Below are 144,179 nucleotides of genomic sequence, written 5' to 3'. Positions count from 1 at the left end.
CAACCTTCGTCTCATGGGTTCAAGCATTCTCCTGCTTCAGCCTCCCAAGTAGCTGGGATTACAGGCGCCTGCCATACCAAGCCTGGCTAATTTTCGTATTTTTAGTAGAGACGGGGTTTCATTATGTTGGTCAGGCTGATCTTGAACTCCTGACCTCAGGTGATCCGCCCGCCTCAGTCTCCCAAAGTGCTGGGATTACAGGCGTGAGCCACCGCGCCCAGCTTTTTACTTTCTTGATTATTTGTAGCACAGAAGTTTTTAATTTTGAGGAAGCTCAGTTTATTTTTTATTTTGTTGTTTGTACTTTCGTTATTGTATCTAAGAAACCATTGCCAAATCCAAGGTAATGAAGACATACTCCTATATTTTCTTCTAAGAGTTTCCCAGTTTTAGCTCTTACATTCAGGTTATGATCCATTTGAGTTCATTTTTCTGTGTTGTGTGAGTTTAGGGTCCATCTTCATTCTTTTGCATTTGGACATCCAGTTGTCTCAGGACCATTTGTTGAAGAGACCATTCTTTCCCCATGGAATCGTCTTGGCAACCTTCTCAAAATCAATTGTCCACAAATGTAAGGGTTTATTTCTGAGCTCTTAATTCTGTTCCATTGATGTCTATGCCTATCCTTATGACAGTACTGCACCGTCTTGATTACTTTAAGTTTTGTAGTAAGTTTTAAATTGGGACATGTGAGTCATCCAACTTTGATCTTTTTCAATATTTTTGGCTATTCTGAGTCCCATGTGTTTTCATATGCATTTTATAATTAAATTATTTATTTCTGCAAAACAAAACAACCTGGGATTTTGATAAGGATTCCATTGAATCTGGAGGTGAATTGGGGGAGTATTATAATCTCAACGGTTTGTTTTCCAATCCGTGAACTATATATCTTTCCATTTTTTAGATCTACTTAAGTTTTTTCAAAAGTGTTTTATAGTTATCAGTGTACAAATCTTGTACTTTTTCTTAAATTTTTTCCTAGATATCTTATTGGTTTTGCTGCTAGTATAAATGGGATTGTTTTCTTGATTTTTGGATTCTTCAATGCTAGTGTATAGAAATTCAACTGACTTTTGCATGTTGATTTTGTATCCTGCCACTTTTCTGAACTTGTTCCTTAGTTCCGATTTTTTTTAGCAGATTTCTTAGGATTTTCTATATTTGAGACTGTGTCTTCTGCAAATAGAGATAGTTTTGCTTCTTTGCTCAATCTGAGAGGCTTTTTATTTCTTTTTCATGCCTGATTGCCCTGGCTAGAACCTCAAAATGTTGAAGAGAAGTGGGGAGAGCAAGTTCAGGCGCTGTGGTTCACGCCTGTAATTCCAGCACTTTGGGAAGCTGAGGCAGGTGGATCACCTGAAGTCAAGAATTCGAGAAGACACCACATACCAGAATCTCTGGGACACATTTAAAGCAGTCTCTAGAGGAAAATATATAGCAATAAGTGCCCACATGAGAAGAAAGGAGAGATCTAAAATTGACACCCTATCGTCAAAATTGAAAGAGCTAGAGGAACAAGATCAAAAAAACTCAAAACCTAGCAGAAGACAAGAAATAACTAAGATCAAAGCAGAATTGAAGGAGATAGAGACACGAAAAGCCCTACAAAAAATCAATAAATCCAGGAGCTGGTTTTTTGAAAAGATCAACAAAATAGACCGCTAGCCAGACTAATAAAAAAGGAAAGAGAGAATAACCAAATAGATGCAATAAAAAATGATAAAGGGGATATCACCACAGATGCCACAGAAATTCAAACCATCATCAGAGATTATTACAAACAACTCTATGCACATAAATTAGAAAACCTGTAAGAAATGGATAAATTCCTGGACAGTTGCCTCCTCCCAAGCCTAAACCAGGAAGAAGTCAAAACCCTGAATAGACCAATAACAAGGTCTGAAGTCGAGGCAGCAATTAAGAGCCCAGGTCCAGATGGGTTCACAGCCGAATTCTACCAGACATACAAAGAGGAACTGGTACCATTCCTACTGAAACTATTCCAAATAATCCAAAAAGAGGGAATCCTTCCCAAATCATTTTATGAGACCAACATCATCCTAATACCAAAACCCGGCAGAGATTCAACAAGAAAAGAAAACTACAGGCCAATATCCATGATGAACATAGATGCAAAAATCTTCAATAAAATACTGGCAAGCCGATTGCAACAGCACATCAAAAAGCTTCTCCACCATGATCAAGTAGGATTCATCCCAGGGATGCAAGGCTGGTTCAATATACGCAAGTCTATAAATGTAATTCACCACATAAACAGAACCAAAGACAAAAACCACATGATTATCTCAAGTGATGCAGAGAAGGCCTTCGACAAAATTCAACAGCCCTTTATGCTAAAAACTCTCAATAAACTAGGTATCGACGGAACGTATCTCAAAATAATAAAAGCTATTTACGACAAACCGACAGCCAATATCATACTGAATGGGCAAAAACTGGAAGCATTCCCTTTGAAATCGGGCACTAGACAAGGATGCCCTCTCTCACCACTCCTATTCAATATAGTACTGGAAGTTCTAGCCAGAGCAATCAGGCAAGAAAAAGAAATAAAGGGTATTCAATTAGGAAAGGAGGAAGTCAAATTGTCTCTATTTGCAGACGACATGATTGTATATCTACAAGACCCCATCATCTCAGCCCAAAATCTCCTGAAACTGATAAGCAACTTCAGCAAAGTCTCAGGAGACAAAATCAATGTGCAAAAATCACAAGCATTCCTATACACCAATAACAGACTTAAAGAGAGCCAAATCAAGAACGAACTGCCATTCACAATTGCTACAAAGAGAATAAAATACCTAGGAATACAACTAACAAGGAACGTAAAGGACCTCTTCAAGGAGAACTACAAACCACTGCTCAACGAAATAAGAGAGGACACAAACAGATGGAGAAACATTCCATGTTCATGGTTAGGAAGAATCAATATTGTGAAAATGGCCATACTGCCCAAAGTAATTTACAGATTCAACGCTATCCCCATCAAGCTACCAATGACCTTCTTCACAGAACTAGAAAAAACCACCTTAAACTTCATATGGAACCAAAAGAGAGCCCGCATAGCCAAGTCAATTCTAAGCAAAAAGAACAAAGCGGGAGGCATCACACTACCGGACATCAAACTCTACTACAAGGCTACAGTAATCAAAACAGCATGGTACTGGTATCAAAACAGAGCTATAGGCCAATGGAACAGAACAGAGGCGTCGGAGGCAACACAACATATCTACAACCATCTGATCTTTGACAAACCTGATAAAATCAAGCAATGGGGAAAGGATTCCCTGTTCAATAAGTGGTGTTGGGAAAACTGGCTAGCCATATGCAGAAAGCAGAAACTCGACCCCTTCCTGACACCTTACACTAAAATTGACTCCAGATGGATTAAAGACTTAAACGTAAGACCTAACACCATAAAAACCCTAGAAGAAAACCTAGGCAAAACCATTCAGGACATAGGCGTAGGCAAGGACTTCATGAACAAAACACCAAAAGCATTGGCAACAAAATCTAAAATAGACAAATGGGACCTAATCAAACTCCACAGCTTCTGCACGGTGAAAGAAACAGTCAATAGAGTGAATCGGCAACCAACAGAATGGGAAAAAAATTTTGCAATCTACCTGTCTGACAAAGGGCTAATATCCAGAATCTACAAAGAATTAAAACAGATTTACAAGAAATAAACAAACAAACCCCATTCCACAGTGGGCGAAGGATATGAACAGACACTTTTCAAAAGAAGACATACATGAGGCCAACAAACATATGAAAAAATGCTCATCATCACTGGTCATTAGAGAAATGCAAATCAAAACTACATTGAGATACCATCTCACGCCAGTTAGAATGGCGATCATTAAAATATCTGGAGACAACAGATGCTGGAGAGGATGTGGAGAAATAGGAACACTTTTACACTGTTGGTGGGAGTGTAAATTAGTTCAACCATTGTGGAAGACAGTGTGGCGATTCCTCAAGGACCTAGAAATAGAAATTCCATTTGACCCAGCAATCACATTACTGGGCATATATCCAAAGGATTATAAATCGTTCTACTATAAGGACACATGCACACGAATGTTCATTGCAGCACAGTTTACAATAGCAAAGACCTGGAACCAACCCAAATGCCCATCGATGATAGACTGGACAGGAAAAATGTGGCACATATACACCATGGAATATTATGCAGCCATCAAAAACGATGAGTTCGCGTCCTTTGTAGGGACATGGACGAACCTGGAAACCATCATTCTCAGCAAAAAAACACAAAATCAAACATCGCAAGTTCTCACTCATAGACGGGTGTTGAACAATGGGAACACATGGACACAGGGAGGGGAGCACTATACACTGGGGTCTGTTGGGGGGAGTGGGGGGACAGCAGGGGGGTGGGGAGTTGGGGAGAGATAGCATGGGGAGAAATGCCAGATATAGGTGAAGGGGAGGAAGGCAGCAAATCACACTGCCACGTATGCACCCATGCAACAACCTTGCATGTTTTTCACATGTACCCCAAAACCTAAAATGCAATAAAAAAAAAAAAAGAATTCGAGACCAACCTGGTCAACTTGGTGAGACCCCATCTGTACCAAAAATTAGCTGGGCGTGGTGGCTCATGCCTGTAATCCCAGGTACTTGGGAGGCTGAAGCACAAGAATCACTTGAACCCCGGGAGGTGGAGGCTGCAGTGTGCCGAGATCATGTCACTTCACTCCAGTCTGGGCAACAGAGTGAGACTTCATCTCAAAAAAATAGAAAAGAAAAAAGGCCATGCCCGGTGGCTCACACCTGTAGCTGGGACCACCAGCGTGTGCCACCATTCCTGGCTAATTTTTGTATTTTTTTTGTAGAGACAGGGTTTCACAATGTTGGCCAGGCAGGTCTCAAACTCCTGAGTTCAAGTGATCCTCCTGCCTTGGCCTCCCAAAGTGCTGGCATTATAGGCGTGAACCATGTGCTGAGCCTGTTTGCCCACTTTTAATGGACTATTGGGTTCAGGTGTTCTCAGTGTGATCCCTCTTATAAAATTCACCTTTCACCTCTCATCTAGAGGTTTTAACATCCATTGATAATTGAAACCTAAATTCATAACTTCATTAGGAGTGGCAAAATGTTGATTTTCTAATTTTCTCATTCTTTCTGTACGTTTTTGTCTGGAATTCTTCTATGGAGAAAAAGTATTCTCCATTAATTACTTGGTGACCTTGAGGTTCTGGCTGGGGACAGAAATGCCATAAGTGTTTGATTCTTTCCATTTATCAGTTTGCAGTTATGAGGTGGTGCTCTAGCATGGCGAGGGTTATTAAAATGATCTCTGCGGGCTCACGTATATTATATATTTTACATATTTCAATCAATTACATTCATTATTGTTTCTGATCCTCAAATTATCCCTTGTTTGGCCAGTGGTAGCCCCTTCAAGGTGAAGGTCTTTTGTGACTGACTTCTTTCATTTAGCATGTTTTCAAGGTCCATCCAAGCTGTAGCATCTATTAGTACTTCATTCCTTTTTATTGCTGGAATAATATTTCTTTGTATGGATATAACACATTTTGTTTATGCATTCATCCATTGGTGGACATTTGGATTTCCACCTTTTTTATTAATAATGCTGCTACAAACATTTTGTTTGTTTGTTTTTGTTTCAAAACTCTCGAAACGGAGTTTCTTTCTTGTTGCCCAGGCTGGAATGCAGTGGCACGATCACAGCTCACTGCAACCTCTGCTCCCGGGTTCAAGTGATTCTCCTGCTTCAGCCTCCCGGGTAGCTGCGATTACAGGCAACTGCCACCAAGCCCAGCTAATTTTTGTATTTTTAGTAGAGACGGTGTTTCACCAGGTTGGCCAGGCTGGTCTGGAACTCCTGACCTCAGGTGATCCGCCTGCCTCGGCCTCCCAAAGTGCTGGGATTACAAGCATGAGCTACCATGCCCCACCTGCTATAAACATTTTATATAAATTTTTGTGTAGACATATGTTTCCATTTCTCTTCAGTGCATACCTAGGAGTGTGATCACTGGGTCATATGGTAACTATTTGAGGAACTGCCAGATTATGTGCCACAGCAGCTGCACCATTTTCTATTCCTACCAGCAATGTACCAGGGATGTGATTTCTCCAGATTCTCACCAACACTTGTTACTATGACTTCTTTGGCTGTGTTCTTTTTATTTAACTCTTCAGCAGGTTTTCTTTTAACTGAAGTTTGTAGCTTGCATTAAGGTTCACTCTTTGCACTGTACGTTCTATGGGTTTGGACAAATGTATAATGACATGTGTCCACCATTACAATATCACACAGAATAGTTTTGATGTCCTAAAAATTCCCATGTTCCATCTACTGATCCCTCCTTCCTTCCCTCCCCTCCAACCCTTGGCAGCCATTATGTTTCCATAATGTTTGACTCCAACTATATGACATTCTGGAAAAGGCATAACTAAATCCCGAAGTGCTGGGATTACAGGGGTGAGCCACTGCGCCCAGCTGGTATTTTTTTTAGGTGTGATTAACATTTAGATCAGTAGACTTTGAGTAGATTATCCTCTATAATGTGAGTAAGCCTCATCCAATCAGTAGGAGGCTGTAAAAGTAAAGAGGAAGAAAGAATTCTGCCTCCAAGCTCAAGATAGCAGCATCAACTTTTCTCTGGGTCTCCACCTGCTGGCCTGCCTTACAGAACTTGGACTTGCCTCTCTCTCTCTCTCTGTCTCTCTCTGTCTGTCTGTCTCTCTCTCTATATATATATTGGACTTGACTCTCTCTCTCTCTCTCTCTCTCTCTCTCTCTCTCTCTCTCTCTCTATATATATATATATATATATATATATACTTACAGAACTTGGACTTGCCTATCTATCTATCTATCTATCTATCTATCTATCTATCTATCTATCTATCTATCTATCTATGTGTCCTATTGGTTCTGTTCCTCTGGAGAACCCTGGCTAATATACATGTGCTTCTGCTATTAAGCCCATGTAGTGAGCTTTTAATTTGGTATATTGTATTCTTATTATTTTTGGTGAATTGGTATTTTGTAAATACTTCTTATTTATTTATTTATTATTTTAGATGAAGTTTCACTCTTGTTGTCCAGGCTGGAGTGCAATGGCGCAATCTTGGCTCACTGCAATTTCTGCCTCCTGAGTTCAAGCAATTCTCCTGCCTCAGCCTCACGAGTAGCTGGGATTACAGGCATGCGCCACCACGCCCAGCTAATTTTGTATTTTTAGTTGAGATGGAGTTTCACCATGTTGGTCAGGCTGGTTTCGAATTCCTGACCTCAAGGGGTCTGCCTGCTTTGGCCTCCCAAAGTGCTGGGATTACAGGCATGAGCCACTGCCCCTGGCCAAGACTTCTTTTTTTAGAGTAGTTTTAGGTTCACAGCAAAAGTAAGAGGAAGAAGGTACAGAGATTTCTTTATATCCCCTGCCCCACACATGTATAGCCTCCCTTATGATCAACATCCCCCACTAGAGTGATTCTTTTGTTACAATTGATAAACCTACATCGACAACCATAATTACCCAAAGTCCATAGTTTACATTAGGATTCACTCTTGGAGTTCTTTATTCTATGGTTTTGGACAACTACATAATGACATGTATCCATCCTCATAGTATCATACAGAACATTTTTACTGCCCTAAAATGTATTGTATTTTTACTCTCTAATTTCCATTTGGTTATTTTGTATAGTTTCTTTCTACTCTGCTGAGTCCTATATTTTCATTTATTTGAAGAGTGTTCAAGTTGGCTGTGGTGGCTCATGCCTGTAATCCCAGCACTTTGGGAGGGGGAGGCGGAGGCGGGAGACCTGCTTGAGCCCACAGAGGGCGAGGCTGCAGGGAGCCGAGATCATACCACTGTACTCCAGTTTGTGTGACAGAGCAAGACCCTATCTAGAAAAAAAAAAAAGAGTGTTCACCTTTACTTTTACCTCACCTCAGAGAGCATAATTATAATAACTGCTTTAAAGTCTGTCTTTTAATTTCAATATCTGAGTCATCTTGGACTTTGTATCTGTTGAATATCTTTCTTCTTGAGAATTATAGTTTCTTGGTTCTTTGTATGCAAAGTAATTTTGGATTAGATCCTGGACGTTTTTGAATATTATATTGTAAGAATCTGGGTCCTGTTCAAGTCCTCTGGCAAATGTGATTTTTTTTTTTTTAAAAATCAGGCAATCAACCTGGTAAAGCTCTGACTACAAGTTCTCTCTTACCTTCTGTGTGCAGTTGGTTCAATGTCAGTTCATTTTTCAAAGGCTTTGCTACGCTATTTTGGGCTTATTTCACATATGGCCTCCTCGGGGGTTAGTCTGGTGTTTTAAATCTTAGTTCAGTTCTCAAAGTCTCCTGTTTCTTCGTGTCTGACCCATGCATGCTCAGCTCAGAGGTGAGTCTGGGATTGGTGCCATGTTCATACACAGACACAATTAAAGGATCCCCTCTCCAGTTCTCTCTCCTCTGTGATTCCCTCCACACTGTCTAGTTTTCAGGGGCCCATTTTCTCTGTCTTCTGGCCAGTAAAATGGGGTTCTTTGGAGTTTTCTTCCCTGCACTGACTATAGCAGCTTTGCTGGAGACTTCCTTGCTGATAAATGTTGGAAGAGAAGGTAGGGGAAAAATATAAGTGACTCATCCCTTTTTGAGCACTGTTTCAAGTTTTGACTTTTTTTTCCCAATTTACTTAGTTTTGCTTACTTTTCAGAGTTCTCATGCAGTTCCTGCTTTTTGTGTTTTCTACAGAAATTTTAGTTGTCATAAGTAGGAGACAGAGACTATAGTGGGCTTACTCCATCTTGGCTGGCAACAGAAATCAGCACATTCATAATATTTCTTTTTCTCTCCCTCCCTCCCTCCCTTCCTTCTCTCTCTCTCTTTCTTCTTTCTTTCTTTTTCTTCTTTATCTTCCTTTCTTTCTACTTTCTTTCTTTCTTTTTTTTTTTTCCTGAGACAAAGTCTTGCTCTGTCACCCAGGCTGGAGTGCAGTGGTACGATCTTGGCTGACTGCAACCTCTGCCTCCCAGGTTCAAACAATTCTCCTGCCTCAGCCTCCCGGGTAGCTGGGATTACAGGCGTGTGCCACCACACCCGGCTAATTTTTTCTTTTTGCATTTTTAGTAGAGACGGGGTTTCACCACGTTGGCCAGGCTGATCTTGAACTCCTGACCTCAAGTAATCCACCCGCCTCGGCCTCCCAAAGTTCTGGGATTACAGGTGTGAGCCACGGCACCTGGCCCATGATATTTCTTTTAGTGAGTTTGAGAGTAGTAAACCCTACTTTTTTATGTCTATAAATGTCTCTATTTTGCCTTTACTCTAGAAAGATCATTTATCTAGGTATAAAATCCTAAGTGGCTAATTGTTTCCTTTTTCACTTTGAAAATATCATTCTGCTGTCATCTGATATCAGTTGTTGGCAGATGCAAAGTCGGCCAATGATTTAATTTTCATTTCTTAGTGCTAATGCCTTTTGTTCCTCTTTCATTTTTTGGTTCAGACAGGTTTTTTGTTCACTCTGTCACACAGGCTGGAGTGCAGTGGTCTCACTGCAGCCTCCACCTCCTGGGCTCAAGCAATCCTCTTCCTTAGCCTTTTGAGTAGGTGGGACCACAGGCATGTGCCACCATGCCTGGCTAATTAAAAAAAAAAAATTTTTTTTGTGTTGTAGAGATAGGGGTCTCACCATATTGCTCCAGCTGGTTTTGAACTCCTGAGCTCAAGCTCTCCTCCTGCCTCAGACTCCAAAAATGCTAGGATTACAGGTGTGAGTCACAGCTGGCCTCTTTTGCAGTTTTTTTGTTTTTCTTTTTTTTTGAGACGGTCTTGGTCTGTTGCCCAGGCTGAAGTGCAGTGGCATGATTGTGGCTCACTGCAGCCTGGAACTCCTGGGCTCAAGCCATCCTTCCACCTCAGGCTCCTGAGTAGCTGAGACTACAGGCACACGTCACCATGCCCGGCTAATTTTTTTGTACTTTTTTTGTAGGGACAGGGTTTTGCCATGTTGCCTAGGCTGGTCTTGAACTCCTGGGCTCCACCCACCTTGGCCTCCCAAAGTGCTGGGATTACAGGGTAAGTCACCGTGTCTTCTTGCAGTTTGTAAGATTCTATTTATCATGGATATTTTGCAGTTTCACTTCAATGTGTCAAAAAAAAGTACCCACTAACTCTTTTTTTTTTTTTTTTAGATGGTGTTTTGCTGTTGTCCCCCAGGCTGGAGTACAATGTCACGATCTCGGCCCACTGCAACCTCTGCCTCCCAGACTCAAGGAATTCTTCTGCCTCAGCCTCCTTAGTAGCTGGGATTATAGGCGCCCCCCACCATGCCCAGCTAATTTTTGTATCTTTTTAGTAGAGATGGTTTCACTATATCAGCCAGGCTGGTCTCAAACTCCTGACCTCAGGTGATCCACCTGCTGTGGCCTCCCAAAGTGCTGCGATTACAGGTGTGAGCCACTGCGGCCAGCCAGGACCCACACACTCTTAAGATGCCTCCCGAACGGCAGTATTGTTTCTGTTGAGTCCATAGCACTTCAGGGACAATTAGTATTATTTTATTTTATTGTTTGTAGAGACAAGCTCTCCCTATGTTGCTCAGGCTGGTCTCAAACTCCTGGGCTCAAGCAATCCTCCTGCCTCAGTCTTCCAAAGTGCTGGAATTACAGTTGTAAACCACCTAGGCCAGCATACTCTCTCTTTTGACTGAGGTTGCTTTTTTGGCCAGAGACTGGCTGGGTTGTGAGAAGATGTGGGCTGTAGATCTCCAGTTTCTCATGATTTCAAAGGCTAGACTAATCCCCTTTTTATAGACAAAATGACTGGATTCCAACATTTTTAGATAGGGGTTGTTCCCACAGTCCACATTTCTGGGCTAGTTCGTGGAAATATGCAGCTTTCATGAAGATAACTTCCTTCACCAGCTAACTTCCTTCACTACTTCACTGCTTTGCATTTCTTTATTCCTTTTAAGATATTTAAATATATTTCTTTTTTCTTTTCTTTTCTTTTTTTTTTTTTTGAGACAGAGTCTGGCTCTGTCACCCAGGCTGCAGTGCAATGGCTCCATCTTGGCTCACTGCAACCTCTGCCTCCCAGGTTCAAGCGATTTTCCTGTCTCAGGCTCCTGAGTAGTTGAGATTACAGGCACCCACCACCACACCTGGCTAGTTTTTGTATTTTTAGTAGAGACAGGGTTTCACCATGTTGGTCAGGCTGCTGTCAAACTCCTGACCTCAGGTGATCCACCCACCTCGGCCTCCCAAAATGCTGGGATTACAGGTATAAGCCACCGCATCCGGCCTTAAATATATTTCAGAGTAACTTTAAAGCCACTTAGGGCCATCTTATGGATCTTTTTTGTACTTTTTCCTTTCCCTCCCTCCCTCCCTTCCTTCCTTCTTTCCTTTCTTCTTCCCTAGGTCTCTGCAATTATCCAGTCATTTACTTAACATTAATTGAATTAATATGCTAGGTTCTATACTAGGTCCAGGGATAGACAGAGAAATAAAACTCAGACCCTTTCCTCAGGATTCCTCAGCCTCTTCGATGCATTAATCCAGGCTGGGCTTGGTGGCTGACACCTGTAATCCCAGCACCTTGGGAGGCCATGGCAGGTGGATCTCTTGAGGTCAGGAGTTTAAGACCAGCCTGGCCCACATGGTGAAACCCAGTCTCGACTAAAAATACAAAAATTACCCAGGCATGGTGATGGGCATCTGTAATCCCAGCTACTCAGGAAGCTGAGGCAGGAGGATTGCTTGAACCTGGGAGGCGAAGGTTGCAGTGAGCCAAGATCGCACCAGTGTACTCCAGCCTGAGCCACAGAGCGAGACTGCATCTTAAAAAAATAAAAATTGAAAAAGTAATAAATAAATAATAAAGCAAGCATTATTAATCCAGAGAAAACAATTTCATGACATAGAACAGAATTGTAAAGAACTTGTGAAGTTGTGCTAGAAAAGTCTTTTAAGTTAATCTACTGGCCAGGCATGGTGGCTCATACATGTAATTCTAGCACTTTGGGAGGCCAAGGCAGGAGGATTGTTTGAGTCCAGGAGTTAGAAATAAGCCTGGACAACATGGTGAAACCCCGTCTCTACTAAAAATACAAAAATTAGCCGAGAGTGGAGTGGGCACTTAAAATTTCAAGTATTCAGGAGGCTGAGGCAGAAGAATCGCTTGAACCCAGGAGGTGGAAGTTGCAGTGAGCCCAGATTGTGCCATTACACTCCAGCCTGGGCAATGAAAGCAAAACTCCATCTCAAAAAAAAAAAATCAGTTGGGCAGGGTGGCACACATTTGTAGTCCCAGCTGCTCAGGAGGCTGAAGTGGGAGGATCACTTGAGCCCAGGAGGTCAAGGCTGTAGTGGGCCTGATCATGCCACTGCACTCCAGCCTGGATGACAGAGTGAGACCCTGTCTCAAAAAAGAAAAAAGTAATCTGACTTGTAGGTACGATATTTTTGTTTGGGAGAACTTCCCCCATTGTTCCTCAAGCATCTATAAAGCCAGCACAGCTACTTTCTTTAAAACACATTACAGTAATATTTACTGACTCTGTGCAGGGTGGTTGTAAGATATTTTACAATATTTACTGTCAAGCCTCATTGAATAGAGAAATTGTTACTGGAAATATTACTTTTAAGAAATGCTCCTTTGTCAACCAGAATTATTTGTTCTATAACATATTGTGCTAAATGATATACCTGAAAGTAATAGAAGAGTATTCAAAATGAATCTGACTAATTTTTCTTTTATCAGTATTAATAACATCATTACAAGTGGATATTTGAAAATCAGTTTTTGAGCAGAAATATTAAAAATATAAATTTACAGGTCGGGCACAGTGGCTCACGCCTATAATCCCAGCACTTTGGGAGGCCAAGGCGGGTGGATTACTTGAGGTCAGGAGTTCAAGTCCAGTCTGGCCAACACGGTGAAACCCCATCTCTACTAAACATACAAAAATTAGCCAGGTTTGGTGGTGCACATCTGTAATCCCAGCTACTTGGGTGGCTGAGGCAGGAGAATTGCTTGAACCAGGAGACCAAGATTGTGCCACTGCACTCCAGTCTCAAAAAAAGAAAAAAAAAAAGTATATATATATATAAATTTACTTGTCTGATTTCTAAAATCACTAACTATCTTAATAAAAAGAAGTGGTTGGTTAAGGCTAGGGACATCTTTGTTCATCATAAGTAATTGTCCAGCAATTGCACTTTGAAATTCTATTTCATATGCTTACTAAAAATAAGAAAAATCCAATTATGTATTTTACTGTTTTTTAAAAAACATTTCAAAAGCGTAAGTATGCCTTGTTTGGGGAAATAGGCAATGTTAGTGGAGAACAATTCATATGATAATTTTGCCTGAGTCAAATTTCTGTTAATTGGAAATAGCATATTGGAATGCTATTCTAAAACTTATTAGAGAAACTTATACATGAAAAAACTTTTTTTTTTTTTTTTTTTTTTTGAGACGGAGTTTTGCTCTTGTTACCCAGGCTGGAGTGCAATGGCGCGATCTCGGCTCACCGCAACCTCTGCCTCCTGGGTTCAGACAATTCTCCTGCCTCAGCCTCCTGAGTAGCTGGGATTACAGGCACGAGCCACCGTGCCCAGCTAATTTTTTTTGTATTTTTAGTAGAGACGGGGTTTCACCATGTTGACCAGGATGGTCTCGATCTCTTGACCTCATGATCCACCCGCCTCGGCCTCCCAAAGTGCTGGGATTACAGGCGTGTGCCACCGTGCCCGGCCAAAAAAACTATTTTTAAACCGAGTACTTCTATGAGAAGAAGTACTTCTATGAGTACTTCTATGTTAATAGAAGTACTCCATTAACGTAAATTATTACAATTTGAAATAATAATGTAAAGGAATCCTAGGGCTAAAATTATTATGAAGTGCTTTCATAGACATAGTTTACTTAAATGAACAAAGGCCTGTATGAGAATAAATATGAATGAATAAATATTCCCCTTCAAAGAGAGGGAAGAATAGAAAAATAAAAAAAAAAGAGGAGATCCCTCATTTTCAGCCTTTATAGTCACATTAGCGTGTGGTGTGCCAGGGGATAGGCCCAGTAGTTCCATTATTTGTAAAAATATTAGAATAAAATCTAAGAAACTAAAGAAAACACTGTAATATTAAAATTGAATTGAGAATATTCATGTAAACCCATGATTAAAAATTGCATTAAGGCCAGGCACTGTGGCTCACATCTGTAATCCCAGCACTTTGGGAGGCCAAGACAGGCGGATCATGAGGTCAAGAGATCAAGACCATCCTGGCCAACATGGTGAAACCTCATCTCTACTAAAAATACAAAAATTAGCTGGGCGTGGTGGTGCGAGCCTGTAGTTCCAGTTACTTGGGAGGCTGAGGAAGGAGAATCACTTGAACCTGGGAGTCAGAGGTTGCAGTGAGCCGAGATCTCTCCACTGCACTCCAGCCTGGCGACAGAGCAAGACTCTGTCTCAAAAAAAAAGAATCCCGTTAGTTATCTATTGCTACATAGCAATGTTACCACAAATTTAGAGGCTTAAAACAAAACACTTCTAGGCTGGGCATGGTGGCTCACATCTATAATTCAGCACTTTAGCAGGTGAGGTCAAAAGTTCGAGACCAGCCTGGGCAACATGGTGAAACTCCATCTCTACTAAAAATACAAAAATTAGCTGGGCATGGTGGCGGGTGCCTGTAATCGCTTGAACCTGGGAGGTGGAGGTTGCAGTGAGCCGAGATCGCACACTCCAGCCTGGGTGACAAAGCAAGACTCCTTCTCAAAAAAACAAAACAAAAACAAAAACAAAACCCCACAAGACACTTTTATTATCTCACACTGTCAGTGGGTCAGGAGACTGAGCATGATTTAGTTACATGCTCTGCTTCTGGCTCACAAAGCTTCAATCAACGTGTCAGAGGGACTGTGGTTTCATCTGCTTGCAAGCTCAGGTGGTTGTTGGCAACTTTTAGTTTCTAGCAGGCTGCTGCACTGACGTCCTCAGTTTCTCGCTGGCTGTTAGCCAGAGGCTGCCCTCTGCTCCTTGCCATATGGCCCCTCAATACACAGCTTGCTTCCTATATGCCAGCAAGGAGAGTGTCTTTGCAAGAGGGACATTACAATCATCATGTAATCATTATGAACATAATGTACTCATGTATATGTAATCATGTATAGCCGATCACCTTAGCCATATACTACTGATTAGAAGCAAGTCATGGTTCCTTCCACTTTCAAGAGGAGGGGATCACACAGGAGCATGAATAGCAGGAGTCGGGGATCATGTGTACCACTCTAGAGTCTCTGCGTCATAAATATGTATATTTTTTTCTAGCTCTGTCCACTGAAGTACTCTAAAAGCAACTTTACTTTGTAATAATGAACATCTCTAGTGCTCAGGTTGTGGTCCTTAAAAACCATTCCTCCCATTAAAGGGAAGCTGGGCTCTTTGAAGTAGTGTCTTATTTCAGGTCTAGGGCAGGGAAAGTACAAGGAAAGCCAAGGCTATTTGATTGTGCTAGAAATCAGTCAAGTTCTCAAACATCATTTGGGTCATATACCATTTGGTCACAGTTATGACATTTAGAGCATTATAAAGGCTAATGGTGGAAACAGATGGAATCTATGAAAATCCGCGATTTTAAAAATTTTGGGGACAAGGTCTTGCTCTGTTGCCAAAGCTGAAGTGCAGTGGTGTGATCACGGCTCACTGCAGTCATGACCTCCCGGGCTCAAGCAATCCTCCCACCTCAGCCTCCTGGATAGCTGGAACAATAGGTGCCTGTCACTACGCCTGGCTTATTTTTCTTTTTTGTAGAGACGAGGTCTCAGTACGTTGTCCAAGCTGGTTTCAAAATCCTGGCCTCAAGTGATCCTCTCACCTCGGCCTCCAAAAGCACTGGGGTTACAGGCATGAGCCACAGCACTGGGCCCAATTGCCTTTTATAAGGATCTTTGAGATTACACTGGCCTTGCTCGGATAATCTTGGATAATCTCCCCATTCCAAGATCCTTAATTTAGTGATATCTGCATAGTCCTTTTTGCCATGTAAAAGGTTCCAGGAACTAGATTATGAATATCTTTATGGGGTCATCATTCTGTCTACTACAGAATGTGGTTTTTAGTTTTTATTTTTGTGTGTGCATTTTCTAATTTTATGTAATATGCATGAATTACTTAAAGTGCATATGTTAAAAGTAGAACAATGTTATAGTTTATTTTTGAGTAACATGAAATGTGGTTATTTATCTTTTATTAACTCTCTATTAACTTTTATATGGCTCAATGGAAACTTGAGGGTTTTTTTTTTTTTTTTTTTTTTGAGACAGAGTCTTACTCTGTCACCAGGCTGGAGTGCAGCGGCGATCTCTGCTCACTGCAACCTCTGCCTCCCAGGTTCAAGCTATTCTCCTGCCTCAGCCTCCCAAGTAGCTGGGACTACAGGCACGCACCACCATGCCAGCTAATTTTTATATTTTTAGTAGAGATGGGGTTTCACCAAGTTGGCCAGCATGGTCTTGATCTTTTGACCCCATGATCTGCCTGCCTGGGCCTCCCAAAGTGCTGGGATTACAGGTGTGAGTCACTGCGCCTGGCCTGTTTTTTTTTTGTTGTTGTTGTTTTATTTTTTAAGACAGAGTCTCACTCTGTTGCCTGTGCTGGAGTGCAGTAGTGTGATCTCAGTTCACTGCAACTTCCACCTCTTGGGTTCAAGGGATCCTCTTGCCTCAGCCTCCAGAGTACCTGGGATTACAGGTGTGCACCACCACGCCTGGCTAATTTTTGTATTTTTAGTAGAGATGGGGTTTCACCATGCTGGCCATGCTGGTCTCAAACTGCTGACCTCAAGTGATCTGCCTGCCTCTGCCTCCCAAAGTGCTGGCATTACAGGCATGAGCCACCATGCTTGGCCTGAAGCTTCAGTTTCATATGTAGCCAATTATTACTTTTTTTCATGCTAAATCAGAAAATTCCAATTCATAATTTTACATTGTCAGAAATGGCAGCAAATGTTTGGTAGCTGGGTCAGAAACTTCTGTGTGTTGGATGGAATAGGGACCCACAAATTGAGAAGTCATTTCTTCCATTCAGTGTTACCCTGGACACTAAGTAGATGAAGTATTATACTCCAATTCTGCAAAGTTGAATGTTTCACCTTAGGAGGTGAGATCTCACTGGGGGCAGTACCACACAGGGGTGTGCTTTGAAAACAAGTGGTTCTATTTTGGTTGTTACAGTGATTGGTAGGAATCCCCTGGCAAGGATCTCCTGGCATTTAGTGGGCAGGAGCCAAGAATGTCATATGTCCTTCAATGCATGTGACATTCCTGCAAGGAAGAATTTTCCTATGTCTAACATAATTTTCAATGTCTCCCTAGACGTTCGCATATATGAAAACCTATTTGTGATTATCTGAGTCTAAACCTAACCTTGTTTTACATGTAAACTCAAAGTACTATTCTTTTCTTTTTATGAGGTTTTTTTTTTTTAATATGGAGTGCTTTCACAAATGTGCATGTCGTGTAGAGCGGCCATGCTTATCTTCTTTGTATCAATATAATTCCATTGTGAGTATATTGCTGCTGAAGCAAGCATAACTCAAAGGATTTTCTGCACAGTTTTAATATATGTGGAATTTTCCAGGAATGGAACTACTATGTAAATTGAAAGGAGTGTGTTATTTTGTTTGGAACTTTACCAAAAGAATGGCTTAATGTTTTAGAAAATCACACCAATGACATCAATGTCATTTATGAGCTGTGCTGGATATCTTCCATTTGCTTTTCCCGACTCACTCCACCCTTCTCTACCTGCTCTGTGCCTAGCAAAGGGGCTGTAGCAACAGGTTTCCTTGCCTTCCAGCTTTTGGGTGGGTTCATTCAGTGGAAAGCATTGGCAGAAGTGAGGTGTGCCATTTGAAATGACCATCAGGAGCTAGGTTGAATGTGCAAAGCCGTATTTCATTAGAAAATGAAAATGTAATATTTAAGTAATAACTGGCTTCCAAGTTGGTTGGAAGGCACAAGTAAACTGCATGAAGAGGTGGTTCAGGCTGGGCGTGGTGGGTCACATCTGTAATCTCAGCACTTCGGGAGGCTGAGGCAGGCAGATCACAAGATCACGAGTTTGAGACCAGCCTGGCCAACATGGTGAAACCCTGTCTCTACGGAAAATGTAAAAATTAGCCAGGCGGGGTGGCGGGCACCTGTAGTCCCAGCTACTTGGGAGGCTGGGGAAGGAGACTCACTTGAACCTGGGAAGTAGAGGTTGCAGTGAGCTGAGATCAAGCCACTCAACTCCAGACTGGGCAACAGAGTGAGACTCTGTCTCAAAAAAAAAAAAAAAAAAAAAAGAGGTGGTTCAGACTCACGATGCTTGCTGCTACTGGTTTACTTCTCCTTTAACCCAGATCTGTGACTTCCCGGAGAGTTCCCTATGACTGGATAACACAGAAAGAGCAAGGTTTATGATGCACAGTTTCCCAGCACCATCTAAAAGTGGGTGGTAGCTGCATTCTAGCCCCTGAAAGACAGTGGTGAAGGAAAATATTCCTAGAGGCAACACTTTGGGCAGTACATCTTGTTGTCCCCTTCATGTGGAAGGAGAGATGGCTTAGTTTCTCTATGAGCATGTTGTTAGGAGAGGCAATTCCCCATGGCCCAGAGAGTTCCTGCTCGTTCTTGTTGGGCACGCCAAGAATGCAAGGTCCTAACTGCTCTTTACCTGGGCCATTTCTTAGGGCTCTATTGCAAGGAGCTGCCTTGAGGGATGAGGTGATATCTCCTTCTGGGACAAAGAGCAGGCTTGCTTTCCCCAAGGCCGGTATTCCTTGACTGTGATGCAAACAGGCACTGTGTACACAGTGTATCCACCTGGGCCCCTTCCCAAGGTCCTGTGGGACTTGGAGACTTAGGGAACCAACACAAATATGCTGATGCTCATGCTGCTAGCTCATGCTACTGACATCCATGAAATGGATATGTGGATCCACAAAAGGCTAACGTGTAAATAGGGAGAAATCCCAGACCCTGGCAAATATTCATTATAAACATTGCAGTTGGTTTTACAAGCTTTTGGACATCATGTGACTTGTATGTGATTTCACATTGAAGGGTACAACTCCATTATTTATCTGTAGTTTTGGTCCCTAAGGGAAAAACTTTGCCACTTTTGTGTTAGAATGATTTTTGTTGTTGTAATTCAGGCAAAACTCCACTGGCAGAGGTATCATTGCACATCTGTTGGAAAAAACAGGTCACTTTTAATGACTTCATGAAAGTGTTTGACAAAGTTTCATAGCAAACAGTACTAAGGACTAAGGGTGACTGAATTGCTGATATAATAAACCAGAAATTCACATATTGTCATTTTTTAAAAATTCATCCTGTACATGGATAACATCACATGCCTCAAATTCCAATTGTTTATAATATTATTTTGCCCCTTTCCTTTCTATCGTAAGTCTTTTAGCTTCTCAGATCAGTCTTTACTTCTTTAAGTTCTAAATAATGGAATTCCAGCATTTCATCTGCAACACCACAGGCCCTCCTGAGTGCTGGTGTAAGAAATCCTAGCAACGGAATAATGAAAAAGTGATTTTTCTGATCTTTTAAAATATCTTTGAAAATGTTATTTCTAACAAAGGGCTCTTGTAGCCGGGCGCGGTGGCTCACACCTGTAATCCCAGCACTTTGGGAGGCTGAGGTGGGCGGATCACCTGAGGTCAGGAGTTTGAGACCAGCCTGACCAATATGGTGAAACCCTATCTTAAAAAAAAAAAACAACAAAGGGCTCTTGTAAGACATCTAGAACTCTGAGCTTTTGGCTTGATCTATGAGTGTAAACTTGGCCTTAAAAAGCTTGTAATTCTTGGCCAGGCACAGTGGCTCATGCCTGCAATCCCAGCACTTTGGGAGGCCGAGGTGGGTAGGTCACCTGAGGTTAGGAGTTTGAGACCAGTCTGACCAACATGGTGAAACCCCGTCTCTACTAATAATACAAAAATTAGCCAGGCGTGGTGGTCCGTGCCTGTAATCCCAGCTACTCCAGAGGCTGAGGCAGGAGAATTGCTTGAACCCAGGAGGTGGAGGTTGCAGTGAGCCGAGATCGAGCCACTGCACTCCAACCTGGGCGAGAGAGTGAGACTCCGTCTCCAAAAAGAATATAAGCCTGTAATTCTTTTGGTTTGTATCACTGAATAATCTGTTCCCCTAGTAATAATATTTAAATTGACGTTTCCATATCCTAAAAGCTGTGAATACCTGTACATTTTTTTTTTAGACTGCACTCAGGCTGGAGTGCAGTGGCGTGATCTTTGCTCACTGCAACCTCTGCCTCCCAGGTTCAAGCAATTCTCCTGCCTTAGCCTCCCGAGTAGCTGGGACTACAGGCGCGCGCCACCACATCTGGCTTATTTTTGTATTTTTAGTAGAGATGGGGTTTCACTATGTTAGCCAGGCTGGTCTTGAACTCTTGACCTCAGGTGATCCACCCACCTTGGCCTCCCAAAGTGCTGGAATTATAGGTGTGACCCACTGTGCCCGGCCTTGTAGAAGTTTTATTAATCAATAAAACTGGAAACAACCAAGATGTCCTTCAACGGGTGAATGGATAAGCAAACTGTGGTATATGTGTTCAGTGGAATACTCGTCAGTGATAAAAAGAAAAGACTGCCAGGTGTGGTGGCTTGTGCCTGTAATCCCAGCACTTTGGGAGGCCAAGATGGGTGGATCACGAGGTCAGGAGTTCGAGACCAGCCTGGCCAACATGATGAAATCCCATCTCTACTAAAAATACAAAAATTAGCCAGGCATGGTAGTGTGTGCTGTAATCCCAGATACTAGGAAGTCTGAGCCAGGAAAATTGCTTGAACCCAGGAGGCAGAGGTTGCAGTTAGCCAAGATCGTGCCACTGTACTCTAGCCTGAGTAACAGAGCAAGACTCTGTCTGAAAAAAAAATTCCCAGTCTCTGGTAAGTCTTTATCAGCAGTGTGAGAACAGACTTATACAAGGCTCTAGGGGGAAATTCATTTCCTTGCCTTTTCTAGCTTCCGGAGGCCATCTGCACACATTAGTTGATGACCCCTTCCTTACATCACTCCAACCTCTTGCTTCTATCCTCACCTCTCCTATGAACTTCTTTGACCTTCTTGCCACCCTCTTTTAAGGACCCTTGTTATTATGACTACATTTAGGGTCCACCTGGATAACCTAGGATAATCTCATCTCGAGATCCTTAATATAATTACATTTGCCAAGTCCCTTTGTCATATTAAGGTAACGTTCACAGGTTTTGGGGATTAGGACATGGATATCTTTTTGGGGTCATTATTCAGTCTAGAACAGGACTGAAAATAGATCAGTGGTTGCCAGGGGTAGAGGAGAGGGAAGAGTTGAGTATACATGAGGGTGGTGGAGGATATACGACTCCACAATTTTCAAAACCTATGGAATGGTACAGCGCCAAGAATGAACATTACTGTATGCAAATTGAAAAAAGAATCACCCTGGTTTTCAGTGATTCCAGGATGCAATGCAGAGGATGACAAAATAAATTAATTGTACCTAGAGGAAATTGTTAAGTGAAATAAACCAGGCACAGAAAGACAAATACTGCATGATCTCACTTATATATGGAATCTAAAAAAGCTGAAAAAATTGGCTGGGTGCGATGGCTCACACCTGTAATCCCAGCACTTTGGGAGTCCTAGGTGGGTGGATCACCTGAGGTCGGAAGTTTGAGAACAGCCTGACCAACTTGGAGAAACCCCATCTCTACTAAAAATACAAAATTAGCTGGGCATGGTGGCGCATGCCAGTAATCCCAGCTACTCTGGAGGCTAAGGGAGGAGAATCGCTTGAACCTGGGAGGCGGAGGTTGCGGTGAGCTGAGATCGTGCCATTGAACTCCAGCGTGGGCAACAAGAGCAAAACTCCGTTTAAAAAAAAAAAAAGTTGAAAAAATAAGAAATTAAGCAGCAGAGAGTAGAAAGGTAGTTACCAGGGACTGGGGAAGGGGAGAGGTGCTGGTGTTGGGGAGATATTGGTCAAAGGATACAAAATTTCAGTTAGACAGGAGAAAGAAGTTCAGGAGAGCTATTGTAAATCATGGTGAATGTAGTTAATAAAAATATATTGCACACTTAAAAATTGCTAAAAGCGTAGATTTTAAGTTCTCACTATGAAGCGTTAAGTATGCAAGGTAATGCATATGTGAATTAGCTTTCACACACACACACACACACAAATTAGCTTTCACACAATGTATACATATTTCGAAACAACGTGTTGTACAAGGGTTAACATCATTTTTGTCAATTAAAAATAATAAAAGAATTTATTTTATGAAAAATATATGAGATTACTGAAGACGGTGGGGAAGAAGTTGCTGATTCAGCAACATTTGCAAAAAAGTGTTTTGATTAGACAGTGTAAGGCTAAAAGACAAAAAGGCCGGGCAAGGTGGCTCACGCCTGTAATCCCAGCACTTTGGGAGGCTGAGGCAGGCAGATCATGTGAGGTCAGGAGTTCGAGACAAGCCTGGCCAACATGGTAAAACCTCATCTCTACTAAAAACACAAAAATTAGCCGGGTGAAAGAATAAAATAGAGCAAAAAAAAAAAAAAATTAGCCGGGTGTGGTGGCGGGCACCTACAGTCCTAGCTACTGGGGAGGGTGAGGCAGGAGAATCACTTGAACACAGGAGATGGAGGTTGCGGCGAGCTGAGACCACGCCACTGCACTCCAGCAGCCTGGGTGACAGAGTGAAACTGTCTTAAAAAAAAAAAAACAGAACTGTACGTAAACACTGAACTTTAGTTGGGAGCATCAAAGAACAAAATCACAACAATATAGTTTTAAGATCTTAGTTTGCTTTTTTTGTGTGTGATTCTAGAATTGGGCAACACTTTATTCTGTAAAGTAGAGTAAATGTTCCAATGGGCTGAGCAGAGGAGGTTGATTTTATAGACAGAAAGGGCTTAAGGAAGCAGAAACAAGGAACAAAAAGTGGACAGGTCATTTCAAAGTTACTTTCCTTGTAAAGTGGGAACAGGGAAACAGAACAATAGACAAATAATTGATAGGTTAACCAGAACTTACTTCAGATTACTTTTTGTTGTAAGGATCAAAGGCAAAGGGAACTTCATTATCATGCCAACGGAAACTGGCCTGCTTGGGAAATTGGGCTTTGTCTGCCTCCTGATTTTTCAGAAGGCCAGCTAACGACTCAGTTTTAGTCTGATGTGGTTTTGTTTTTGTTTTTGTTTTTTTTTAGACAGAGTCTCGCTCTGTCACCTGGGCTGGAGTACAATGGCACGATCTCGGCTCACTGCAACCTCTGCCTCCCGGATTCAAGCAATTCTCCTGCCTCAGCCTCCCTAGTAGGTGAGATTACAGGCACACACCACCACCACATCCAGCTAATTTTTGTATTTTTAGTATCAACAGGGTTTCACCATGTTGGCCAGGCTGGTCTTGAACTCCTGACATCAGGTGATCCACTCGCTTTGGCCTCTCAAAGTGCTGGAATTACTGGCATGAGCCACCACACCCAGCCATGATGTAGATCTTTAGTATGAATGAATCCATTCTCGTTTGTAGTCTGCTCTGTTGCAGCCTACTGTAGGCGCTTAGTCCAAAACAATGGCCTGATAAAATTTTTATGTAACAGGAGATAGATACAGAAATACAGATATATATGCTTGCATAGGTTAGTATACATAGATATATTTCCTAGCTCTGACTGTTGAGATGGGCTAGAAGCAGTGACATCCCAGCAGCAGTGAGCACACTTAGCACCCAGATCTTCGTTTCCAACTACCAGTCTCCAATAAAGGAAACCAGAGCTCCTTGAAGAAATGGCTGCCTCTAGAGCTAGGGCAGGAAAAATACAAGATGCGCATGGAACACGTGGTAGTACCAGAAAGAAAAGACAGGAAGAGCCTGCACCTGGCCTCTCCAGACCCCTTGCTGGGAGTCGTCTGCTGTGGTGTATAGCCTGACTTTCATGCTCTTGCTATAGTGGGTCCTTTTCCTGTAATAAAGTGTAGACTTGTAGGCTTTGTCATTTGGGGTCCTTTGAGTCTTCTTTAGCAACTGAACCCTATTTAAGTGCCACTGTTAGTGCAGCTATACTGCATATTCAGTTTTTTTAAACACTGCACAGGCACTAGGAAAAATAGGTATACTGTCTGCTATATGTGTTTCTTTCCAGGAAACTATTGAGACTTATTATTAAGTGATTCTCTATCCTTAACATAGTCACTTCATCCATTTCAATGCCATTTATTTAAAGTGTCAAATTCTATCAATGTAAGTATTTTCATCTTTGAATTTCCTAATCTGCATTTGTTTTATATATGTCCCCTTCTCTTATTTTAATCTTTTTGCTGGATTTTGTGCTTATTTTAAATAACATAAAATTGAAATCTTAATTCAATTTGGGAATCTTAATTTTTAATAGAGAAGTAGAAGTCCATTTATATTTATCGTCACTAATATATTTGTTTTATTATACACGTCATATTTTTCTTTTTTCTTTTTTTTAAGACAGGGTCTTGCTCCATAGCTGGAGTGTAGTGGGGTGATCTCACGTCACTGCAATTTCCATTTCCTGGACTCAAGCGATCCTCCCATCTCAGTCTCCTAAGCAGCTGGGACTACAGGCACACTTCACCACACCCAGCTAATTTTTTAAAATTTTTGTAAAGACAAAGTCTCACTATATTGCTCAGGCTTGTCTCGAATTCCTGGGCTCAAGCAATCCTCCTGCCTCAGCCTTTCAAAGTGCTGGGATTACAGATGTGAGTCACTGCACCTGCCATATTTTCCTATGTATTTTTATTTTCAATGCTTCCTTGTCATTTTTTCTTTTATGATTTTTCTTTTTTAAAAAAAGTTTTTATTGAGATGGAGTCTTGCTCTGTTGCCCAGGCTAGAGTGCAGTGGCGTTATCTCAGCTCACTGCCAACCTATGTTGCCTAGGTTCAAGCGATTCTTGTGCCTCAGCCTCCCGAGCTGGGATTACAGACATGCGCCACTATGCCTGGGTAATTTTTTTTTTGTATTTTTAGTAGCGATGGGGCCATATTGGTCAGGCTGGTCTCGAACTCCTGGTCTCAAGTGATATGCCCACCTCGGCCTCCCAAAGCGCTGGGATTACAGGCGTGAGCCACCACACTCGGCCTTAATGATTTTTCTATTTTTTTTTTTTACTTCCTTTTGAGTATTTGCTTTTATCTTCTTCAGTTCCTTGGAAGGTATATACACTCCTTTTGATACTGGTGAATGCAACCTTTCAGGTTTTCAAAAGCACTCTGTGGGTGTGGGGAAAGTAATGTATGAGGGTTTTTTTTTTTTTTTTTTGGACAGAGTTTCACTCTTGTCGCCCAGGCTGGAGTGCAATGGCGCAATCTCAGCTCACCACAGCCTCCTGGGTTCAAGTGATTCCTCTGCCTCAGCCTCCTGAGTAGCTGGAATTACAGGCACTCACCACCATGCCCAGCTAATTTTTGTATTTTTAGTAGAGACGAGGTTTCTCCATGTTGGTCAGGCTGGTCTTGAACTCCCCACCTCAGGTGATCCTCCCGCCTCGGCCTCCCAAAGTGCTGGGATTACAGGCGTGAGCCACTGCACCCAGCCTGTATAAGGTATTTTAACAGCAAGAAATTTATCCTCTGGAGGCCAAGACGGGCGGATCACCTGAGGTCGGGAGTTCAAGAACAGTCTGACTAACATGGTGAAACCCTGTCTTTTTAAAAAAAAAAAGAAAGAAAGAAATTTATCAACAATTACTAGATTCCTGTCAAAAGGACTAAGGAGCCAATTTAAAGAAGTTCCTGCTAGCCAAAATTAAAATAATTTGAACATCAGTAGAAATAACTGCAGTTGATTGAAACACATCAAGTAAGTTTGAACAAACTTATTTTTACCTTTATGAAAACCTGCTTGAGGTAGAGGACTTCCAAAATGATGGGATGAGGAGATCAGTAGATACATTCACAAAAGTAACAAATTTTAACTGGTGAAAATTATTGTTTTTTTTTCTTTTTGTCTTCATTTTTTTTGTGGCAAACAGGATCTCGCTCTGTTGGCCAGGCTGGAGTGCAGTGGCATGATCATGGTTCACTGCAGCCTCAACCTCCAAGGCTGGTCTTCAACTCCTCAAGTGGAGAAACTTATTCAAAAAAATCTACTACTAAACTTCGGGAAGAACAATGGGAGTCTGCAGCATTTGAACCACAAAATGCTTCCCATCCTCCTACCTCAAGCTCAGTGCGTTGGAAGCTCTACTCTGGGAAGACACAGCCAAGAAGATGGGGCACCCTTTCTTCCCAGATCCCAGAGTAGGGCTATGGTTTTACTCCAGGAAGGGCAGGCCATCAGCATCTTTCATCACCACCAGTTCTGTGTTACAGAAGTTGTATTCCGGGCAACTGCAGGGCAGAGTATTGGAGCTTCCTCCTCCTTCCAGCCTCTACCTTAGAGAAGTTCTACTACATGGAGGCAGGCTGCAGTACTGTGTCTTGACCAACTCCCACTCTAATTTACTCACAGGGTAGAGTTTCCACACCAGGAGGAGGGAGATGAGATGACCAGGGGCTACTATCTTTGCCCAGTGCCCATCTTGAAGAGCAAGTGTGTCACTCTGGGAAAAGCAGGCCACCATCTTCCTCCTCCTGTGCAGCTCAGGAGTAGTGGTACAGAGGTTCTGTCCAGCAGGAGAGGCAAACCAAAAGAACAGACTGCTGGCCAGGTGCAGTGGCTAATGCCTATAATTCCAGCACTCTGGGAGGCCTACATGGGTGGATCACTTGAGGTCAGGAGTTCGAGACCAGCCTGGCCAACATGGGGAAACTTGGTCTCTACTAAAAATACAAGAATTAGCCAAGCATGTTGGTGGGCGCCTGTAATCCCAGCTACTCAGGAAGCTGAGGCAGAATCACTTGAACCAGGGAGGTGGAGGGTGCAGTGAGCCAAGATTGTGCTACTGCACTCCAGCTTGGGTGGCAGAACGAGACTCTGTCTACAAAAAAACACACAAAAAAACAAACATAGAACAATCACCTAGAAATTAGGATAGGCTAACAAGTGGGTATGAAGTAGACCAGCCAAAAGCTTAACAAGTTCATTAAAGAAATAAAGAGCCTAGAGTCAGTCATCCCTGGTGGTTATGGAGACTGCGCCTGTGCCCAAAGGCTGTGGCCTCCACATTGCATGGGAACCCAGACTTCACAGAATTAGTCCAATCAAGTCACTAAACAAATAACAAGCAAATACAACAGGCCCTGGAGGTAGGTAGCGGAAAATCAATATCCAGAGTTGCTACCACAGTCTCTAAAATGCTGTTTTCAACAACCAAAAATTACAAGACATGCAAGAAAAAAGAAAGTGTGACCCATACATAAGGAAAAAGCAGGCAATAGAAATTGCTTTTGAGGGGTCAATGGGTTGGACTTAGCAAAACCTCAAAGCAGCTATTAAAAATATGCTCAAAAAACCAGGGGAAACCATGTTTAAAGGGTCAAAGGAGGCCAGGCGAAGTGGCTAACGCCTGTAATCTACAAAAAAAAAAAAAAAAGATACAGCAAATTAGCAGGGTGTGGTGGCATGTACCTGTAGTCACAGCTAATAAGGAAGCTGACGTGGGAGGATTGCTTGAGCCTAGGAGGTTGAGACTGCAGTGAGCTGTGACTGTGCCACTGCACTCCAGCCTGGGTGACAGAGTGAGACTCTGTCAAATAAATAAATAATAATAATAATAATGCACTAAAGAAAAAAGCTTCAGTCGGCTGCGGTGGCTCACGCCTATAATCCCAGCACTTTGGGAGGCCAAGGCAGGCAGATCACCTGAGGTCAGGAGTTCGAGACCAGCATGGCCAACATGGAGAGACCCCCGTCCCTACTGAAAATACAAAATTAGCTGGGCGTGGTGACACATGCCCATAATCCCAGCTACTGGGAAGGCTGAGGCAGGAGAATCAATCACTTGAACCTGGAAGGCAGAGGTTGCAGTGAGCCGAGATCGCACCACTGCATGCCAGCCCGGGTGACAGAGCGAGACTTGGTCTCAAAAAGAAAAAAAGAAAAAGAAAAAAGAAAAAAGCCTCAAAATTAATTGGTGTAACTCTCTGGCACAGCTGTCTCTTAAAAAAAATAATAAAAAAAGAGGCCGGGCGTGGTGGCTCACGCCTATAATCCAAGCACTTTGGAGGCCAAGGCGGGCAGATCACCTGAGGTCGGGAGTTCAAGACCAGCCTGACCAACATGATGAAACCCCTTCTTTATTAAAAAAAAAAAATTAATTTAAAAATAAATAAATAAATAAAAATAAAAAAGAATCAGTTGCACCTAAACCCAAAGAATCACTGTTTCTTGAAGTGGTGGTTTAAACAGGTGCAAACAGCAAGCGAATCTCATCACCTTTGGTGGCTGTGGCAGTGCCCCTCAAAGTGACCTTAGAAGCTCTATATCCCTGGTGGCCATTGCCTGCTGGGACCAGAGCCTGTGGCCATCTGGCCAAGTCAGCCCCAAGTCAGGGCCTCTAGGCAATGGCTGTGCCTGACAGGATGTACCAGGTTACTGGACAGGCACTCGATAGGAGGTCTGCCAAATGCCTAGAGCCCAGGAAATGCGGTCACCGTCTCCCCTCCCCCCTTTTTTGACCAAGACATGGGCACCCGGCACCACACCAGAGCCCACTAGAGGAGATTACAGCCAGCAAGTGCAGTTCCACAGCTCCAAGATCAAGTTCCCACTGCTTGACTGTGTCCTGCACCATCAGCACAAGCCATGCTTCACTACCAAGAGGCCCAACACCTTCTTCTAGTTGCAGGGCCCTCACCCCAGTGTGCCCCAGATAAACTCAGGTACACCAAGGAAGAAAAAAAGAAAGAAAGAAAGAAAGAAAGAAAGAGTAAATTTGAAGATCAATAGAGACTATACAATCTTAAGAACAGAGTGAAAAAAAGAATGAAGAAAAATTAACAGCTTCATAGAAATGTGGGACACCATTAACCACACCCCAATATACATGTAATGGGAATACTAGAAGAAAAGGAGAAAGGAGAAGAGAAAATATTTGAAGAAAGAATGATTGAAAACCACAAAACATTGCTGAAGTAAATTAAAGAAGGCTTAAATAAAAGGAGACATTCCATATTCTGAGATCAGAGAAGTTTACAGCATAAGCTCAGAAGATCAGACTGCCTAGGCTCAATCCTGACTCTTAGGTAAGTTACCTAACTTCTTTGGGTTTTGGTTTTCTCATTTGCAAAATGAGGATAAGAAGTCCTGTCTTACAAAGTTGTTCACAGAGTAAATGGCTCAACATACCTATAAAGCACTTAGAACAGTGCCTGTCACATGGTGTGTGTTTAATGCTTTTTAGCTATCCTGAAATTGTGAAAGACAATTTGGCAGAACATATGAATCTTCAGTTACAATGTTTTTCTCCAGACAGTCTAGCTGTTGCTCCATTTTCCTCTGAAAGTGAATGTTGCCGAGAATTCTAAAACCAAACAGGCTTTGTTTCCTTAGAGCAGGGTGGTTAAGAGCTCTGAGGCTGGACTGCCTTGGTTTGCCGGCGCTCCCGTTTACAATGTGTGACCTTGGACAAGTTACTTGACCTCTCCCGTAATGTTGGGGCAACTCATAGACCCTCCCTGTCGTGGACCCTTTGCATTTGTGGGCCAAACCATCCTTCCTCCCTTTTACTTGTTTGGGTTTTTTTCACTCCAACCTTTTGATTCAGGTGGGACTTCCAATCTTAGTAGCCTCATCCCCTGACCAGTAGCTCACTGCATTCTCTCTGCCACTGTGCTGGATTTAAGTGTTGAGTGCATAGCCTGAAGACAACAGGAGGCCTTCTCTGGGCAAACCGGGAGGGAGACTCTTTCTTCCTTCTGGGGTTCCCGAGCTAGGATTACGTGAACCTGGAGTTGCCGGGGCCACTTCTGGAAGCCTGTCTGCAGTAGGAGAGGCTCAGGCTACCACACAGAACCAGCTGGAGCCGAGCAGCTGGAGAGCAGAGGGACCCCGACGACATCGGTTGAGTTCCTGCGTCCAGCCAACTTCCAGGCCGGCACCGCCACTTTATTGGGATGCTGGGTGGGTTAAATGAGAGCATTTATGTAAAGCACCAAGTACGTGTTGGACACAAGTCCTCAAGAAAAGATGATCTGTTTCCTCCTGCCATAATGATCGCAGGAATTTTTTTCCTTGTAGTTAAAAATTGTTGGGCCTGGAGCAGTGGCTCACACCTATAATCCCAGCACTTTGGCAGACCAAGGTGGGAGGATCACTTCAGGCCAGGAGTACGAACCCAGTCTGGCCAACATGGCGAAGCCCCATCTCTTACTAAAACTACAAAAATTAGCTGGCCGTGGTGGCAAGCGCCTGTAGTCCCAGCTACTCAGGAGGCTGAGGCAGGAGAATCACTTGAATCCGGGACGCGGAGGTTGCAGGGAGCCGAGATGGTGCCAATGCACTCCAGCCTGGGCAACAAGAGTGAGACTCTGCTCAAAAATTAAAAAATGTTTAAAAAAATGTTTCCAAATGTGTGTACGTGTAGATAGCTGATTCTCCTGAAATGTGGTGAATTCCTCCAGTCTGCAGATACTGATCTTTCTTAAGCTTAGGACATTTTTTTCTAAAGCTCTTTCATGATTGCATCTCTTGGCCAGGAACGGTAACTATCTGTGTGTTGGTGCCGCATTCTCTGTTCTTCATATCTGTCATCTCTCTCATAATTTTCTCTCTCCTCCACCTCCAAATGTGGGAATTCCTCAGGGCTTGGACTTGGTGAAAGTATTAATTATAAGAGCAGTTGACTCCTGTTCCACCTTCCTGGGCCATCCAAGGGACAGGGGAGGAATCTGAAGCCACCACATGCAGTGAGCCTAGCCCCTTTCCACAGGCCACCCGGGGGAATGGGTTTCTGCCTCGTCCCGGTCCCCCATGGTCTTTCTAGCAGTGGTGCTGGCAGATGTGTGCGATGTAGGACTTGGTGACACAGACTTCCTGCAAAACCAGCAGGAAAAGCAACAGCTCTGCAGGATCCCAGAGACTCCTGCTGTGCAGCCCAGCAGCTCCAAAGGCAGCACCCGAGAGCCCTTTGGAAACCCAGACCCTCCGGCTCCCGCCTGGACCCCTGAACCAGAACAAGCATTTCCACAACATCCGTGGGTGATTTGTGTACACATCAAAGTTTGAGAAGCTCTGCTCCAGGGTGCAGGCTCAGTTTAACCCTTTTTCCATAATCTATTTTTTTGGTCTACCCACGAAGTCACTCTTTACAGTGAAACCCCCCAACTCCTCACCAGACCAGATCATGTAATACTAACTCTCTTTACTATTAATACCTACTTCATTTTCATATGCTATTTTCCCTCAATATAATGATTTTATTTTATTATTTTTAAATTTTTCAAACTCGGAAGTTCTTAAGAACAATAGGATGTTATTAGCATAAAGTGGGAGCTCTGTTGACGTTTTGTATGCACAATTCAGACTTCATTGAAACTTTAAATTTTACTGTATCCTTGGCTTGCGTTACCTTTTGAAGAATTACAAAACTTTCCACAGTTCTGCCAGCTGCTTCTTCCTGTTTTGTTCTCAATTTGGGATGTTTATTTCTTTTGCTTGATGTCTGTATGCTAAAAGAAATAAATAAGCAGAACACATTTGTGGTTCATTCAAGCACAGGGCACAATCCAAATTCATTCCACATGATAGTCTCTGACTAGGAATTCTTATGTCCTATAATTGGTGAGTATATTTTTGCATTAAGCTGTAATGTTGAATTATCACTTCTTTAGCATATTTATTTAAATGTATTTTGGGGGTGAAAAGTCATTATGTCATTAAAAAAAGGAGTCTTTGTTCAAAAGGTGATATAATTTCCAAGAGCTGCTTGGGCAAATGTTGTTAACTGAAGGGTCATTATGTAAGGTAGTTATGTATTATGTTATATGTTATGTATGTTATAGAAATCCGAGTGCCGTTACAAATATAGCTTGTAGAGTGGTGCCAGGCAGTGAACTCTTTGTTACCCATGAGATAAATACAGAAATTGAGTGTTTAGAACATTTGACCAAGTAATTTATATGTCTACTGCCTTTCACAGTAACAATTTAGCTTTGTATTTTATAAATAATTTTAAAATTTTATTTTTCTAGTGACTTATTTTTATTATATCTTATAGAAATATCAGTGCGCAATAGATTGGAAATTTTTTTTTTAAGTTGGTCTTTCACTGCAGATGGTTTGAACAGCACTGATATATAGCATATTATCTGGCCTCAAGAAACCAAATTTGATATAAATAATATAATGAAAGTATAACTTTCCTCTACCCCAGTAAGGACATTTAAAAACATTTCTAAATAATGACTGGGTTGGCCGGGTGCAGCTCATGCCTGTAATCCCAGCACTTTGGGAGGCTGACAAGGGCAGATCATGAGGTTAGGAGATCGAGACCATCCTGACTAACAGGGTGAAACACTGTCTCTACTAAAAATACAAAAAATTAGCCGGGTGTGGTGGCAGGCACCTATAGCCCCAGCTACTCGGGAGGCTGAGACAGGAAAATTGCTTGAACCCAGGAGGCAGAGGTTGCAGTGAGACGAGATCGTGCCATTGCACTCCAGCCTGGGTGACGGAGCAAGACTCCGTCTCAAAAAAAAAAAAAAAAAGACTGGGTTAAAAAAAGAAACTGAAAAGAAAATTACAAATTATTTAGAGCTGAACAGCAACAGAACAGAATCCATGAAAGGTGTGTGGGCTGGGTGTGGTAGCTCATGCCTGTAATCCCAGCAGTTTGGGAGGCCGAGGTGAGAGGATGACTTGAGCCAAGGAGGCTGAGACTGCAGTGAGCTATGACTGCGCCACTGCACTGCAGAGTGAGACCCTGTCTAAAAAAAAAAGAAGAAAAAAGCTTGTGTGATAAAAGGTGATATTTAGACAGAAAGTAAAGTTTTAAATGCATATATTAGACAAAAAAATTATACTTAATGATCAGACTGTTCAGAAAAGGTAGAGAATAGTTACGGTACAGGCTCAGTACTTTTTTTTTTTTTTTTTGAGACTGGGTCTTGCACTGTCGCCTAGGCTGGAGTACAGTGGCACAATCTCAGCTCACTGTAGCCTCTGCCTCCTGGGTTCAAGCAATTCTCCCACCTCAGTCTCCTGAGTAGCTGAAATTACAGGGGCGTGCCATCACTCCTGGCTAATTTTTGTATTTTTGGTAGAGACGGAATTTCACCATGTTGGCCAGGCTGGTCTCAAACTCCTCACCTCAGGTGATCCACCTGCCTCGGCCTCCCAAAGTGCTGGGATTACAGGCGTGAGCCACTGCACCCAGCCAGGTTTAGTACTTTTATCAATGAGTCCCCAAAATATAGAAACTTAAATAAGATAGAACACTATTTTATTCCCATAAAATAGTCTTGTGGTAGGTGGCAGGTCCAGGGTTGCCAGGCATTTACGTCAAACTCAACATATGCCTTTCATCTGCATGTCAAGAGTAGCACTATCTGGTTGTCATCACCTTTCAGTAATCAGACAGTGGAAAAGAGTTCAAGAGAGTGCACAATGTTTTCTAAATGCAAGACCTGGGCTGGGTAAGCTAGGTCCTGCCTGTAAACTCAGCACTTTGGGAGGCCAATGTGGAGTTCAAGAGGCCTAGGAGTTTAAGGGCAGCCTAGGCAACATAGTGAGACCCCACCTCTACAAAAAAAACACTAAAAATTAGCTGGGTATGGCAGCAAACACCTGTGGTTCCAGCTACTTGGGAGGCTGAGGTGGGAAGATCGCTTGAACCCAGGAGGTACAGGCTGCAGTGAGTCATGATTCATGGTGCCAATGCACTCCAGCCTGGATGACAGAGGGAGACACTGTCTCAAAAAAAAAAAAAAAAAAGCAAGACCCTGAAGGAGTCCTCCATTCCACTGGGCAGAGCTTGGTCATATGATGACAGGTAGAGGCAAAGGGGATTAAGAACTGTGGAGTTGGCTGGGCACGGTAGCTCACACCTGTAATCCTAGCACTTTGGGAGCCTGAGGCAGGCGGATCATGAGGTCAGGAGATCGAGACCATCCTGGCTAACATGGTGAAACCCCGTCTCTACTAAAAATACAAAAAATTAGCCTGGCGTGGTGGCGGGCACCTGTAGTCCCAGCTACTCAGAAGGTTGAGGCAGGAGAACCACTTGAACCCAGGAGGCAAAGGTTTCAGTGAGCCAAGATTGTGCCATTGCACTCCAGCCTGGGCAATACAGCAAGGCTCTGTCTCAAAAAAAAAAAACAAAAAAAAAAAACTGTGGAGTTTAGCTAAGAAGTCCTGAGTCCAGTTACAATTCCGTATCTCTGAAGGAAAGGGAAAAAGATATTGGGGGATGATTACCAAACTGCCATAAGCAACCATATTAGCAAAATCAAAGACAATTGAAGGAAGAAAACAGTAAGTATAAAAGCAGAATGTTATAAACAAGGAAAACAAAGAACAATAGGTAATCAACAAAACTCAAAGTCAATGAATTTAAGTGAATTAAAAATAGGGTCATCACTTGGAAGACTGAGAAAAATAAGAGGCATAATAGACAATGGTACGAAGGAAAAAGGGGACACCAGATAGACACAGTAAAGGCTCTAAAACTCATAGGAGATTATTATGATCTCCTTTATAGAAATGCATTAAAAAACTCACAGTGAAATAGACAATTTTCTAGACAAATAAAAATTTTCTCAATGAATTCAAGAGGTAGTAGAATTCAGACACAGACCATTAATGAACTGATACAACAGTGAAGATCCTTAATCACCTAAAACAGTCACACACATAAACACACAAAATACAACCAGGGCCACAGAGTTTTATAGGAGAGTGTTGCTCAAACCACAAGTAAACAGAAAACCCTTATCTTAATTATTTAAATAACAATAATAACAATAATAAAAGAATGTTACCCAACTCATTTAAGAGGCTACATTAACCTTAATATGAAAACTGGAAAAAGGCCAGGTGCAGAGACTCATGCCTCTAATTCCAACACTTTGGGGGGCTGAGGCAGGCAGACCATCTGAGCCCAGTGGTTCAAGACCAGCCTGGGCAACATGGAGAAAAACATCTCTACAAAAAATACAAAAATTTGCCAGGTGTGGTGGTACACTCCTGTAGTTCCAGCTACTCTGGAGGCTGAGGTGGGAGAATTGCTTGAGCCTGGGAATCTCAAGGCTACAGTGAGTGGAGATTGCGCCACAGCTTGGGCTACAGAGCAGGACACTGTCTCAAACAACAACAAAACACTTTGGCCTCCCAACGTACTGGGATTACAGGCATGAGCCACTGCACCTGGCCAAGATAGCTTTTTTTTTTTTTTTGGATAAACATAGAAATTGACCCTTCTGGTCTTAAAACTTGAAACTCACCGGATCCAGACAGTGAGATACTAGGCCTCTCAAAAGGTATCAAATAACTTAAACTCAGCAGATCATTGCATCCAGAGATTAAAACATCAGGTCCCTCATTTATCATGATTGCTTCCTCTGTTTTCCCGTACATAGTTAAATTTCTTCCCTACTATATAAACCCCTAGTTTTAATTGGTCAGGGAGATGGACTTGAGACTGATCTTCCATCTCCTTGGCTGCAGCACCTGATAAAAGCTTTCTTCCTTGGCAATCATTGTTGTCTCAGTGATTTGTCTTTCTGTCTTGCGAGCAGCAGAACCTAGATAGAACCCCTGGTGTTTTAGTCACAGATTTTGGTTCTCTGACCCGGTATATTTTGCTTGTGGCTTGGCTGCCATGGGCCACCAGGAGTCTCAGAAGCCCTCCTAAGTAACTGCCCACCCAATTTTGGCTGGAGGTGAGTTTCTCTCTCTCTCTGGCCTCTCTGCAGTGAGCCCCAACCAGGGTCCTGACTGTCTCAGAAGAACAGCCTTTGAAATTTGACAACTGCATCCAGGTAGGATGAGTGTACTTTGTGGGCCCAGACAGCAGGATCTGCTTCTGGACACGGTGGCTCACGCCTGTAATCCCAGCACTTTGGGAGGCGAGGTAGGCAGATCATTTAAGGTTAGGAGTTCGAGACCAGCCTGATCAACATGGTGAAACCCCGTTTCTACTAAAAATACAAAAATTAGCTGGGCGTGGTGTCGTATGCCTCTAGTCCTAGCTACTCAGGAGGGTGAGGCAGGAGAATCGCTTGAACCCAGGAGGTGGAGGGCAGTGAGCTGAGATCATGCCATTGCACTCCAGCCTGGGCAACCAGAGCAAAACTCCATTTCAAAGAAAAAAAAAATTGTGGAATTGTTCTCATCTGTAAAATGCTAACATCTGATAGGCAGCTCAGGATTTCTTGTTTCCTGGGTTTTCACTAAAATTTAAGGTTACTAAGGAAAAGAATTCTAGTTAAGATATAATTCTATATGTAATATGTGCCTAAGAAGATGTGTTTTTATTGAGAGAAAGAATAATTTTATCTAATTCAGAAGTTATCTGAAGATTAATTCAAATTACAGACTTCAAAATGTTATTTTGGAAACAAGGTAAAAAGGAACCAGAGAGTAGAGGAGAGATGTGAAGAAAGTTATGGATATAAAGATGTATTTTTGGTGAGTAAGATTATAAAGAAAAGAAAATTTAGGAGAAAACAGAAGTCCAAGCATGTACCAGCATTAAAGTACTTACTGCTCATGCGCCTACAGCGAATTTCTTAATTCCACAAAACATATAGTTGGTATTGGTGGGTTTAAAGACATTAATTTGGGGCCGGGCACAGTGGCTCATGCCTGTAATCCTAGCACTTTGAGAGGCTGAGGATCACCTGAGGTCAGGAGTTCAAGACCAGCCTGGCCAACATGGCAAAATCTGTCTTTACTTAAAATACAAAAATTAGCCAGGTATGGTGGTGCACACCTATGATCCCAGCCTCTCAGGAGGTTGAGGCATGAGAATTGCTTGAACTTGAACCTGGAGGGTGGAGGTTGCAGTGAGGTAAGATCCTGCTGATTCACTCCAGCCTAGGTGAAGGAGCAAAACTCCATCTCAAAACAAATTAAAAAAATAGATAAAAATGAAGACATTAATTTGGCTGGGTGTGGTAGCTCACCCCTGTAATCCCAGCACTTTGGGAGGCCAAGGTGGGTGGATCTCTTGAGGCTGGGAGTTTGAGACCAGCCTAGGCAACATAGTGAGACCCTGTCTCATTTTAAAAAAAAGTTCCCTAGGATTTTAATTGACTTCATGATGTGCAACTAGAAAAACTACCTTAGACAAAGAAAGTTAAAAGATAAGCAGCAAAGGAAATGATATTTGTAACATACATAATTAGCAAAGAATTATATTCAGAATATAGAAAGTATTCCTATAAATAAGAACATTAGAAAAACAGACAAAGGTTACTCCAAGGCAATTTTCAGATGAGGAAAACTATAGCTAATAAAGAGTCAAAGATATCTTGAACTTACTTGTTATCAAGGAAATGTCAATTAAAACAATTTTACCATTTCTCACTTATTAGATAGTCAAAACGTATGAGTACATCAAGGTTGATGAAGGAATGGGGAATTGGGAATTCTCATATTCTGCTGGAGGGAATGTATATTAGGATAGTCATTTTGGAGAGTTATTGAAAATGTGCCATATTCTGAATTTTTACTTATATATATTCTAAGAAAAACTCATACATGTGGGCAAAGAGGCATTTACAAGGATGTACTAATATTTCTTAAAGTGTCATTGGTATGTGGATGACTTGTCTGTTTATGACCAGGGCTCCTGGTTAAATTGGCCCTATCCCATACCTACTATATCAGTTAGGGTTCTCCAGAGAGAAACAGAGCCAATAGGATATATACATAGATATATAAGAGGAGATTTATTATGAGAATTGTCTTATGTGATTACGGAGGCTAAGCAGCCTCACGATCTGCCTTATGCAAGCTGGAGAACAAGGGAAGCTGGTAGTATAATTTGATCTGAGTCCAAAGGCCTGAAAACCTGGAGCTCCAATATCCCAGGGCAGCTCAGGAAGAGAATTCACCTTTCCTCTGAATTTTTGTTCTGTTTAGGCCCTCAACGGATTGGACGATGTTCACCCACGTTGGTAACGACAGATCTTCTCTTTTTTTTTTTTTGTTTTTTTAAGATGGAGTCTCACTCTGTCACCTAGGCTGGAGTACAGTGGCACAATCTCAGCTCACTGCAACCTCTGCCTCCTAGGCTCAAGTGACCCTCCTGCTTCAACCTCCCGAGTAACTGGGATTACAGGTACTCACTATCATGCCTGGCTAATTTTTTGTATTTTTAGTAGAGATGGGGGTTTCACCATGGTGGCCAGTGTGGTCTTGAACCTCTGGCCTCAAGTGATCTGCTCCCCTTGGCCTCCCAAAGTGCTGGGATTACAGGCTTGAGCCACTGCACCTGGCCTGATCTTCTTTACTTAGTCTACTGATTCAAATGCTAATCTCTTCTGGAAACACACTCACAAACACATTTAGAAATAATGTTTTACCAGCTACCTGGGCATCCTGTAGCCCATTCAAGTGGACACATTAAAATTAACCATCACATTGACTAGATCAGAATTTCCAGGAGTTGGGGCCTGGAAATCTGCATCTTTGCCAAGATGTTCCCTTGCAAATTTGAAAACTATTGCTGTTTTCTTAATCATAAGTGGTCTAGTTTTTATATATTTCATTACTTAATTCTGCTAATTGTTTTGCAAGTAAGTAGTGTTATATGGTCCACAGAAAAGTGTGAGAAAGGGGCCACTAATATCTGTAATGCTTGCCCTACTCCAAAGATTCTTTGAAATTTGAAGATAATTTTTTCTTTGTGTGTACACATTGTATATATTTTAAACTCCTCATTATGGAACATTTCAAATACATTACAAAGAGAATAATGCAACAAACCCCCACATGTCCATCATCCAACTTCAATCTTGTTTCCTTCACACACTTCACTTTGAACCCTGTTCCACCCTTACGATGCTCCCCCATGTTAGTCTGAATGCTGTTTCTGATATCATATCATTCTATCTGTAAATATTTTGGTTCATGTATCTCTGAGAGATAAGTCGTTTTTTGTTTTTTTTTTTGGAGATGGAGTCTTGCTCTGTCACCCAGGCTGGAGTGCAATGGTGCAATCTTGGCTCACTGCCTCCCGGGTTCAAGCAATTTTCCTGCCTTAGCCTCTCGAGTAGCTGGGATTACAGGTGCGTGCCACCACGCCTGGTTAAATTTTTTGTATTTTTAGTAGAGACAGGGTTTCACCACTTTGGCCAGGCTGGTTTCGAGCTCCTGACCTTGTGATCCACCCGCCTCGGTCTCCCAAAGTGCTGGGATTACAGGTGTGAGCCATGCTGCCCGGCCAATAAGGACTAGTTTTTAGACATAATCACAGCACCATCATATCTAAATGAATTAACAATACAATAATTTGTTTATATGAGCATATATCCAATCAGTATTGACAAAATCCAGTGTTCACATTTCTCCAATTGTCTCATATTTTTAGTTTTTTTGAGACAGGTTCTCATTCTGTCTCCCAGGCTGGAGTGCAGTGGCACGATCTCAGCTCACTGCAGCCTCAACCTCCCAGGCTCAAGCGATCCTCCCAACCTCTGCTTCTTGAGTAGCTGGGACTACAGAAACCCCACGTGCCTAGCTAATTTTTTTGTATTTGTAGATGTGGGGTTCCATCATGTTGTCCAGGTTGGTCTTGAACCCCTGAGCTCACCAGGCTCCCAAAGTGCTAGGATTACAGCATGTACTACCTCACCTGACCTACAGTTTGTTTGAATCAAAATTGAAATAAGCCAGGTGTCCTGGCTTGTGCCTGGAATCTCCTCACTTTGGGAGGCCGAGGCAGGTAGATCACTTGAGTCCAGGAGTTCAAGACCAGTCTAGGCAACATGGCAAAACCCTGTCCCTATGAAAAATACAAAAATTACCTGGGCGTGCTGGTGTGCACCTGTGGTCCCAGCTACTCAAGAGGCTGAGGTAGAAGGATCACTTGAGCCTGGGAGGTTGAGGCTGCAGTGAGCTGTGATTACGCTACTGCACTCCAGCATGGGCAACAGAGCGAGATCTTGCCACAAGAAAAAAAAAATGAAGTTCATACACTGCCATTGATTCACATGTCTTTTAAGTCTTTTCTAATCTATTGATTTCCCCTCCTATTTTTTTCTAATAATTTTTTGAAGAAAGAAATTTATTTGTTAAATGTTCAATTTTTCTTATAATTTGTTTTCTTATAATTTACTTGTTTATTCTTATCTTTCATTTGTCCTTTAGAGTTTCTCATCAGTGGGATTTTGTCAATCATATCCCTTTGGTTTCATTGATAAGTTTCTCTGTTTCCTGTATTTCCTATAACTGGTAGTTAGAGCCAGAGCGTTGATCAAACTCAGGTTTGATTTTCTTTTCTTTTTTGTCTAGTAGCATTTAGTCCTTCCATCTTGAGACATATTTCTGGTTTTCTCTCTGCTTAGCAGCCACTGATGATCATTGCCAAGGTCCATTATTTCATCAGGTGTTGCAAAATGGTGATATTCTAATTTTATCAGGACTTTTTCAAATATTAGTTGGAAAACTTCTATTAAAATAAAGGTCCTAGCTGGGCACAGTGGCTCATGTCTGTAATCCCAGCACTTTGGAAGGCTGAGGAGGGCGAATTACTTGAGGTCAGGAGTTCAAGACCAGCCTGGCCAATACGGCAAAACCCCGTCTCTACTAAAAATACAAAAATTAGCTTACAGGCTTCATCTTTTTTCCTTTACTAGTTTTGAAAATACTGAGTTAGTTCCCTAGCATTCCCCAAAAGTGATCATTTTTAAAAATTGAAATATGACTCTCATACTATATCCAATACACCCTTTTAAAGTGTACATATAATTCTCTACTTTCTAGTACATTTATAAAGTTGTGCAACCATTACCGCTGGTTGATCATTTTTAAAGTCTCATAAATTCACTAACATATCCGCTGTGTTTCAATTCATAGCAATTTTTTTTGACATTCAAATTTTCTTAACGTTAGACAACTGGAGCCTCCTTAAACTGGCTCCTGAAACCCTTTGACACACTCCTAGTAAGCTTGGACACTTTCTTCTTTTGTTTTCTGCTATAAGGAGATGTTCCTGGCTTATCTTATACTTTCCTGCTCCAGCCCTGGAATCAATCACTTCTCCCTTTCCTTTGGTGGAAAACTGTAGAGGCCCCAACTTGGACACCAGGGGTGCTCACTGGTACTGCTTATTGTTTCTAGGCCTCTATATTGATTTTTAAAATCTCTTTAGCAGAGCTGGTTTGTTTGCTGTGCCCTGTGATTTATAATCCATGAAGAATATGGCTATTGGTGATTTTCAGGAATTAAATAATGTCTTATTCAACTAATGACTCATGTAAAAAGCACTGCTTGAAAATCACCTATTTGCCAGTCATTGTTTATCTTAAAATTATTCTCCTTGGACAGAGTGTGTGGCTTAAGGGCTCAGATGAAAAATTCTTACTTGGCATTAATTATGGCCAACTGAATTCCAACAGAAGATGCAACTTGCTCACATTAAGTATAATCTAAGTATCAGGTATCAGATAAATGGTTAATTTTGATAGGGCATGCTTAGTTCAACAAAACTAGGGCCTTTCTAGGGGGAGATAAATATTTTTTAATGTTTGGGATACAAAAAAATGACTTACCACAACTTTATTCAAGAAGGTCTACGTTTTCTCATAAGCCAGTAATTTATTGCTTCTTATTTGAATTCCCATCAGTCTCTGATGTGGAGTAAAAATCAACAGTTTCTTTTCTGACTAATCTTTCTCTGGAAAAATGATTGAAAGGCCTTCTATCGTTTCTGGCTCAAGGACCTATAAACATGTCAGAGATTTTTAGTTAAGTTATTAAAACACTGTCAAAACCTTGAGTAAATGCTTTTAACTATCTGATGTACATTAACAGCTCTGAAGGAACAAATATATTTTAGCGCGTAATCAAAATTCCTTTTACTGCTTTGAAACCAGCTATTTTGTATTCATAGCATTCTCTTTTGAAATGTTCTGCTCTCAACCTCCCTGGATAAAATTTCCTTTTATTATGTTTACTTAAGTGAGAAAATGAAAGTACTTAGGAATGTTTTTATTTTGCCTTACACAGCCTCCTTATTCGAGTTCCCCAAGGGCAAGCACATCTTTGTTACTTCCTGTGCCCAGAATTCTAATACTAAAACAATTATCAAAATTGTCAAGGCAAGATACAGGTCCTTTAAGTGTAAGAAGTCTGGTGCTGGTCCCCCAGATAAAATAATGACAATAAAAAGCAACTTCAGAAAAAAATAAAATTAAATTAAAAAAAAAAGGAAAAAAAAAGATGTCTGGTACTTAATTACCAAATGCTTTCAAGGATCTTAGGTGTCCTCAAGGTCCTATTGTACCTTCATAAAATGCATTTTGCATTTTATCACAACATCAATTTCTGATCTCTGCTGTTTACACTTTATTTTCGCCTTCACTTTATCATGAGTATAATACTAAGTGTACTTCTAGTGAAATAATTTTTATCATTGTTCTTTTACCAGTTTAACAATATCCTTTACAGACTTTCATAAATGGGCTTAAAGTACAAATTACTTTACCTCCTTTTTTTAAACTCAAAAAAGTATAGTTGACCTTATCTGTATGGTCATCTATAAAATAATCTTTGCTGGACTTTAATAAAGGTTTATCTAATCTAATAGAACTAGGCCATCCTTTCCTTGTTTTCCACCAAAGTTAACAGTCTCTTCCTGTATGAAAAGTAATCACAAAGGGCTCTTTGAAAGCATCAATCCCTAAACTACTGGTGATTTTTTAAGTTGAGAATACATCTGTTTCATGTTCCTTGGACACTCTTATACTGGTGGACGTGTAAGTATTTGATGGTAATTATGAAAAAACTAACAAGAACGGTGACATTAGGTTTTTCTGTCTTGAAAATGTTGTACAGTTGCATGGATGATGAAGTGAGGCTCCATTCTTTTTATTTTTATAGAGATGAGGTCTCACCATGTTACCCAGGCTAGTTTTGAACTGCTGGACTCAAGTGATCCTCCCGCCTTGGCTTCCCAAAGTGCTGTCGTTACAGGGGTGAGTCAGGGCACCCGGCCTCCATTCTTGCCATACCGCAGCATCAAACTGAGGCTCTTGGAAAGTACTTAAATGTTGGTTATCGATTTTTTGAAATATTAATGTGGGCGGCTGGGCATGGTGGCTCACGCCTGTAATCTTAGCACTTTGGGAGGCTGAGGCGGGTGGATCACTTGAGGTCAGGAGTTCGAGACCAGACTGGCCAACATGGCGAAATCCTGTCTTTACTGAAAAAATACAAAAATTAACCAGGCATTGTGGTGCGCGCCTGTAATCCCAGCTACTCGGGAAACTGAGGCAGGAGAATCGCTTGAATCTGGAAGGCGGAGGTTGCTGTGGAACGAGATTGTGCCACCGCACTCTAGCCCGGGCTGGAGTTTTTTTTTTTTTTAACTCTGTCTCCAAAAAAAAGAAATATTAATGTGGGCACACAAGCTATTTTTTTTGTGTGCTTGAAACAGCATTGCTTAGTTTCATTTACCTTTCTGTGCACAGTATCACAGCCTGATGTAATTTTTATAAACAATGAAGACATGTTTTTACTATTTTTGAAAGGAAATTTAATCGCTTGAAAAAATTCAGACTAAAGCCGGAGAGGAAAATTACCATCCAGTGCATTCTCAGAGATTTCTTCTTACTCTACTTTTGTTTTTCCTTTTTGAAAGCATTTGTGATTGAGAGATGTCTGAGGGAAGGGACAAATTGCATTCTGGGAGTTTTAAAGAGTTATGTCAGGCAACTAAAATACGTGGCCTCTGTATTTCGAGATTTCACATCAGTATACTATTTGCTTTATAATTTTTGTTTCTTAATTGTTTAAAAAGGTCTTTAACATTTAGTGTTGTGTTGAAGGACAGCACGGCAGATTCCGGAATTAATGTAAAGACTCCACTATTTAACTTTTTCCTAGTACTTTAAAACAGAGTTTGGGTTCCAAGTTCAGCATGGGAAGATAGCATAAACATTTAAACTAAGTAAAGTTCAAAATATACATTTTTGAAGTTGATAAGTGCTGTTTAATCGTTTCCCCCTTCTTTCCCAAGTCTTTTGAAACTTCAAAAGGCTTGTTTAAGCAGTTTAAAAAAAAAAAAAAAAAAAAGGAAAATCCATACCCAACTGGGCTCCTATCAAGGAATGTGGAAAATTCATGATTTATGGAACGATGACACCAGACTTACATTTCACAGGCTCCCAAGCTTTGAAACACGGGTACATAGGAAATACACATAGAAAATTCCTGTTCTTTGCAACGTGTGAAACGTTTCAAAATGCAACTTTGCTCATCCTCCTCCTCCCTACAAACTAATAAAATCAGTTCGGCTCTCTGACGGCTTATTTTTAAAAAATTAGACGGCTTGGTAGGTGCTCCAGGGATAACCCTTCTCCCCCCACTCCACACCCCCCTTCCCGGTTAGACTGGCAAGCCCTTTTTCATTTTATTTAAAAGTTTTTTTTTTTTTTTTTTTTTTTTTTAAGCGAAGGCAGGGGACGGCGGGGGTTGCTAAATTTATCTTCCTCCCCAGCCACGGGGATGAAGAAAACACATTTACTGCGGGCGGGGGTCTGAGGGCCTGCAAACAACTCGAGCTGGAGCCTCGGCCAAGACCGGCGCGGAGAGGCGGTTGGTCTCCGGGGAGGCCCCCGGGACAAGGTGGGGGGCGCCGGGCAGCCTGCCTCTCCGCGGGGTCGGCCGACCGCGGCCCCACGCGGGCTTTACGGCCGAGGCGGCGGCAGCGGCGCGTGTGTGGCGGCGGCGGGCGGGAGCGCGGAGGAGGTGGAAAGAAGGGGGGCGCTGTCACGGAGACTCCGGCCGCCGGAGACCCCGCCGCAGCGAGGCCACTGGGCTCCCCGGTCGCGGGGCGGGAGCGGAGCCGACCCGGGGCGCCAGAAGGACCCACCGGGCGGAGGAGGGGGCCTGTCTACCCTTCCGCATTTTCCTGGGTCTCTCTCCCGGGCGGTGACGTGACGTGCTGACGGCGGGCCCGTGCCGGGGAGCTGGGCCGCTTTTTGTCAGCTCCGAGCTCGGCCCCTCCTCCCTCCCTCCGCCCGCCCCACCAGCCGGAGCCCGGCCCAGTGCTCCAGAGAAAGGCCGGCCTGCAGCACCCGCCACCGTCGCCGGCCGCCCGCACGCCTGTCCGGTGAGTCCCGGGTGCCGCCGCGGCCGCGGGGCCTAGTGCGCGCACAGCGGCCTGGTCTCGGCCTGGTCGGCGGCCCGCAAGGCGCCCTCGCGCGCTAGGCCAGGCGGCGTGGCGCGCGGCGCCGAGCAGGCCCCGAGGAGGCCGCAGTTAGGCCCGGGGAGGAGCCCGGCTGCCCCGAGCGGCGGCGGAGGCGCGCTCCGTAAGCGGGCGGGGGTTGGGGGAGGGTCGCCCGGTTGTCCCGGAGGCGACCGAGGGGCCCCGGGTCGGCGCCGCGGCCGACCTGGGGCACCGCGCCGGGGTGAGGCCTGGCAAGGAGGCGAAGGCTGCAGGCGTGAGGTGAAGGCCGCAGGCCGGCCGGGCCGATTTTCGCTATGTAAATATCGGCGAGGGGGGGAGGGACGGGGGGACAAGATGGCGGCGGCTCGGCGGCTGCTGCAGGGGACGATAGAGGGGGTTGCCGGGAGGGGGAGCCGCCATCTTGGAGGCGGTGTCTGGAGAGAAAATTCCGCTACAGCCCGTGAGGGGGGGTGGGAGAGCGGGCGGCGGCGGCGGCGGCGGCAGCGGCGCCGGTGACGGGCCCCGGAGGCTCGGCGCGGCGGCGTGTGCGCGTGGAGGGGCGTGCTCGCTCCCCGTGGCGGCCATTGCCCTTGCCGCCATGATGAACGCTCGGGCTTCAGGCGCTCGGCGGCAGCGCCACCTTCCTGCCTTGCCTCCCGCAGCCCCGTGACTGGCTGCAGTTTCCGCTGCGTTTCAGCTGAGCTGCAGCAGGCGGCCACCGCCGCCGCCCGGGCGCCGGGACCATTCCGCCCTCAGTGCCCCCGGCCCTGCGCCTTTCGCCCGCGCCTGTAGCCACCCGAGGGCACTCGGGGCAGGTGGCATTCCGGACACCTGGGCTCACCAGGGCCTATGGGACCCCAGGAAATGTTATTTTTGCTTAAGTCAAATCATAATGTGGCTGCTAAGGTGCCTTCGATGCGGTTGTTTTTCCAACAATCCTTGCCGCCCCGAGTATCTGAATAAAGAAAGAAAAATAAAGATGGGAAAGTTCTCGCCATCCTTTTGTCCTATAGGGAAAAAAATTGCCCAACACGAGCAGAGGAATAAAATTTTGAATCATTCGTATTCATTTATGTGGAAACAAATTTCTTGAAAAACGATTTAAGCGATTAGTGATTTGTTAGTGGTATTTACTTTTTTTAAAAATTGAGGAATAAGGGCAGACGTTTTTAATTTCTTATTGGAGGGCAGCTTAGTGTGGTGCATATTAATTGTGCATTTGCCTGTCATGGTATTTCAATTTTTCATTTGTGGAGTTTTAAGGCGGAGTTTCATCCCCTACCGTACTTTTTTGATTGCACACTGTACAACTTTCTTGATAAACTCGGAGCCCACTATTAGTGATGCACTATGCTAGGTGCTTAGAAACATTAAAAAGGTTCCTGTAATGCAGACGGTGGCTGCGAGAAGTCTCATGTTTAGAGGTAGGTGGGGCAAGGTGAAATGCAGTAAAGTGAGAGGTACAGCTAATTACTGACTGGGATTTCCGAGGGAAGCAAGGTTGCTATTGGAGGATCAGGGAGGGAAGGGTTCCTGAAGTATTAATAGGTGTCATTTGGAGAAGGTTGCAGAGGGATGGGGAGGACTTTGTTAGGTAGAGGTGGAGGTGGAAAAAGGACGTTTCAAGGGTGAAGCTTCTTCGGAAAACAGTAAGTATTTGCAGTTTGGCAAAAGTGCATGATAGGGGAGTGGTGGGAATTTAGGCTAGAAAAGTTAGATTGCAGAAGAGCTTGCTTGCCAGGGGCTTATACTCAATGGGGGAGGCAGCTGGGGTGCCCTCAACTAGAAGAGCGATGGCACACCTGAGCTGCGCCTTGTTATTTACTTATTTATTTTTTATTTTGAGACAGGTTCTTGCTATATTGGGCTCAAGCTGTTCTCCAGCCTCCCACTGCCGTCTGGCCCCTGAGCTGTGCTTTACGGTACTTAGTGGTTCCATTGTACTAGGAAAAGTTTCAAAGTTGAAAAATAATGAGAGTAGTAAATTGATCAGTGTTTTCATTATCGGAACGATTACAGGAATATTAAGAAGTTAAGCAAATTTTGCTAGTTTTGGAATGATGCGTCTCAATTAAGACAGCTGTTCGTTTTTTCTATCCTGATTTCTCATCCGAAATCTTTTGCTCAGAGTTTTTACAATTTCTATGGTACACAAATAGGGAGGGGTTTCTAACATTTCATTTACCTTGGTTGAAAAGTACAGGACTAGTGCTGTGGGTTATTTGATGAAAACGAGAAATGAGTATTCCCTTGGTAATTCTTTTTGTTTTTTTAATCGAAGTCTCGCTCTCTCGCCCAGGCTGGAGTGCAATGGCACGATCTTGGCTCACTGCAACCTTCTCCTCCCGGGTTCAAGCGATTCTCCTGCTTCAGTCTCCTGAGTAGCTGGGATTACAGGTGTGCACCACCACTCCCTGCTAAGTTTTGTATTTTTAGTAGAGATGGGGTTTCACCATTTAGGTCAGGCTGGTCTCGAACTCCTGACCTCGTGATCTTCCCACCTCAGCCTCCCAGAGTGTTGGGATTACACCTGTGAGCCACTGTGCCCGGCCTCCTGTGGTAACTTTTTAAGAAGTCAGTTTTGAAAAGTCTAGTTTAGAAGAGCCATTATTAAAAAGGCAGTACCTTCACATGGTCTTTTGCAATTTGTCCTTCCCCCTGGTGAAAGGAACCACCGTTTTGTTTGAGAGGGTAACTGAGACTGTTTGCTAAGCCAAACCTTCCTGCTCATGTTTTGATTAATATTTGACTAATCTAGATGCATATGTGGGAAATGTGTTTCCTAGAATTTTTATTTTTTTGAGATGGAGTCTCTGTTGTGGCGCGATCTCAGCTCACTGCAGCCTCCGCCTCCCAGGTTCAAGTGATTCTCCTGCCTCAGCCTCCCAAGTAGCTGGGACTATAGGACCCTGCCCCTGTGCCTGGCTAATTTTTGTATTTTTAGTAGAGAGGGGGTTTCATGTTGGCCAGGCTGGTCTTGCACTCCTGACCTCTCGTGATCTGCCTGCCTTGGCCTCCCAAAGTGCTGGGATTACAGGCATGATCCACCGCGCCCTGCCTGTTTCCTAGGATTGTATGATAGGAACCTTTAGGTGGCATGGATACCCATTTTCAGTTTTTCCATTTTTCTGGACTGTAACAGGTCATGAGCAGCAGTGCTCCATGAAAGGGCTGGAGGGAATGAGAGTCTCATGTTTATTATAAAGGGCTATGGTTTAGAAAAGTTTGAGAAACTGCGTTGCATGAGGCTGACTAGAAGCAAGTTGTGAAGGCGGGCTGTGGTTGTTGAGGTGTTAAGGGTAAACATAAACTTAGAAGAACCAGGTGCTTTTATATCTTGACAGCTGGGAAAGACATAGAAGAACTATTAAGAAGATAGAATTGTTTTGCTGCGCAGTACAGCAACAGTGGATGTTCAAGATTTAAGATTAGAGTCAAGTTGTGTGATTAAGACAGGTAAGTGTGTAGTTTAGTTTCCATGAGAAATGGTTAAATACAAAATTATTTTTGCCTGAAAGGGTAGACCTTGAAACTCTGGAAAACTGACTGGAGGAACACCTTCTAACCCAACCACCTTGGATAAATAAGGTGTTAGTTTTAAATTGCTGTGTATTTTTCAGATAGATGCAGATTTCTTTTTTTTTAAAAAAAAGCATGCTTACAAATGCGTTACAGAGTTTTTTTTTTTCCACATTGCTTTTTGTAAATGCTTACTCTCTAACCCCATTTAGACTGATACTGTCACTGATAATCTTATTTATAATATTTGTGCTTGTGTACACTGGCAATTCCAAACTTTTTTTTCACATTTAAACTACTCAAATGGTCCTTGGAATCCCTCACCCTCAGCAAAGATTACCCAATCTTTTACTTCGCTGAGAAGGGTAGATGGCCATCTGATAAACAGCCAAGTTTCCCTCCCTTCCGCTTCATACCTTTCTTCTGTCTTCCGCCTAGGCCTTTCTCCTTTTGCCGCAGGGGGCTATTGCAGGAGGGATTGTTCTCGCAAGCCCCACTGCTCTGCGCCTGCTCTTCACCCTGGCTGCCTCCTTAGGGATGGAGCTCTGTCTGTGATGCCGTCTCTTGCATCATTACCCTCTCTTTACAAATATTCCTAGGTTTGCTCATCTCACAAAAACCTCACCTGTCTTCTATTTTCACCCACTTATTCTTAAATCCAGTATTTTCCAGATTGGGAAACTTGTACAGCATGTTAACAGGTGTGTTATATAAAAGTGTTCTGTGTGCCTTATCTGTCTTCTATGGTGGGATTCCCCTTAATTTAGCATTTAACATATTACATTTTGTCTGTGTGTTTATATTTTTATCTTATCTGTCTTTTATGGTGGGAGTCCCTTAATTTAGCATTTAACATATTACATTTTGTCTGTGTGTTTGTATTTTTGTCTTCTAAACTGAATATAGAGATAAGTTCTCATTTATCTTTGTCTCCAAATAGTACCTGGCATATGGACCATTATCTCCAAAAACAATCATTTCCGTTATTGGGTGCAGATAATTTTATGTAATTGAATAGTTTTCAGCTGTTCAAAATCAGATATCCAGTCAGTGTGTTTTTTGACCAAGGGGTAGACATATTAAGGCATGCTTATCCTATCAGGGTACCAGGTCAAGGAATAACCCCCCTCCCGCCACCCCTTATCTGATTGGAATATGGCCAGCCTATTCTTATTCCTGCCAAATTGTTTTTCCAGACAACATTTTATAAAATCCAGGTATCTTATAATTGTATTTTACTCAAAGGAAATGTACTTTAAGGAAATTGTTGGCCTCAAAGTACACAGCCATTAGGCATTAAAAATACATATATTTAAAAAGTTTTATGGAGTATTTTAAAATTACTGAAAATCAGAATCACCCAGATTTGACAGTTCTTAATATGTTGCTATATACTTGATTCATGTCTTTTTGTTATTTAAAGAAATAAACTCTCACTGATTCAGTCAAAGGGTACCTCCCCATCCCATTCTGTCTTCTCTTCACCAAAAGTAACCACTGTCCCGATATGTATGTACCAAAACAATATCAGGTATTGCCTGTGTGTTTAATTTTACATAAACAGTATCATAACCATGCCTTATATTATTATTTTCACTTAACGGTGTGTTTTTGAGATTTATCCACGTAATGTGTTTATCCAGCTCAGCAATTTTCAAAGTGTGCTCCAGGGCTTCCTGGGGATCCCTAAGATTCTTTCAGGGGGTCCATGAGGTCAGACTGTTTTCATAATACTTTTCATTTGCCTTTTTCACCCACATTTTCCTGTACACTATAGGAATACTGTACAGAGGCTGCATGACATATGATGCCATAATAGATAAAATGCAGAAACACTTATGGGAATCCAACTGGCTTCTATTAAGCCAGACATGAAAGAGATTTGCAAAAATGTAAAACAGTGCCACTTGTTTTACTATTTTTTTTTTTGAAAAATAGTTATTTTAAAGTAAATATGCAGCCATACAGAAGAATGAGATCATGTCTTTTGTGGAAACATGGATGGAGCTGGAGGCTATTATCTTTAGCAAACTAATGCCCAGTAACAGAAAACCAAATACCGAATATTCTCACTTACAAGTGGGCGCTAACTGATGAGAGCTCAAGAACATAAAGAAGGAAACAACAGACACTGGGGGTCCACTTCAGGGTGGAGGGTGGGAGCAGGGAGAGGAACAGAAAAGGTAACTATTGGGTACTGGGCTTAAATACCTGGGTGATGAAATAATCTGTACAGCAAACCCTGAGTTTACCTATATAATGAAACTTCACAGTATTCCCATACCTAAATTAAAAGTTTTTAAAATATCTCAACAAAAGAGAAAAAAGGAACAAAGGAAAAAAAGTATATTTGCATACAGTGGGTTTATTATTATGCATTAATAAGTGCTTTTAAATGTCTCAGTTTTAATTTCTAGTATGATAAACATCTATAGCTATAACCCACATAACTCTTGGTGGTCCTTAATTTTTTTTTTTTTTAATTTTGGTCCTTAATTTTTAAGAATGCAAAGGAGTCCTGAGACCAAGAAGTTTGAAAACTGCTTATCTAGTTCATTCATTTTATTGGTATTTCAGTATATAAATAGACTGTGGTTTATCTATTCTTCTTGGAGGGACCGTGAGGCTGTTTGCAGTTTCTGAATTTCAAAAACTACTGCTGTGAACATCCTTATACATGATTTGTCTTTCTTGGGATTATATACAGATAATAGAAGTAGAATTGCTTCATTTAAGAAGTCTGCATTGTCAACTTTACCGAGAATTGCTGAAATGCCAAATCGTGTTCTCTTTGACACTCCCACCAGCTATGTTTGATCCCGTTTCTCCAAATCGCTGCCAAAGGATTGGATTTTGTAATTTTTTCCCAATCTGTTTGGTTTTATACTCCTTGCTATTTTCATTTTGCTTTTCTAAATGTAATATTACGTTACATTTCTAGTAATGAGGTTGACCTTTTTTCCCCATGTATTTATTGGCCATCTGAGTTGCCTATGAATTGCTTGTGCATACCTTTGGTCCATTTTTCTGTTGGATTGTTGCCTCTTCCTTATTGGTATATGGGTTTTATTTATTTTTTTGAGACGGAGTCTCGCTCTGTTGCCTAGGCTAGAGTGCAGTGGCACAGTCTTAGCTCACTGAAGCCTCTGCCTCCCAGGTTCAAGCAATTCTCCTGCCTCACCCTCTTGAGTAGCTGGGATAACAGACGCTTGCCACCATGCCTGGCTAATTTTTGTATTTTTAGTAGAGAGGGGGTTTCACCATGTTGGCCAGGCTGGTTTGGAACTCTTGACTTCAAGTGATTGGCCTGCCTTGGCCTCCCAAAGTGCCGGATTGCAAGTATGAGCCACTGTGCCCAGCTGGTTTATGGGTTTTATTTTCTGGATACTAATTTGTGATCATATACACTGAAAATATCTTTTCCTAGTCTGGCTTGGCTTTTAGTGCTGTTTATGGAAAGTTTTTTATGTAGGACTTCTTAATATGATGGTAGCCAGTTTTCTCTATTTTTTTTTTCATTTATGGCTTGTGTTTTCTTATATCTTCAGTAAATTCTTCCCTTACCCCGAGGTTTTAATGATACAGTGCTTTTTCATATTTAGGTCATTAATTCACCAGAGTTTTTTTATGTATTGTGTGATGTAGGGATCCAATATCTTTTTCATGTGGTTTTATCAAATAGTTCAGCTTTTCTCCCCACTAATTTATTATGCAACTCCTGAGGTATAGCATATTCCCACATATGTATCTGTTTTTTGTTTCTCTATTTTGGTTGAATTGGTCTGTTTGACTATATCTGTATCTATACTATCCTGATTTAATAATAATAGCTTTATAATTAAAACTTAATATATATTTTCCTTCAGGATTATTCTAGCTATTTTCCTCCCTTTGCTTATTTTAGGGAGGAAAATAGCTAGAATCATTTCTTCAATTTCTGTGAAAACTGTTGTTGGATTTTTATATTTGCCTCCAATTTATAGAATAAATACATTCATATAGATAAATGCTAAGTAGTAGAGCTGGGATTTAAATCTGGGTATGTGCTGCTACTTTTCATAAAGCTCTTGTACAACTTTTGTTAGATACTGTAATTTTTGTTGTCATCGTGAATAGGATTTTCTTTTAGTTATAATTTCTGTTTAGTTATTGCTCATGTATAGGGATCACTGTTGACTTACATGTACTGTTCATGCAACCTTGCTGAGCTCGTCATATTTCATAGATTCTGAGGTACACTTTTCCCCCCTATATCTTCACATACCTGAAATCAAAATAGATCTTTGATGGTGTCCTATAATCACTGTTGTCTAAGCAGCAGTCATGTTGTAGCTATCATTGCCTGCACATACACAAACTTGGTCAGGGCTCTTCATTTTGTCATCACTTTAAATGAGTATGTGCATTGTTGTATTATTATTTCATGCCAAACAATAAAACTGGAGGCCAAAGAAATTGTGAAGTGGGTGTCTGCCTTGAAAGAAAATCCCATAAATAATAATGGGTAATTTTAAGAAGTGCTGCATCACCAATACTCTTGTTGGCAGAGGACAATATTGTTAGCAACAGTTGAACAGTTTTGAGTAGAAAAGCAATCCATAGTAGGACCTTGAATGTGAAGTTGTAGGAATACCTTACCAATTTCTTTTTCTTCTGTATGCACAAAATCTGATAAAAGTCTAGTCTGAAAGAATTGTCTTGATAAATCTAGAATGAAAATCCTAGATAATAAGAAAATACTGTATCAGTTTAATTGGCAGTGTTTTTTTCTTAATAGTGTGGAAAATAAGGGTACAGATTATAATTGGTATCTTCAGAGTCAGTGAAATGTAGTAATAACAGTTCATCATTCTTTTGTGTTTTCTAAATAGTTTTCATGTCTGAATAATACAGTTTTACTTCTTTTCCATTCCTTCTTGCCTCTTATGTCTTGTTCTGGTTTTACTGCATTGACTAATTCCTGTACTGAAGTGTTCGGTAGATGTATTGATAATGGGCATCCTTCTCTAGGTACTTTAGTGGAGTGCTTCTAATGTTTTATCATTAAATATGGTATTGTAGTGGGCTTTTTTGGGAGGGGGTGCTGATGATTTTTTATTTTTATTTTTTGAGACGGAGTTTTGCTCTTGTTGCCCAGGCTGGAGTGCTGTGGCACGGTCTTGGCTCACTGCAACTTCCGCCTCCCTGGTTCAAGTGATTCTCCTGCCTCAGCCTCCTGAGTAGCTGAGATTATAGGTGCACACCACCACGCCTGGCTAATTTTTGTATTTGTAGAGATGGGGTTTCGTGATGTTGGTCAGGCTGCTCTTGAACTCCTGACCTCATATTCCGCCCGCCTCGGCCTCCCAAAGTGCTGGGATTATAGGTGTGAGCCACTGTGCCCCACTTTATTTTTTTTTTTCTTCAGATGGAGTCTTGCTCTGTTACCCAGGCTGGAATGCAATGATGCCATCTCAGCTCACTGCAACCTCTGCCTCCTGGGTTCAAGCCATTCTCCTGCCTCAGCCTCCCAGGTAGGACTACAGGCATGTGCCACCACGCCCAGCTATTTTATTTTATTTTATTTTTGTATTTTTAGTAGAGATGGGGTTTCACCATGCTGGCCAGCCTGGATATTTTTTAGTTTCAGTTCTCTTTTACTAATCATTTTAGTGTTTCAACCATGAGCAAGAGTTTAATTTTGCTAATGCTTTTGCTACATCTATTGGTGTGATGAAGCCCATTAATAGATTTTCTGTTTTTTTTTTTTTTTTTTTTTTTTTTTTTTTTTTAAGACAGGGTTTCACCATGTTGGCCAGGCTGGTCTTGAACTCCTGACCTCAGGTGATCCGCCCTCCTCGGCCTCCCAAAGTGCTGAGATTACAGATGTGAGCCACCACACCCGGCAGTTTTTTTTTTTTTTTTCATTTTGAGATGGAGTCTTGCTCTGTTGCTGAGGTGGGAGTGCACGGCTCACTGCAGTCTTGACCTTCTGGGCTGAAACCATCCTCCCACCTCAGCCTCCCAAGTAGCTGGGACCATAGGCATGTGCCACCATGCTGGGCTGAGTTTTAAATTTTTTTGTAGAGACAGGGTCTTGCCATGTTGCACGGGCTGGTCTTGAACTCCTGGTCTCAAGCAATTGCCCTGCCTGGGCCTCCAAAAGAACTGGTATTATAGGTGTGAGCTACAGCGTGAGTCCTAGATTTTCTATTTTAAACTATTTTTGGATTCCTGGATGTTTGCATCTCTTTGTTATTACCATGTACTTTTCCTTTTTTATGTAATCTTGTTTGGATAACAAGGTTAAGTCAACCTCATAAGATGAATTGGGGAGTATTTCTTTCTTTCTTCTTTTTAACAGTTGCTATTTAATAGAGACAATCTGTTTCTCTTTGGAGACAGAGTCTCTCTTGTCGCCCAGGCTGGAGTGCAGTGGCACAATCTCAGCTCACTGCAACCTCCGCCTCTCAGGTTCAAGTGATTCTCCTGCCTCAGACTCTTGAGTAGCTGGGATTACAGGTGTCTGCCACCATGCCTGGCTAATTTTTATATTTTTAATAGAGACGGGTTTCACCATGTTGGTCAGGCTGATCTCAAACTTCTGACTTCAGATGATCTGCCTGCCTTGGCCTCCCAAAGTGCTGGAATTACAGGCGTCAGCCACCTCGCCCTGCGACGATCTGTTTCTTAAAAGTGAGAATCCATCTGTGAAATTATTTATGCTTGGTGTCTTCTGTGTGTAAATTTGTGATTTCTGATTTGTTGATTGTTTCTTTTATGATGATAAGTCTTTTTTTAGCTGTTCTTGAGGTATTTTGGTCATTTAAACAAAATGAACAATTTTCCAGAAAAATATTAAATTTCAAATGCATCATTATAAAATACAGATTTCCCTGATGACTTTTAAAAATCTAATTTTGTTTGTTCCCTTTTTTCTGATCAATATTGCCAGTAACTCCCTTTATTATTAGACTTTTAACATAGTTACTTTTATTGATCCTTTCTATTTCTGCTCCTATTAATATTTTCCTTCTACTTTATTTGCATTTATTGTGACATTTAAAAATTTAAGTTAGCGACTTAGCTCATTCATATTTAATCTTTTTTTTATAATATATACAGTAAAAACCAAAACGTTTTCTCTAGGCTATAATTGGATGCTATTTAAAAAAATTGAAATGCAACTTTTTTTTTTTGAGAGGGGGTCTTGCTCAGTTGCCCAGGCTGGATTGCAGTGGTGTGATCTCGGCTCACTGCAACCTCTGCCTCCTGGGTTCAAGCAATTCTCTTGCCTCAGCCTCTTGAGTAGCTGGGATTACAGATGTGCACTAGCACACCTGGCTATTTTTTATATTTTTAGTAGAAACGGGGTTTCACTGTGTTAGCCAGGCTGGTCTCGAACTCCTGACCGCAGGTGATCTGCCCAGCTCGGCCTCCCAAAGTGCTGGGATTATAGGTATGAGCCACTGCGCCCAGCTGAAATGTAATTATACATATTTATGGGGTAGAGTGATTGTGATACATGTATACAATGTGTAATGGTCAAATCAGGGTAATTAGCATATCTGTCACCTCAGCATTTGTCATTTTTTTGTGTTGGGAACATTCAAAATCCTCTCTTCTAGATATTTGAAAATACGTAATAAATTATTTTTAACTATAATCACCCTACATTGCTATGGAACACTAGAACTTACTCCTGCTATTTGAGTGTAATTTTGTATCTGTTAACCAGCCTCTCTCTATCCCTGGATGCTATGATTTTTGACATGAATTGGTTTTTGTTATTATTTAGTTCTAAATATGTTGTGATTTCCATAGTTTTCCTGTTCCCCATTAAAATTATTTAGAAATTTGTATTTCTAGGATTTTTTTTTTTGTATTACCGTTACCTCTGTAACATTTATTTCTAATTTTATTATATTATAATTGGGGAACATTGAGATGCAAAAATCAACTCTTTCTCTATACCAGCAACAATTTGAAAATCAAATTTGAAAACTGATATAATTTATAATAAGGTCAAAGAACATCTGATACCTTGAAATAAATCCAACAAAGCATACCAAGACTTTCAGTAAAAACCTTCCTAAGAGAAATGAAAGAAGACCTAAATTAATGGAAAGAGATAACCATGTTCATTGGATTGGAAGTGTCAGTATTGTAAAGATGTCAGTTCTCCCTAAATTGATATATACAGAAATTCATTGCAGTCGCAATAAATATCTCAGTAGTGCTGTTGCTGCTGCTGCTGCTGCTTTTTTTTTCTTTTGGGTAGACTAGTTCTCAAATTTATAGGGAAAGGCACAGGGCCAAGAATGGCAAAGGCAATCTTGAGAAAAAGTTGGAAGACTTACGCTAACATATATCAACACGTAGTATAAAGCTACAGTGATTAAAATAGTGGGCGCAAAGCCAGGTTGACCAGTGGCACAGGATAGAGTCCAAAAGCTGACCTACACATACAAGACCAGCTGATTTAAAGAAAGGTGTATTGGGATTTTGATTGAATGTAGAGAGGTTAATTAAGGGAGAATTGATAGTACTAATCTAACATATTCTTTTTTTTATTATTATTTGAGACAGTCTTCCTCTGTCCCTCAGGCTGGAGTGCAGTGGCACAAACTTGGCTCACTGCAACCTCTGCCTTCTGGGTTCAAGTGATTCTTCTGCCTTAGCCTCCTGAGTAGCTGGGCTCATAGGTGTGTGCCACCATGCCCGGCTATTTTTGTATCTTTAGTAGAGACAGGGTTATACCACATTGGCCAGGCTGGTCTTAAACTCCTGACTTCAGGTGATCTGCCTGCCTCTGCCTTCCAAAGTGCTGGGATTATAGCCCTGAGCCACTGCACCCAGCCCTAATCTGACATATTCAAGAGCAAGATTGCTTTGTCTATTTGTCTTTAAAAAAAAATCCCACACAGTATAGTGGTTTTTTTTTTTTTTGAAACAGAGTCTCGGTCTGTCACCAGGCTGGAGTGCAGTGGCGCAATCTTGGCTCACTGCAATCTCTGCCTCCTGGGTTCAAATGATTCTCCTACCTCACCCTCCCAAGTAGCTAGCTGGGATTACAGGTGCCTGCCACCATGTCCGGCTAATTTTTTGTATTTTGATAAAGATGGGGTTTCACCATGTTGGCCAGATGGTCTCGATTTCCTGACCTCGTGATCTGCCCGCCTTGGCCTCACAAAGTACTGGGATTACAGGCATGAGCCACGGAGCCCGGCCCGCAGCAGAGTTTTTAATTATTCTTATCAGTGGGATTTTTCATTCTTAAGTGTTACATAAGAAAGCTTTTGTCTTCAAGTGTAATAATTTTGTACCAGCACACCTTATGAATTAATACTGATAATGGTTTTTCAGTTGATTCTTTTGGATTTCCTAGATATAGCATATACAAATAATTTAATTTCCCTTAAATAACAGTTGTATCTTGTATTTCATCATTTTACCTAATTGCACTGACTGGCAGTTGTCATACCATCCTATAATAATAGTATAAATGGGCATTCTTGTCTTAATTTTGACTTTAGAGGGAATACTTGGCTTCTAAAAATGTTTTACCTTAGGTTTAATAGATGTCTTTTTGTTACAGAGTGATAACTGACATCATTCTCATATCTCAAAACACATGTTCTGATATGAACTGGTTTAAGATTGCATATACTTGAGTATTTTTTAAACAGCTTTGTTGAGATAAAGCTGTTATCAAATCAACCCTTTAAAATGTACATTTCAGTGTTTTTTTTTTTTTTTAGTAGATTCGGAGTTCTGTGACTATCACCACTAACTAGAACATTTTCATCACCCCAAAAAGAAACCCTATACCTACTGGTAATCACTCTCCTCTCCCCGCTCCCTTCATTCCCTAGCAACCACTAATCTACCTTCTGTCTGTGTGGATTTGCTTGTTCTTGACATTTTATGTAAATGGAATCCTATAACGTGGTCTTTTGTGTCTGGCTTCTTTTACTTAACATATTGTTTTCAAGGTCATCCATGTTTTAGCATGTATCTGCCCTTCATTCCTATTGTTTCTTTCTTTTTTTTTGAGACGGAGTTTTGCTCTTGTTGCCCAGGCTGGAGTGCAGTGGGGTGATCTTGGCTCACTACAACCTCCACCTCCTGGGTTCAAGCGATTCTCCTGCCTCAACCTCCTGAGTAGTTGGGATTACAGGCATGTGCCACCATGCCCAGCTAATTTTTGTATTTTTAGTAGAGACGGGATTTCTCTGTGTTGGTCAGGGTGGTCTCAAACTTCTGACCTCACGTGATCTGCCTGCCTTGGCCTCCCAAAGTCCTGGGATTGTGGGTGTGAGCCACCGCGAACGGCCTTTATGGTATTTTTTAACTGTTAAAATATCTATCCCAATTTGACTCGAAAGTTTGCTTTAAATCAAAAGTAGATGTTAAGTTTCAACTTTTCAGCATTTGGTGAGAATATCAGGGGGTTTCTTTTTTGACCTATTATTTGGGCCATTATTTGACTCCATCCTTGAATTCTAGAGCACCCATACTGTTCCAAGGTATGTGTGTGTATATGTCTGTGCATACATGTGCGTGGATGTGTGCTGCCTTTTTTTTTTTTTTTTTTTTTTACCTCATGGATCACATTTGCAGATACTTGACTTGGGATTCATAATTAACCAAGTTTGTAGTTTGCTTGAATTATTTTGGTTAGATTTTGTTTTAAATGGTAAATTAGTGTTATAAAAGGAGTTGAGAAAGCTTTTTTCCTCAACTCAGATAGTTTTGGTGAAAGGCAGGGTATGGGGCTCATGCCTGTAATCCTAGCACTTCAGGAGGCTGAGGTGGGAGGATCACTTGAGCTCAGGAGTTCAAGACCAGCTGGGCAACATAGTGAGACTTGGTCTCTATTAAAAGATAGCTTTGGGGAAAGACTGGAGCCTTCTGAAAGGGGTAACATTAGACAACTTTTCTCTTTTTGTTTTTAAAAGACACAGGGTCTCACCCTGTTGCCCTGACTGGAGTGCAGTGGGACAATCATAGCTCACTCTAGCGTTGAACTCTTGGGCTTAAGTGATCCTCCCACTTCAGCGTTCCAAGTAGCTAGGACTATAGACATGCACCACCATGCCTAGCTAATTTTTTTTTTGAGACTGAGTCTCACTCTGTTGTCCAGGCTGGAGTGCAGTGGCTTGATTTCGGCTCACTGCAACCTCTGCCTTTTGGGTTCAAGTGATTCTCGTGCCTATGCCTCCTGAGTAGCTGAGACTACAGGTGTGAGCTACCACGCCTCACTAATTTTTTTTGTTTTTAGTAGAGGTGGGGTTTCACCATGTTGGCCAGGCTGGTCTCGAACTCCTGACCTCAGGTAATCCGCCCACCTTGTCCTCCCAAAGTGCTGGGATTACAGGCATGAGCCACTGTGCCCGGCCGCCTAGCTAATTTTTTAGTCAAGATGGAGTCTAGCTATTTTGCCCAGGGTGGTCTTGAACTCCTGGCCGTAATCGATCCCTGCCTTGGCCTCCCAAAACGCTGGGATTACAGGTGTGAACTACTGTGCTCAGGCACCCCCTTTAAAAAAAAAATTTATGATGATTGAGTTTTCTTTCTTTTATTGAGTTAATGCTGGTAATTTACATTTTCCCTCATTGTGCTGTTGTAGAAATCTAGGCCATTTTCTTACAAGTTGTTTTCCTTTTTCTATATCTGTGTTGTTGTTTTTTCTTATCTCAAATTATATATGTTTGTGCTTTCTCCCAGTTTCTTCCTCTCTTTTAGGTTATTATCTAGTATTTTAGTGTCTTCCCACCCCCCTGGAAAAACCTTGGTTTGGAGATTTTTTTGGGTAAAAATTAACTGACTCCCTAGCTTTGCTCCAGAGAATGGTCATGAAATTAATGCTTGCTGATACTCAATCTGGAGCATGCCCATTGTTGGTCTTTGAGAAGCAGGTGTATTGCAAACCGGCTGCTGCATTGTCCAGCTTGTTCTTTTCTTTTATTATTTTTTTTAATGATTAAAGGATTTATTAAATTCCATGTGCAAAACATGTTGCTAATGCATTAGCAAAAGATCAATGTAAAAATACCTCACAATTCTGGAACTGTCCATTTAAAGCATTTGTTTTAGTTGTTGAAAGGCCCAGTGTTATATCCTTGCCAGTGTTTAAGGTGTACAGAGAATATTGTTAGTGTTAACACTAAGTTTACAGAACTTCAGAGGCCCAAAGTAATATTTAGGAAAAGCAATAATAGTAAGTATGCATTCATGTAGGTGAGATAGAGTACAGTCAGTATTAGTCAAGGTTACAGTGATGGTTATTAGTGACAAGAGAGTTGTCAAGACAATTATGTTAAGAAAGTTCATAGTTTAAGAATATTTAGAACGTTTTAAAAACTGCAAGGTGTGATTTTTACAACTGGTTATCGCAAAATGAAGGACAGCACCTAATTAGCTTGAATAAAGTCACATGAAAGCGATAATGCACTAATTAAAAAAAAACCCTGAATCCTAATACGGTATCAGAAAGATTTTCTTTTCTTTTTTTTTTTTTTTTTGAGATGGAGTCTCACTCTGTCCCCAGGCTGGAGTACAGTGGCGTGATCTTGGCTCAGTGCAACCTGTACCTCCTGGGTGCAAGCGATTCCCCTGTGTCAGCCTCCTGAGTAGCTGGGACTACATGCGTGCACCACCATGCTCGACTAATTTTTGTATTTTAGTAGAGACGGGGTTTCACCATGTTGGCCAGGATGGTCTCGATCTGACCTCAAGATCTGCCCGCCTTGGCCCCCTTAAAGTGCTGGGATTACAGGCGTCAACCACTGCGCCTGGCCAGAAAGATTTTCTAATACATGGAGATATATAGCTCATTGAGAAGGCATTTGAAAAGAAATGTACTTACTAAGTTAACAGCTATGTTGATGACTAGTTCAGAGATAAATTAAATGCCCGATTTTGGGAAAGGTAGCAGGTGCAAGAAAAAGGAAACATGTAAGAATAAGTTTCTCATACCAACCTTTCTTCATCATATACTGCATTTGACTGAAATTAACCTTTTAAAAATTTTACCTAGGGTGGTTTTATTTCATTTAATCCATGTACAATGTCTAAATCTCCACTTAATACTATGTCAAAATACTGTCTTCATCCTTTGATTACATCAAGTGTTTCTCACACTGCTTCCAGCTAAGTCTGCGGCTAAAGGTAGAATACTTCAGTAGAGGAAACGTGAATAGAATTTCTTTTCAGAATTTCAGCAAAAGTTAATGAGCTATTTAAAAAGTTTTTCAGTATGAAATAAGAGTGATCCAAATAGTTCAGTTGTTTTACTCATTCCATTATGCTATATGCTATATGGTAGAATGTTAGGTAATGAACATGGTTATTGCTTAATTATTTAATGCATTAAATGGCAATACTTTATTAAGGAGGCTGTACTGCGTTAAACATCTGAAAACTAGTTAGAAAGTGTGTGCATTTCCTAACATCAAGCTAAGTCTTAAAAGCATTTAAAACAGTGTAGTGTTCGTAGCTCTTTGGTGCAACTAAGTTCAGAGAGTATTGTGTCAACTCTTAATCTAAGCAGGAATAGGGGCTTTGAGAAAATAAGGCTTTAAGAAGGTTTGTCATTTTAGGGCCAAGTTTTAATAGATTGTGAAAGTTTGGACTCTTAGACTTTAAACAAACAAAACCTTGAAATTACTGATTGGCTCAACATGGTTTTACGGAAAAACTAATACAAAAACTTGGCCTTGAATTTCTGAGCAAAGCCTACAAAAGTTCCAAACGGGATAGGGCAAGGAAGGATGGGGCTCTATTTACAACAGCAGATATTTTCTTTTCCTCTTCTTGACAGTGAGTGGGCAGGACTGTTTGAAAAGAAAATATTCTTTTCTTAGAGAATGGAATTTAAATTACAGCTATTAGATTAATATTGATTATACACATATTCTCTTTCCTTTTAGATAATTTGATCTATTAAGTATTGATAGTTGTTGTAACCTTCCACTGCTATTGATTTTTTAAAATTACTGTCTCATAGGTTCTTTTGCTTTCTATATTTACGTATTTCCATGCTGTTTTATGTGGCACATAAAAATTCATAATGACTTCAAATTCAACATAGACTAGAGAACACACTTATTTTTTCTTCCTTCTATACTGAAAGAATATAAAAATACAGAGAAACAAGAAAACCTCAGCTTATGAATCAGAATATGATGAATTTCTGATTGAATACAGCAACTGGAAGTAAATTAGTGGCAAAACCCAAGAGAGCTTACTGAACCCATGGCCTTATTCAAAAAGTAGAAAGGACCAGCCAAGAATTGGCATCCTGCAGTACCACCAACATCAAAAGCAGGGAGGCACTTGGAGATAGAACAAGCCATGAGTACAGCCAGATAATTAAAGCCGTGGAAAGCTAAGCCATTTACCTATTAGTATAGGTTCCTGTAATGGTTTTCCTGCTGGGATAATGCCCGAAATTCAGCGCTCTGAATTGCTTGTTTGTCCATAGGAAATTTCAAAGTGAGTGCCATATAGCAAGAAAGGTAGGGGCAGTAGCTTATGTAGCTTGCAGCTATCCTGAAGGATATTGAACTTCCAGCATGTGGAAGTGGGATACTGTTACACCATTAAAGGAGAACCTGGCTGGTTACATGGTTTCTTTCTCGCCTGTGAACTCATTCTATATAAGACTCCTGTGATCTGAATTTAAGTTTATTGTTGGGCAAACAGGAATTCTTACTTGGGCTGAAGAAGTTCACCTCAGCAATCAGAATGTAACTCTAGTCTAGACTCTCATCTACAAATAGGAATAGACAACCAGGAAGAACCATGCTTATCAGGAAAACCAGCAGTTTGAAAGAGAGGCACCAAATTCAACTAACTGAATATTGAAATACCAGAGGAGACAGTTTATATAGGGTACAGAATAAACTTTAAATCCTCAGAGAGATTTAGGAAGATATTGTGTCCACCAAAAAAAGAAGAGATTGCTATGGAAAAGAAACTATTGGAATTAAAATATGATCTTTTAAAGAAAAATTCAGTAGTTGGGGTGGAGATCAAATTAGCTAGCTTAGAAGAAAGAATTCAGGGATTCTCTGAGAATGTAGTTGAAAGACAAAGATAGAAAATATGAGAGAAAAGTTAAAGCGATATAGAAGCTAGATTTAGCAGTCTTTTTATGTCCTGTAGTAAAAATGCTGATAAGAACGAATAGAGAAAATGGAGCAAAGTATAGAAACAAGAAATTTTCCTCAGTTCAATAAGGGCTCAAGTCTGGATTGAAAGGGCCCACATGGTCTGCATGTGAGAAGAGGAGAACTTATTAGAGTGATAGAAGTGAGAATAAAGAGGAAGTGATAAATTTAAGAGTTACTGGCTTTGAGATGAATTTAAGGGCTGATGTAGTCAGAGAAGTGAATTATGACTCCAGATTTGAAAACGAGATATTTGGAGCAATGATGGCTAACAGTGAACAACATGGGGGGAAAATTAGGAAAGAAATGTAGCTTAAGAGAGAAGATATTAATTAGGCTTTAAATACAAGTTTTCACCAGTTCTAATTTCCATCCAAGAAGAATTGTTATAGACAGATTTGCCTTTGTTTGCCTTTCCTGCAGCTTAAGAATTCCTTCTACCATGTATAATAAAATTTGGTTGTCTGAGCATGACTTAGAAGAATTAGAGTCGAGTCATAGAATTAACAGGCATTGAGGTTTTGAGAGACCAAAAGCAGAAAAGTGATTTTTGTATGCATATTAGCTGCAAAAAGCAAAGTGAATATATAAGAATCCTGTTAACTTGCCCAAGAGGGAGATCATGGAAGTGTCTAAGCATCAAAAGATATACAACAAATAAATTATATCCATGATCCCTAATTAAGATAGAGAAAATGCCATTGCTATACCTGTTAACTTTTATTGCTTTATTATATTTTTTATTTATTATTACCTTCTTCTAGGATGATAATGTTTTATTTCAAACAGTGGAAGGAAATTTTTGTGAATTTCCTGGGTTCTCCCAGCCCATTATTTCCCTTAAAGCTATACGTTTTTCTTTTATTTATTTATTTAAACTTTCTGTCCTCACAATCTGTTCCCAAAAAGTGGTGTTTTTACATTGTGAATTATTTCAGAAGCATTTTGGGATCATGGTTCTTGTAACTGACAAGGGAGTATCTTGCTGAGTTTGAGATGTTAGTAGAGTCCCAGAAATACTTTGAGGGCATTTGATAGTAACACTAAATGTTAGTACTTGTTCACCCAAATTCTGAGATGCTTGGTTCTCTGAACCATCCTGCTTATTTGTCTTTAGATTCAACTGATCTCTGGGCTTGGTTTGTACTTCAGAGGCGTGGACACTACTAGTTACATTATCACACACCTTCTTCCACTCTTTATCACATCTGAGAATTCCTCTGAGTAGGTTCTGTTCTGAGAATACAGTTTCATTCTGATTGGCAAAGGGAATTAGTAGTTCTAACTCGAGAGGGGTTATGAGGTTGAGGTATAGTCATCTTTATTTAGAATGTTTGAATTTTTGTAATGACAGAAGGGAAAATGACCAGGCAAAACAATAATTTGTTGAGTAATTACAGCTCACTTAAATCAAGATGAGATGAGTGGGCACCCCCATGTAGGCCAGAATATGTTAGGAAATGCACATGATGTAAAAGGATGGGAAGAAAACAAATCAGTCTGTTATGGTAGCTTGGGTTAATATTGTAGAGCCCCTGAGTATTGAAGAACTGCTGAAGTGTTCAGAGCAGGGGAGTGCTATGATCAAAGCAGTGCTTCAGGTAGGTTAATCTGCCCACAGATTGCAGAAATGCCTCAGTACTTGGCACCAGCCCTTATGTGTAATAGGGCTTCTAGTCATTTGTCGTGGGAGTGGCAGAAAGGAGCAAGGCCAGTCCAGAGGCTATTTTCATCCCCCGGGATCAGGAAATATGAAACTGAGTGGGAATGGTGTCTAGGACTAAAAAAAAAAAAAAAAAAAAGTGGGGGCCAGGCGCAGTGACTCACACCTGAAATCCCAGCACTTTGAGAGGCCAAGGCAGGTGGATCATGAGGTCAGGAGTTCAAGACCAGCCTGGTCAAGATGGTGAAACCCTGTCTCTACTAAAAATAGAAAAATTAGCCAGGCGCAGTGGCAGGCCCCTGTAGTCCCAGCTACTCAGGAGGCTGAGGCAGGAGAATCACATGAACCCAGGAGGCAGAGGTTGCAGTGAGCTGAGATCACGCCATTGCACTCTAGCAGCCTGGGTGATGGAGTGAGACTCTGTCTCAAAAAAATAAAATAAAATAAACGGGGTTGGATTCTTGAGAAATTGAGGAGAGTTGACAAGATCTGGCAATCTGACTATGAGGAGGGAAGAAGGAAAAGGCCATAATGGTCATATCAGGAGAAGGCTGGGGTTTATCCAGATGAAAATATTCAATAGTCTGTTGGACACATTAGGATGATTTTGGGAATCATTGTTGTGGAAGTAGTAGTTGAAACCATGGGAATAAAGAAAAAGCAGAAGAGAGGGCTGAGCACACAACCCTGGGCAGAACAGTAGTAACGGGTGAGGGGAGGCAGAGCAGCCAGCAGTTAAGGATGAAAGAGAACTAGAAGTCACTTAAAGCAACAGAGGAAAGAGCGCACTTCAAAAATCAGGGAGTTGATTGTCTGTTAAATTCTAATAATAGAAATGCCAAGGAGGATGAATGTCAAGAAAAGTTGTTCTGCAGGTTGAGAATTCGTAGAGGATTGGGTTTATGTAGGGAAATATGTATGGTTAGGGGGCTTATAATGAATCCCCTTTATTGCCTTCTTAATTGGCTTAATGTCATAGTGTTTCATAATGCTTAGAAGTTTTTTTTTTTGTTTTTTTTTGTTTTTTTTTTGAGACAGTCTTGCTCTGTCACCCAGGCTGGAGTGCAGTGGCGCAATCTCAGCTCACTGCAACCTCTACCTCCCAGGTTCAAATAATTCTCCTGCCTCAGCCTCCCGAGTAGCTGGGATCACAGGCATGTGCCACCATGCCCCACTAATTTTTTTGTATTTTTACTAGAGGAGGGGTTTCGCCATGGTCTCCAATGCCTGACCTCAGGTGATCTGCCCACCTCGGCCTCCCACAGTGCTGGGATTACAGGTGTGAACCACTGCACCTAGCCCATTTACTTTAATATGAAACAGTCTGAATAAATAACATGAAACATGCTATCTCTTAAAAATTAATATATCTCAGAGTTGATATGTTGAGAATCCCTTTTATGAACGTAAATTTTCTCAGTTACATTTAATGGATATTTCTATTACTATGCCATGTTAATGAGTTTTTTAAGGACTATATATATGTAATTTAGTATCTGCAAATAAGACATATATAAATAATCATAATATGACAAACCAGTACAGTCAGAGAAGAATAGAGTGCTGTGGACATTTCAGAGGGAGAAATTATTTCCAGCTTTCTCTTTTTTTGTGGGGAAGGAGATTTAGGGGGAAAGATTAAAGCAGAGATAATGGGGGAAAGGTGTTCCAGGTAGAAGGAACCCTGAATCAAATATAAAGTTGGGGTTTTATGGGGATGTTGAGCATTATTTTTGTTTGGCTGAACTGTGTGTGGGTGGGGAACATGTGTTTATGTTACACGCCAAGGGTAGTAGAGGGAAGTGCTTGAAGGAAAGTTAGGGGAGATGGTAGTGGGAGGGTAGTTTGGGGCTAGAACTTAGAAGATGACACAGGTGTTTGAACTTTATGTAGAGGGAGCAGGGAGCTAGTAAACATTTTTTTTTTTTCTTTTTTTTTTATTGCATTTTAGGTTTTGGGGTACATATGAAAAACATGCAAGGTTGTTGCACAGGTGCATACGTGGCAGTGTTCTTTGCTGCCTTCCTCCCCTTCACCTATATCTGGCATTTCTCCCCATGCTGTCCCTCCCCAACTCCCCACCCCCCTCCCTGTGTCCATGTGTTCTCCTTGTTCAACACCCACCTACGAGTGAGAACATGTGGTGTTTGATTTTGTGTTCTTGTGTCAGTTTGCTGAGAATGATGGTTTCCAGGTTCATCCATGTCCCTACAAAGGATGCGAACTCCTCGTTTTTAATGGCTGCATAATATTCCATGGTGTATATGTGCCACATTTTTCCTGTCTAGTCTATCATCGATGGGCATTTGGGTTGGTTCCAGGTCTTTGCTATTGTAAATTGTGCTGCAATGAACATTCGTGTGCATGTGTCCTTATAGTAGAACGATTTATAATCCTTTGGATATATACCCAGTAATGGGATTGCTGGGTCAAATGGAATTTCTATTTCTAGGTCCTTGAGGAATCGCCACACTGTCTTCCACAACGGTTGAACTAATTTACATTCCCACCAACAGTGTAAAAGTGTTCCTATTTCTCCACATCCTCTCCAGCATCTGTTGTCTCCAGATTTTTTAATGATCGCCATTCTAAGTGGCGTGAGATGGTATCTCAATGTAGTTTTGATTTGCATTTCTCTAATGACCAGTGATGATGAGCATTTTTTCATATGTTTGTTGGCCTCATGTATGTCTTCTTTTGTAAAGTATCTGTTCATATCCTTCGCCCATTTTTGAATGGGCTTGTTTGTTTTTTTCTTGTAAATCTTTTTTAGCTCGTTGTATATTCTGGGTATCAGCCCTTTGTCAGACGGGTAGGCTGCAAAATTTTTTTCCCATTCTGTTGGTTGCTGATTCACTCTAATGACTGTTTCTTTTGCCGTGCAGAAGCTGTGGAGTTTGATTAGGTCCCATTTGTCTATTTTTGCTTTTGTTGCCGATGCTTTTGGTGTTTTGGTCATAAAGTCCTTGCCTACGCCTATGTCCTGAATGGTTTTGCCTAGATTTCCTTCTAGTGTTTTTATGGTGTTAGGTCTTATGTTTAAGTCTTTAATCCATCTGGAGTCAATTTTAGTGTAAGGTGTCAGGAAGGGGTCGAGTTTCTGCTTTCTGCATATGGTTAGCCAGTTTTCCCCACACCACTTATTGAACAGGAAATCCTTTCCCCATTGCTTGTTTTTATCAGGTTTGTCAAAGATCGGGTGGTTGTAGATATGTTGTGTCGCCTCCGAGGCCTTTGTTCTGTTTCATTGGTCTATATCTTTGTTTTGGTACCAGTACCATGCTGTTTTGATTACTGTAGCCTTGTAGTAGAGTTTGATGTCCGGTAGTGTGATGCCTCCCGCTTTGTTCTTTTTGCTTAGAATTGACTTGGCTATGCGGACTCTCTTTTGGTTCCATATGAAGTTTAAGGTGGTTTTTTCCAGTTCTGTGAAGAAGGTCATTGGTAGCTTGATGGGGATAGCATTGAATCTGTAAATTACTTTGGGCAGTATGGCCATTTTCACGATATTAATTCTTCCTAACCATGAACATGGAATGTTTCTCCATCTGTTTGTGTCCTCTCTTATTTCGTTGAGCAGTGATTTGTAGTTCTCCTTGAAGAGGTCCTTTACGTTCCTTGTTAGTTGTATTCCTAGGCATTTTATTCTCTTTGTAGCAATTGTGAATGGCAGTTCGTTCTTGATTTGGCTCTCTTTAAGTCTGTTATTGGTGTATAGGAATGCTTGTGATTTTTGCACATTGATTTTGTATCCTGAGACTTTGCTGAAGTTGCTTATCAGTTTCAGGAGATTTTGGGCTGAGATGATGGGGTCTTCTAGATATACAATCATGTCGTCTGCAAATAGAGACAATTTGACTTCCTCCTTTCCTAATCGAATACCCTTTATTTCTTTTTCTTGTCTGATTGCTCTGGCTAGAACTTCCAGTACTATATTGAATAGGAGTGGTGAGAGAGGGCATCCTTGTCTAGTGCCCGATTTCAAAGGGAATGCTTCCAGTTTTTGCCCATTCAGTATGATATTGGCTGTCGGTTTGTCGTAAATAGCTTTTATTATTTTGAGATACGTTCCGTCGATACCTAGCTTATTGAGAGTTTTTAGCATAAAGGACTGTTGAATTTTGTCGAAGGCCTTCTCTGCATCACTTGAGATAATCATGTGATTTTTGTCTTTGGTTCTGTTTATGTGGTGAATTACATTTATAGACTTGCGTATATTGAACCAGCCTTGCATCCCTGGGATGAATCCTACTTGATCATGGTGGAGAAGCTTTTTGATGTGCTGTTGCAATCGGCTTGCCAGTATTTTATTGAAGATTTTTGCATCTATGTTCATCATGGATATTGGCCTGTAGTTTTCTTTTCTTGTTGAGTCTCTGCCGGGTTTCGGTATCAGGATGATGTTGGTCTCATAAAAAGATTTGGGAAGGATTCCCTCTTTTTGGATTATTTGGAATAGTTTCAGTAGGAATGGTACCAGTTCCTCTTTGTATGTCTGGTAGAATTCGGCTGTGAACCCATCTGGACCTGGGCTTTTTTTGGGTGGTAGGCTCTTAATTGCTGCCTCGACTTCAGACCTTTTTATTGGTCTATTCAGGGTTTCGACTTCTTCCTGGTTTAGGCTTGGGAGGAGGCAACTGTCCAGGAATTTGTCCATTTCTTCCAGGTTTTCTAGTTTATGTGCATAGAGTTGTTTGTAATAATCTCTGATGATGGTTCGAATTTCTGTGGAATCTGTGGTGATATCCCCTTTATCATTTTTTATTGCATCTATTTGGTTATTCTCTCTTTTCTTTTTTATTAGTCTGGCTAGCGGTCTGTCTATTTTGTTGATCTTTTCAAAAAACCAGCTCCTGGATTTATCGATTTTTTTGTAGGGTTTTTCGTGTCTCTATCTCCTTCAATTCTGCTTTGATCTTAGTTATTTCTTGTCTTCTGCTAGGTTTTGAGTTTTTTTGATCTTGCTCCTCTAGCTCTTTTCAATTTTGACGATAGGGTGTCAATTTTAGATCTCTCCTTTCTTCTCATGTGGGCACTTATTGCTATATATTTTCCTCTAGAGACTGCTTTAAATGTGTCCCAGAGATTCTGGTATGTGGTGTCTTCGTTCTCATTGGTTTCGAAGAACATCTTTATTTCTACCTTCATTTCAGTGTTTATCCAGTCAACATTCAGGAGAAAGTTGTTCATTTTCCATGAGGCTGTGCGGTTCTGGGTTGGCTTCTGAATTCTGAGTTCTAACTTGATTGCACTGTGGTCTGAGAGACTGTTATGGTTTCCGTTCTTTTGCATTTGCTGAGGAGTGATTTACTTCCAATTATGTGGTCAATGTTAGAGTAGGTGTGATGTGGTGCTGAGAAGAATGTATATTCTGTGGATTTGGGGTGGAGAGTTCTGTAAATGTCTATTAGGTTTGCTTGTTCCAGGTCTGAGTTCAAGTCCTGGATATCCTTGTTAATTTTCTGTCTTGTTGATCTGTCTAATATTGACAATGGTGTGTTGAAGTCTCCCACTATTATTGTGTGGGAGTCTAAGTCTCTTTGTAAGTCATTAAGAACTTGCCTTATGTATCTGGGTGCTCCTGTATTAGGTGCATATATATTTAGGATCGTCAGCTCTTCTTGTTGCATTGATCCTTTTACCATTATGTAATGTCCTTCTTTGTCTCTTTTGATCTTTGTTGCTTTAAAGTCTATTTTATCAGAGATGAGAATTGCAACTCCTGCTTTTTTTTGCTCTCCATTTGCTTGGTAAATCTTCCTCCATCCCTTTATTTTGAGCCTTTGTGTATCCTTGCATGTGAGGTGTGTTTCCTGGATACAGCACACTGATGGGTTTTGGCTTTTTATCCAATTTGCCAGTCTGTGTCTTTTGATTGGGGCATTTAGTCCATTTACATTTAGGGTTAATATTGTTATGTGTGAATTTGATCCTGTCATTTTGATGCTAGCTGGCTGTTTTTCCCGTTGGTTGATGCAGATTCTTCATTGTGTTGATGCTCTTTACCATTTTGTGCGTTTTTGTAGTGGCTGGTACTGGTTGTTCTTTTCTATGTGTAGTGCCTCCTTCAGGAGCTCTTGTAATGCTGATCTGGTGGTGATGAAATCTCTGAGTACTTGCTTGTTCACAAAGGATTTTATTTTTCCTTCACTTATGAAGCTTAGTTTGGCTGGATATGAAATTCTGGGTTGAAAGTTCTTTTCTTTAAGGATGTTGAATATCAGCCCTCACTCTCTTCTGGCCTGTAGGGTTTCTGCTGAGAGATCTGCTGTGAGTCTGATGGGCTTCCCTTTGTGGGTAACCCGACCTTTGTCTCTGGCTGCCCTTAGTATTTTCTCCTTCATTTCAACCCTGGTGAATCTGATGATTTTGTGCCTTGGGGTTGCTCTTCTAGACGAATATCTTTGTGGTGTTCTCTGTATTTCCTGGACTTGAATCTTGGCCTGCCTTGCTATGTTGGGGAAGTTTTCCTGGATAATATCCTGAAGAGTATTTTCCAGCTTGGATGCATTCTCTTCGTCACATTCAGGTACACCTATCAAACGTAGATTAGGTCTTTTCACATAGTCCCATATTTCTTGTTGACTTTGTTCATTCCTTTTTACCCTGTTTTCTCTAATCTTGCCTTCTCGTTTTATTTCATTGAGTTGATCTTCGACCTCTGATATCCTTTCTTCTGCTTGGTCAATTCGGCTGTTGAAACTTGTGCATGCTTCACGAAGTTCTCGTGTTGTGTTTTTCAGCTCCATCAATTCACTCATATTCCTCTCTAAGTTGTCCATTCTCGTTAACATTTCGTCAAGTCTTTTTTCAAGGTTCTTAGTTTCTTTGCATTGGGTTAGAACATGTTCTTTTAGCTCATGGAAGTTTCTTATTATCCACTTTCTGAAAGCTGATTCTGTCATTTCATCACACTCATTCTCCATCCAGTCTTGTTCCCTTGCTGGTGAGGTGTTGTGCTCCCTTGTAGGAGGAGAGGTGTTCTGGTTTTGGGTGTTTTCAACCTTTTTGCTCTGGTTTCTTCCCATCTTTGTGGATTTATCCACCTATCGACTTTGTAGTTGCTGTCTTTCTGATTTTGGTAATTTTAAGTCTGCAGTAGCTGAACTCATAAACTCCCTTTTCTTCCTGCCAGGTGTTCTGTCCCAGGGAGTTAGGGCTTTATGATTTTCAACTCTCTTGCTGCTGTTTTCCCTGCCCACAAGGTGGCAGCCTAGTCACACTCAGCCTGCAGAGGCTTCACTGAGCTGCTGTGGGCTCCGCCCAGCTTCCGTGTGAACTTCCCTGCAGTCCCTCTGCGCCTTCTCTCGGAGCTGCGATCCCGAGTTCCTCCTACGCGGCCATCTTCGATCAATCCCCTATTAAACATTTTTGAACAGAGGAATGATGTCACCTAGCTTTAGAAAAATGACTTGTGTTTCTGTTATTTGAAATTTTAATAAGCATGTAGTACTTAGCAAAAAAAATGGTAAAACTGAAATCATTGGTTAGGGTTCTTTTTGTCATAAGTTTTTTTTTTTTTTTTTTTTTAAGATGGGGTTTCACAATGATGGTCAGGCTGGTCTTGAACTGCTGACCTCAGGTGATCCACCCACCTCGGCCTCCCAAAGTGCTAGGATTACAGGCGTGAGCCATCGTGCCCGGCCATAAGTTTTTGACTTAAGTAGAAACGGGAGAATTAAGGCCATTGGAATGTCTTATAAAAATTGAAGGCAGGGTTATAGCTGGACCTCAATATAGATCTAGAACCAGGAGCTAAAAAGCTGTCTCCCCTCCCTGCTTACTCTGTTCTGTTACTCAAAGCACTCACAGGATTCATTTTATTTTTCATTTACTAGTCCAGGCCAGAGTTGCAAAGTGACTTTCCTCAGCTCTTATGTTCCAGCCACTGGGAGGGAGGAAGGGGAAGGGACTGACTCTTGCTCGTGGTTTTTGATTTTCAGGGATAGGACTTTGATTTTATTGTGCTTAAAGATGAACTTACTTTTTACCACTTTATAGCTAGTGCTAATCAACTGTGGCAAAGAGAGTATAAATACACTGTGGGAATTTACTTCTTTAGATGAGACGGTTAAGAGAGGTCAGGCAGAATCCCAAAGGTTGTTTATTACAGTTATGCACTTTGAATTTTTGCCATTGTTCAATCTACTGGTTGGAAGTTAGTAGAGAATTTTCATATTCTCTAATTAAATTTAGAGAATATGAAAATTGTACAAACATTTCCCACAATAAGCTACAGAATGTGTTTTAAGTTGAACCTTAACAAAGCTAGTTACCCTTTTGGGAACATGGGATGTTACAGACTGAGGAGATAAGAGTGTTGGGGTCCTAAAAATGTTCTATATTTTGTTCAGAGTAGTGATTACAAAGGTTTATATATGTATCAGAATTCATCAAGATAACGCTCACTTGATGGACGTAAGCAATACATTGATTACTTCAACTTAAACAGAAGTCCAGGCAAAGTTGACTTGTTTGATTTATCTGCCCTGCCTTGTCATATAGATGCCCATATACCACTGTATATCACTTAAATTCTCTTTTACATTAGATAGATACGTTTTTGATACACATTTATCTTTCACAGAATTTGAGTGTCTCAGAAATGAAACTATCATGGTGATATTTTAATACATGATATAAAAAAACTAATGGCTTTGGTTTACCTTTTCCCCTGATTTAGGAGCTGTGACTGATGAGAATTAAAGGCCATGGATGAAGATGGGCTTGAATTACAACCACAAGAGCCAAACTCATTTTTTGATGCAACAGGTATAACTGCTTGAATTGTTCCATTTCCCATCTACCAGATTTGGAATTGGTTATTACATCAATAAATTGCTAGAACTCTAACATTGATAATTCACAGTTAGGTTATCTTGTTATCCTGTCAAAATTCATAGATGTTACATTGAGCATATTATTACCCTCCTCAAAGAGGTGGCTTCTCAGAACCAACTCTCATATTCTTGTCAGTGACAGCAGTGATATCAAAACCTTAGTTTTATCTTCAGTTATGAAGATAATATCTTACCCAGTTATGTCCTGAATTCCTGTTGGTTCTCCCTTTAAAAATATTGCTTGTTAGCTTTGTTTGGACGTTTGTTTAAAAAAGGAAAAAGAAAAAATATTCTTTGTTTACATCTGCTCTTCTTCATCCTAGTGCCTACCACATAGACAGGCTCTGTCATCTCATACTTAGTCTGGAATAACTTTTGCATTATTTTTCTTACCCTTAGTCTCTCTTATCTAGCCTGCTGATCAGAGTACTCATTATAAAATAACATGTGGATCCTGTCATTTCTCTGTTCTCCAATACCCAGCAGATAAAGAAGGTCCCCCACATTGACACTGTCCTATTTTTATAACCCTCTCTCTTAAAGTTCCCAAAAGGAGACTTCTGTTTCAGGAAGATGGAGTCTTCACTCCCCAGAGTGTACAAGGAAAATTATACTCAGGAAGTTCTAAAAAATAGGAAAAAAAAAAGTATTAGAAAAAATGTATTTCAGATTACCCATGGTTATAATTATATAATGTTGCAAAGTGGTTACACTTGTGTTTTGGGTTTTTTTGTTTGTTAGTTTTCAGATAGGGTCTTGTTCTGTCACCTAGGCTGGAGCACAGTGGCGCCATCTTGGCCCACTGCAACCTCTGCCTCCCAGGCTCAAGTGATCTCCTGCTCAGCTTCCTGAGTAACTAGGGCTACAGGTGTGTGCCAGAATGCCTGGCTAATTTTTTTTTTTTTTTTGGGTAGAGATGGGGTTTTGCCATGTTGCCCAGGCTGGTCTTGAACCCCTGGGCTCATGTGATCTTCCTGCCTCAGCTTCTTATATAAGTATTGGGATTATAGGCATGAGCCGGCACGCTTGGCCTATACTTGGTTTTGTAATATAAAAGGGTTTTGAGACCAGACGAGGTGGCTCATGCCTGTAATACGGGCACTTTGGGAGGCCGCAGTGGGTGGATCACTTGAGGCCAGGAGTTCAAGACCAACCTGGCCAACATACTGAAACCCTGTCTCTACTACAAATACAAAAAAATTAGCTGGGCATGGTGGTGCACACCAGCTACTTGGGAGGCTGAGGCACGAGAATTGCTTGAACCTGGGAGGCAGATGTTGCAGTGAGCTGAGATCGTGCCACTGCACTCCAGTCTGGGTGATAGAGCAAGACTCTGTCTTGAAAGAGAAAAAAAAGGAAAAAAGATATAAAAGGGTTTTATGTCACACCAGGTAGCTACCCTAATAAAAAATAAAATGTTCATAAGTTTTCCATTGGACTGTAAATGATCAGATTGTAGTATATTAAAGGAATAGCAATGAACTTTATCAGGAAATTAAATGTCAGTGATTTAAAATTTTTAAATTTTCTTTTCATTATCATTTTATTTTTCTTCTAGAGACAGGGTCTCACCCTATTGCCTAGGCTAGAGCACGATGGCATGATCGTAGTTCATTGTAACCTCGAACTCCTGTGCTCAAGGGATCCTCCTATCTCAGCCTTCCAAGTAGCTCGGACTACAGGTGTGTGCTATCAAGCCCAGCTAATTTTATTTTGTGGAGACGGGGGTCTTACTGTGTTGCCCAGGCCGGTCTGGAACTCCTGGACTCAAGTGATCCTCTCGCCTTGGCCTCCCGTAGTGCTGAGATGACAGGTGTGAGCCACTGTGCTTGGCCAAATTTAAAAATTTTCTTTAGTCTCTAAATCCAGTGGGGGTGTGTGTGTGTGTTTCTTAACAACTTGGGATAGTCTTTTAACTCAGGTTTGGCAATTTCAATTTGATAATGATAAACATAAAGTTTGTAATTCTTTCTTCCTTGGAGCATGAAATATGATTAATATACTTGAAGGAGGGACTAATCTCTTTGGAGAAAAATGTGCAGTGTTTGTTCACTTAATTTCGCCACAGGCAAGCCTAGGTCGTGGGCTAAGTGGTAGATTGAAGGGTATTGCATTTTAGTCTTGATTAATAACACTTATGGTATTTATCTTTGAGCAAGTCACTTAATCTGCCAGGGCCTCTGTTTTCATATGTCATAATAATAATGAAACCTCTCATTACAGTTTTTCAGAACACTTCCCATACATTCCCATTTGATCATCACCACAGTCCTGTGAGGTATGCATGGCAGATGCTACTGTCCTCATTTTACTGATGAGGAAACTGAAACTCAGAGGTTGAATGACTTGTCCAAGGTCACAAAACTAATAAGTCTCCTACCCTGCTGTTCTCTCTGATTTTAGATTTTGGGGTTTTTTTTTTTTTTTTTTTTTTTTGGTTTGGTTTGGTTTGGTTTTTGAGATGGAGTCTCACTCTGTCACCCAGACTGGAGTGTAGTGGCTGCGATCTCTGCTCACTGCAACCTCTGCCTCCCTGGTTCAAGTGATTCTCCTGTCTCAGCCTCCCGAGTAGCTGAGATTACTGGTGCAGATCACCATGCACGGCTAATTTTTGTATTTTTAGTAGAGACAGAGTTTTGCTATGTTGGCCAAACTGGTCTGGAACTCCTGACCTCAAGTTATCCGCTTGCCTCAGCCTCCCAAAGTGCTGGGATTACAGGCGTGAGCCACCGTCCCTGGCCGATTTACATTTTGTAACCAGTGCTCTTACCACTAAATGTTTTTATCTTTATGTATGCAAAATGGAAATTAGTGATTTATTGCCTAATGATAACATTGAAAACAAATATAAGCATTTTGTAAAAGTTCTGTAGAAATTAAAGTGAACATATTCTTTTTTTTTTTTTGAGACGGAGTTTTGCTCTTGTTGCCCAGGCTGGAGTGCAATGGCGTGATCTCGGCTCAATGCAACCTCTGCCTCCTGTGTTCAAGCAATTCTCTTGCCTCAGGCTCCCAAGTAGCTGGGATTACAGGCATGTGCCACCATGCCCGGCTAATTTTGTATTTTTAGTAGAGACAGGATTTCTCCGTGTTGGTCAGGCTGGTCTCGAACTCCTGACCTCAGGTGATGCCCCTGCCTCAGCCTTGCAAAGTGCTAAGATTATAGGCATGAGCCATTGTGCCTGGCCTAAAGTGAACATACTCTTTTTATTATTTCTAGATGTAATTAAAATAGATATTAGTTGACTTTCTATAATTTTTAATATTCTTTAGCCTTTGGTTTTTCTTTTCTTTTCTTTCTTTTTTTTTTTTTAATAGAGTCTCACTCTGTTGCCCAGGCTAGAGTGCAGTGGTGTAGTCGAGCCTCACTGCAACCTCCACCATCTGAGTTCCAGCGATTCTCCTGCCTCAGCCTTCCGAGTAGCTGGGATTATAGGCATGTACCACCATGCGTAGCTAATTTTTGTGTTTTTAGTAGAGATGGCGTTTCACCATGTTGGCAGGCTGGTCTTGAACCCCTGACATCACTTGGCTTCCCAAAGTGCTGGTATTACAGGCGTGAGCCGCTGTGCTGGGCCTGATCATTTTTGTTTGTTGATTAAGCTATGTGTTTCTCTAAGGGCCTGTCCGGTGACACACAGTCATCAAGTTAGGCACCTGGTTGGACGCAGCCTGGTCTGAGTCAACCAGAGGCACTAATCTACTGAATAACTATTTATGTAAGGCTTTTGTCTTTACTTTTCTCTAGAACAGAAGCCAAGATATTTTGTTTATTTTATCTTATATTTTTGAAAAGGATATATGATTTCTATTTCCATTTGTGACATTCATTCAGAATAATATTTTCTGAGTGCCATACACTGTGCAAACTGTGTGATCTTGGGGAAGTCATTTAATCTCAGTGGGCTTCAATTGATTGAGTCCTCTACCTTCATTCCTTAACTGCAAAATTGACTAGAGTAGGGTTTCCTATGTAACTGCCTTGGGAGTTGGTGTCTAGGGGGACAGAAGGAGGCTAGATGGAGGCAGTGTACCCTGCTGAAGTAGGGGCAGCTCCTGCTGCAACTACTCTCACCCTCCACCACTCCAGCACAGCTGCACTTGTATTTATCCTATGTGTCCCCAGATCCTCCTCAACCCAGTTGTCTTTCCTCCTCAACTATGGCCTTTTGTCCCTCTTTTAATTTATCCTCTGATCCTTGTATGTCCTAGATTCAGAGGATGATTTCTAAATTTCTGTAGCCGTACATGGAGCATATTTGTGGTATATTGCACCAGAACAAAAAGGGAAGCCTGTGAAGGGAGAAAGGAAAAAAAGTAGAAGTAAAAGAAACACATAGGAGAGATGAAAAGAAGAACAAATACGAGTTGAGGAGAGGGAGGTGGAGCAAAAAGATAAAACACATATACTGAGGGAAAATAGTATATTTGTCACCTGAAGTTGTGTTACTTAATTTTTATAATCTTCCCTTAAGTACCTATGTATATGGGCTTTTTTTTTTTTTTTCTCCAGCAGAGTCTTGCTCTGTCACCCAGGCTGGAGTGCAGCAGTACCACCTCGGCTCACTGCAACCTCTGCCTCCCAGGTTCAAGCAGTTCTCCTGCTTCAGCCTCCCAGGAAGCTGGGATAGGCTTGCACCACCACACCCGGGCTAATTTTTGTATTTTTAATAGAGATGGGGTTTCGCAATGTTACCCAGACTGGTCTCAAACTCCTGACTTCAAGTCATCTGCCCATCTTGGCTTCCCAGTGCTGAGAATACAGGCGTGAACCATTGCACCTGTCTGTATATGGATTTTATTAGTGTGCCTAGAATTTTACTTTCGTGAATATAGTTTTTCTGTGACTGCCTCAATTGCTTTGTTCTCCTAATTTAAAAAAAATCTATTCATTGATTTGAGATGATTGAAAAGTTCTTGTGTTAAAAACATCTTTCTAATATAATTCAAAAATAAATTCCCTCTTTATTTCTTTAATCTTTGTCAATGTTTAAGAAAACTGAGGAGCCAGTCTTGTTTTCCCAGTAGAAATTAAGTAACATTTACATTAATCGTAGTCATGCATACTTACCTGAAATTTGTCATTTTAATTTTTATTTTTTTAAGGAGCTGATGGTACACACATGGATGGTGATCAAATTGTTGTGGAAGTACAAGAAACTGTTTTTGTTTCAGATGTTGTGGATTCAGACATAACTGTGCATAACTTTGTTCCTGATGACCCAGATTCGGTTGTAATCCAAGATGTTATTGAGGACGTTGTTATAGAAGATGTTCAGTGCCCAGATATCATGGAAGAAGCAGATGTATCTGAAACGGTCATCATTCCTGAGCAAGTGCTGGACTCAGATGTAACTGAAGAAGTTTCTTTAGCACATTGCACCGTCCCAGATGATGTTTTAGCTTCTGACATTACTTCAGCCTCAATGTCTATGCCAGAACACGTCTTGACAAGTGAATCTATACATGTGTCTGATGTTGGACATGTTGGACATGTTGAACATGTGGTTCATGATAGTGTAGTAGAAGCAGAAATTGTCACGGATCCTCTGACCACCGACGTAGTTTCAGAAGAAGTATTGGTAGCAGACTGTGCCTCTGAAGCAGTCATAGATGCCAATGGGATCCCTGTGGACCAGCAAGATGATGACAAAGGCAACTGCGAGGACTACCTTATGATTTCCTGTAAGTCTTGGGGTACAGTGATTGTCAAAGGTGTTTTCTAAGGCTGCCTTTCCTAATTTATATCAGGGGTGAAATTTTCTTGATTTTAAATATATGTAAAATTAAAGTAAATCTCGTAGACCTATCTGCATTGTTGTTTTAGTTTGGAGGCTACAAGATAACTGAAAATTAAGTAAGGCCAGGTGTGGTGGCTCACGCCTGTAATCCCAGCACTTTGGGAGGCCAAGGTGGGTGGATCACCTGAGGTCAGGGGTTCGAGAGCAGCCTGGCCAACATGGTAAAACCCCATCTATACTAAAAATACAAAAATTAGCTGGGTGTGGTGGCACATGCCTGTAGTCCCAGCTATTCAGGAGGCAGGAGAATCACTTGAACCCAGCAGGTAGAGGTTGCAATAAGCTGAGATTATGCCATTGTACTCCAGCCTGGGTGACAGAGCGAGACTTTGTCTTAGGAGGAAAAAAAAAAAAGAAAGAAAGTGAAATGGTGCAGAGTAGAGTTGTTTCTATATAAGGACACAAGAGGACAATGAGATTTCTTCAGTTTAGAAAGACAAAGGCTGAGGCCAGGCATGGTGGCTCACGCCTATAATCCCAGCACTTTGGTGGGAGGCCGAGGCAGGTGGATTACCTGAGGTCAGGAGTTTGAGATCAGCCTGGCCAACATGGTGAAACCCCGTCTCTACTAAAAATAAAAAAATTAGCCAGGTGTGATGGCGGGCACCTGTAATCCCAGCTACTCAGGAGGCTGAGGTAGGAGAATCACTTGAACCTGGGACGTGGAGGTTGCAATGAGCCAAGATTGTGCCACTGTACTACAGCCTGGATGACAGAGCAAGACTCCTCAAAACAAAACAAAACAAAAACAAAACGCTGAAAGGGATAGAACTGACTTAACTTTGGAATCATGAAGGATGTGATTAGGCTTTTATCAACCTTTATTAGAATTATGAACCCTCGTGAAACCTAAAAGGACTTCAACTTGGGAGGGAAATAAAGAAGTCCAACCAAGCTACTTATATTCTTTTTGTTTATTTGTTTTGGAGACAGAGTCTTGCTCTGTTGCCCAGGCTGACGTGCAGTGGCGCGATCTTGGCTCACTGCAACCTCTGCCTCCTGAGTTCAGGTGATTCTTGTGCCTCAGCCTCCTGAGTAGCTGGGATTGTAGGTGCACACCACCATGCACAGCTAATTTTTTGTATTTTTAGTAGAGATGGGGTTTTGCCATGTTGCCCAGTATGGTCTTGAACTCCTGAGCTCAGGCAGATGCCTGCCTTGACCTCCTAAAGTGCGGGGATTACGGGTGTTAGACACTGTGCTGCTACTTATTTTCTTGAATATGGATACACAGTACTGTTTATCTAATACTTAAGTACTTATATAATATGTAAAATACTATATAACAGATAACATCAAGAGTATGAAACATGATTTCATAGTATGAAGCATGATTCCAAAACATGGTATCAAGTGTGATGAATTCATACTAGGTTATTGGAGAAAAGTAAAGTATTTTGAAGCACACCTTTAAGTGTTTATCTTAGCATCTGCAAGGACAGCTGTTATCTTCTTACAACATATTTGTTGGTACCACTTTCAGAGATAAAATTCTAGGTTGGCTAGGCCACGGTTCTGACCCAGTATGGAAATTCTTATGCCTTAAGGAATTACACTTCAAATATAAAGGATTTAGACTATTTATAAATTTATAAGAATATTTGCTTTGCTTGAATACCTGTTTTAATACGGGAATTTAATATAGCATTAATATATTGAAGTCCACCAGCATTTTAGGAAACTTCTTTTGAGATTTTGAAACTCCTTTGAAAACTTGAGATTTTGAAAAAGAATTCTTTGTGGAAAGAGGAAGAAAATGCCTTTATTCAACACATGTTTATTGGACCCTTAATGTGTGAGATATTGTTGTAGGTAGCATAGATACAGAGATATGCTAAATAAATACATACATAAAACCATTATCCCTGGAGAGCTTATGATCTGCTGTGGGAGAGAAAGTTTGTAGTGTGATACAGAGGTGTGACTAAACTGCCATGGAGACCGGATGGAGTAGCTGACCTTTGAAATCAAGGATGAATTCTAGTTTTACAGGATGTAGGAGGGTATGGGTGGCAGAAAGACATTCCAGGCAAATAGTATAGTATGTTAAAAACAAAAAAAAGGTTCTGGCCTTCGCTGATATTGATGGGAACTTTAGGATATACTTATAGATCTTGTGTACATTCTGTTTTATTCCTTAGAATAAATTCGTGGAAATAGAATTGGTAGATCAAAGGGTATACACATTTGCAAGTTTGGTTATGCTTCAAGTATGGTTAAATTCCCTTGGTATTTTGCCTTAATATTCCCCTCACCAAGTTTATGGGAATGTTCATTTCCCCACACTCTAACCAATACAGAGTATTATTTTTCTTTTTAGTTTTTGCCAGTCTGATAGAGAAAAATATGGTATCCTGTTTCAATTTCGAAATTATTTTAGGACGATAATCCTGGTATGTGGAGTAAGACTAAGTCAGGGAGAGATTAGTAGTAGAGAACTGTTGAAATGATTCACATATGAGATGAAGATCTGAAGTACATTAATAGTAAAGAGGACAGAGAGGTAGCTGCATTCAAGAGATTATGAAGTAAAATGGATGAGATTTGATGATAGATGAAAGAGGCTAGGGGTGTGAGGAAGAAAGGTAATTCAAGGATGACCCTAAGTTTTCTACCTTGGGAGATTGGGTGCCTGGTCATGCCGTTACCTGAAAGGAGGAGTAGGTTTGGTGGGGAAGGGCAGGGGCAGGGGGGAAGATTTTTGACCTGTTACAGTTTGAGTTGCTTGCTGGTGGATGTTTTTTCTAGGCAGTTGAAAAGATGTGACTTTGGTGCTTTTGAGAGAGTTTGTGGCTAGAGGAAGAAATTTAGGATAATAAGAATGTAGGCAGTATCGTGTATGGAAGTGGATGGTGGTCTCCAGAGCATGCTTGTAGAATATGAGTGTCAAGTATGGCTCCTTTAGGTATTTAAGAAGTAGGCAGAAAAGAGTCCATGTAAAATGAGGTTTTGGGAAGAGAAGGAGGAGAAAAAGTGTTTTCGACACTGTTAAGGATAAAACGTTTCTACAAGTATCAGCCATTGAGGAGAAAGCAGACTTTTTTGTTTGGCATTTAGGTCATTGGTATCTAAATTAGTGTAGGTTCAGTAAGGCATGGGCTAGTGGAGAGGAGATAGAAGAGATGAGCTAGGATGGATTGAGAAATTAGTGAAAGTAGAGTTAGGCGAAGCAGTTTGGATAAATTGCCATTTTGGTCAGCAAAGGGACTGAAGAGGCAGGAATATAGCTTTTGATGGTTGCCTGGATGACGAAAGTAAGTTGAACATGTTTATACACTTATAGGAAAAAAAAAAGTTCCTGGACAGCGAGAGGCTGAAGATGAAGAAAGGAAGGGCTAACAGATAGAGCACGTTCCAGAGAAGGGGAAGGGACCGGGTGGGGTCCAGGGCTGTAGGGATGGCTATTAGGTGAGTGCAGGAGATGAAAAGTAACTCCCCTTCTCTGAGACAGGAAGGCAGTTAAGGATGAGGCCCCTTTCCAGGCACAGAATGTAAAAGGAGTGTTTGAATGTCGGGAGCCATTTTGTCTGTGAAGCAGGTTTATCTGCACATACAGAAGGACTGCAGAGGTTGGGTGGAAAGCTGAAGGATAATGGGAAAGGGTTGAAAAGCTTTGGTCATTTGGGGATGGGCCAATGTAGGAAGCCAAGAATTTATGAGATAGATTGCTGAACTGCATCGAGGGGCCAGCTGAGGTTAGGAGTCTTAAGCTTGTAAGTACAATGCAGTATTTAGTATGAAAATGCTATTTTATTTTCTTTTATTTTGAGATGGAGTCTCACTCTGTCACTCAGGCTAGAGTACAGTGGTGCGATCTCGGCTCACTACAATCTCCGCCTCCTGGATTCAAGTGATTCTTGTGCCTCAGCCTCCCGAGTAGCTGGGATTACGGGCCACCATGCCCAGCTAATTTTTGTATTTTTTAGTAGAGACAGGGTTTCACCGTGTTGTCCAGACTGGTCTTGAACCCCTGACCTCAGGTGATCTACCCACCTCAGCCTCCCAAAGTGCTGGGATTACAACAGGCATGAGTCACTGCGCCTAGCCGAAAATGCTATTTTAAAATGCAGGTTGAGTTTCCTTAATCCGAAAATCCAATATCTGTAATGCTCCAGAATCCAGAACGTTCTAAGTACAGTCATGACACCACGTGAAAAATTCCACACCTGATACTTGATTTCTGATTTTTGCATTTTTAGTAGAGACGGGGTTTTGCTATGTTGGCCAGGTTGGTCTCAAACTCTGGTCTCAAGCAGTCGATCTGCCTGCTTAAGGTAATTTTATACGATATTTTTTAACAATTTTCTGCCTGAAGCAAAGTTTATTTCAGGCACAAAATTGTTTAAAAATATCGTATAAAATTACCTTCAGGCTATGTGTATAAGGTGTATATGAAACACAGATAAATTTCATGTTTAAACTTGGGTTCCATCCCTAAGATAGCTCATTACGTATATGCAAATATTGCAAAATCCACAAAAGTCTGAAACACTTCTGGTCCAAGTATTTTGGATAAGGGGTACTCAGCCCTTACTACTGCCACATTTTCTATTACAAGACCAGGCAACCCGGAGCCAAGGCTAGAGAAAGCAGAGAGTTGAATTCATCCCAGTTTATGAAGGGAAGAGGGTCTGCTGAAATACCGAAGAGGAGAAAGCACTCGCTTCTCCTTGACTTCTCTCTGTACTTTCTGGCCTTTCTGTTTTCCTCAGCTTTTTTGCTAAGGAGTAAAATGCATGGTATTGGTTTGCCCTTTAATTGCACACTATCTCTTGCCTTTACTTTCTACTTTTTTTTAGGAAGTTCAGCCCTCCAAGGAAGTCATTGAAAAAAACCGAGAAGTTGCTTTAGTAACAATTGATTCAGCATATCAGCTTCTTGTATTACAGAATTTGTAATACAAGACATGTAAAATTTTACAGATTTGTAAAATTTTCATTAAAAATCTTATGGTCATCTTTAGGCCCTGGGTTTCTCCTAATTTATATATATTTTAATATTACTGAAAAGGTAAATACAGATGAACATAAATGGCTATCATTAGTGTATTTTAATATATGTTTTATGTACGTGTATATATTTTAATATAATTTCTTTCCTTTTAAATAAAACATATCCAAACTCAAAGAATGCAAAAATACATTTAAACAAATACATATGCACGTGAGCATTTGCATGCACACGTGTACTATTTCCCTATTTCAGTATAATGAAATGGTTGGATTGTTTTTAAATTGGATTTAGAGATGGTGGCCTTTAGTAGTGCCTCTGTCTTCTCTATTATTATTAGTAGTATTTATTTATTTATTTTTTTAATTTTTTTGAGACAGAGTCTTGCTCTATCACCAGGCTGGAGTGCAGTGGCATAATCTTAGCTCACTGCAACCTCCGTCTCCTGGGTTCAAGTGATTCTTCCACCTCAGCCTCCCAAGTAGCTGGGACCACAGGCACCTGCCACCACGCCCAGCTAATTTTTTTGTAGTTTTAGTAGAGACGGGGTTTCACCGTGTTGGCCAGGATGGTCTTGGTCTCTTGACCTTGTGATCCACCTGCCTCGGCCTCCCAAAGTGCTGGGATTACAGGCGTGAGCCACCATGCCCGGCCTTATTATTATTATTTTTGAGATGAAATCTTGCTCCGGAGTGCAGTGGTGCCATCACGGCTCACTACCACCACTGTCTCCTGGGCTCAAGCAGTCTTTCCACCTCAGCCTCTCAAGTAGCTGGGGTGACAGGCATGCGCCACCACACCTGGCTAATTTTTGTATTTTTTGTAGAGATGGGGTTTTGCCATGTTGCCCAGACTGGTCTTGAATCTGGTCTTGAACCAGCCTTGACTCAAGCAGTTCGCCCACTTCAGCCTCCCTAAATTCTGCAGTTACAGATGTGAGCCACCTTGCCCGGCCTCTACAGGCACTTTTGTACTCTTATTCCCCTCTACCTCATCATCTGCCCTTTCCCTTCAAAAGTAATGATTGTATTTTAAAATTTAATTTACTATTGGCTTTGGAATCAAACCAACTGAACACTTTAGAATTAATTAACATTTCTCTTGACTGTGCCTCCCAGCAAAGATACTTAATGATGTGTTTTATTTTAATTAATTAATTAATTTTTGAGACAGAGTCTTTCTCTGTTGCCTAGGCTGGAGTGCAGTGGCACAATCTTGGTTCACTGCAACCTCCACCTCTCAAGTTGAAGTGATTCTCCTGCCTCAGCCTCTGGAGTAGCTGTGACTACAGCGCGTACCACCACGCCTGGCTAATTTTTGTATTTTTAGTAGAGGTGGGGTTTTGCCATGTTGGCCAGGCTGGTCTCAAACTCTGGCCTCAAGCGATCTGCCAACCTCGGACTCCCAAAGTGCTGGGATTACAGGTGTGAGCCACCACGTCTGGCCTTAATGATGCATTTTAACTTAAAACCTGTATTGAGGTCGGGCACAGTGGCTCATGCCTGTAATCCCAACACTTTGGGAAGCTGAGGCGGAAGGGTCGCTTGAGCCCAGGAGTTCAGAGGTTACAGTAAGCCTTGATTGCGCCACTGTATTCCAGCCTGGGTGACAGAACGAGACCCTGTTTTTTAAAAAAACCCCTCCCAAGACCCCCTAAAATACCTATATTGATTTCAGAAGTTAAGGATTAACAAAGGTTTTGTCATAAGTATGTAGAGGAACTATGGGCTGATTTAACCCGTGATAGACAATGTGGAGATACCATTATCGGTAGTCGACTTTAATGCTTTTTATAATATGATGAGAGTTGGTAGTATCTCTAATTTCTTACATTTATTAAACACTTTTACGTCAGAAATGTGGCCAGATGTGCAAGTACTCTCTTTTCTTTAAAAGTTTCATTATGTTATTGGATCTGAGTGTCTAATAAACAGCTTTTATAATGTCTTTAGTATCCATCTTGGCAGGTTTCTTCCTTCTGCAGGTCTCATTTGAAATGATGATGGGCTAGGTAAGGTGGCTCACACCTGTAACCCCAGCATTTTGGAAGGCTGAGCGGGGAGGATCTCTTGAGGCTAAGGAGTTCGGGACCAGCCTGGGCAACGTGGCAAGACCCCATCTCTACCCAAAAAAAAAAAAGATTAGCTGGTGTGGTGGTGTGTGCCTGTAGTCCCAGCTACTCAGGAAGCAGTCAGGAGGATTTCTTGAGCACAGGAGTTTGAGGTTGCAGTGAGCTGTAATCATACACTATACTTCAGCCTGGGTGACAGAGTGAGACCCCATCTCTAAAAAATCCAAAAACAAACCACACAAAACTTATTCTTTATAATATCATGGTTATGTATATAGACACAAATATTCATTGTCACATATAGCTACCTTTGAGGTCAGGATGACTGACTTCCTTACTCTTTGCAATCTAGATTTTATGATTGGCTTCTAAATTATATGTTTCTTAAGGACAGAAACTATTTACTGCATCTTAGCTGCTTATGTATCTTCCCCATCACACCATATGCGTATTAGGTATGAAATAAATATTTGTTGAATAAATGAATGTTATAGCTGAAGGTCTGTGTACATCATGCCTCATCCAAGGCATTAATGATACATTTCTTCCCTACCAGTAGCTATTGTCTTTTGATAACAATAAAAATAGGTAATAGTAAACTTTCAATAAATTATATCTGTGTACCAGAATTGAAAATATATTGTTGGTTTTTGAAATGAGATCTCAGTGTGTTGTCCAGGCATGCATGCATGCATACATACATACTTACATACATACATACATGCCTGTAGATGTATAGTGGGTAGCTACAGGCCCAATCATAGTGCACTGCAGCCTCAACTAATAACTTGTCCAAGGTCACACCCAGTAGCATTAGGGTGAGGTTTTGAAACCAGTTATGTTTTATTCCAAAGTGTCCACTCTTAATTCTCTAATTGCCTCCCTTTTTCTCTCTCTCTTTCTCTCTCTCTGTCTCTCTCTCTATGTATATATGTGTGTATAATTTAATACTACAAAGCAGTAGAGTTCATGGTAAATAGTGCTTTATTGGTAGATGGGGGAGGCAAATAGAATTCCAAAGATAAATAAAATTTACAATATTATTGAATATCAAATTTTAACAATGTTAAAAAATTATTTGTTGGGAGGGGGTTTAAATATTTTCTTATTTAACCCATTCCAGCAGAAGCCCAGACTGTTTCTAAACCCTATCCTGTTGTTTTTCTAAATGAAAAGTATTTTTTTCAGATTTGTGTTTATATGAGAAAAAAGAATCCATATATAAGCTATTATTTTTCTCTTGCCAGTGTTGATTTTTCTTGTGCCTTCATTTATTCAGAAAACATTTATTGATCAGCCATAATGAGCTGCGAACCTCACTAGGGGTTGGAGATAAACAGCGAAGTCCCTGGCTTTTTACGAGTTCACAGTCTGGGAGGGAAGAGAAACAGAATACAGGCAATTTCAGTTGAGTATGAGAAGGTTTGACCAGACCACAAGAAGCTCTGTAGATTAAAAAAAAAAAAAAAAAAGTATGAGAAGGTATATAAATAGATACACAAAGTGCTTTAGAAGCACTAAGGGAGAAAATGGGGCTGGGTGCGGTTGCTCATGGCTGCAATCCCAGCAATTTTGGAGGCCGAGGTGGGCAGATCACGAGGTCAGGAGTTCGGGACCAGCCTGACCAACATGCTGAAACCCCATCTGTACTAAAAATAGAAAAATTAGCTGGGTGTGGTGGCATGCACCTGTAATCCCAGCTACTCAGGAGGCTGAGTCAGGAGAATTGCTTGAACCTGGGAGGTGGAGGTTGCAGTGAGTCAAGATTGTGCCACTGTACTCCAGCCTAAGCGACAGAGTGAGGCTCCATCTCAAAAAAAAGAAAACAGAAAATTTTTGGTACACTTGAGGGAGATAAATGCTACGAAAGCATTATAAGCTGAAATTCTATGGAAGCTCACTTGAAGATACTGAGCAAATTTATTTCATCTCCTGTCATTTTCCTCCCTTCTGTATTTGAAGTAAATTCCACATATCATTTTTTTCCCCTAAATATTTCAGTATTCTCAAAGACAAGGATTTAAAAATTTTTTTCAAAGCTTTTAAAAGTAATTTGAGATGAACTCAATCTGAAGGGTGTAGAAAATAAAATGTTCATTAGGTGGCTGAGGAGGGAAGAAAGGCAGAGAGATGTGAGAGATTGTTGAGTGTTCAGAGACCTATTCTTTGGGTGCCAATAATGTCTGGTGAGGAGGGTGGAGGAAGTGGTGAGAAAGAAGATTGGGAAAATAGGGCCCAAAACTTAAAGGCTCTTGAACATAGAAGCCTGCTTTACGTTTTGGACGTGGGAAGCTGTTAAAGGATTTTAGGTAGATTAATAATAACATGTTTAGATTTATAGTTCAGAAAGATAATAGCAGTGTTCAGGGCAGATGCGAGGTAAGAGTGAAATCAGAAACAAAAAGTACATTTTGAAAGGTTATTGTGGTGGTCCAGGTAAGAAACAGATGATAATAGTTTGAAATAAGGTTTTATCAGTAGAAATTAGCAGAAACTGATTCATCACATATTTAGGAAGTAGAATTTGGTTTAAATTTAGGGTTGAGATAGAGGGGAGGGTTTGTAGCTCACTTCTTGGTTTCTGGTCTGTACAGCTGGGTACATGACAAAACTGGTAGAAGAGGAACAAATGGATATGCTAAAGAGTTATTGACAGGGTTGCTGCATACAAGTACACTGTAAAGGGACCCCTGCACATGTGGAATCAGGTGACCCTGGTTTGCCCTGGCCATCCTGTTTAGATATTTTGACCAATTGTTCTAATGAAGCATGACTTTGGTCACAGTAGACATCCAATAAAACGTGGTTCAGGGAGCGAATAAATATATAAAGTCCAAACCCCTATGTTTAATATATAAACCCTGGGGGCCAACACAATCTGATAGTTTATTGATTGATTCTAGGGACTGTTAGCGCAGAAGAGATAGTAAGAGATTTACTCTTTCCTTCCATGGGCTAATTATTGGCTAGGTATGTATTTTACCATTATTTTTATGTATATACCCTACCAATTTTTTTTTTAACCAGGGAGCAAATAAGTATGTAAAGTCCAAACCCCTTTGTTTAATGTATAAACTCTGAGGGTCGACACAATCTCATAGTTTATTGATTGATTCTAGGGACTATTAGCATAGAAGAGATAGTAAAATATTTATTCCTTTGTTCCATGGACTAATTATTGGCTAGGTATGTATTTTATCAGTATTTTTATGTATGTACCTTACCAGTTCTTTTTTAAAAAACCATTTGATAAAACACAGGATAAAAATTTGGAATTTGAAAAAAACATGTATCTACATGGGAATATTTCTGAAATGTGAGAAAAGTGTTATTTACTGAACTAAGGATAGTTTGGAGAAAGTGTATTAAACATTTTTAAAATTTATTTCATTATTTTAAAATTTTTTTTAAGTTGCCAAATAAAAACTGTATCTATGGTGCACAATATGATGTTTTGAAATATGATGTGTTGTGAAATTGTTAAGTGGAGCTAATTAACGTATGTTACCTCACATTCTTATTTTTTTTTGTGGTAAGAACACTTAAAATCTAGTCTCAGTGATTTTTCAAGTATATAGTACATTGTTATTAACTATAGTCACTTTGAACATCTTTTTAAAGCTTTTTTGGATGAAATTTGAAAAGAGGTTTATTTTAATCTAAAATTGTGTCTTTACTGTAGACACTGAAATTTATTTAGAAATCAACACTAAAATTAATGACTTAAAAGTTTTCAGTATAATGTTCAATCTAGGTGTTGGCTAGCTTTATAACAAGAATAAAGCAGTCAAATAAGGCAAAGATGTTTTAGTTTCTCCCTTCCCCTGCCAAAAATAAGGATGGGAAAAGTTCTCTATTTTGAAAGCATTACAAGCAGTTGGAGCCTCACACTGGCCTTCTGGTTAATATTTACTGTTTATCTGCTGAGACCTAGACAAAAAAATGTCACCTTGCCCTTTGAACGGAATACGATTACTTTGTGAGGTAATGGGTTTGGGGAGGGAAGAGGAAAGGAGAGAGGGAGAGAGAACATGCCTCTCCTCACCTATGTTAGAGAAACAACATCTGGTATATGGAAACAGCGCCTGCAGCTGAGTCAGCCAGCCTTGGATTTGGATACCAGCTCTGCTACTCATTAGCTGAATGAATTTCCGGCAAGTTAACTAACCTTTTTGTTTTAGCTTCCTTGTTTGTGAAATGGCAGTAATATCGCTTGACTTCCAGGGTTGTTGTGAGAATGAGAGATCCTGTCAGTCACTGCTAGCCATTGCTGTCGTTATCATCCACACAGAGGCATCAGTCAGTGGCATCCATTGGGCTAGCAAGGCTCCATCTAGACTAGCTTCATTATGACCTTTCTGTTGTCCCATCAGGGAATTCTTGGGTAAAGGCAGGTACAAAGTGGGATTGAGACAGTCATTCCTTTCTTTTCCCCCTGAATGTTTAGTATTAAGAAATCAGTTATTGTTTTACTAGTTTTAGACCAATTCACTGCAATTCAGCAACTATTTTTCATTACTTATGTCTCTGATACCACACTACAGATCACTCTAACTTAGGACAGGGACCTGAATGGCGCTGTTCCTTTAATTCCTTGTCTATAGAATGAGGCTAATTTCATTAAACCTTTGAACTGCTCCAGGAAAGTTTCAAGAATTAAAGGAGATGAGATCGTACCCAATTCTTTGAAGTCTTTTATAGGCTATATACTAAAGTGGAATTGTAACCCCAGAAAGAGGGTTCCTGAGGAGGAAGTGAAGAGAGGAAGGTCTAAGTATGAAATTTAAATGTATTTATCTGCTAAAGCATTTGCCTTCCTGACAGAATACTTCCTGCAAGTTACTCAGTCTTTTAGGTGCTCTGTTTTCACATACGTCAAGTAGAGATAAAACATCTAAGTTCTGGGGTTGTTGTCACTGATTTCATAATATAGGGAAACTACTTATCATAGTGCCTGGGACATAATAGTTGCTTAGATATCCTTTTAGGAGGAGATACCCATCTTTGATATCTTCATTGAGTATTTTTTTTGAGATGGAGTCTTACTCTGTCTCCCAGGCTGGAGTGCAGTGGTGCGATCTTGACTCACTGTAGCCTCCACCTCCTGGGTTCAAGTGATTCTCATACCTCAGCCTCCAGAGTAGGTGGGATTACAGGTGTGCACCACCACACCCAGCTAATTTTTATATTTTTAATAGAGACGGGGTTTTGCCATGTTGGCCAGGCTGGTCTCAAGCTCCTGATCTCAGGTGACCAGCCCATCTTGGCCCCAAAGTTCTGAGATTACAGGCGTGAGTCACTGCACCCAGCTTTCATTGGGTATTAAATAGCCACCTGCACAGGGACCCTGATGATGTTGAATAATATCAAGTCTATTCTACAGTTTTTTTTTTTTTTTTTTTTTTTTTGTATTTTGGGGTTAGAGATTTTAAAAACATTCTGGTAATTAGGTAGTAAGACTATTAGACTTGCCAGTGTAAGTTAGAATAGGCTCATTGTTCACAGAACCTAATTCTCATAGCAATAGTGAGGTATATGGTAAGGAAAGGCCTGGTTTCCCTCCTTAACATCAGTCCCAAGTGTGTGACACAAGTCCCAACAAGTGTGAAACTTGTTAAACCTTTAGAAAAGATTTGTGTATTCAGACTGCCCCTTGAGGTAACTTATTTAGGAAGTAAAATCATCTTTATTTTTCTCTCAAATTAGCCTGTTTAAAGATTTATCAGGTGTCTGGGAGGCTGGGATTTAGTGAATGTGTGTCTACCTTATGAGTATTGGCCATAGGTTTATCAACTTCAAGTTTAATTAGAGTTTGAGACTGATTGTGTCCTCATGGCATAGATTTTCTCTCGTTTGTGCCTCCTAGATAACTTCAGTTGTTCTCAAGACCAGCACAAGATCTTTTCAATCTTTATTGAAATGTGGCAGTCAGAGTTGTGCTGTTAAGATTTTGAGGCCTGGTACAATGGCTCACACATGTAATCCCAGCATTTGTGGAGGCTGAGGCAGAGGATCACTTGAGCCCAGGAGTTCAAAGTAGGCTTCACAACATAGGGAGACCCCATGTCTAGAAAAAATTAAAAAAAAAAAAAGCCAGGTGCGGTTGGCACATGCCTGTGGTCCCAGCTACTCAGAAGGCTGAGGTGGGAGGATTGCTTGAGCCCAGAAGGTCAAGGCCGCAGTGAGCCATGATTGTGCACTGCATTCCAGCCTGGGTGACAGAGCAAGATACTGTCTCAAAAAAAAAAAAAAAAAGATTTTATTTGAGCTTATTTTAATGACCATGTTTAATGACTTTTGGGTTTAGGAGATGACTTCTTATATTTCAGGTCTTGTTGTTTCTTTTATACTTCCAAAGGCTTAGTACTTCCATGTTACTCCCTTTTAGTGTCATCAGCAGACAGTAGTATATCGTTTTAAAAATGTAAAAGCAAATGGACCATTGAAAACATGTTCACACAAAAACTTCTGCACAAACATTCATAGCAGTATTATTCACATTAGCCAAAAAGTAATGGCAACCCGAATGTTCATCAGCTGATGAATGGATAACTAAAATGTGGTATATCCATACAACGGGATATCATTCAGTCATAAAAAGGAGTTAAGATTTGTTGAATGCTGCAATATGGATGAACCTTGAAAACATGCTTTAGTGAAAGAAACCAGGCACAAAAAACCACATGTTGTATGATTCCATCTATATGAAATATCTAGAGGAGGCAGATCCATAGGAGATGGGGGGAGGAATGAGTTGGGCCTGACTGCTAGTGGGTATGGTGTTTCTTTATGGGGAATTAGAAGGTAGTGATGGTTGCACCACAGTGAATGTACTAAAAATCACTTAATTGTACACTTTAAAATGGAGAATTTTATGTTATATAAACTGTATCTCAATAATAATCATAAAAGCCAAATGGGCCAAAGAACAATTCCCTAGAGGCTTTATTATTAGGTTTTCTATTTACTGAAGGCCCCGAATTAGCTTTTCCTCTTTAAGAAATTACTTTTTTCAATAAAATATCTTCTAGTAACATGAGGGATGTTTAAAAAAGGAGAGGCTATAGTTGTGGAATTGTGCCAAAAGCTTTTTATTTAGTTTTAAAAATTATTATTTTTAAATTGTGATAACATACACATAAAAGTTACCATCTTAACCATTTTTTAAGTATACAGTTCAGTGGCATTAAGTGTATTCACACTGTTGTGCAATGATCACTAGCATCCATCTCCAGAACTCTTCATCTTGTAAAACAAAACTCCATACCCATTAAACACTGATTCCCTGATCCCCTCCTCCCCAGCCCCTGGCAGCCATCCTTCTACTTTCTGTCTCTGATGAATTCGACTACCCTGGCTACCTCTTTTAAGTGGAATCCCAAAGTGTTGTTGGGATTACAGGTGTGAGCCACTGCATTTGGCTGTAGACTTTTTTTTTTTAAAATGCATTATATTTTCATGCAGGGGAGCCCTTTGAATCTAGAAATTTCCTCTAATAGTAGCCACTAGCCACATATGTGGCTAAATAAAGTTGTTTAAATGAATTAAAGTTAAACATGCAGTTTCTACATTGCACCAGCCACATTTCAAGTACTTAATAGCTACATGTGGCTAGTGCAGAACATTCCTTCATCAAAGAAAATTCTGTTGGTTAGCAGTGGTCTGCAGGCTTAGTGAAATTGCAAATACACTATGATGTCTTTTTAAAAACTTGAGACAGGCCAGATGTGGTGGCTCACACCTGTAATCCCAGCACTGTAGGAGATGGAGGTGGAAGGATTGCTTAGGGCCAGGAGTTTAAGACCAGCCTGGGCAACACAGTGAGATCCCATCTCTACCCTCCCCCCGCAAAAAAAAATTAAAAACTCAAGACATACAGAGGTTCAAAGAATGTATTACAAGGCAATAGGGGCAGTTAGGGTATAAGAAGCTGAAGAAAAAAAATGTGATCAAGGTAAAAGCCACCATGGAAGCAACAATAAGAAAAAGTGTATCTTACCATATAGCCAAGGACAGAGGGAGTGGGCTTTAGGAAATCACAAAATGAAATGGTAAGAAAATAAAGTTGCGAAAATGATTATGGAGAAGAAGGATAGATATGGAGACAGATAAAGGACCCAAACACAAGTGAAATTCCAGAAGAGAACAACTAATGAACTAGAAAAATATTCGTAATGGAAAAACTTTTTCCTGAAATAAAGATTAGAATCTTTCTTGTTCCAAGAAATTGTCAAAATGAAAAAACAAATCATAATCATAGTCTTATTTAGTGAACTTTAAGGATCAAGAATTATAGGCACAATAGAAATGCTCAATGCTAAGAGACAGTGGAACAATGTCTGCAAAGTTCTGAGAAAGTTGTAACCTAAGAGTTTTATACTCAACCAATTCATTCTTCAAATAAAGGCCATGAACCAGCATTTTCAAGTATTCAGGAGTTCAAGGACTGTAGTACCCATTGGCCTTTCTTGACAGGGATGGGGGAACTATTTGGTATTGAATCTAGTAGACTAAAGGATCAATCAATAGACAGAACCCCAGAATGGAGAAACTGTGATTTAAAAAAATTAGAAATGAGCATTGAATTCATTTAATATAAAACTATAAAATATTTGGGGGAGTGGAGAAGTAGAAATGTTAACTTCCACATCTTTCACAGTAAAGTGACAGTAGATACTGGCTCGAAAACTTATCTGTGTATTACAGGCAAAATATGGATGCTTTTATAATGTTTTTTCTTATTTTATAAAGCAGGGTCTTGCTCCGTTCAGGCTGGAGTGCAGTGGCACGATCATGACTCACTGCAGCCTTGACCTCCTGGGCTGAAGTGATACTCCTACCTCAGTCTCCTGAGGAGCTAGGACCACAGCCCCATACCAGCATGCCTGGCTAATTTAAAAATTCTTTTAGAGATGGTCTCACTCTGTTGCCCAGGCTGAAGCAATCCTCCCACCTTGGCCTCCCAAAGTGTTGTGATTATAGGTGTGAGCCACTACACCTGGCTTTTTTTTTTTTTAAGAGGGTTAAGAACTAATATCTTAATGACCAAACATTTACGAAGATTAGCATTCATATATTTAATAAATGAATGTTGGGTACTTACTCTATATGCTGGGCAGTGTTGTAGGTACTTGGGATATATTAGTGAACAAAACACAGGGAAGTTTCTTTTCCTCTTAAACATTACATTCTGGCAGAGGTACACAGACATAGATGAGTGGTATAGCATATCATAAGGTGATACAGACTTAGGAGGTAAAAAACAATATAAGGGGGATTTGGGTTACAAGTACAGTCAGGGTTTTGCTAAGAAGGTAACATTTGAGCAGAAACTTACTTTTGAAACATCTGATAGACGTCAAAAAGGAGATGTACAAATCTGAGTTATGGAGACAGGTCTAGAGTGGAGATGTAAATTTGGGAGTTATTGGTACATAGATGTAATTGAAGTCATGAGACGGAGTGAGATAACCAAAGGAGTGATTGTAGACAAACTAAGACCAAGGACTAAGCTCTGGAGTTTGCAGCACGAGGCGGTAAGAGGAGGCTCCAGCAAAGAGTGAGAAGGCAACTTCCCTGTGTTTTGTTCACTATTGTATCCCAAGTGCTACATCACTGCCCAGCATATAGAGTAAGCACGCAACATTCATTTGTTAAGTACGTGAATGCTAATCTTCAAGTAAATGTTTGGTCATTAAGGTATTAGTGAGGTGAGAGGAAACCAAGAGGTTGGGCCATGGGAGCCAAGTGAGGAAAGTGAATCACAGAGTGAGCATCTGTCAGATGCTGCCACTGCAAGTCACATAAGGGCCAAGAATTGGTCACAAGTAACCTGTATTTATTTATTTATTTATTTATTATTTTTTGAGATGGTGTTTCACGCTTTCACCCAGACTGGAGTGCAGTGTCGCCTTCTCGGCTCACTGTAACCTCTGCCTTCCATTTTCAAGCAATTCTCCTGCCTCAGCCTCCCAAGTAGTTGGGATTACAGGCATGTGCCACCACACCCAGCTAATTTTTGAATTATTTTTAGTAGAGACAGGGTTTCACCATGTTGGCCAGCTGGTCTCGAACTCCTGACCTTGTGATCTGCCCGCCTCAGCCTCCCAAAGTGCTGGGATTACAGGCGTGAGTCACTGCGCCCGGCCTTTTTTTTTTTTAAGAGCAAAAAGAAGCATAAAGGAATGGAAATAAAAATGTACTCTCTAAGTTTAGGGCACATAGAGTCTATGGAAACTACTGGGAGGGACAGGACAGAGGCAGTTTGGCCAGAGGTTGGTTGCTAAACTGTGTAATTTGTATTTTACTTGGTAGGAAATGGGGCACCCTTCTGTGCTAGAGAATAAGGTGACTGGATCTTTGCTTTAGGAAGGCTGAATGAGAGCAGTGTCTAGAGGTGTTTGGTGGGAAATCTGGGAGAGGGAAATCAACTAAAAGTCATTATTTTGTTCCTTGGGGAAGGTAAATAAACTTTACAACTTGATCTTGAAAGATTAGGCAATTACTATGTTTTTTATTATGTATATCTTTTATTATGTTAATTTAGACAAAATGCAATTCCAGTGCAAATACTATATATATGTAATTTAGAAACATATATAGCATTAAACATATAGTATTTAAAAATTATATGTAAATAAAAATTATATATAAATAAAAATTTGATGGTGTGATCATAGCTCACTGCAGTCCCTGTCTTCTGGGCTCAATCCATCCTCCCACTTTAGCTTCCCAAGCAGCTGGGACTATAGGTGCGCACCACCACGCCTGGCTAATTTTTGTATTTTTTTTTGTAGAGATAGGGTTTCACCATGTTGTCCAGGCTGGTCTTGAACTACTGAGCTTAAGCAATCCGCCTGCCTTGGCTTCCTAAAGTGTTGGGATTACAGATGTAAGCCACTAAGCCTGGCTATATACATTTTTTATTTTGGCAAAATTATAATGAAATTTGCCTGGAAGTTTAGAGAGGTGAGAATAAGAAAACAGTATTTCCTATTTCATAGAGTTGTTGTGAAGAGTAAATGTATGCTTTAAGGCTTAGCTTTGTGCTTGGTGTGTATATGTGCTCAGTAAATGTTTGTTCTCACTGTCCATCATGACCACCATCATTCCTTACTATATAGGTTTGCCATGAAATGGTGATGTTCTCCATGTAAGAATGAGTTCAGTTCTGCTAATTTTTTCATTAGATTAACATTCCTTTAACAGTTTACTTGAAATGGGGTGTCTCTCCCTGCCCCCCATAAGTTTTCTTTACCAAAAACTACTAGGTTTTCTGAAATCTTAATGAACTAGATACCTCAGTATCTCCTAGCATTGCATATAATCATCTCCTAATTTTCAGTCTTTAGAGGGATTTTACTGAAGCTTCCTTGAAGCATTATAATATATACCCGTATTTTACTATAGTACACTCCTACTAATGAGATACTTGATAAGTTAAATTTTCAGTTTTGAGATTTAAAATGTTAGGTGAAATAAAAGATTATTATATAAAGCTTGAGGAAACTATGATGCTGATATTACTTTTTCAAAAAGAATAGAAAAAGATGGGACAGAAGTTTATATAACATGATGGAATTTCTGCTTGGTGGGATTATTGATAATTAACTTTTAATACTAAATTTTACACAGTAAACATACATTTCTTTAAAAATCAGAAGATGAAGATAAAGGTCTGAGTTCTAAAGACAGGCACCTCCCTTTCTCTTCCACCTATCATTTAGTAGTAGCTCACTGACTTTGGGCAAATCACATGCCGTTTCAGAGCCTGTATTTCTTTATCTGGAAAAGATGAGAATCAAATGAAATTTAAAAATGTAAAAATGCTAAGGAAATTACAAAATGCCATGCAAATGGTAGTTATTATTAGAAGTAGTCTTAATTTCCAGAAATTATGCTCTTCTAGTTTGGAGAGGCCTTATTCTAAAGATCTAGTTCTTTATTACTACATTAGGAGAAGGCACTTATGCAGGAATCATAGGTACGATGACTCAATTTTATCGAAGCCATCTTTGTTTTTAGAAATTCATTTTTAATAATGGTAGCTTTAAAATCACAGTGAAATTTTGAGTACTTAACAGGACCATCGAAGTGTCTTTTTTAAAGATAAATCATTCCTGTAACATTTCATATTCAGAATAATTTTGTAGATTGAGTTAGTGGGGTAAATTTTCAAAGTGAAAATCTGAAGGTGAATTATACTTATGTAATAGAATAGCTTTGCTACCAGGTAAGCTCATATATTTGGAATGTGTTTTCCCACACATTTGTGAAAGCAAACAAAGGTCTTTTACTTCAAGTTACAGGTAAAACTATGACATTTTGGAAGCTCTAAAATGATTGGATTTTCTAGTCATCAGAGGTTTAATCTGAAGGATACAAACTGACATGCAGAAACAATAAGCCTGGCCATGTTCTTTGTAAACACAAGGACATTGGATTTTCCAGCATTTGTTAGAATCAGTTTTGACAAACCTTGTCAAAAGAGGCCAGCTTTATCAACAGTATCAAACTGTTTAGAGTTGAGTTCTCCGAAGATGTTGCAGATTTATTCTGCACTCTTCCGCCCGGTTTGGTGATAACTTTATCCCTCCATTGCTACCTTAGTTTGAAATTCCAAACCACCTTTAAGAAAATAACCTTGGCCCAGTTAGCCGGGTATGGCATAAAAATAGCTTTGAAAAAGGGTAAGTACACATCAGTCCAGAAGTAAGAACATTAATGCTGACTCTTTCCCCCTACAAACCATTTTTATAAAGCATAATCAAGATACTTTAGATAGTTAACATCCAGCGTTTAGAGAACCTGTAGTTGTTTTTTAACTGCAAAGAGTTTAACCAGTTGGACTCTTTGAACCTTCATATCATTAAGCTTGTCTTGGATCACTCATTTTCTCTAGTTTTTCAAGCTGTTAACCCAGTCTGCTGTTCTCTCACTAGTTACCCAAGTTCTTGCCTCCTGTTTCATATCTATGATTGAAACCACCAGCCATAAACTGACACTTTCTGCATTATCACCTTCCCTGCTTCCCTAAACATAGCATAGCTACATTCTCATTCAAGTCTCAGAAGGGTAGCATGTTTCTCCTCCTATTTAAGGAAAATTCCTTTATCTTTGCTCCAGTGTCATTCATCCCTTTTCCTCTGAGATCTGGATCCCAAAATTTCATCATGTCCTCTGGCTTCAGCCTCTCACTTTCTATTCTGTTTTCTCCCACAGACAGAGCATGCTTGAGTATTTTTATCTATTAATACTAAACGGAAAAGTCCTTGACCCTGCAACCCGTTCTAGTTATTGTCCCTTTGTTTGCCTTTTTAAAACTAGACTTGAAGAAACTCACATGTTCCATTGACTCCTCAACCCACTCTAGTCTGACCCCATACAGCCTTCACTCCACCAATTTTCATCAAGAACATCAACCTCAGGCTACTACAGAGGACATTCCTCCTCCATGTTCCTTCTTGACTTGTGTGGTGCTACATTATTGCCATGGGCCTTACTGGGGTTCCTGCATTTCCTTCATGCCCTTCTACCACCCTCTCCAGCTTTCCCGTCTCTGGTTTCTTTGTGAACTATTCTTGCCCCTCCCTTAAACTATGGCATTCCCGGGACTCTGTCCTCACACTGCAGATTCTCACTGCATGATGGCAAGGCTTAGTTAACACCGTTGAGGGCTCCCCAAACTGTGTCAGCCTCCCACTTTCAGACTTGAATATTAAACAGCTGGCTTCACATCTCATTCATTCAGTGAATTGTTGATTCATCAATATTCTGAGCATCTACTATCACCAGACTGGGTCTTAAAAGACTGAGTAATGAAAATACAGATTCTGCTGTGTCAGTGGGAAAGATGGGGAGGAAAACCGGACAGTGGCCACACAGTGGATCATGTATTCCAAGAGAAGCAAGCAAGCAAAGGGTGCCATGAGCACAATGTGATAGTGACAAGCACTGGTTCTGAGGGCTTTTCAGGATGTTATCCTTGGGACCTTAATTAATCAAACATGCAGGAAGAGAGATCCTTTTCCTCATTTCTCTCACATTTTTTACCTCAGTCACTCAGTCACCTAAATTAAAAACACCCAGTTAGCCTTGGCTCCTTTGTCATGTTGGGTTTTCAGTCAGACACCAAGTTCTACTCATTTTAGTCCCAAGATAGGCCCCAAGTCCAGCCCACTCCCCCAGTTGTACTACCTCTGTCCTGATTCAAAGCTTCATCATCACCTGCATTAGTGTAGTAGACTCAAGTCAGCTTCATGTTTTGATCTCTTTGGATCTACCTTTCCAAGACCAGCAAAATGGGCGTCTGACTTAGTCACTGCTCTGCCTGAAAGTCTCCCAATCCCTGCAGCAGATGTTCTCCTGCCTATCAGAGTCCCAGAGGCAGGGCGCCCCTAAATCTGTCCATATATATCGGGTCCCAGCCCTGCAGATTCTGATTCTGTAGAGCTGCTGGACTGGATGCTTTGTTTTTAAATTCCATAAGAGATTTTGACACCTGACCAGATTGAGATCCTTGGCCTGTGAGGATAAAGTCTGAGCCCCTCTGCTTGTGCACGAGGCCCTTCATGACCTGGCTTCAGCTTAGCAGTCAACTGCATTTCCTGCCATGCCCTGTGACACACTTTACCCTCACATTGCAGCAATATTGAACCATGCTTTCCCTTACCATCATGCCATTTTGTGTCTCCCTGCATTTGTCCCTTTACCTGAATTAAGTGCCCTTCTCTTTCTCCCAACCTGAGTGAGGTTATCGTTCCTTTGTTCCCATGGCAGCGATCAGTGCACAATGATGTTTGCCAGTCATTTCTCTCATCCTCTTTCATTTTCTGTATCAATTTATTAAAGGTTGCATTAGAGGTTTCAACTTTAATGTCATCTTATAATGTACATAAGCAAGCTTTTGCTTTTTTCTCATAAATGACCTTCATTTGAATTTAAAGTATGTAAGGAAAAGTATAATTTATCAACAAGTGCATTTTTAAGTGACTTGTTTGGTTTTGAAACTGAAGGTATATTAAAATCTCATTTGCTGATTAATGATGTCAAAAATAGACCAAAACAACAACTGCTGTCAGTGACCCAGAGTTTGGGATTCTTGAACTTTGCATAAGAAGCAAGCCGATCAAATTTTATAATTTTTATGTTTGCACATGACAAAGGTTTGGGGATGCCATTTTCAGCCTTTCTTTGCAAGTAATTTGTTTGGGATGTGGATGGTCTTGTTTCTCAATAAGTCAGAAGTTAAGTTGAGAAATTGTCACTGTATTTTTGCCTTTTTTTTTTTGAGACAGAGTCTCACTCTGTTGCCCAGGCTGGAGTGCAGTGGCTCAATCTCGGCTCACTGCAACTTCTGCCTCCCGGATTGAAACGATTCTCTTGCCTTAGCCTCCTGAGTAGCTGGGATTACAGGCGCGTGCCACCACGCCTGGCTAATTTTTGTATGTTTAGTAGAGATGGGGTTTCAGCATGTTGGTCAGACTAGTCTCTAACTCCCGACCTCATGATCCGAGCATCTCGGCCTCCCAAAGTGCTGGGATTACAGGCGTGAGCCACTGCACCCAGCCTTATTTTTGCTTTTTAATGTTGGCTTTTGAGATACTAGATTCATCTTGATGTTCTGTGTAAGAATTTTGTTTAGGTAAATACAACTTTTGGATCTGATAGAGATAGAGATCTCGACAGGACTTGGCAGAAGTATCATTTCGAAGATGTCAGAGTCTGAGTTCTGTCTTGGTATAACAGGTGTAAATTACACAAGGGATGACTGGATTTTAAAAGTTATAGTGGTCAGAACTACCACCACCTAGCTGTGGTTGCAATACTGATTATGCATGCTTGAGTCATGAGCACATTCATTTGATTTCCATGAAAAGAAAGCATGTTTAGATTGTTAACTATTTTTTTGATTTTTCAAAAATCACAGTTGGCCTCTACCGTTTTAAACCCTATGCTCCAAATTCCAGAAGTTGACGAGTCCTGATTGGGACTAACGTAGTTTGAGATATGAATTCTGTGACTCCAGATAAGTTACTCAACCTCTCTACACTTCAGTTTGCTCTACTGTAAAATGTAGAGAATATTGTACCACCTGCCTCACAGGGTTGTAAGTATTGAATAGTACTTACCATAATCATTTAATAAGTGGTAGCTGCATTATTATTACTGCATTTAAAAATAGCTGTTGTCCACTTTCCCACGAGACTAAACTTCTGGAGCCCTTGACTTTCATGTTTGCATCTCCAGTACCTAGCCTAGAGTCTAATATAGTTGTGATTCACTGTTTGTTGAACTGAATAAAACATTAACGTCCATCCAAAAGGAAAACAGATATATCTAGCAGAGGAACACCAGAAAGGGAACTAAAAGGGCAAAGGGGAAATGAAAAGGCTTGTTGTGGGCATTGCGGACAAGCTCAATGAGACTTCTTTTCTGGGACTCGATCCTGATCCCCTCTAGTTAGTCTTCCACTATGCCACATAGGCCTGCTGGGCCTAGAGCAGAGAGAACATTCCTTCAGTGTTTCACTAATGGACTCAACATTGGAAAATCCAGCTTTTGTGATAAACTAAATTGTATTGGGTGCTAACTTTTCTTTCTTTTTTTTTTTTTCTTTTGAGACGGAGTTTTGTTCTTGTTACCCAGGCTGGAGTGCAGTGGCGCGATCTTGGCTCACTGCAACCTCCACCTCCTGGGTTTGGGCAATTCTCCTGTCTCAGCCTCTTGAGTAGCTGGGATTACAGGCACGCGCCACCATGCCCAGCTAATTTTTTGTATTTTTAGTAGAGACGGGGTTTCACCATGTTGACCAGGATGGTCTCGATCTCTTGACCTCGTGATCCACCTGCCTCGGCCTCCCAAAGTGCTGGGATTTACAGACGTGAGCCACCGTGCCCGGCTTTTCATTAGTCTTTGACACACTTTTTGTTGAGCTAGAGATGTCACTGTATAACGTAAGGCTACATTATATGGGGATTATGCTTTTGGTATTCAAATTCAGAGTCTGTTATTTGAAGACATCATTTTGGGGGGGCTTTATTTTCCAGGTCCTATGAATAACAGCACACTTATTTCCTTGGCTACTTTTGCAAAGCTTTAAAAATGTGATGTTTGGCTGGGCGTGGTGGCTCACACCTATAATCCCAGCACTTTGGGAGGCCGAGGTGGGTGGATCACTTGAGATCAGGAATTTGAGACCAGCTTGACCAACATGGTGAAACCTCATCTCTACTAGAAGTAGAAAAATTAGCTGGGTGTGGTGGCGGGCACCTATAATCCCAGCTTCTTGAGAGACTGGGGCAGGAGAATCACTTGAACCCAGGAGGCAGCATGAGCCAAGATTGCGCCACTGCGCTTCAGCCTGGGTGTCAGAGACTCTCTTGCAAAAAAAAAAAATACATAAAATATAAAATTAAAAAATTAAAAAATAAATGTGATGTTTGTTGTATAGCCCCTGAGTCTCTACTACTGGAAATCATATGTATCTCTTTTCTTTTTATTTTTCTTTCTCTCTCCTTTTCTCTCTCTGTCATTCGTTCATTTTTTAACATACGTAGGCTATACCTTCATTAATGAGGGCAATGGGTATATGAGAATGTTTGAATTCATGTATTGCTGCATTTGCCAGCAAGGACCTAGACTCATTATTGTCATAAACTAAAGTTGTGTGTGTACATTATGCATATTTACATTTAAGCAGATTGAAGTTGAATTTCTGTTGACCATTTCATTGCAGTATACCTTTCTGGTGATCATATTTTGATTATTTTCAAATGTATTATTCTATTGGAAATGGATCATATCAAATGATATTCAAGAATAGTATTTTCAAATGTATTATTCTATTGGAAATAGATCATATCAAATGATATTCAAGAATAGTGACCATGAAATAGTGCTTATAAAATATTTATATGAAGACTATTATTTCTTGATTTTACCTCTAGGACATTCTTTTTAAGTTTTTTTTTGTTGTTGTTTTGAGACAGGGTCTCACTCTGTCACCCAGGCTGGAGTGCAGTGGTGTGATCTTGGCTCACTGTAACCTCTGCCTCCCAGGCACATGTGATCCTCCCACCTCAGCCTCCCGAGTAGCTGGGACTAAAGGCGTGTGCCACATGCCCAGCTAATTTGTGTCTCTGTGTGTGTGTGTGTGTGTGTGTGTGTGTGTCTGTGTGTGAGATTTTATATATATATATATACACACACACACACACACACACACACACACACACACACACACACATATCTACCAGAAGATACATATATATATTTGGTAGAGATGGGGGTCTCGCCATGTTTCCCAGCCTGGTCTTGAACTCTTGGCCTCAAGTGATTTAACCACCTTGGCCTCCCAAAGTGCTGGGATTACAGGAGTGAGCCACTGCACTTGGCCAGTTCTTTTAAGATTTTAGTATTAGACGGAATCTTTAATTAGGGGTGCTTTTACCTTGTGGCTTAGCAAAGGCTATAAGTACATTCTTTTGTTACTTACAGTTTTCTAGGCTACCACGGAGTTTTCTCTGTGTATAGTTTTTGCTTTAACATCTGATTCCGTTTTCAGAAGTCTTTAGGAATATATTTATTGAATCTTCTTCTTGCCTAGGTAAAATCCAATTTTTTTAATTTTGAGATAGAGCCTCACTCTGTCACCCAGGCTGGAGTGCAGTGGCATGATCTAAGCTCACTGCCACCTCTGCCTCCTGGGTTCAAGCAATTCTCCTGCCTCAGCCTCCCAAGTAGCTGGGACTATAGGCACATGCCACTGTGCCCAGCTACTTTTTTTGTATTTTTAGTAGAGATGGGGTTTCACTGTGTTAGCCAGGATGGTCTCAATCTCCTGACCTCATGATCTGCCTGCTTCGGCCTCCCAAAGTGCTGGGACTACAGGTGTGAGCCACCGCGCCTGGTGTAAAATCCAATTTTATGTGAATCAAGTTAGAGATTATATTTGTAAAAGAACTTTTGCAAACAGTAACATTTTATTTAAATATCTGCTATTATTATTTGTGATTATTTCCTTCCTTTTTAGTGGATGATGCTGGCAAAATAGAACACGACGGTTCTTCTGGAATGACCATGGACACAGAGTCGGAAATTGATCCTTGTAAAGTGGATGGCTCTTGCCCTGAGGTCATCAAGGTGTACATTTTTAAAGCTGACCCTGGAGAAGATGACTTAGGTAAGAAGAAGTGTTTAGTCATTATATATTCTCATCCAAATGCTTCAGCTTGATTACTTTTGAGTTATTTAGATTCAGAACATTTGGAGTCTCTTCTGCAGTAACTTTTATATAAGAATTTCAATGTAGTAATAGCAAAGTTTGTAAAAAGTAATAAGGAAAGCATGTAAAAAGAAACAGGTGGAAATGAAGTTTTCAAGTAAATTATTGAAGCTATCTTCTTCCCTGATAGGTGGAACTGTAGACATTGTGGAGAGTGAGCCTGAGAATGATCATGGAGTTGAACTGCTTGATCAGAACAGCAGTATTCGTGTTCCCAGGGAAAAGATGGTTTATATGACTGTCAATGACTCTCAGCCAGAAGATGAAGATTTAAGTAAGTAGGTGGCCTTTTTGTGGGAGAAAATTTTATGTTTCTGGAGCTTTTTTTAAGTGACCAATGTTTGAAATAAGTAGCATTATTTTAGAGATTATTGTGCTACTACATTCCAAGGGAAACATCATGACTCTTTATGTATGCTTATAATGTTGCTTTAAAACCAAATTATGGTGAAAACTAAGAAGTGAATGATTCATTCAACAAATATTTATTGAGTGCTTACCACATGAAAGCTATGTTCTAGGTATGTAATATTTGGGCCTTTCCATTTGTGTATTAAACTGAATTCAAATAAAAACATCTTTCCTGTGATCTCTGTAAACCTGGTCACAGAAGTTTTTATAACTTTCTACTTAGATGTTGCTGAAATCGCCGATGAAGTTTATATGGAAGTGATCGTAGGAGAGGAGGATGCTGCTGCGGCAGCTGCAGCCGCCGCCGCCGTGCATGAGCAGCAAATGGACGACAATGAAATCAAAACCTTCATGCCGATTGCATGGGCAGCAGCTTATGGTAAGTTGTCCAGCAGCTCTTAGCATTGAAGAATTTGGTTCTTGAACATGAGTCCATGATTGAAGAATGGTTTCTGTGGTCTTAGGTTTCAGAAATCTGAAATTCCAGTATCCTGGAAGGATTATTTGATTTGAATAAGAGTATAAAGTCTGCTTTTTGTCTTTATTTTTAACAGGAATTTTCTTCATGAGTATATTATGTAGAAGGAAGTACTGCAAGAAGTACACAGGCTTTCAAGCTGAAACTTTTCATCATATTTGGCCCATGACTTTATAATTTTGGGAGACAACAAGGGAGTCCATGGGGCAAAATGCTGACATGCGTTTTTTAGCTTTGGAAGCTAGGCGTTTCCTACGGTCTCACTATAATAAATGTGCTCATAAAACCCATGACCTAGAATGGGGAATTTCTGTCATTCATGAGTATCATGGCTTACTTTTCGTTGTTATAGTTAATAAAGAATTCCTAATTCTTTAGAATTTATAATACTGTATAATTTTGTTTTTTAATACGCATTGTCAGGTAATAATTCTGATGGAATTGAAAACCGGAATGGCACTGCAAGTGCCCTCTTGCACATAGATGAGTCTGCTGGCCTCGGCAGACTGGCTAAACAAAAACCAAAGAAAAGGAGAAGACCTGATTCCAGGCAGTACCAAACAGGTGAGGGCGCACGAGTTCCATGGCGCAGCGTGCTCTGCGAGCTCTCAGAGGAAACTCTAGTATGTATCCACAGGGGTGTCACAATGGCATTTTAGCTGCTAGATCATATGTAGCTTTGTCTATTGAACTTGAAAATATAATTTTCAGAATTCAGTGATATTCATGAATGATTTCCTTGGATAAAAAGAAAGAGATGGCTCAAACATGGATGAGAAAAATTCAAAACTTGGATGATTTTGATGTGTACATGGAATGAAATCCCTCAAATATAAGCATTAACTTTTTAAATAAATTAACATATTTAGAGAATCTAATTATGTCAGCATAAAGCAGGCATAATTTACAGAGCAGCAGGATAAGTACTTTAGTTCATTATGGCATATTCCTATTTTTATATGATGATTTGCATATTAAAAATTTTATGGGTATATTTAAACTTTGCTGTAAGTTAATATAAGTTATGGTTTTTGGAATAAACATTGGAAATTTTTGTAACCAAAGTTTATTTTTATGAATAATTTCCCACCACTTTCCCTTTTTTTTCCTGAGGCAGAATCTTGCTCTGTTGCCCAGGCCGAAGTGCGGTGGTGCGATATCAACTCACTGCAACCTCTGCCTCCTGGGTATAAGCGATTCTTCTGCCTCAGCCTCTCGTGTAGCTGGGATTACAGATGTGCGCTGCCGTGCCTCACTAATTTTTGTATTTTTAGTAGAGATAGGGTTTCACCATGTTGGCCGGGCTGGTCTTGAATTCTTGAGTTGAGATGATCTGCCTGCCTTGGCCTCCCAAAGTGCTGGGATTACAGGTGTGAGCCACCGCACCCAGCTAATTTTCCAACAATTTCTAAATTGCTATAGCTTTAATCACTAATTGATGGAAGTTACGTATTCATTAATTTTATTAAACTAGAGGGAGTGAAGGTGGTACAGTCCTCATGAATGAAGTTTTCAGACCATTTTCTCTTTATGACTAGGTTGCTATATCTCGTGTTGAAAAACAGTAAAAGGAATGCTAAGTAGCAAATAGCCCAACTTAGGAGTCCTTGGCCAACAGTGGTCAGAACATATCCGTTACATTCATGAAGAAACTGGAACAGAACTTGGTTTGAGCACTCATATTCCTTTCTTTCCCTTTCTTAGCAATAATTATTGGCCCTGATGGACATCCTTTGACTGTTTATCCTTGCATGATTTGTGGGAAGAAGTTTAAGTCGAGAGGTTTTTTGAAAAGGCACATGAAAAACCATCCTGAACACCTTGCCAAGAAGAAGTACCGCTGTACTGACTGTGATTACACTACCAACAAGAAGATAAGTTTACACAACCACCTGGAGAGCCACAAGCTAACCAGCAAGGCAGAGAAGGCCATCGAATGCGATGAGTGTGGGAAGCATTTCTCTCACGCAGGGGCTTTGTTTACTCACAAAATGGTGCATAAGGAAAAAGGAGCCAACAAAATGCACAAGTGTAAATTCTGTGAATATGAGACAGCTGAACAAGGGCTATTGAATCGCCACCTCTTGGCAGTCCACAGCAAGAACTTTCCTCATATTTGTGTGGAGTGTGGTAAGGGTTTTCGTCACCCCTCAGAGCTCAAAAAGCACATGAGAATCCATACCGGGGAGAAGCCGTACCAATGTCAGTACTGCGAATATAGGTCTGCAGACTCTTCTAACTTGAAAACGCATGTAAAAACTAAGCATAGTAAAGAGATGCCATTCAAGTGTGACATTTGTCTTCTGACTTTCTCGGATACCAAAGAGGTGCAGCAACATGCTCTTATCCACCAAGAAAGCAAAACACACCAGTGTTTGCATTGTGACCACAAGAGTTCGAACTCGAGTGATTTGAAACGACACATAATTTCAGTTCACACGAAAGACTACCCCCATAAGTGTGACATGTGTGATAAAGGCTTTCATAGGCCTTCAGAACTCAAGAAACATGTGGCTGCCCACAAGGGCAAAAAAATGCACCAGTGTAGACATTGTGACTTTAAGATTGCAGATCCTTTTGTTCTAAGTCGCCATATTCTCTCAGTTCACACAAAGGATCTTCCGTTTAGGTGTAAGAGATGTAGAAAGGGATTCAGGCAACAAAATGAGCTTAAAAAGCATATGAAGACACACAGTGGCAGGAAAGTGTATCAGTGTGAGTACTGTGAGTATAGCACTACAGATGCCTCAGGCTTTAAACGACATGTTATTTCCATTCACACGAAAGACTATCCTCACCGGTGTGAGTACTGCAAGAAAGGCTTCCGAAGACCTTCAGAAAAGAACCAGCACATAATGCGACATCATAAAGAAGTTGGCCTGCCCTAACGATACTTCTGCAGACATTTGTAGAGATAATTGGCCTTGAAGCAGAAAATTCATTTTAAAGCCAATCAATTTCATTCACATACAATACTGTATATTGATTTATGCTGTGTACAAATAGATTTACTGCTTCTAGTTGACTTTTTTTAATATACATTTTGTTCAGTAGTGTGTTCTGAATTCTATTCAGTTTGTTTAATAAATGGGGAAAACTGGCAACATGCTAGTTACTTTTAATAAAGTAATCCCTGATTCTATACTGAATTTTTATATCTTAGAAGTTTTATATTTATTTAAATATTTACCTTGCTTACCTTGATGGTACTCTTCTAAGACCATTAACTTAAGGTAACTTTACATTGGTAACTCTGAAAGTATTCATGTTGACTCATTATTTTTCCCCATGCATTTCTCACAATAAAATTTTCAGAGACATCTACTAATATAAATGGGAGATTTTACAGTCAGGTCTAATTATCATAAGATGGAAGTCATTTACTTGTCTTGATTAATATTTTCAGACCACTTGACAGTGAAAGTTGCCATTTGAGCTTTTGCGTCCCTGGCTTTGCTGAGTAAAGAACAGTGGCTGGGTTCGTGTTTACTTTTCATTTTGTTTAGCAGATAAAATAATACTTCTTTTGGCTTTCTTTGGATTATTTACATCTTTTGTCAGCATAGCAAACTTTTAGAAAACCTTATTGAAAAATTTTGCTTGATTCTGTTGTATTTTTATTATTCTGTCTGTGCGGCTTCATCTTGGAATGGTTGTGTGCTACAAATGACATGTACTGAGGACTGCAGTTTGGAATCTCCTAGAGGTAACTCGTGGCTTATAGGATCTTTTGCAACTTTATATATGTAAATGTACCCTGAATTATATATATACACATATATATCATATACCTGTGTGTATTGCTTACTTTACATATTTATACACACGACCCCAAGTAGTAGTTGTTTAAAATCTATAATTAAAAATATTAAATTTACAATAACATGAAAGATCCAGGGATGCATGAGAGAGCATTTTGTAAGTCATGCTCTTCAGAGAGACTACTCAGGTGAAGAATTAGAAGGAAAATAAGGACACTAGTATTTTTAAAGAGTAAAGGTATTTTCTTTTAAATATCTTTGGTAATTGAAAAATAGAGGTTAAGATGTTTCTAGGTAGAATGTTTTCATACAGTTTCAGCTCCATGTCTTTATATATTTTTGAAAAGCAAATGAGTATCCAGACATGACTCCCACAGTTCTCTTTGAGAAGCCTGAGAGGGAACTCTGTCTTACCTAGTGAGGGGGATGGAAAAGCAGTGATAGCTCTGTGGACCAGAGGATGGGTGCTAATTATGACTTCACACTTTTGGCAAGTTCAGCCTGATCTGTTATTTCTTAGACAGTTACAGTTAGCAAACTTTAAAAACTTAACACTCAAGTTGGTTTTGATTAAAAGGTAAAGATGTGTTTTAAGTGGATAAGGAAAGTCTGAGGCCTTATTTGGAACATCACTAAGTCTTCCACAGTTGTTTTGAGAGTTGGCATTTTTTAACAGTTCTGAATCAGTGTCATACATTCATAAAACGAACTCTGTTGATTAGAACTTGGTTGTGCTAAGACGAATCTTGGAGAAAAAACAGTTTTTGGGGTCCCTTCAATTGGCTATTGGTTTATATGCATCTAGCATGTTGTAGGAGAACTAGAAATTGTCTTCCCACTTGGTAGCTGCCTTGCCACCTCATTATGGTGCTCCATCCCCTTTGTGCTTAGGTTTTTACCTTTCATCTTTCTCTTTGCCGCTGATGTTTGTATTCAAGAGTTATATTTTTAGGGTTAGAAATCAAAATATTTGGTGTTTGGCAAGCCTCTGAAGTGCTAGACTGACTTAGTCTAGTTTTAAATCAAGCGCTTTAGGCAGGTGTGAACTCTAGCCTAAATGCCAGTCAAAGTCAAGGCATGGGTTTTCCTAGCCTATCTCATAGCAAATTCCTGTACCTTCTTGGCCCACATAATGTGCTGTTGTTTTTTTTTTTTTTTTAATGAACTTTAAATTATATGATTCGTAATTCATTGCCCTACGATTCTTGAAAGCTCTGTCTGTTTTTTTGTGAGAACCTTTAAAATCTCCCTTGATTTTTATTTTTCACAGAAGTAATGTAAAAACACTTAAATGAAAGTGGAAGTGTATTAATTTTAAATCCTATAAAATTAATACAGAAAATATAAATGATTGGGTCATTTAACTATATATTTTTAAATAAACTGAAAGATAAAGAACACAACACTTTACACATTTTATATTTCTCTTACATACTCTGGAATCATACACAGTTCTTTTCTTTTTAAAGCACAATATTAAAACCTTTAAAAGATATTTAAGGGTTTGGTCAAGTGAATATGATAAAACGTATTTGTCTGTATAAAGAGAAAATGAAATTGTAGTCACTGTTATGTACTGACATTAGTTACAACCTAGTTTTAATTCTTAAAACAATTTTGATTAGCAAAGCTAAAAAAGCAAGGATGCTTCAGTTAAATGTTTTAAAGAGGTACAGATTTTTACAAGGACATAATATAAGTTATTGTTCTGTAGAAATATCCTATTAAATATTGTATGTCCCTCCCTCTGTACACTTTGTAAAAAAAAGTAAAATACATAAAAAGAAAATCATATAGGGATGTGTGACATTATTGTAATTGTGTACTTGAGAATAACGTGCAAAAATAAAAATCAGAATATTTTCCTGTTATTGAATGTTTAGTCTATTTGATACCAGTACTAAGTTAATGCTTTTTCTTAAGGAAAAAAAATGTACAGTTTTTGTAAACCTAATAAACATCAAAAACAGTGGATTATTTTCATCCCCCCATTTCTTAATTCCTTTTATGCAGCAGTGGAATGCAAAGTGCTTGATTGCTTTGAATTTTGTGACTCAGATGCAAATACTGGTAATATTTCAGTCCTGTGAATTTGCAAGTAGTATTTCAGAGAAGTTAAGAGGTGATTGGTGAGTCGTTTGATGAGCATGTCCTTGGAATTCCTTTTTTCTTTTATCTTCATAAAGGATTTGTTTTATTAGCATCTCCAGTTCCCCTGAGATGAATTACCTATGCATAAAGTGGTTTTTGAGAGCACTTAAAGTTCATTTCAGTATTAATTCACAGCATATTTAATCAGTGGGGACTGTTACCGCCTCCACAGCAGAAATCGTGCCCTCAAGTTACCCCTTTGTGCCCAGTTTACAGGACTCTAGTAGACACTAACATACTAGAGAGTGGTCATTGCTGCAGTTAAAAATCGGCAGTTAAGTAAATGTCAGGAGTCGAAAGAGAGAGAGTTGTGCCATCTTTGGTTTTATAGACAAGATTCTGCAGTTCTTCCAACTGTATGAACAAATGCCTAATAGTTGAAACAATAAATCAAAATTTTAGGTAAATGACCAAGGGAATGTGGTGAATGTCACTGTCTAGAGCCATAAATCGGACAAAACCATAGCATGCTGAAAAACTTAAGTTGTAATGGAATGTCCAGCAAATGATACCTAACCTGTCTGTGATCCCAACCAGTCAGATGATGTGCATCTGTATTACCTGGGAATCTCAGTATTAACAATTGCATTTCCCACAAATTCTAGCATTCACGTAAGGAAAAACATGGCTAATCAATATCTTAAAGGGGGGCAATCTTTCAGAGCAGTGGTTTTCAAAGTGTGGCCTGCAGCATTGGTAGCATCTTAATCTCCTGGGACTTTGTTAAAGATGCAAATTCTCAGCCCCATGCTAGTCCTACTGAATTGGGAAACTGGTGCGCGACCCAGCTATCTTTGTTTTAACGTGTTCTCCAAGTGATTCTGATGCCTGTTCAAGCTTAGGAAACTTTCAGAGCACTTGAGGAACCTAAAAGATGACTGGTTCAACATTTAGTGTGGTAGATGAGAAAATCACAAAAAATCAGAAATGAACAGTGAGAGAAGAATAGGACCCAGATGGTAGTTTATACCTTCGGTTTGCTGTTTTAAAAGTGTGAGCCTGCCAAGTCAACAGGTATATATCCTTTAGCACACATGTAAATAGCCTGCACTTCCTAAATCTTGTGTGGCCTCCCATAGTTACATTCCTTAAAGGTAAATTGGGTTCAGAGGAAGTTTAAGCATTTAAAAGAGAAGGGCTGAGAAAGATGCGTGTGTGTTTTAATTGGCCCAGGGTTACTTAAGGAAATCATAATCAAAAAAACCATTTTGCCACATTCTGCAACTGTTAAAGGTCAAATTAAGTTTACCCTATGGATTTTGTTTCATCTTTTGTTTCGTGTATATATTGTTTGCCTTTTTCATAAAAATCTTGGATTTGTTATATATTGTTCCTGTTATTTTTGACATCTTTCCTATTGTAAATAAATTACTATTTTGTTTTAAGTTACCCTAGTGGAGTGTTGGCTATAGACAAAGTATACATGCACACTCAAAATGAGAAGGCTTAAGTCACACAGTTAATGAATTCCCAAGTTATTCGAAGCTGGAGGTGACTGACTCCCTTCAGTAGTTCAGCACTAATAATAGCACCAAGAAACATACACTATTGTATATAGGCAAAGCGTCTGTACCGACTTCAATTTCAAAATCATTTTCTGACTTCTGTGATGGAAATAGTCCATCAAGTTTGAGGCCAAAATCAAGAATTACTTTACTTGGTTTTTCCTATTCAATTGGTCTCCCATGTTACTTGTATTGCTGGTATTGGTGGACACAAAGGATCTGGCATTATAGTGACCTGTCAAGACTGTAAAGCCTGTAGGAGACTTGGCTCCTGAAAACCTGCTCAGGACTTGTAGATGTCTTTGGCTATGTGAGCTACCACAGAAGTATCTAAACACAATGACTAAAATTATAGAATAGTTAACTAGACCTATATTATTTTGCTTTCTAAGAGGCCAGTTTCTGCTTGTCCTTCATGCTTGTATTTGACTTTATTTTTTTTTGAGACGGGGTTTCACTCTTGTCCGCCCCAGGCTGGAGTGCAGTGGCACAATCTTGGTTCGCTGCAACCTCAGTCTCGCGGGTTCAAGTGATTCTCCTATCTCAGCCTCCTGAGTAGCTGGGATTACAGGTGTGTGCCACCACGCTCGGCTAATTTTTGTATTAGTAGAGACAGGGTTTCACCATGTTGCCCAGGCTAGTCTTGAACTCCTGACCTCAGGTGATCTGCCTGCCTTGGCCTCCCAAAGTGCTGGGATTACAAGCGTGAGCCACCACGCCTGGTGTATTTGACTTTAAATGTAGAACCCATTTCCTTTTGTCTGAGATTCTTTGAAATAAGAGGGGGTATTGCAAAGCCATATGTTGGGGTTTTGAAAGTTCTAGTCACCTATCCTCCCCTCTTGAGTTCTAACCACATTGAAAATAGACCACAAGAAACCACCAACTGAGAGTGTGATGCATTCTAGTAAGGCTGGACTGGGAGACCCAGGGGCTGAGATGAGTCTGTTTCCAATCTATTTCCTTCCAATATAGGCTTTGACTGATGTAGCCAGTCATTTGAAGGTGTGGGGCCTACCTTCCATTCCTCTGTGAGCTATCGAGAGACTAGTTCATCAGAGAAAGGGAGCATCTACCCTAGTCCTCCCAGGCTAGGACCCAGGAAAAGGGGGAGAAGAGTTCCCATACGTCATCCTAATAAACGTTAGTCCAATTCTGGATTACCCTCTGCATTAGCACAGCAGCAACATGTGACGTTTTTGCCATTAGCCTTGCATATTTGTGTCCACTTTTATTGATTTTCATTGTTATCCCTTGAAGTGGTGATTGTGGCAGACCTTCTAAAATTCCTTCTCTCAAGGCAGTATACTTTGGTTGTTCTTCAGAAAATTAATTTTTAAAGGGCAGATGTACTTACTATACAAAGATGGAAATCTTGCAAGTTATTTTTATTGCATGCTTTCATAACAAAAATCAGGGAAATGTGATCATTTCCCTGTGACACAAGGCCACCTTCTGTATTAAAGGGATTGCTTGTCTTTGTTCTCTTCCAGTCTTAGTCCATACACATAAATCTTTTATCTGTCTTGTAACCACAGTTTCAGTTCTATTCTGGGTTCAGCGATTTTCTTTTCAAACATCAAATGTAATTCACGTGTCTATACCAATATATGGGAGAGTTTGTTCCCCTCAGCCTTACAAACAGTGGGTGTTACAGCTAATCTCACAGGTTAAAAAAATAAAGAATATGTCATCGCTGTTTCAATTTGCTTTGACCAGACTCCTAGTGGAGTTTAATACTTTTATGTATCTAATAGCACTTTAAGTTGTCCCTCTGATAAATTGCCTGTCATATCCTGTGCCCCATTTTCTATTTGGAGTTATTTGTACATTAAGCCTATTAACTTTCTAATACATTTGCTGCACATTTTTGTAGTGTATGATATATCTTGTTATTGCTTATGTAATCTTTTCATATATAAAAATCTTTAATATTTGTGTAATCAAATGTTTTTTTTTTTTCCTTTATGATTCCTGGTGTTTCTTGTTCTGCTTAGGTCTTTTCTACCCCAAGGTTCTGCAAATATATGCCTAGGGTTTTTTCTATATTTTTATTGTTTTGTTTGGATTTTTATGTAATTAAAATTATTTTGTTTAGCAGATCCAATGGTGATTTTAAAAATTATTTTGAAAAATTACCTGGACAAGGTGTCTATGCTCCTGTAGTCCCAGCTACTCTGGAGACTGAAGTGGGGGGATCACTTGAGCCCAGGAATTCGAGGTTATGGTGAAATATATCATGCCACTGCACTCCAGCCTAGGTGACAGAGCGAGACCCCATCCCCCCAAAATTTTTTTTCAATAAATTGTTTTGTAAAGGGACTCTAATTTCTGTTTTCTCTTGGATAGAGAGCCTCCTATTCCAGCACTGTTGATGAAGTAAGTCATCCTTTACCCTCATGAACTGAAATGACACTTTATGTGGTCACCATATATATCCTTGGATTTATTTCTGAAGTCTATTTTGTTTTACTGATCTGTTTGTCATTTTTGTGCCAATGCCATATTGTTTTTCTCACAGTACTCTGGTGAGCCAGAGGCAAGTCCCTCTTAAGTTCTATTCTTTTTCATGGTTTTCTTGACATTCTATAGGAACATGAAAATCATTTTACCCAGTTTCCTTTAAAAGCCATTGGGATTTTTGATTCAGATTGCATGCAGGTTTGTTTTTTTGTTGTTGTTTGTTTTGTTTTTTTTTTGGTTTTTAAGACAGAGTCTCGCTCTGTTGCCCAGGCTTGAGTGCAGTGGCAAAATCTCAGCTCACTGCAACCTCTGCCTCCTGGGCTCAGACGATTCTCCTACCTCAGTCTCCCGAGTAGCTGGGATTACAGGCACCCTGCACCACGCCCAGCTAATTTTTGTATTTTTAGTAGAGACAGGGTTTCACCATGTTGGCCAGGGTGGTCTTGAACTCCTGACCTCAGGTATTCACCCGCCTTGGCCTCCCAAAGTGCTAGGATTACAGGTGTGAGGCACCATGCCCGGCTGAGACGAATATTAATTAGTTTGAATATTAATTTAGCTCTAAAAGATAAACTCGAAAACTTTTCTATAATTTCCAATGGTTTAAAAACTAGAAGCATTATCTAATTTTTGAAGATTAGGTAGAACTCAGTTGTGAAAGCATTTGAGTCTGATGCCTCTTTATAAATGGTAGGTCTTGGGGTCAGGCGGTGATGGCTTACGCCTGTAATCCCGGCACTTGGTGGGCAGATCACTTGAGGTCAGGAGTTCGAGAACAGCCTGGCCAACATGGTGAAACCCCATCTCCACTAAAAATACAAAAATTATCTGGGCATGGTGGTGCACCTGTGGTCCCGGCTGCTCGGGAGGCTGAGGCGGGAGAATTGCTTGAACCCGGGAACACAGGAGGCAGAGGTTGCCCCTCAGTCTCAAAAATAAAAATAAAATTAGTGGGAGATCTTTACTTTTCTGATCTGTTCTACACTAATTAGCCCATCAGCTTTTCTTAAGATTTGGTATCTTTGAAAATCATCCATTTTCTCTAGATCAATACTTCTCATTTATTAAATGCATATGCATCATCTGGGAGATGTTGTGAAAATGCTCATTCTGATTCAGTCAGTTGGGAGTGGGGCTTGTGATTCTGCACTTCCTGCAAGCTCCCTGGTGAAATTGATGCGGTGGTCCATGGACCACACAGTCTGAGCCTAAGAATTCAGTGATTCTCAATTTCGGTAATAGAATCACATGGGGCAGCCTTTGAACTTCCCAGAGTCCAGACCACACCACAGACGAATTAAATTAGTCTCTGGTAATGGGTCTCAGACAGTAATTTTTCAAGTTCCTCAAGTTACAATCACTTTGTAATCACTTGAGGAACTTGAAAAATTACTGTCTGAGACCCATTCCCAGAGTGTAGCCAAGACTTGAGCCACTCTTCTAGATTTACAGTTTATTGCCATAGAAATACACACAATATTTTAAATTATTTAATAGTCTTATTTTATTCTCTCACATTTCTGGTTACATCTCCTTTCTCATCTTAAATGTTTTCCTTCCTCTCTTCCTCCCCTCCCTCCCTCGCTCCCTCCCTTGACAGAGTCGTGCTCTGTTGCCCAGGCTGCAGTGGTGCGATCTCAGCTCACTGCAACCTCTGCCTCCCAGGTTCAAGCGATTCTCCTGCCTCAGCCTCCAGAGTAGCTGGGATTACAGGTGCATGCCACCACGCCCAGATAATTTTTGTGTTTTCAGTAGAGACGGGATTTCACCATGTTGGCCAGGCTGGTCTCAAACTCCTGACCTCAGGTCATCTGCCTGCCTTGACCTCCCAAAGTGCTGGGATTACAGGCTTGAGCCACCACGCCCGGCTTATATTTCTTTAAATGGCTTTCAGAGGTTTTGTTATTTCATAGGTAGTGTCAAAGAAACTGCTCTTTTGTTTATTCTTTATGTTTTTTGGTTTTGTACTTAATTTTATCTTTCATTGTTCTGTTCTTTTCTTTTTTTTAAGACAGGGTCTCACTCTGTTGCCCAGGCTAGAGTGTGGTGTTGTGATCATAGCTCACTGCAGCCTTGACCTCCTAGGTTCCTGATCCTCCCACCTTAGCCTCCCAAGTAGCTGGGATCACAGGCACGCACCATCATACCCAGCTAAGTTTTGTATTTTTTTCTTTTGGCAGAGACAGGGTCTTGCCACGTTGCCCGGCCAGGCTAGTCTCGAATTCCTGAACTCAAGCTATCCACCTGCTTCCTGCTCCCAAAGTGTTAGGATTACAGGCATGAGCCACCCTGCCTGGCCTATTTTCTTCTGGCATATTTTATTATCTAAGATGTCTGGTGTTTCATTCTTCATTAAGTTTCATTTATTTTTAAAGGAAATCCTTGAAACCTGTATATTTCCTCTGGTATACAACTTTAGCTATAGGCCATTGTATATGAGTTGTCCTTTTTTGTGTTATAGTTAGTTTTACATATGTTTTGATTTCCTATATACAGTAGAGTTTAGCTTTCAAGTAGTAAACATTTTTATTAATCCCTTTAGCCTTGATCTTTAGTTTTGTTGGTTTGGGTTCAAAGTATGGCCTGTATAACCTCTACATTTTGTGGAATTTTTGAAGTTTTCTTTTTGGTCAAGGCATGATAATATTTTTGAAAATGCAACACAGTTATATTAGTATAACATGTATTTTTACATTAATAGGTATAAACTCATAGATAAAACTGAGCTTGTTGATTATTCAGATCCTTTTCTTTTTTTCTTTTTTTCAATTTTTTTTTTTTTTTATAAAGATGGGGTTTCGCCATGATGGCCAGGCTGGTCTTGAACTCCTGACCTCAGGTGATCCACCCACCTCGGCCTCCCAAAGGGCTGGGATTACAGATGTGAGCCACCGCGCTCGGCCTAGATCCTTTATATATTTGCTATTTTTTGACTACTTGAGTTGTTGTTGTTTTGAGACAGGGTTTCGCTGTGTTGCCCAGGCTGGTCTCAAACCCCTGGGCTCAAGTGATCCTTCCACTTAAACCTTCCAAAGTTCTGGGATTACAGTCATGAGTCACTGTGCCTGGTGACTATTTGATTTTTAATTTTTGAAAAAATATTAAAGTATCCCACCATAAGGGAGTTATATGGAGTTTCCTTGTACTTCAAGTTTTGCTTTATGTATTTTGTTTCTATCAATTTTTGTTTCATAGATGTTTGACAGATCTTCATGATTGTACCTTTTACAGGATAGCTGTTTTTGTCCTCTTTAACATATTTGATCTTGAATTCTACTTTGATATGTGTTTTCTATGTCAACAATCCTTTCTTACTTCTTACATTACAAATTCTGATGTTATCATAATTAGACATACATGTACACTGCAGATTTTTTTGCTACTGCTGTTTTCTTGTCCATTTCATCTTTCCCCATTTGACATCTCTGTGCTGAGTAAATTTTCATTTGATTGATGTATACTTCATGTTTGTTCCTTCATATTTGGTATGTGAGTGTATATAAAAGCTTGACTACCCCAAAACATCAAATTTTTTTTTTTGAGACAGAGTCTCGCTCTGTTCCCCAGGCTGGAGTGCAGGGGCACAATCTCGGCTCACTGCAACCTCCACCTCCCAGGTACAAGCGATGCTCCTGCCTCAGCCTGCTGAGTAGCTGGGACTACAGGTGTGTGCTATCACACCCAGCTAATTTTGTATTTTTAGCAGAGACGGGGTTTCACCATATTGGCCAGGCTGGTCTCGAACTCCTGACCTCAGCCTCCCAAAGTTTTGGGATTACAGGCGTGAGCCACCACGCCTGGCTAAAACATCTATTTTTGCCTTGACAAATGATCTTATTTGGTAGGTATAAACTTTGTTCACAGTCTCTTTTATTTCACAGTTTATAGATGTTTCACTGTTTTCCAACAGCAGTGTTATGAGAATTCCGATGCCTCTTCCTTTGTTTCCTGAAGTTCCTATGAATTTTCCTTTGTCCTTGGAACTCAGGAAGTTCACTAGGATCTATCTAGAAGTGTGTGTGTGTGTGTGTGTGTGTGTGTGTGTGTGGTGTGTACTTTCCTCTAATCACATCTGGGAGTTGTTATTTGTTGATTCCTTCCTTTGTTACGTCTCTCTTCAGGTAAAGAAGTTTTCTTACATCTTGTGTGTAATTATTACTTCTCCTACTGGCATTTTGCTTCTTTGGGCATTCCTATTATTCACATATAATAACATCTCCTGGATTTGTCTTGTCATCATAAAATGGCACCAAGAAGAAAGAATCCCTTTAATCCCATGTCCCAGCTTGTGATCATTATTGTACTGAAAAATTTAAATGTTTGAAACGGATGTCTCTTGAAGAGAGAAGCAAGATATGTCCCCAGTGGTAGGATTGCTAAAAGGGAAAAAAAAGAAAAAAAGAAGCAAGAGAGTGATAGTCTGTAAATGTGCAGCTTATCCTGATGGAGTAACAGTGTTCCTGATTTATTTCTCCCTGGTAGAAGGAACTTCAGCCAGCAATTTCCTTTCATAGAATAACAGCATTCTGGGTACCTCCTTTGCCTCAACTTTAAATAAAGAAGCATGTAAAAAAGTCTTAATGCTAGGTACATAGTGCTGGATAAGAGTTCTCCATCTTTTCCTTTCCCTGTATGTTATACGTGTTGTTAAATGAGCACGAATGAGAGCACTAATGTAGAAGACATCACCATTGTCCCTGAATGTCATTCCTGATCTTATTCAAATTTAACATGTGTGAACAAATGTGAACCTGACAGGGCCAGTCATTCAAGATGGATCCCCAGTAGCTAACATGGCCTAAATTTAAAATAGATGTGAACCAACTGGTATAGGGAAAAAAAAGGAAAAAAAATATAAAAACAAAACAGAGCCAAGCAGCCATATACTGACTAGAGGTCACCCATATTGTCTGAATTTCCCCTAAATCCACACCTCTGTTCAAGGTTCGGACTCCACAACTCGCCTGAATCAACCAATCAGAGCCTACCTGGCTCAGCCAATCAGGGCTCAGCTGTATCAACCAATCAGAACTCAGCTGCACTGACCAATCAAAACTAAGTTTCAGTCCTTTATTTGCATGAACAGACCAGATTGGGAACTTGGCTGAGAACTTTTGCTATAAGACCCCAACCCTCTCTTTGTTCTCTGGAAAGCACCTTTGTTTTACAGGGAAGCCTTCCTCTCTTTAGTTTGCAAACCATTCACTGAAATAAAGTATCTTTCCTCCAAATTCCAATCTAGAGAACTTTTGTTCACATATGCAATGCCAAGCTTTGTTTTAAAATGGACCAATTTATACCCTTCACAGCAAAATTGGAAAATACTGAGTTTTGGTGAGGATGTGCTGCAATGTGTGAGAACATTGTAGTATTGGCACACTTAAGTTTTTCCAATTTTGTGCATGTAAAAGAATATTACATTGAGATTTTAATGAACATATCCCTAATTATGAATGAGCATTTTTTTACATATTTATTGGTCATTCATGCTTCTTCTTTTGTGACAAGTCTATATAGGGTTTTTTTTTTTGGCCCATTTTCTATGAATGGGCTATTTCTATTGGATCGCTTACCTTTTTCTTGTTGATCCATAAACATCCATATATATCTCTACCTATCTATCATCGATCTCTCTCTCTCTCTCTCTCTCACACACACACACACACACACACACACACATACACATCTATTTTAAGAGAAAGGTCTCGCTATGTGGCCCAGGCTGATCTCAAACTCCTGGGCTCAATTAAAGAGCTGGGATCACAGGCATGAGCCACCATGCCTGGCCCCTTCATATAGTCTTGATATTAGTCCTTTGTCTGTTATATGTAATTTTATTTATTTAGTTTTGAGACAGGGTCTTGCTCTGTCACCCAGGCTGCATGGAGTGCAGTGATATGATCTTGGCTCACTGCAACCTCTACCTCCTGGGCTCAACCACCCCTCCCGCCTCAGCCTCCTGAGTAGCTGGAACCACAGATGCGTGCCACCACACTCGGCTAACTTGTGCATTTTTTTCTTTTTTGGTAGAGATAGGGTTTTGCCATGTTGCCCCAGCTGGTCTCAAACTTCTGGGCTCAAGTGATCCTCTCACCTTGGCCTCCCAAAGCACTGGGATTACAGATATGAGCCACCACACCCGGCCATATATGTAATTTAAAAATCCCTGTAAATATCTTCTCTTGGTCTATGGCTTGCCATCTTACTCTTTCTAGTGTGTCTTTTGATTAACATAAGTTCATCATTTTAGCGTGGTAAAATTGAAACATTTTCCTTATGATTATGCTTTATGTGTCTTAAGAAATCCTTTCTTTCCCTATAGTAATGAAGTTATTCTCTTAGTTTTTCAAAGCTCTGTAGTTTGACTTTTCACACTTAAGTCTTTAATTCACATAGACTCAGTTTTAGGATATAGTGTGAGTTAAGCATCTGCTTTAACTTTTTTCAACTTCAACTTGATACAGTTCAACTCTTTATTGAAAAATCAATACTTGCCCCACTAATTTGCAGGGCCAGCTCTGTGATAGGTAAAATATTCCTATGTATGTGGGTCCGCTTCTAGGATCTCTGTTTTGTTCCATTTGTCATTTGTCTTTCTCTGTAACTGTGCCCCATAACTTTTTTTGGGGGGGTGTGGGACGGAGTCTCACTCTGTCCCCCAGGCCGGAGTACAGTGGTGTAATCTCAGCTCACTGCAACCTCCACTTCCTGGGTTCAAGCGATTTTCCTGCCTCAGCCTCCCGAGTAGCTGGGACTACAGGTGCACACCACCATGCCTGGTTAATTTTTGTATTTTTAGTAGAGACAGGGTTTCATCATGTTGGCCAGGCTGGTCTCGAACTCCTGGCCTCAAGCGATCCAACCACCTCAGCCTCCCAAAGTGCTCGGATTACAGGTGTGAGCTACTGCACCTGGCCCCATCATAGCTTTTTAAAAACATCTTTACTGGGATATAATTCACACACCATAAAATCCAACGATTTAAGATATACAATTCAAATTTTAGTATATTCACAGAATTGTCCAACCATCAACATGATCTAAGTTTAGAATATGTCCTCACCCCCAAAAGAAATCTCATACCCATAAGCAGTCACTTCCCACTCCCCCCATCCTGCTAGCCTCAGGCATCCAAAGATCTACCTTTAGTCTCTATAGATTTGCTATCCTGGTCATTTCAAATAAATGGAATCATACAATATATGCTGTTTTTGAGGGACTTTTTTCACTTAGCACAATGTTTTCAAGGGTCATCCATGTTGTAGCATGTCTCAGTACTTTGTTCCTTTTAATGGCTAAATAATATTCCATTGTATGGATATACCACATTTTGTCTATCCACTCTTCCATCAGTTGATGGACATTTGAGTTGTTCCACCTTTTGGCTATTATGAATAGTACTACTGTAAGTATTTGTGTAAGTTTTTGTGTGTACATATGTTTTCACTTCTCTTGGCCATGAATCTAGAGATGAGGTTGCTGACTCATATGGTACTGTTAGAGAAATTTGAGCTGGGAAGAACAGAGAGATCGAGAGACACAAGAGAATCTCTTTATTGCAGCTCCGGCTGATGGTGGCCTTATTGCCTGTAATGGTCACCAGCCCTGCACAAAGGAAAATTCCTTGTTTATATAAGTTTTGGCCTGGGAGGATAAGGCAGGAGAAAAAAACCGGTTTAAACAAAGTCATTGACTTGTGACAAGTTTTACAACCTTGAGAATACATACCCTTTCTATGCAGTTATCTTGCTCCCACAACTGGCAGCGGGGGAAGAGAACAGGTTTTTACAGAAATATGCTTGTGAGCAGTGGGTACTAAGATATGCTTGGATGCCTTATCTTGGAAGGAGGAGGCCATGCTGGGTTTGCTTTAGCTAACTGCAGGCAATTTAGGCTGGGAGGGGTGGTTTACTTCCTCCTTTGCTCTTTATAATGATTTTTGTGGCCTAGTCTTAAGCTTATTATTTATTCTAAATTAATGTCTATTCTAAATTTTATTTTTCCTCCTCAGTACCTTGACTTTTAACATTTTTAGCAATTGCTAGACTATTTTCCAAAACAGCTGCATGATTTCACATTCCCATCAGCAGTGTATGAAGGCGGAAGGATTACTTGAGCCCAGAAAATCGAGACACCAGTGAGCCATGATCGCACTCCAGCATGGGCAACAGATTGAGACCCTGTCTTAAAAAAAGAAAAAAAAGGAGAAATATTTGTTAGGCCTTTGCATTGTATCCTCTATGTCTCTTGCACTTTTAGAAACATATTTTCCATCTTTTAGGTCTCTTCATGCTTCATTCTGGATATTTTGGTAGTTTCTTTTGACCTACCTTCTAGTTCAATAATTTCATTATGAGCTAATAAAATCTCTTAACTTTACTACTCCTTTTTTTTCCCCTCCTCAGTCTTGTTTCTTGCACTTGGAATGATTATTTTGAGATTCATCTCTATTGCTGCTTATGTCAATAGTTTATTCCTTTTAATTGCTGAGTATTATTCTATTGTATGGATACAGCAGAATCTGCCCATTCACCTATTGATAGCCATTTGAATTGTTCATAGTTTTGGGCTATTACATATGAAACTGCCATGAACATTTATATATTTGTGTGGATATATGTTTTCAATTCTTTGGGGTAGGTGGAATGACTGGTTTGTGTGGTGGACACATATTTAACATTTTAGACATAGACAAACTTTTTCCTACATAGTTGTACCATTTTACAATTCCACCAGCAGTGTTAAGAGTTGCAGTTGCTCTACATCCTCACCAGCACTTGTTATGGTCAGTCTTTCAAAAATTTTAGCCATTCTAGGGTGTATGTTGTGATATCTCATTGTGTTTCTTTCTCTTTTCATTTTACTTTTAAATAATAAACAGTAAAATTGACCTATTTGGCATACAGGTCTGTGAATATTTAGAAGATAACATATAGTAAAAGTGACACTTGTTTTTGGTGTAAAGTTCTATGAGTTTTAACAAATGTATAGATTTATATAACCTCTACCACAAACTGGATACAGAATTCCATCATCCTGAAAAATCTCCCATAGGCTGTCTCTTAGTAATTACACCCTCATCCCATCCCTAAGCCCTGGCAAACAGCATCTGTTCTTCATCACTACAGTTTTCTCTTTCCCAGAATGTCATATGAATGAAATCATGCAGTATATAATCTTTGAGAGTGGCTTATTTCACCCAGCATTGTACCTTTAAGATTCATCCATGTCGTTGCATGTATCAATAGTCTGTTCCTAATTATTGTTCAGTAGTAGTCCATTATAAAGCTATACCACAATTGTTTATTCATTCACCCATTGAAAGGCATTTGGTCACATAAAAAGCTTCTGCACAGTAAAGGAAACAATCAGCAAAGTGAAGAGACAACCCACAGAATGGGAGAAAGTATTTGCAAACTACCCATCTGACAAGGGATTAATAACCAAAATATATAAGGAGCTCAAACAACTCTATAGGAAAAAGTCTAATAATCCTATCAAAAATGGGCAAAAGATTGGAATAGACATTTCTCAAAAGAAAACATACAAATGCAAACAGGCGTATGAAAAGGTGCTCAATATCACTGATCATCAGAGAAATGCAAATCAAAACTACAATGAGATACTATCTTGCCCCAGTTAAAATGGCTTATATCCAAAAGACAGGCAATAACAAATGCTGGTGAGTATATGGAGAAAAAGGAACCCTCATTCACTGTTGGTGGGAATGTAAATTAGTACAACCACTATGGGTAACAGTTTGGAAGTTCCTCAAAAGACCAAAATTAGAACTACCATGTGATCCAGCAACCCCGCTGCTGGGTATATACCCAAAAGAAAGGCAATCAGTATATCCAAAGAGATATCTGCACTCCCATGTTTGTTGCAGCACTGTTCAGAACAGCTAAGATTTGGAAACAACCTAAGTGTCCATCAACAGATGAATAGACAAAGAAAATGTGATACATGTACACAATGGAGTACTATTCAGCCATAAAAAAGAACAAAATCCTGTCATTTGCAGCAACATGGGTGGAACTGGAGATCATAACGTTAAGTGAAATAAGCCAGGCACAGAAAGACAAACACTGCATGTTCTCACTTATTTGTAGGATCTCAAAATCAAAACAATTAAAATCATGGACACAGAGAATAGAAGGATGCTTACCAGAGGCTGGTAAGGGCAGTAGGGGATTGGGAGGAAGGTGGGCATGGTTAATAGGTACAAAAAATAGATAGGTAAAAAGAATGAATAAGACCTACTATTTGCACAACAGGGTGACTATAGTCAACAATAACTTAACGGTACATTTTAAAATAATTAAAAGAGTGTAACTGGGTTGTTTATAACTCAAAGGATAAAGTCTTGAGGGGATGGATACCCCATTCTCCATGATGTGCTTATTTCACATTGCATGCTGTATCAGGACATCTCATGTACCCCACAAATATATACACCTACTGTGTACCCACAAAAATTAAAAATTAAAATATTTTTTAAAAAGTAAGAAAAGGCATTTGGGTTTTCATTTTTTTCACAGTTATGGTTTGAGCTGCTATAAACATTCACTTACAGGTTTTTGTGCACATAAGTTTTCATTTATGTAGGGTAAATACATGGAAATGGGGTTTCTGGGTAATGTGGTAAGTATATGTTCAACTTTTTAAGAAGCTGTCAAAATATTTCCTAGAGTAGCTGTACCATATTGTATTCTGATCAGAAATATATGAGAGTTCCAGTTGTTCTGCATCCTTGTCAGCACTCGGTATTGTCAGTTTTCTTTTCTTTTTTAGCCTTTTTTTTTTTTTTGAAACAGGGTCTCACTCTGTTGCCCAGGCTAGAGTACAGTGGCATGATCCAGCTCACCGCAATCTACCCTCTCAGGTTCAAGCGATCCTCCCTGCCTCAGCCTCCTGAGTAGCTAAGTCTACAGGCATGTGCCCCCATGCTTGGCTAACTTTTTTATATTTTTGATAGACACAGGGTTTCGCCATATTGCCCAGGCTGGTCTCAAACTCCTAAACTCAGATGATCCACCCACCTCGGCCTCCCAAAGTGCTGCGATTACAGGCATGAGCCACCACACCTGCCTTTTTTAGCCATTTTAATGTGCATTTTGCTAATGACTAGTAATGTTGGGCAGCTTTTCATATGCTCATTTACCATCACATATCTTTTTTGGTTTAGTTAATACATTTTGCTCATTTTTAATAGGCATGTTGTTTTTTTTTTACAGTTGAGTTATGAGTTTATTATCTGGACACAAATCCTTTGTTGGGTATATGATTTGCAAATATTTTCTTCTAGCTTGTATCTTGCAAAAGTTTTGGCTATTATTAATCTGCTATTAATTCTCTCCAGTGTATTTCATCTTGGACGTTGTAATTTTCATCCCCCAAAGTTTGATTTGACTCTTTAAAAGTTTGATTTGACTCTTTAAAAGAAATCTTCCATGTCTTAACTTTTTGATCATATGAAATACTGTTATAACTCTTTTAATGTTCCTGTCTACTAAATCTAACATCTGTTCATTTGGGGGTTGGTTTCGATTGATTCCCCCCCACACTCCTATTTTGGGTTGTATTTTCTTGCTTCTTTCTGTGCCTAGTACTTTTTTTTTGAGACAGGGTTTTGCTCTGTCACCCAGGCTGTAGTGCAGTGGTGAGATCGTGGCTCATTGCAGTCTCAGCCTCCCAGGCACAAGCGATCCTCCTATCTCAGCCTCCTGAGTAGCTGGGACCACAGGCGTGTGCCATCACACTTGGCTAATTTTTAAAATTTTTTGTAGAGACAAGGTCTTACTATGTTGCCCAGGCTGGGCAACTCCTGGGCTCCTGGGCTCAAGCGAGCCTTCCACCTTGGCCTTCCAAAGTGCTGGGATTACAGGCGTGAGCCACAAGTGGGTGCCTGGTCTGTGCCTAATAATTTTGGATTGGATATCAGACATTATGAATTTTACCTTGTTGAATGTTTGATAATTTTTATTCCCATAAACATTCTTGAACTTTATTCCGGGACAGTTAAGGTACTTGGAAACAGTTTGATCCTTTCAGGTCTTCCTTTTAAAATCTGTTAGGCAGAACCAGAACAGTATGATTTAGTCTAGGATTAATGATCCCCACAGCTGACCCAAGATTATTCTGCGTACTCTACGAAATACCCTGTGAATTTTGAGGTTTTCCAGTCTGGTTAGTGGAAACAGGCAGTATTCTTGGCCCTGTGTGAATTCTCAGCACTGTTCCCTCTAATCTCTTCAGTTGGTTCATTCCGTGGCCTTGGGTAGTTTCCAAAAGTGCTTGCACTGATGAGTACTCTGTTGAATACTCTCTGGCACTCATTCCTGCAGATTCTAACTGCTTTGTCTCCCCAGATTCTCAGTTTGTCTCCTCAACTCAGGGTATTTGTCAGGCTATGCCTGGGTTCTCCTTCCCCACACCGTGACCTGGAAACTCTTTCAAGGCAGTAATGTGGGGCAATCTTAGGCTTTACCTTGTTTGTTTCCAAGCTCTCTCCATGACTGTTATTTGTTGCTTGAATGTTCAGTGTCTTGTAACCTATTGTTTCATTTCCCCCACATCTTTTTGGTTGTTTTGGGTGGGAGGATAAATGTAATCCTTCTACTCGGTCTTGGCCAGAATCCTCCTAATAGTTTTTCATTGAATGTTTGATATTGCATATAAAAATTATAGACATAATTTGATTCCCTGTACAGTGGTTTTTGTTGTTGTTGTTGTTGTTTTTGAGACAGAGTCTTGCTCTGTTGCCCAGGTTGGAGTTCAGTGGTGCGATCTCAGGTGACTGCAACCTCTGCCTCCTGGGTTCAAGAGATTCTCCTGCTTCAGCCTCACGAGGAGCTGGGACTACAGGCGCATGCCATCATGACCGGCTTTTTTTTTTTTTGTATTTTTAGTAGAGATGGGGTTTCGCCATGTTGGGCAAGCATGGTCTCGAACTCCTTACCTCAAGTGATCTATCTGTCTCAGCCTCCCGAAGTGTTGGGATTACAGGTGTGAGCCACTGCGCCCCACCTACAGCGTTATTTTCTTATAGAATAGTTTTACTTTAGCTTTTGGCTGTCAGTTGAAAGTGGGACAGTTTTCTTTAATCTACTCAGGGATTGAGCTGATTTAAAGCTCGGAATAAGTCTTTTTAAGGGCTTATTAACTTCTGATTTACCAGTTTTCCAAATATTTGGCCCTTCAGAGATTCCAGCTGAAAGCATGGCGTGTTTATGAGGGTCACTTTTCCTTGGTGAACTCTAAAGTCCAATTTCCTCCCTATCCCTTTGAGACTGTTGGAAGCACTGCACAGCTCCTCAGTATATATGAGTCATCACTTTCTGCTAAGCTTTTCAGCCTTTCAGCTGTGCGTGTGCGTGCTTTTTTTTTTTTTAAATCAATAGATGACTTGAGGGAAAAGCAGCACTGAATGTTGGTCTGATCTTTGTATGTTTCTCATCTGTTTTCTATCTTCGCTCTCACGTCCTCATTGCACTAGCAGCTCTCTGATACCTTCAAATAGATCTTAAACATCTTACCTAGTTTTTCTGATTGTATTTAGAGAGCTGGTATGCCAAAAGTTAGTCTATTTCTGCCTGAAATAGAATGCCTACCTTTCACTTTTTTTGTTACTTTATTTTATTCATCAACGTGTTTGGAATTGGCATTCTAGTCTACGGTCATAATTTACACAGTTGTTTAGTGGTAGTTCTAAATGTACGTGGTTACAGTGTTCACCGCCAGCCATTTCCCCATTGCAGTGCTGTTTTCAAGCTGTTTATTTTGATTCAGGATTTGGTTGGTTGGATTTTATTCACAAAAAATTTTCTCTGGGATCCTCCTTCCTCTGTTCCAACTGGCTTGATTTCTTTCCACGTCGATTTGTGCAGCTGCTATGCTTGAATTACTTATTATTTTCCTGGTTATATTTACTATTTCTCTAACATTATATCTTTCTCTTTCTAGGCTCACATGGTCACATGCTGGAACACATCCTCTAAATTCCTGAAAAGGGTTTAAGGAGATAAACTTTAAGTCCTTGCATGTCTGAATAAGTCTTTCTTCTGTTCTCACTTTTGACAATTGCAGCTATATTAGTCCATTTCTTATTACATTTAGAGGTGCTGATGAGAATTCTAAGCATAATCTTGTTCCGTTTCTTTTAAAGCAGTATGTCTTTTCTCTTTGGTAACTTTACGGATTTTATTCTTTGTTCTTGGTGTCCTGATATTTCACCATGATAGGCTCAGATATATATATTAAAATTGATCTTCCTAGCATTTCAGTGACTCTTTAAATATGAAAACTGCTGTCTTGTTTTCACCTCTTGGGAATTTTCATCTCGTTTTAAAAATTATTTTCCCCCCCTCTTTTCTTTAGCTCCTCTGGAACTTTCATTAGATACATCTGGATCTGGTTTTGTTTTCTAACTTTTCTTGCATATTTTAATCTCTTTTGTTCCCCTTTTGCTTTCTTTCTTTCTTTTTTTTTTTTGAGATGGAGTTTTGCTCTTGTTGCCCAGGCTAGAGTGCAATGGCATAATCTCAGCTCACTCCAACCTCCGCCTCCCAGGTTCAAGTGATTCTCCTGCCTCAGCCTCCCAAGTAGCTGGGATTACAGGCATGCATCACCATGTCCGGCTAATTTTGTAGTTTTAGTAGAGATGGGGTTTCACTATGTTGATCAGGCTAGTGTCGAACCCCATGACCTCAGGTGATCCACCCACCTCGACCTCCTAAAGTGCTGGCTTTATAGGCGTGAGCCACTGCGCCTGGCCTGCACTGTTGTTTTTAAAAAATCACTCAGAAAAACTTGTTCTCCAGCTAGAGTTTTTTGATATTCAATTTTAAATTTTCTAATCTTTCACTGGTTTGTTTCTTCACAGCCAGTTCTTGTTTTATGAATGTGATCGCCTCTTTAATCTTTCTCCAGATATTAATTATAATGGATTTTAAGTCATCTTGTTTTCTGTATCTACCCCTAATAATTTTAATGTAAATCAGGACCTTACATAATCTATTTATTGCAAGGCATCCATCCAAAGAAATCTAGGTCAGCAGCTAAAATTCATGACAAGTAATTTGAAGCATTTTGTTTCTTGAGAAGCGCCAAAGAGGAAATGTATTTTTAATGACTGCCTAACATCTTAAATATTTCTTCTCCCCAAATACATCCTACACTTCTGGCAACAGAGCTCTGAAAATCTCCCCTACTAGCACTTTCCAGCCCTCCCCAAGTCCTCTCTAATATGTAGTCCATACAACATCTATTTTTTCCTTTTTGCCCATGTTTTTCCAACTTGGAATCTCCAGATTATTTGCTTTTTTTTTTTTTTCGAGACAGGTTTTCACTCTATCACCAAGGCTGGAGTGCAGTGGCATGATCATGGCTCACTGCAATCTCTGCCTCCTGGGCTCAAGCAATCCTCCCACCTCAGCCTCCCAGGTCACTGGGAATACAGTCCTACACTACCATGCCTGGCTAATTTTTTGGTTTTGTTTTTGTAGAGATGGGGTTTTGCCATGTTGCCTAGTCTGGTCTCAAACTCCTGGGCTCAAGCAGTCTGCCTGCCTTGCCCTCCCAACCAAAGTGTTGGGATTACAGGCATGAGCCATCGCACCTGGCCTTATTTCCCTTTTTTTTTCTTTTTTAATTTCCTCTTGTGGATTCTCCACAACAAAGGAAACCTAGGAGCTGTAACATGAAGAACTTTCCTCCCTTAGAAACTGAGCATAGTAAGGGGAGATTGTGAATGTTTGTCCGTTACACTTTTCCCAAGGAAGTAACTGAAAGTCTCTAAACAGAATCCTCGTATTTGATTACCATCAGTGACGGCTTTTCTTCCAGTTCAGTCTTTATCCTTTTCCTTTTGAGGTGAGTTTAATTACTTTTTTTTGGCATCCTGGAGGTCCTGCCAGGTCGAGCTTGACTTAATTAATTATGATTCCTTCTCACAGACTTCAGAGCCAGGGAGTGGCAGCTATGCCACAGTTTCTGTCCTGCATAATATGAAAATGAGGATATGCTCGCCAAGTGATTATCTTTGTGTTTGCAGACTGCTGCTGCCTGACCTTCTTTCTCTGCGGCTTGAAGCAAACCCAGGACACACAGAGCCTCCCAATGTTTGGAGCTAGCCCTTTAGGTTTCATTTTGCATGTGCGTGGGTTTCCAAAATGCCAGGGTATGAGTAGCCAAAAACTCAGTGCTACCCTAGTTCTAATTCATCCTGTTCAGCTGAAAGCAAATTAGTGGGTGCAGTCTTGTAACTGAACTTTTGGGAGGGATGCCCTCTTAAGGTTTCAGACCTTGCTCATCCAAACCACTGGGATCTTGCTCATCCTGGGTCCATCTTGTATTTGGAATCACTTCTCTCCGAAAGGTCTCCACCAGAATCCTCCATCTGAGCTTTATTATGTGATATGCTTTGGCTGTGTCTGCACCTAAATCTCATCTCGAATTGTAGCTCCCATAATTCCCATATGTTGTGGGAGGGACATAATTGGAGATAATTAAATCATGGGGGCGGTTTCCCTCATACTGTTCTTGTGGTAGTAAGTCTCACGAGATCTACCGGTTTTATAAGACGAAAGCCCTTTCGCCTGGCTCTCATTTCTCCCTTGTCTGCTGCCATGTAAGACGTGCCTTTCACCTTCTGCCATGATTGTGAGGCCTCCTCAGCCACGTGGAACTGTGAGTCCATTAAACCTCTTTTTCTTTGTAAATTACCCAGTCTCGGGTATGTCCTTATTAGTAGTATGAAAACGGACTAATACATCATATAAGCTTGCTTTTGGAGAACAGATACAGTAACCTTTTCCTCTCCCTCAGATCAGCTGTACCAACAGTGAGAATTCTGCAGATCATAATGTAGTCCAGGATGACTGAATACATCTTGACTATAAATTAGGATTATAGGCCCTTCATCTAGAGCAGATGTTCTCAGCACTAGCTGCATGTTAGACTCACCTGGGATCCTTTAAAAATTCCTCTTTGTAGGACTCAGGCCAGGCCCATTGAAGGTGAATTTCTTGGGGGGTAGGGCAGGCATCAGTATGAAAAGTTCCCCAGGTGACTGTGCAGCTGAAGTTGAGAGCTGCTGCTCCTGGTGTCTCTTGCTCTTCTAGCCTCGCTGGCTTCTTCCCCAGTAGATGCCTGCTGTGATTATTGTTCCAGGCTGAAGAAATAGGGGGTGCCCTTTCTCCCTTCTCACCAACCTCTGCTGATAAATTGGGCCTCTGAATTTCAGGATTTGTCCATTCTGCTATTCTCTCTAGGAGTATAAGGCAGCCCTCAAAAACCAAAACCAAAACCAATTTTGGTGACCTAAGATTCATGGACAACTCTCACGCGGTAGTCACTTAATTGATGTTCACTTCTTGGGACTTCCACCTGTTTACCATTTCACTGGCGCCTCTAATCACAGACCAAGCATTTGGAACTGGTACTTTAAGAGGTACTTCTTACTAATTTGTTTCTGGTAAGCTTATGTTGTCACAAGCCTCACAGAGGCTGCTAAGTCCCAGGGAGCTGATGGCACTGGTGGAGCCCAATAGGACCCTGAGTCAGTGCAGGCATGTTGGTCATTGATCCCCTGTCCCCATCCAGGAGCAACTTCAATTTCTTAAGAAACTGGCCATCTTGCCAAGTGCAGTGGCTCACAACTGTAATCCCAGCACTTTGGGAGGCCAAGGCGGGCGGATCACCTGAGATCAGTTCGAGACCAGCCTGGGCAATATAACAAAACCTTGTCTCTACTAAAAATACAAAAGTTAGCCAGTGCACACCTGTGATCTCACCTAATCGGGAGGCTGAGGTGGGAGGATCACTTGACCCCAGAAGGTCAAGGCTGCAGTGAGCCTGGGTCGTGCCACTGCACTCCAGCCTGGGTGACAGAGTGATACTCTGTCTCAAAAAAATAAGGCTGGCATGGTGGCTCACACCTGTAATCTTAGCACTTTGGGAGGCTGAGGCCGGCCGATCTCCTTGAGGTCAGGAGTTGGAGACTAGCCTGGCCAACATGGTGTAACCCCGTCTCTACTAAAAATGCAAAAAAATTTAGCTGGGTGTGGTAGCACGTGCCTATGATCCTAGCTACTCGGGAGGCGGAAGCAGGAGAATTGCTTGAACCTGGGAGGCTGAGGTTGCAGTGAGCCGAGATTGAACCACTGCACTCCAGCCTGGGTGAGAGTGAGACTCTATCTCAAAAATAAAAATAAAAAAAGAAATTGGTCATTGGTGGAGATTAGGTTTTAAAAAGACAACAGATTTTGTCCATTTGGTAGACTTACATGATATCACATATGTTTTGATTTCTCTGTGGCATATATAGTTCAAACAGCATATTCTCCCCAAATGTAGCACTCTGATACCAGATTTCATATCTCTCTCTCGGGCTATCTGGGGCTAATGTCAGAATAATCATGGCCTGGGGCTGGGCAACTCCTGTTTTTGACATCATTGTTGGTGAAACATGGTGAAAATGTTTTCAGGTTCAGGTTTCACATGAAAGATTTGTTGTTGTTTTTTAAATAAGGCAGGGTCTCATTGTGTTGCCCAGGCTAGAGTGCAGTGGTAAGATCATGGCTAATCACAGCCTTGACCTCCAGGACTCAAGTAATTTGCCTGCCTGTCTTCCAAGTAGCTGGGACTACAGGTGTGCAACACCACGCCCGGCTAATTTTTTATTATTTTGTTTGTAGAGGTGGGGTTTCACCACGTTGCCCAGGCTGGTCTTGAACTCCTGGGCTCAAGTGATCCTTCCGCCTCAGCCTCCCAAAGTGTTGGGATTACAGGCATGAGCCACCACACCCGGCCAGCATGCACATTTTAATTTGAAGTCCATTTGAGTATCACACCTTAAAACTCAAAGATGGTTTATAGCACTCCAAATGTAGCCCAGTCCCTATGCCCCTTGCTTTGTTGGAGAAGGAACAGGACAGTCAATAACTATCTTTTCCTGTCCTTGTCTTCTACTTGGGAAAAAGCAAAGTTTTCTGGGTGATTAGAGAGGTAAAAGGTGTAGCATGCCCATACCCTCAGCCAAGGAAACACACAAAGTTGGTTCTTTTTTTTTTGAGATGGAGTCTTGCTCTGTTGCCCAGGCTGAAGTGCAGTGGTGCGATCTCGGCTCCCTGCAACCTCCACCTCCTGGGTTCAAGCAATTCTCCTGCCTCAGCTTCCCAAGTAGGTGGGACTACAGGTGCGCACCATCACACCTGGCTAATTTTTGTATTTTTAGTAGAGACAGGGTTTCACCATGTTGGCCAGGATGGTCTCGATCTCTTGACCTCGGGATCTGCCCGACTCAGCCTCCCAAAGTGCTGAGATTACAGGCGTGAGCCACGGCGCCTGGCCGCAAAGTTGGTTCTTTCCTTCATCATCTGTGCCATATGGAGTCTAAAGAAGATCTTGGAAGGTTGTCTGTCATCCATTCAACTCATCTTATGTCCAGCCCTCCAGCCAGAGTGATCTCCTTGAACCATTTCCTTCCCATCTTTGCCCCTTTTCCCATATTCCTTAGTCTTTTTATCTTCTATACTCTTTCATTTTCCTGTCTCCTCTTCTGTCACGGACTGTCGGTTACATTATACCTCATCCACTTCCCCTCTTGGATGGGGGTGAGGAGAGAAACCTTTAAGGGTCCTGATGGTGGAAGTCAACAGAAGAGTTTATCGTGATGCTGTTGCCTGTGGGTGAAATTGTTACAAAGCAATCAGACATTGATGTGAAGGAGAACTTCCTGTTGGTGTATATGTTGAACTTAATTATGCTGAAAGAGTTCATGTTTCCTTCTTAGCATTTAGTTTTTGTTTTTTTCTTTTTGAGATGGGGTCTTGCTATGTTGCCCAGGCTGTTTCAAACTCCTGGCCTCAAATGATCCTCCCATCTTGGCCTCCCAAAATGCTGGGATTACAGGCGTGATTAGTTACGTTTTTAAAAAGTCCTCTCATCACCTCCATCTCAAGATGTGGCAGGCTCCTCAAGGTGGGGTGGAAAGAAAAAAAACACACAGAACTATCCCTCCATAAGTACCAGAACAATCGCTGCTATTTCTTGTGTTAGTTGAGCTTGGTGCGTGTCTTTCATGGCAATGGATTTCTTCAGGTGTTCTGTGGTTTTTGTCTGTGCACTCGTGTTGCTGTGTGAGAACTCCTGCTTATGTGGCTGCGGATGCTGGCTCTGATGGCGAAGCTTGTTTTGAGGATTATGGGGTCAAGTGGAGCGGGAGATGTTAGGCTGCCTCTGTCTCTTGGGGTATGCTGGCTCCGGGGCAGTCTGAGGCAGAGTAAGCACAAGCCCTTAGAGAAAATGGGATGGAGGCCAGGCACAGTGGCTCACGCCTGTAATCCAGCACTTTGGGAGGCTGAGGTGGGCAGATCACGAGGTCAGGAGTTTGAAATCAGCCCGACCAACATGGTGAAACCCCGTCTCTACTAAAAATACAAAAAATTAGCCAGGCGTGGTGGCGCGTGCCTCTAATCCCAGCTACTCAGGAGGCTGAGGCAGGAGAATTGCTTGAACCTGAGAGGTGGAGGTTGCAGTGAGCTGAGATCGTGCCACGTAGTCCCGTCTGGGTGACAGAGCAAGACTCCATCTCAAAAAAAAAAAAAAAAAGAGAAAGAAAAAATGTGATGGGGAGAGAGAGAGAATTCCACATGTAGTCTTCAAATTAACCACCCGGAAGATTGTCCCATGACCCCCTCACGCTCCATCTGTTGTTCCCCAATTTTTCCAGTGTCCTTCCTCAGTTCCCTCTTGGGTTTGTTGTCACCTTCTATTTTTCCTTCAAGAGTTCCTTAAATCTTTTGGTTTGCAGCGTTTGGCTTTCTAGTGGTATTATACGTAAATAATTAAAAAAAATTTTTTCCTGTGATTTCAGTCATTTGGAAGGGATTTAGGGGCATGTGATCCGTTTGACATTTGTATCTAAATGCCAGGAGGCTGGCTTGGAAAGGAGCAAGCTCCCCACTGTGACAGGCTTCTATGTTTAAGTAGAAGGGAGATGGAGAATATTTAAGTCTGTGACAGGGAATTAATCTACATTGATGAATTTCAAAAGTTTTTCCACTATGACCTGTAAGAAGAATTACATTTTACATAGAAGTTCATTCATGATGCACACAGGTAACTGAGACAGAAGTTTCATTAAACACTGTTTACTCTATGTGTAATGCATTGTGATTTTTTTTTTTTTTTTTTTGAGTCAGGGTCTTTGTCACCCAGGCTGGAGTGAAGTTGCATAATTATGGCTCACTGCAGTCTCTGCCTCCCAGGCACAAGTTATCCTCCTACCTCAGCCACCTCAGTCTCCTGAGTAGCTGGAACTACAGGCATACACCATCATGCCCAGCTAATTTTTGTATTTTTTTTTTTGTAGAGACAGGGTTTCCCCATGTTGCCTGGGCTGGTCTCAAACTCATGAGCTCAAGCGATCCACCCACCTTGGTCTCTCAAAGTGCTGGGATTACAGGCATGAGCCACTGTGCCTGGCCACATTGTGATTTTTCTATTGTATTTCATGAAGACATTCATTTATCTAAATACGTCACCAAAAAGCACAAGAAACAAAAGAAAAGATTGATAAATTGAACTTCATTGAAATTAAAAGCTTGCATGTTTCAGAGGATACTATCAAGAAAGTGAAAAGATGACCCATAAAATGGGGGAAAGTATTTGCAAATCATACATATGATGAGGGTTTAATAGCCAAAAATATAAAGAACTCCTACAACTTAAGAACAAACAAGCAAACGACCCAACAGAGAACTTAAGTAGACATTTCTCCAAAGAAGACTTACAAATTGACAAAAAGCACATGAAAAGATGCTCAACATCATTAGTCATTAGGGAAATGCAAATTAAAACCACAATGAGACACCACTTCATACCCACCAGGATGGTTATTATCAAAAAAAAAAAAAAAAAAGGGAAAATAACAAGTATTTTGGGGATGTGGAGAAATTGGAACCCTTGTATATTGCTGGTAGGAATGTAAAATGTTGCAGCTGCTGTGGAAAACACTATGGCGTGTGTGTGTTTTGTATTGTTTTGTTTTCTTTTGTTTGTTTTTTGAGACGGAGTCTCACTCTGTCACCCAGGTTGGAGTGCAGTGGCGCGATCTCAGCTCACTGCAGCCGCTGCCTCCCATGTTCAAGTGATTATCCTGCCTCAGCCTCCTGAGTAGCTGGGATTACAGGTATGTACCACCATGCCCAGCTAATTTTCGTATTTTTAGTAGAGTTGGGGTTTCACCATGTTGGTCAGGCTGGTCTTGAACTCCTGACCTCAGGTGATCCACCTGCCTTGGCCTCCCAAAGTGCTGGAATTACAGGCATGAGCCACCATGCCTGGTCCACTATGGTGGTTTTTAAAAAGTTAAACATAGAATTGCCATATGATCTGGCCAGGTGTGGTTATAAATTATGGGGTCAATTGATGCATTGTGAATGGCACAGCCATGTTTTTTGGAAGTATAATATTTTCTTAGGCACAAATGATCACATGTTGCATTTATCAGCTGTGATGCTAACTTAAGGGACCCTTAGTGTACAATGACTTCTCTCCTAGTAAAACATCCTGGCTTAAGGGCAAAAACGTTATATGTTGTTATAATTCACCATATGTGTCAAAATCTGCAGCAAAATTTAAAAAAGAAAATCCTATAAATCACTTAGGAATGGTAACAGAACAGAAATTAATCATTATTAATTTTTAAATGAACAATTGTATAATATGCAAAAATTCCCTATTAACAAGGATATTTGATTGGTGCTGAAATCTTTATTCCCAGGATCTGTTGTGTTAGGTGCTGTTCTCAAGGGGATGGGGACCCTTGTTTACAGCGATGGGTGCCACCTACTGGATTTACTAATATTTTCTCTGACAACATCAGAAATGCTCTTTCAGGACCCTTGGAAACGAGAATTCTCCTCCTTCCCTTCCCCTTTCCCACTGGCCCCATGTTAACCCAGCTGGAACGGAGCACAGAACTCCCGTGGGGCTATGGCAGGCAGCTTCTGACCTGGATCCCCTGAGTGTGGGCTGCATTAGTGACTTCCTTCTAATGAACAGAATAGGACAAAAATGATGGGATGTCCCATCTGAGATTAGATTACAAAAGACTGTGACTTTTTTTTTTTTTTTTTTGGAGACATGATCATGCTCTGTCACCCAGGCTGGAGTGTACTGGCACTGTCACGGCTCACTGCAGCCTCTACCTCCTGGGCTTATGCCATTCTCCCTAATAGCTGAGACTACAGGTGCATGCCACCATTCCCGGCTCATTTTTGTATTTTTTGTAAAGACCAGGTTTTGCCATGTTGGCCAGGCAGAGTTCGAACTCCAGACCTCAAGTGATCCATCCACCTCGGCCTTCCAAAGTGCTGGGATTACAGGCGTGAGCCACCATGCCCGGCCAACACTGTGGCTTCTGTCTTGATTGCAAACTGTCTCTCTCTGATGCCTCTCACGTGCTTGTTCTGAGGAAGCCAGCTACCATGCTGTCAACCATCCCATGCAGAGGTTCACATGGCCAGGAACTGAGAGCAACTTCTGGCCAACAACCAGCGAGAAACTGCCGACCCCAGAGGAATCAAGGCCCTTAGTCCAACAGCTTGTGAGAAACAGAATCCGGCCAACGACCACAAGGGTGAATTTGCAAACAGATCCTTCCTCTGTGAAACCTTCAGATGAGCCAGCAGCCCTGGAGAACATTCTGATTGCAGCCCTGGGAGAGACCCTGATTCCTGCAGCATAGAAGGTATGAGAAAAGAAATTTTTTCTTTTTCTGAGACGGAATTTCTACTCTTGTCGCCCTGGCTGGAGTGCAATGGCTCGATCTCGGCTCACTGCAACCTCTGCCTCTCTGGTTCAAGCGATTCTCCTACCTCAGCCTCCTGGGTACCCCGGATTACAGGCATGGCCCACCATGCCCAGCTAATTTTTTGTATTTTTAGTAGAGACAGGGTTTCTCCATGTTGGTCAGGCTGGTGAACTCCTGACCTCAGGTGATCTGCCTGCCTTGGTCTCCTAAAGTGCTGAGATTACAGGCGTGAGCCACCACGCCCGGCCAGAAATGTGTTGTTTTGACCCATTAGGGTTTAGGATAATGTGTTATGCAGCAGTAGGTAACTAATTCAGGGGCCCAAACTCACTCATTTTGATGGATTTTCAAAAGCTTTAGAAGTTTCTGTTTGAATTTGGCTTCATAAGTGTCAGTGACAGCTTTCTACTGTGCTTGCCTGTCTAGCCTGTTAGACCTTGTCTTCCCAGGAGAATACTTCTGTAAGCTTCTGGGGCCACTGACTCTGTAGTCCTGCAAAGAGGATGTCACAAAAGGTAAATCTTGATCATATACCTGTGAGTGAGTGTTTGAAAGTTAGGTAAACTTTCCAGAGTAACATGCATGATTTTTTATCATTAATTTTCTGTTGTGAGAGTATAACATGAATACATTCTCCTTATGAAAATAAGTACGTTATAAATAGAGTCCTCTTTGACAGTAACCTGATCTAGTTTCCTCTCCTCCCCACCCTCCCCACCCTCGGTATGAGTTTGGAGTAAATCTTTCCAGGCCTAAAAAAAATTACATAAACACACGTATTTGTTTTTGCAAAAATGATACTCTCGGTCCATATCATTCACTTTTTTCATTCCTTGCTTTTTTCCGCTCAACCATCTCATCCAGTTTTGAAATCCCTGTTGATGCATGTGGATCTAGTTCATGCTTAGCTATAAAAAAATGAAAACTTATCTCTTTTCCCACTGATGACTTCTAGGTTGTTTCCAGATCGTCATTCTTCTCCACAGTGCTACAGTGAACACTGCCTCCTTGTCCATGTCAGAGTGTCCCTTTCTAGGGAAGACACCTAAGAGAGGAAATGTTGGGGAGGAGAAATCATGTGAACATTTTTAAGTCTTAGAGACACTGCCAAATTGCTCACCAAAACGCCTGTGCCAATTTATACTTCCTGCAGTAATGAAATTGCCTGTTTGCCTTGATCCTTGCCAGAATGTCATAGTTTCCAGTCTGGCAGGTGAAAATGATTTCTTGTTGTTTCAGTTTGCATTCCCCTGGTTATTAGTGAGGTTGAAAATCTTTTCATATATTAATTGGCAGGTTCTCTTTTTCCAGGGCTCCTATGAGAGGAGTTCTGTGTATCTGTATGGGGGCGGGGGGTGGGGATTGGATTTGAGTGTTGGTGCCAGCTACTTGGGGGAGTTGCATACCAGTTCTGAGAACATCAGCTGCTGTTGCTGATGGCACTGGGGGCGATTGTGAGAAATTGAGATCACATACAGCTCTCCCTCTAGGGTGAGGAGGAGTCACTGCTTTCAGCGAGGTCACTAGTCTAGAGAGAGCCACTGGGGTTCTGCAGTCCACAAAGTGCTTGCTCAAACCACTGGATGAAGGCAGAGTCAACAGGGTTAGAACATTGGCTGGACTGATGGCCTCCAATCAGTGCAAAATCAAAATAGGTTGCTGTTGCACCGTGGGGGTAGGGCAGAGGATGGCTGGAACTCAGGGGGCTCCCCTAGGTAAAAGTCAGTGGAATACCACTGAGTGCCCAAACAGGCAGGACCAAGAAGGGCAGAGACCCTCAGGAAGTAAGGCTTGGGACACCTCATATTAGCAAGGCAGGAGGAATTTGGATTGTATGAGGGAGTACAGAAACCTCATAGCTATTTGGAAACACAAAGACTGTTGCTGATCCTTAAATTTTCTTCCTTGTTAAATATGTATGTTTATATATTTTAAAGAATTTCTCATCTCTTTGACTGGCTCCTTTCCCCTCAATATGGATAAACTTGCTATTTAGACCGTAGGTTGTAGAATTGTGATGGAATTAAAAGAGGCACAGGTCTGATCCAAAGATCTTTATCTCGGAGTTGGGTGCAGAAATGGAGGAGACTTGGGTGTGTCTCTCTTTGGGACATGTGGGTATATTTTATGTTGTAAGGGGAAAAAATCACATTATTTTAGGCAACAGACTTTTGGAAAGTATATCTATGGGAAGATATGTCCAAAGGGATGGATGGTTTTGTTGGGGGAGGTGGTTCCACCCACATCCATTCATCCTACCTGACAGCATGCACGATTACCTCTGGGCAGTTCCCTAGGTGTGTACCATCTTGGTGGAATGATAAATCGAGGATCTGGCAGAACTCCCACTACAGAAATGAAGAGGCCCTTGAAGGCACCATCTGCCAGATTCTTCCTCTAATCTCTTCAACAGAGCCAAGGTGCCAGCATGTTGCCTAAAGTATGTGAGGGTGATTCACTCCTCCGGAACTTTTAATCCTTTAATCCTAAACGGAGTGAAGCAAGTCTGTTCATTCCAGAGGCAGTGCTGGGAAAGATTGTCAAACCACGGAGACTTTCTGGAACTCTTTGATTCTGTTTTGTTCCATTGGATGAATCTACTACAATTTACTTTTCACTATCGACATCTGGGGCTATCTCGAATACCGCCTCTAGGAACATTCTTACACTTCTCTTTTGGTGCACATGTTCACACATTTTTCTTGGGCATGTACTCAGGAGTAAAATTGATGGGCTATAGTTGTAAGAGAGATTGCAACATGCATTTTGGATTCGTTAAAGTCTAATGTTAATTGGCATTTTTGCTTACTTCACAGATAATGCAAGGACTCTAGGACATTTATACCCTCTTGTGACCTATATGCCATTATAGCTGTGTATATTAAGTCTTCTAAGACATTATTTTCATTGTATTGTACAGTATTAATTTAGAACAGCCCATATAT

General features: G+C 40.7%; 1 protein-coding gene and 1 non-coding gene across 9 annotated transcripts; both read left to right on the top strand.

Annotated features, from left to right (window-relative positions):
* Window positions 1-28,381: 28,381 nt before the first annotated feature.
* Window positions 28,382-28,512, top strand: LOC135269987 (small nucleolar RNA SNORA68). The gene has a single exon (XR_010338217.1). It is a non-coding gene; the product is annotated as a small nucleolar RNA SNORA68 (small nucleolar RNA).
* Window positions 28,513-46,215: 17,703 nt separating this feature from the next.
* ZFX (zinc finger protein X-linked) lies at window positions 46,216-114,834 on the top strand. 8 transcript variants are annotated; one of them, XM_012448835.3, is made up of 10 exons: window positions 46,216-47,009; window positions 47,207-47,282; window positions 48,705-48,816; window positions 74,381-74,469; window positions 79,644-80,222; window positions 106,393-106,542; window positions 106,775-106,918; window positions 107,279-107,434; window positions 107,957-108,097; window positions 109,238-114,834. In XM_012448835.3, exons 4-10 carry the CDS (start codon window positions 74,409-74,411, stop codon window positions 110,419-110,421), a joined length of 2,415 nt encoding a protein of 804 aa, XP_012304258.1. In that variant the 5' UTR covers window positions 46,216-47,009; window positions 47,207-47,282; window positions 48,705-48,816; window positions 74,381-74,408; the 3' UTR covers window positions 110,422-114,834. The 8 variants fall into 8 exon arrangements, with proteins under 8 accessions (XP_012304258.1, XP_064220511.1, XP_012304259.1 ...); XM_064364441.1 differs by adding an exon at window positions 47,660-47,757 and having other exon boundaries at window positions 46,216-47,282; XM_012448836.3 differs by lacking the exon at window positions 47,207-47,282.
* The last annotated feature ends 29,345 nt before the right edge of the window (window positions 114,835-144,179 follow it).

The sequence above is a fragment of the Aotus nancymaae genome, unplaced genomic scaffold (genome assembly GCF_030222135.1).
Source record: "Aotus nancymaae isolate 86718 unplaced genomic scaffold, 86718_ANA_hifiasm-v0.15.2.pri h1tg000058l, whole genome shotgun sequence".
NCBI lineage: Eukaryota > Metazoa > Chordata > Mammalia > Primates > Aotidae > Aotus > Aotus nancymaae.
This window is presented reverse-complemented; position numbering and strand designations above follow the sequence as displayed.

Bases quoted from the DNA above. Each gene is read 5' to 3' on its own strand.
- ZFX (XM_064364440.1), top strand. From the start codon at position 74,413: ATGAAGATGGGCTTGAATTACAACCACAAGAGCCAAACTCATTTTTTG. The intron at 106,543-106,774 runs GTAAGAAGAAGT...CTTCCCTGATAG, and splicing joins CCCTGGAGAAGATGACTTAG to GTGGAACTGTAGACATTGTG. The intron at 108,098-109,237 runs GTGAGGGCGCAC...TCCCTTTCTTAG, and splicing joins TTCCAGGCAGTACCAAACAG to CAATAATTATTGGCCCTGAT.